Here is a 114,120-nt window from a genome sequence, read left to right on the forward strand (position 1 = left end):
CACCACTGAGGTAAACATAGGTTTATTTGTACATGAACAGGATGCTTTCCTTTTATGCTAATAGTAACTTTGAAATGGAAAAGTAAAAATGTCTCCACCCTTAAGCAACAAGAGAATACAGATGTTCTAGTCGCGTCTGAAAAACAGAGTTAGAAATATTGATGTTTTCATAGAAGGTAAGTAGGAAGCAATAGCTCCACTCCCCAAAAAAACCCTTTCAAACAAGTTTGCAAATTTAGATCACTGTTAAGGCCAGTTGTTTTCAACATTTCGTATCTTACACCCCACTGGTGACTCTATCAAAAAACTCAAGTCTCATCACAGTAGAAATAAAAAGGCCCAGGTTTGTTGGTTTTTCTGAGAAGAAATGTATACGTCCACAGACATTTGGTTATTACTAGTAGAGCCAGTGTGGTGCAGTGGTTAAGAGCAGTTGACTCAGGCTATGCAATCTGGGGGGCAATTTCATGATGCAGCCTCACCACCTCTGAAGGGGTCTTGGGCAGTACAGGAAGCATGAGCAACTGCAGAAATCCCCAGCCACTGTGGAATTCCCTGTTTACCCCCCATCCGCCCACCCCCCGTGGATTGCACTGCCTGAGTCCACCGCTCTTAACCACTGCACCACATTGGTTCTACTGAGTCTATGCCAGACAAAGGAGGCATTCCTGGGCTGAAAGAGCACAGGAAGTCAACTAAAGTCAGCTCCACCCCTGACCCCAGGAATGTCCTGGAATGCCCCCACCAGAGCAAATGCAGGCTCCTGAGTTGGTGGAGTGTCGGTACAGCACCATATTGGGTGCCACAAAGCTGTGCAGTGCCCTACTACTTTAGTGCCCCTCCCACCAGTGCATTTTTTGTCCCTTGCACCAGCACATGGGGTACTCACTCCGCCTCCACAACTCTTTCAGCCTCTCCCCTCCCACCATTGATTGCACTGTAATTTGGAGAACTGGGTTTGTTTTTCCACCCTTCCGCATGAGCAGCAGTTTCTAGTGTGGTGAACCAGGTTTTTTCGCCATTCCTCCACATGAAGCCAGCTGTGTGAACTTGGGCCAGTCACAGCTCTGTCAGAACTCTCTTCCCCACACCTTTCCTATTTATTGTTTTATTTATTTATTTACATTTATTTCCAACCCTTTACCATAGTCTCAGGGCAGATTACAATAAAAACCAAACAACATTAAAACCACAAGAGTAAAAAAATCCAGCAACAGTAAAATCACAGTAAACCCCCATCCTAAAAACACAATCTAAAATCTCCCACACCGATCCCACCCACCCACCAAAAAAAGGAAGGGGTGTGCGGACATCTCAGGGGGGTGCCTCCCAGCAGGGGAAGTCAGCCAAACACATCTTACAAGGTATCTGCTGTGGGGAGGGGGTGGGGAGGTGCTTGTGATTCCTGAAAGGTAGGGAAAAGTGGGCTATGAAATCCAACTCTTCTTCTTCAAAAGGTCATATATGATAATCTATGGCTGATAGGGCTGGCAAGAGACAGCACTTTACACTTGCTGGTGGACATGGGGACTGGGAGAGAATAGGTTCTTAGTAGTTGTTATGAAAATATTGACTCCTTCCTTGACTACTTCTGATTACCACCAGTTAAGAACCACTGTTAGCACCTGGAGTGTGCTGATGAATTCCATCTAGCTTAACCCATCACCAAAAACATACTTATCCCATTCAGCAATTTCACAGATACAATGGAGGCATTTTTCTCTGAATTTTCAATTGAATCTTCTCCTTCCTTCCCCTCCAAGTGTAGCATTTGGTGGAGACAGGGAAGTCCTTTTCCATGGCTGAAAATCCCTTCCATCAGTGGAAATTTCTGGTGGATTCAAACCAATGCCCAAACGTATTCACTGTATATATGACTGCTATATAAATATAACTCACCCTGACAGTTATCCAAAGAACAAAACCACGTCTGTCATGGCCCATGTGCTTATACGTCGTCCTGTCTTTTGTGACATCATGAGTTTAAAGACACTATCTTTCCCCAACTTGATAGACTCATTTAAAAAACTTGTCTTCAGTTTTCCTGTAGTATATTGGAAGTTCTGAATCTTTTGGTTTGTCAATTGCTGGCTTTATCCTTGGGATCTTAATGTATCTCACTGCCTCAAGAAAGGAGAGGTTGTTTCTAAGTATCTCCCTAAGAACATGTAGTGGATTTGCCAACCCACCTGTATGTCTGTGTTCTTGCACTGCTTGGGGACCTGTGAAAACAAAAATGGATACAAGCAAAACTATGATGGCACAGTTTTATTTCATTAATGATGTACATCAATAAGCAAGAATCAATTACCTGAGTCATAAAAGGATATGATTAAGCCCTTGTTCAGCACACCTTCAATTAATTTAAATGATTGTGTTGGTATGCAGGTGTGACTTAGGATATTATTTCATTCAGAAACAATGCAAGGTTCCCAGAGTGTCTCATCTCCAGCACAAAGAAAATTAAAACAGAATTCAGTAGCATCCCTTGCAAGTGAACCAATGCAGTTTATTAATATAATCAGAGTCCTCTGTATGGTTCTTTTCCACCAACAGATGTTAAAACCCAATTAAACTTTTCAGGTTGAGTAATTTTAAAATATTAAAAAATATAAGACTTTAACAGATGCTTGAAGTGATTGTTCCCTTAACCCCTTCTTTTCTTTTAAGATCATAAATCTAATTATTAACATACCCCAAGATGTAGACAATCACATCCACATATTAGGACAAAGATCAGAAGAGGAATGTCTGTAGTCTGTGCATAAGCTTAAAGGAAACCCCAGCTTTGTAGAAAAATCTTAAATTGTAAAATGATAAGGAAGGAATTTGGTTTAAACGCTATCATCTCACAGGGGTTTCCTCCTGAGTTGCTAGCAGCCATTTTGAATCGTCTAGGCAACTTTGGTAATCCAAAATGGATGCCAAAGCTTCATTTCAACAGTAGAGGTGAACTGGAGAAAGAAGTGGGCAGGCAGGCAAAGCAAGGAAGAAATAAAGAAAATGGAGCAACAGGGGAGCATGAGAACAGGAGAAAGTAAAAGAAACAGGAAAAACAGAAAAGCTGTGAGAGAAAGGAAGGAATGATGGATGGGAAAGTGGCAGATGGGGGAATGATACAGATAGATGGGAGGGAGAAAAGACATGGTGCCGGGGCTACTTGGGAGGAGACAGAGGAAACAGGATAATGATCAACTGCAGGAATAACACAAACAGTTCCATTGATATAGGCTTAATCCGTCTCCCGTCAAGCCTAAACGAGGCAAAGCCAGTAATATGGTGCTGGCACTAAACCAACCCAGCCTTTTAAGCAATGTTCAGGTAACTGAGGACAGTTTAAAAAAATAATCATCTGAAACCATTAAAAATTATGTGTAGTGTTTATTGTGCACGTATTTATTTGTTTACATAAATAATAAAATATGAAAATGTATTTGTTAGGTAGCATATCATAATTGTCTTAAGAGGTCTCCCATCTAGGTAATGAGGTGAATTTGAACTTAATTATGAGACCAATGTACACAATCAACAAAGCTGTATGGAGCTGGGTCCAGTGGGAACAGAGCAGCCTACAAGCAGTACTTTGGGGGCATTTTGTTCAGTAGTGACAAGGGGGAGACAAGGAAGCCATGCTTCATGGACAGAAATCCCTTTGTCTACAGAAACACACTGTGGGATCCAAGCAGTGCTCCCCCCACCCCCCAACAGGCTTAATAACATAAGAGGCCAGTATAGTGTAGTGGCAGAATGTCAAACTGAAGTTGGAAGACGCAGGTTTGATTCCCTACTCTTCCTTTCTGGTCACACCCTCCTAGTAGAGATCAATGCAAGCTACTTGGAGTCCCCAGTGGAGAAATGTGGGGGTATCACTTACATAAACAAATAAACACGAGAGGAAGCTAGAAAAACACATATGGAAACATGTTGACAAAAAAGAAAACACAAAAAGGAATGGTGGGGGAAGGCACATAAGGTAAATAACACAAATCTCCTTTTATAGTGATCAGGAAAGAGTCCTGGTTTGCCCAAACTGATCTGAGAGTATGTTTAGGATTGTCACAAACAGATCCTTAGAAAGTATATTTAGGATTCGACCATGATTTTATTTCCAACAATATTTAACATTAATTTTTCTTCCATGGATGCTGCTCCCAATCTGACATAAAAACCTATCACAATGATAGTAGCAATTTTAAAGCTTGTATCTTGGAAAACATGCAGAGAGAATATAATTGTGACAATTTTCTGCTTTCCTGCTTGCAACCCCAACTACAAAAAAAAGTTGTTGTTTTTAATTAGCAGGATACAATTGATACCTAAAGCCGTTCTACATTTGTAACAGTGCAGGCAGAGGGGGGTGGTATTTGCACACAGCCAGAGACAGCGCATCCACAGAAAGTCAAATAGTGGACTGTCAAAGTGGACTGACAATAGATGACTGCTCTTTGAGGCCATCAGTATGCTGATGATACCCAGTTGTACTTACTGATGAGCAGCTACCAACTGTTGTCTAGGCCATCTAACCAGTTGTTTGAATGCTGTGGTGGGATGGATGAAGAAGAGACGCCTGAGGCTCAATCCAATGAAGATGGAGATCCTGTTGCTTGTCCAGCGAATATCAGTTTTCAATTTCTGACTTTTGACAGTGTTCAACTGACATCTAAGCCATCAGTCAAAAGCCTGGGCATGATGCCTCCCTTTCAAAGGAGGCCCAGGTCTCAAATGTTGCCTGGCTGGCATTTTTCCATCTTCGCCAAGTCAGGCAATTGGTGCCCTATCTGTCTCGTGCCATACAATAGTCCATACAATAGTCACCTCCAGAATTGATTACTATAACTGGCTCTATGAAGGGCTGCCCTCAACTCTGATCCGGAAGCTCCAGCTGGTCCCAAATGCAGCTACTCTGGGGGGAGCCCATATTAAAGCAGTGCTCTAGGAGCTGCATTGGCTCCAGGTGGAGTACCAGATCCATTTCAAGGTACTGGTACTGACATTTAAAGCCATCAATAGTCTGGGACCAGTGTACTTGTGAGATCACCTATCCCAATATACCTCCTGGAGGACAGTATGCTCTGCAAAAAAAAAATTTATTGGAGGCCCCTGGCCCCAAAAGTGTCCGGCTGTCCTCAGCTAGGGCTAGGGGCTAGGGCGTTTTCAGCTCTGGCCCCAGCCTGGTGGATTGCTCTGTCTAATGACACCAGAGCCCATGGGACTTGTCACAGTTCTGCAGGCCCTGGAAAACAGAGCTATTCCACCAGGCCTATAATTGAGGACAGCTCATCATCCATACTTACCTGGCATACTGTCATCATCCATCTTACCTGGCTTCCTTTTCCTTCTCTCGTCTCCTTTTTCTCCTCTTTATATTATTTAAATTAAGATGAGGAGACAGTACTGTAGCACCCTGATATGTCACCTGCATAGTTTTAAAAGTATTAAACATTTCTACATCATTATATTTTAAATGTTTTATTATCATTGAGATTGTGTTAATATATGGATTGTTAGCCACTCTGACTCCACATGGCGGGGAGAGCAGGATATAAATGGAATGAAGGAAAGAAATGACATCGTTCCCTTCCCCATGTGAATGCCTTTGATTTTGCTGGCATAATGCTCTCCTCTTCTCCATTATATCCTCACAACAACCCTGTGAGGCAGGTTAAACTGAATGTGTGTGACTACTTGGGAAGATCCCTTGGCAGAGTATGGATTTGTACCTGGGCCTCCCAAAACTGGGTCTAACAGTCCAGCCAATGCAGTATATTGGTGCTCACTAGCTTGAGAGCAGCGGTGGCATAGTGGTTAAGAGCAGGTGCACTCTAATCTAGAGGAACCGGGTTTGATTCCCCGCTCTGCCACTTGAGCTGTGGAGGCTTATCTGGGGAATTCAGATTAGCCTGTGCACACTCTAACACGCATCAGCTGGGTGACGTTGGGCTAGTCACAGTTCTTTGGAGCTCTCTCAGTCCCACCCACCTCACAGTGGGGCTTTCCGCACTGACAGAGTTGTACTGGTTTCTATCTAGGTTCACCTCAGTGTATCCGCACTGCAACTGAGCTCAACGTTGTTTTGTCTCAGCCCCCCCCCCCCTCAGAACTGCGACATCCCTGTTGCAGTTATGAACTGCACCTTTCTGCTGGAACAAGGGTCGATACCGCTTCGAAGCTTCGAAGTGCGGACGCATCGAAACGACACCTCATCCGTTCAACCAATCAGGAGCCGCTTTTGTGGCATGCGCAGAATGGGAGAGTCATGGCGGGCATGTAACTGTAAACTGTAAAAACTGTAAAAAAAACAAAAAGAACGCTCCCGTTCCTGTGGTAACACAAGCTCCAATCACGATTGAGGAGCGAAACAGGCACCAAGATGATCCCACCCACTTAGCTCGGTTCCAGGGGGCCAAGTAAGTTGCTGTGCGGACAGCCTGGAATTGCCCCCCACTGAAGGGAACCGAGTCGACCTTAGCTCCCTTCTGTAGTGCGGAAAGCCCCACAGAGTGTTTGGTGTGAGGGGGGAAGGGGAAGGAGTTTGTAAGCCCCTTTGAGACTCCTTACAGGAAAGAAAGGGGGGATATAAATCCAACTCTTCTTCTTCTTGAAAAATGTTTTTTATTGGTGACAGCAGTTTGACTTCCTTTTTTCTACTTATGTCTTTTGATAGTAATATTTCTAAAGAAGAGTAATCACCCAGGTATACTGAAAAAGACCCTGTAATTCCTGTACCCTGTATTCTTATGAAGGGTAATGGAAAGGGTCTATAGTCCTTACTCAGTCTTGATGCAGTGAACAGAAAATCCTTTTATCTGTCGTGCTGAGACATTTTGCAAACAAACAATGGACCCTTTCATAAAGTCCAAGACCATGTGAAAAAAAAATTGAATAGCCCCTTCTGCCTGGGAACTTCTTGACAAAGTCAGTCAATACACTCCCACTAAACGATGTCACTCTGCTAGTATTCAGGTAAGGAACTGGAACTACCTCTTCTGAATTGTCTCTGAGTTAAATATGTTAAATATATTAAATGCGTAAAACATCTTCCAGCGAATATGTCTGTGATATATTTATTTAGGTAAATTGCATGCACAAAGGACTAGATAGAAATTTTTTAAGCTGTCATGTTAAACTAATATTTGAAATCCAAATTCCTTTCTTTCTTCTAAGGTTCAAGGATTTCTGACTGGAAAGAAATCTAAACAATGTCCTGTATAGATTATAAACCATTAAGCGCAAAAGTACATACTCTAAGAAGATCTAGACCCAGAATTCAAGTTTTCCCCATTTTAATTTTTTGTTTTTTCCTAGAGTTTATAAAGCAGCTTTTTAGTGTTCACATGTTCACTATACATAGCAGAAATGTAAAACTTTTAAAAGTATAATATATTCACAAATCTGAGAATGTGAGACACTTTTATTTATTTTCCCTTTGAAGAGGTGTTTGAATAGGATAGTAGGACAAATATGTATTTGCTAGGGATCAAGAACTGAAAACTAGGGCTAAAATTGTCCTCTCCGAAGCAACAGATAACTTCTTCCTAGGTACTAGGGAAAAGGCAGAAGAAAGGTCAGAGAACGTGCAGTAAGTATACTTGATTATTATTATTAGATTATTTGTAATCCGCTTTTGTCATTGAGACTCAAGGCGGATTACATAGTGTAAGCCAAATAGAATCAACAGGATGGGACATCCAATTAACAGTGCAATGGATTTTAGACTACAGAAATCTGAAAACAAACAGAAATATCAAACACAGCTGAAACAAAGCACGAGTTTTAAATGATAGGTTAAGGGGTATGGAACTACCTAGTCTGGAGCATCTTTACAGTGATAGGTATCAATACAATAGTCTAGACCCTGCCCCTTTATCAGTGCAGCTTTTCTAATATTTGCATACCTGTGCAAAAAGCATCCTCTTGAATAATTTTGGTTTGTGTAGTTTGCGGAAAGCCAGGAGAGTGTGAGCCTTCCTAACCTTGTCACAGAAGCCATGGCATAAAGCAGGGGCCACAACAGAGAATGCACAAGTATGGACGGTTATTGATTGGGGGCAGTTCCAGGAATAGAGAGGAGACTGTGGCATACTATTTGGGACAATTGCTCTCCTGCAACTAATGAGCCCATTTTGTGGCGTTATTGCAACCCAAATTGCCCAAATTGCAACCCAAACCCCACTTATTTATCACAAAGTGCCAACCGGTCAATTTAACGTGAATGCTGAGGTTTTCATTTAGAAAAAAAACGGTTGGCTCCTTCTTCCTCCACTCCTCTTGCTCAAGCAGGGGCTAGCCTGCTCTACCCTCCAGCAGTTCCCATGAGCAGTTTAACCTGCCTCACAGGGTTGTTGTGAGGATATAATGGAGAAGAGGAGAGCATTATGCCAGCGCCCGCCCCCCTCAGGCATCAGCCCCACCAGCTGAGTCCTCCCTGCTCACCGCTTTGCGCGACGTTGTACTCAGTGGCCCAGGTTAGTCTAGATCTGTGTGGGGTGTGTGTGTGATTTTCCACCCCCCACATGATGAACTCTTTGTGCCCACAGAGAGGGCTCCAAGTGCCACCTCTGGCACCCGTGCCATAGGTTCGCCATCACTGCGCTAGGCCATATCCTTCTTCACACTCAGGCTCAGAGGGAAAAGCAGAATAGCAAGGCAAGGTCAATCAAAAATGGGGAGAATTCATTTTTAGAACAGCACTTTCTGTCATGTGAGTTATATCATGCGAATGACATGTCTTGTTACTTCTGATCAGTATGGGGTAGTGTATCAGCTTAATGTACCTACCTGGAGTTAAAGGTGGGTCTCCCAGATTGGAAAAGGCAAAAAACCACATCTGTAAAATATGCAAAATAAGCAAACATATTATGTTTTAAGTGAGCATGTTTATTACAATCAGTTGGGGGGGGGGGGGAGTATGATATTTTTGAACCTAAGCAACTGTGCCCTGACATGAACTATCTAGGCTAGCCCAATCTTGCCACATCTTGATTAATATTTGGATGGAAGACCACCAAGTAATATTTGAGTGACGACACAGAGGCAGGCAATGGCAAACCACCTCTGTTAGCCCCTTGCCATGAAAACTCCACAGGATTTGCTATAAGTCAGCTGTGACTAGACAGGCAGAGAAAGCAAAGCAAATAGGCAAAGCAAGCAAGCAAGCAAGCAAGCAAGCAAGCAAGCAAGCAAGAAAGAAAGAAAGAAAGAAAGAAAGAAAGAAAGAAAGAAAGAAAGAAAGAAAGAAAGAAAGAAAGAAAGAAAGGCAAATGTCACTGTAATACTATCTTGCAAAATAAAATGTTGCCACTAAGCTCCTTAAGGGATAAACCGAAGATTGGTGAAGAAGGATACTAATTAAAGAGCTAAGAGGGAAATAATCAAGGTCAACATGAACCCATAAATCTTACTTGACAATTTTAGCAGTTTAAATATCACGTTGTAACAGAAAAATGGTTATGAAGCATTTGCCATTTAAAACATTTGTAAACATTTCAGAGATGGCATTTTATTTTTGTATCCTAATATGACTTTGCCACACCCTCCTCCCCCCTTGGTCAACTGTAGCAACTAGGTTGAACTAGATATCACTTTTTGAATGAGTTGGGTGTGGATTCTCCTGACTCAGCTCACATTCTCCACAGACAGATGGCAGCTGAGGAGAATGAATTGCCTAAGCACCACAGGGGCCTGATTCAGATTGGAACCACGGTATGTGGATAGGAGGGGTTTTCTGGATCCAAAATGGCACTGAGGGTGAAATTTCCCCTTTAAAGCTGAACAAGTAGGGGAAATGGATGGTGCCAGGAGAGAGACTGAAGCTCTCCTCTCCCTGTGCCTCATTCAAATCCTGTTTTGGTGATGCTTTGGATATTAGTTTCCTGCAGCTGCTGTCTGTCTGAGAAGAATGAAAGTAGATATGAGGAAACCTGGACCCAACTCACTTGAAAAAGTAACACTAAATATCTTGCTAAATACAAGGTAGGTTCTAGCCTAGAGCTAAGCTCTTTGCAATGCAATTCTATTCAGAATTACACCGGTAAGCTTAGACTGTAGCAACTCTGCATCATATTTCACAGTTGGTCTGTGGAAGATACCTAAACATCTGCTTAACACTTCCTCTGCAATATCTGGATTGTGTTTCAGTTATGGTACTTTAGTTTTGCACCATGGAAGCACTTCACGTAGAGTAGTCCATTATAAGAACTTATGAAAGTGCAGAAGTTTTAATGAGAAATGCTAGAATTTCTCATCCAGCCCACCTGTACTTTCAAAAGCAACAATTTCCAAGAATACTGATCACTTGTTTTTCCTTAAAACATGAGATCATCATGTGCTGCAAAATATAGATAGATATGTGTGTTTGTGTGTGAGGCCAGTGTCTATAGCAAGCAGAGTCCTTAATTTACCCAAAAAGCTTATGAACTCTGCTTTTAGCACCAGTGAAATGTTGTTATTCAGAGGTCATCTATTTCAGAGATAGAATTCTTAAGCTACTTAAAACCGGATCTTACCTCTTAATGACATTGGTCACTACAGTGAATCTAATCCCATCAATTTGGAGCAAATACTGGAGCTGACTTTTCAGACAGTGTGCATGTGCAACTGTGCATAAACATTTACCATAAGATTCTATAGCAGAGGATGGGTTTACACTAAACATTTAATGTGGAGCTACCATTATTTGTTCACACAGTTTTAATGGACAGTTCATATGGCATCACTGGAAACCTGTCATGTGATACTTAATCTGATCTGCAGCAACTTCTGAAATGTAAAAAATGAAATTACAAGTTGTCTTGTTTGGCTAGTCAAACGGCCATAGAAGTTTCTTAGGGCTACTGTTGCTTTAAAGTTTCTTCCATTCCTTCTTCTTCCACCTTAATTACTTCCTGTTTCTTGGCATTTTTGTTTGAGGACCAGGAGACTTGCAGTGCAACCCTAACAGAGTTAACTTGATGAAGTCAGTGGATTTTGAAGAGTCTAACTCTGCTTAAGACTACATTGTAAAGCACTCATCTTGTAGACAAACAATGCCACTGCTTATATTTACATTTCAATTAGTGTTATTATTTCATAATTGTGCTATTACAATAATAGCAGAATTATAAAAATGACAAGTGAGTTGGGCTGGCTAAAACATTTCTTTAACTATTCCATTATGTAAGACCCCATTTCTCTTCCCCACAAAGAAAAGTTGACAATTCATAATTAATTTAAGAATATATCTCCTGAAGGAGACTCAAGGCAGCTTACAAACTCTTTTTCCCTTCCTCTTCCCATAACAGACTCCTTTTGAGGTAGGTGTGGTGCTGGGAGAGTTCTGAAGCAACTGTGACTAGCTCAAGGTCACCCAGCAAGAATGCAGGAGTGGGGAAACAAATCTGATTCACCAGGTAAGAGTCTGCCAGTCATGTGGAGTAGTGGGGAATTCAACCCGGTTCTCCAGATTAGAGTCTATTTGCTCTTAACCACTACATCATGCTGGCTTTGTAATAAGAGCTAGTGTTCAATGGATCCAAGGTAACTTGCACATTTAGCAGCTAGAAGTGCCAAGCTTGGATACAGAAATAAAACTGATACATGAATATGGTCTGAAGGCTGACCAAGAACTGCCCCAGACTCCATCTGGTTTTGGAAGGACAGGAAATGATGAACCCTGGAGGTCTCTGGTAGGCCTATGAACAATACAGTGGACATTTGGCTTAATGACTCAAGCCAGGGAGCTCCCAGCGAATGATTAGATTTTAGGGTGGACCGGATGAAATCATAGGTCGATTCCCCACTTCAAAAATGAAAGTAGATTCAAACTGGTTTGGTTAGATTCGGGACCCTTTGAGCACGGTTTCATGGTCCCCACTGCAGTTTCTGCCCCCTTGTTCCCAGAAACGCCGCAGCCACGCAGGAGTCCCCTCTGTGGGCAGATCAAATGCGCAATCCACTCAGGGGCTATCCTGATTGGCTGCTGCATTGTGCTGGGGCGGGAATTTTTTTTCAAACTGATGGATCTATGTCTGCATGAGCATGCGCAGAACGACTCTACGCGGAGACGAAGAAACTGGTGATTAAAGCAAAGCCCTGTTTCCACGCACCTCCGTGTACTCGGATCGACGTGGATACGATGTGTAGCACAGCTTTGTATTGCCTTCTATTCAGTCAGTCAGTCAAAACTGACCCTATGTAGCTTCATATTCATGTGGATCTCTGGTCCGCAAATTTTTTTAAAAAGAGCTGTGCCCGCATTGTGCACAGCCCACTGTGTCCTGATTGGATGGAAGGCTCCATGTCACTCGCAAGGGCGGGTAGTCCGAATCTGGATTCACACACACCCACCAACTTCCCCACTGCTCCAGATTGGCCACGCGTTTTTTTAAAAGGTCTACTTTCTTCCAGGTTCTAAAAAACCGCGTGCTGAGGTGGGTGTGTGTGTGTGTGCGTGCGTGCATGCGTGCCAGAAACCAGATGAAAGCATTTTCAGCACTGTTGCAGTGGGGAGTTCTGCTGGAAACCTCAATATTTGGAGTGATGAGCATGAGTGGGGAATCGACCATAGTTCCAGAGTTATTCAAATTCAAACTGAGGTGGTCGTTCCCAGAAATAAGGCAGAAAGGAGTAGTAGAATTAACGAAGTAAAGAATAGTTGACAGATAGCTTTGATTGCATTGTGCTTAGCTAGTTTTGCATATCTTTTGTTAACAGGAAACTATGTATGTCTGGGTCTCAGGGCTGGGGCAGTTTCTCAGGAGAAATCCATGGGGTGAAATCAAAGCACAACATTAATTAGGAAGACTTTGTTGATGGGGTGGTTTGCCATTGGCTATCTCAGTTGTCTACATCTTACCTTCAGCAAGCTGGGCTTCACCAACCTTGGAAGAGTGGAATGCTAAGTCAACCTTGAGCCAGCTACCTGAAAATGACTTCTGTCAGGAACGAACTCAGGTCATGAGTAAAGCTTTGACTTCAGTTCTGCAGTTTACCACTCTGTGCCGTGGAGTTTTCTTTTTAAAAAAAAGTATGAACAGGCACTTCTTGTGTTGATTGTAACACACAACAATGCCACAAACAGCACCCCCCCCCCCCAGGCTTCCACATACAACAATATGGATAAACCCAGCACATTATGATCAACCTGGAAGGTCATGCTGCTAATTTCTATACAGAAGCACCGCTCTTAAGTCCTTAGTTTCTCATCACTGATGGCTGGGATTTGTGCATATTATTGATTCTGCCATTCTAACGCCTGGTAGCCTACAGCAATCTTCTTGTCTTCAGAACAACCCTGTGGGTAGGTTAGATTAAGACAGAGGTCTCCAAACTGGTCCACATAAGAACATAAGAACAAGCCAGCTGGATCAGACCAAGGTCCATCTAGTCCAGCTCTCTGCTACTCGCAGTGGCCCACCAGGTGCCTTTGGGAGCTCACATGTAGGATGTGAACGCAATGGCCTTCTGCGGCTGTTGCTCCCGATCACCTGGTCTGTTAAGGCATTTGCAATCTCAGATCAAAGAGGATCAAGATTGGTAGCCATAAATCGACTTCTCCATAAATCTGTCCAAGCCCCTTTTAAAGCTATAAAGGTTAGTGGCCATCACCACCTCCTGTGGCAGCATATTCCAAACACCAATCACACGTTGCGTGAAGAAGTATTTCCTTTTATTAGTCCTAATTCTTCCCCCCAGCATTTTCAATGAATGTCCCCTGGTTCTAGTATTGTGAGAAAGAGAGAAAAATGTCTCTCTGTCAACATTTTCTACCCCATGCATAATTTTGTAGACTTCAATCATATCCCCCCTCAGCCGCCTCCTCTCCAAACTAAAGAGGCCCAAACGCTGCAGCCTCCTCATAGGGAAGGTGCTCCAGTCCCTCAATCATCCTTGTTGCCTCTTCTCTGCACTTCTTTTTCTATCTCCTCTCAATATCCTTTTGGAGATGCGGCGACCAGAACTGGACACAGTACTCTGCGCGGCTCTAGCACCACTGCTTTTATATAAGGGCATGACAATCTCTTGCAGTTTTATTATCAATTCCTTTCCTAATGATCCCCAGCATAGAGTTTGGTTCTTTTTTCACAGCTGCCATGCATTGAGTTGGACATTCCTATGGAACTATCAACTAAGACGTTTCTAAATCCCTTTCCTGGTTCAGACTGATAGCACTGACTCCCTGTAGCGTGTATGTGAAGTTTGGATTTTTTGCCCCTATGTGCATCACTTTACATTTTGCTACATTGAACTGCATTTGCCATTTCTGAGCCCACTCATCTAATTTATCAAGGTCCGCTTGGAGCTCTTCTAATCCTTTGTGGTTCTACCAATCCCTACATAATTTGGTATCATCTTGCAAACTTGGCCACCACACGCTTACCCACCCCTCCTTCCAGGTCATTTATGAATAGGTTAAAGAGCACTGGTCCCAAAACGGATCTCTTGGGGGACACCACTCCCGACATCTCTCCATTGTGAGAACTTCCCATTTACACCCACTCCTTTGTTTCCTGTTTCCTCTTCAACCAGTTTTTAATCCATAGGAGGACCCCTCTTATTCCTTCATTGCTGAGTTTTCTCAACAGTCTCTGGTGAGGAACTCTTGTCAAAAGCCTTTTGGAAATCCAAGTAGACAATGTCCAATCGGGTTCACCTCTGTCCACATGCCTGTTTACACCCTCAAAGAACTCTAGTAAGTTTGTGAAGACAGGATTTGCCTCTGCAAAGCCATGCTGGACTCTTTCTCAGCAGGGTTCCTTGCTTTTCAGTACATGTTTTATAATTTTATCTTTAATGATAGATTCTACTAATTTACCAGGAACAGATGTCAAACTGACTGGCCTGTAATTTCCCGGGTCCCCCCTAGATCCTTTCTTAAAGATTGGTGTGACATTGGCCATCTTCCAGTCTTCAGGGATGGAGCCTGATTTCAGGGATAAGTTGCATATCCACGAACCACATCTGGCAAGCTGCAAGATGTTATCCAGCCTGCAGAGTCTAGTGCAGGGGTAGGGAACCTGCGGCTCTCCAGATGTTCAGGAACTACAATTCCCATCAGCCCCTACCAGCATGGCCAATTGGCCATGCTGACAGAGGCTGATGGGAATTGTAGTTCCTGAACATCTGGAGAGCCGCAGGTTCCCTACCCCTGGTCTAGTGCCACAACAGCTGAAGAGCAGCCCGGTGTTGGGGTGAGAAAGGGCTGGAAGTCCGGGCGGAAGGCAGGCATCTCAGCATGATGGCCACCTCTTGGGAGGTTTCTGTGAACCAGCTGGGGAGTGGAACACATGGTCCACAATGGTCTAGTCTAGGAATTTTCCAGCCTAGACCTGCTAGCCCTCTGTGGTAGCCTCACTCTCCCAGAGAGAGCTCGCCTGAAAGGCTATGCAAGGAGCTGGGAGAACTTGCAAGGAGCTCTTTCCCTCTCCCCTTTCCAGGCAAAAGGCTTCCCCTGCAGAGGCAGCACACATGCCAATAAAATACCCTGGCCGATCAGGCTGGGGCAGTGGTGGGAAACCCCCCTAAAGAGGTGATCCTGGAGGCTTTGTTAGCATGTGTGAATAGGGGCTTGAGGATGGGAGACAGATGTTCAGGAGATGGGCTTGGTGCTCATTCTGTGCATGCTTTTGTTCCTTTGGCAGCAAGGATGGAAATTTCCCACATTTGGCTCCACATTTGAAGTTCAGGGTATGTCTAAATGGAATGTGACTGGGGTGCAAGCAGAGAGGGGGGTCCACATTTCACTGCCTCTTCTCAAAATTGGGAGGTTGGAGCCCCTCCTCTAGGAAAGCAGACTAGGGAATGGGGGGGGCTTTTGGGACTCAAATAGTAGGAGCAGATGGTTTCTCTCTCGCAAAATACTAGTTTTTGGGTTTGCCTTTGCCCAATTACAGTCATGTAGGCAGAAATTCCAGGATGAGGGAAAATGCTTTTTTTGCAGAATTCATCATTAACATAAGGAACTCCCTGCCACGAGATGAGTTCTAATTTAACCTGCTTGGGAAAGGCAAATCAATGGAGGTTACCAGAGCAATCCTAAACAAGCCTCCTCAGACTCCTACGAGGCTCTACTCACTGGAATTTATACTCAAGAAAAATATTCCTGAGGTTACATTGCAAGTTCTGGGGAAACCCAGGTTCAAATGTGCAGGATGCTTTTTTAAAATGAAGGATCATTTGGCATTGGGCATCTCCTCCTGCAGTGCACATGTGGCTTGAACAGAGAACTAAACGTTTGCATTTAAATGCTATTCATATTTACTCAAAGCTTCAATAAGATTTCCACCAAGGCAGGCATGCACAAGATTGCAGCATTAGAGAAATGGTTAAAAAGTTATAAAACTGGTTTTGGGTTTTTTTGGCCTGCGAATATTTCTCAAATGTAGACTGGAAAGTTTGGAGGCCCCTAGGCTCAGAGACTGTGGCTGGCTCAAGGTCACCTCATCCAGCAAGTTTTGTGGCAGAGTGAAGCTCTTTGAACCTGAGCCTAACTAGTCCAACCCTCGCCCCACATGCCTCAAGGCACTCTTTTGAAATAAACCTCCCCTTCCTCCTGCAACAGCGCGGAAAGCAGGCGGTGTGGGGGGGGGGGGACTCCTGTGCTTTCCCAATCCCCGAGCGCCCTCCTTCCCTGTTGACAGTCGAGTCGAGGAGCCTGCCGAGCATTTCCCAGGGGAGGGGAGGGCGCAGCCAGGCCACAGGAGCCGAGCCAGGAAAGGGAGGAGGGAGGGCGCAGCAGCAGGTTGCCTTGGGAAGAGCCACCGCCAAGCGGGCGGGCGGGGAGGCGGAGGCTTCCTCTCAGCTGTTCTCACAAGTTGTCCCGCCTGGAGAGAAGTTTGCAGGAGGCGCAGTGGGGGGGCCGGCATCCCCGGATAGGCAGCTGAGGAAGAGCGCCCAGCCAGGCACCATTGCGCGGGGGAGAAAGGGAACCGCGGGAAGGGCGCCTGGCATGGGAGGGAAGCCACCCTGCGAAGCCGGACTCTATGTTCGCCTCCTGCGTCCAACGACAGCCGGGAACAGCCGCTGAACCTCGGCACCTGGATTGTTTGTGCGCCCCTTCCAAGGTGGAGGTGTGGCGAGAGCGCTTTCCTTCCTGGAGGAGAGCGAAGCGTCTCCCTCGGGGTAGCGCCCAGCCGCGGAGCCGTCTCCAAAGGGGAGAGCGGAGAGGCCCGCGGCGGGCTTGACCATTTTGTGCTGGAGGAATCCCGGGTATCTCTTTTCCATGGAGGGCGAGGAGGAGGAGGAGCGGCGAGCTCGCCAAGAAGCGCGCGCGAGCAACGTGCACAGGTACGCGGGGGGTCCGTGGAGGGCGGAAGGGAGCCTCCTCTCGTCTCTTCCACACACGCAGGTGACTTTTTGCAAGCCAACACTCCCCTCCGGGGCCTCCACAAGGCGCCTTCATTCGCTACCTTCGTGCCCAGCAAGGAGGAGTTAGTGGAGGCGAGCTCCCCAAGGAGGAAAGCGCCAGTGCACCCACTGACCCTCGGAGTCAATTTTCAGAAGGCGCCACTTCCGAGGGGTGCTTTGCCACACTCTGGAATTCCTTTTCACTGGCAACTGGGTCATGATTCCAGTGAATGGCCCCCAGGTTTTCTCGTGGCAAATGAAATTAACGTTCATCACGATGCCTGTTGCTTTGGCATTTGGATTCGATTAGCTAATTCTGCTAACGAACGAACATAATAACACGCTAATGCTCTGGCCTCATGATAGATCTGCTTTTCAGATTTTGTTTCTTATCCTTTATTTAAAAGGGGTGGTTTTTCTTTGAATGGGCAGTTGCAATTGAGTTAATAGCATGCAATTTTGCACACTTAAATGAAAGTTCCATTCAAAATGGTAGGATTGTCTTATTTTAGACTTAAAAGTAGCTTAGTTCAGTTGTTACAGTTCTCAATAAATCAGGAGTTCTGAAGTCTTGGACTTCCAGTATAATTGAAAACGCTGAAATCCATCTTACAATGTTAGCTCTTCAGGATTTTTTTTCATTTCCTTATGTTATCAGCTAACTGCATTGCTACACTGTTTTTAGTACACCAGACTCAACTCGCTGCATGTGTTAAGGTGGCAACCTTGAAAAAGAAAGAAAAGGTTTACAAACTCATTTTAAAATAAGTCACTTATTTAGGAGGAAGATTTGCTTTGACATGTGTAATTTATTAACTGAATGTACGATGTCTTGTACAGTCTTGTATTACTTTAACAGGTAAATTTTATACATGCAGAGATATAAACATGTATATAAAAGCTAGATGTGCTGAGGGATCATGAAGAGGTTGGCTATTGTCTACTCTAGACAGAACTTAGGGATTATTTACAAATTCCAAGGAGTCATCAGTATCATCAGACTTATGACAAATAAGACACCAAGAATCTGGCTTAGTATTTATTTCCATCTTCATAACCAGGCAATAGCTAATTCTCTATCCTTTGTTCTAATGCATGTCACCAGGTGAGGAGACCCACTTTACACATGCAGCAAAACATGCGTCTTACACTTTCAAATGTTAGTGCTTTGCCTGGTGAAACCATTTCAGACCACCTGTGCATGTTGATATTCCGGAATGCTGTTTGCCTTTCCCAAATTCCTTCCATTCTATTCCAAAAGGTAGATGTCAGCCTCTCCTTGAAATGTTTGTCTTCTGCTTGTCTGGAGCTTCCCCCCACCCCCAGCAGTACTCAAACATGCAACTCCCTATTTGCAGTCAATTAAAGACTGCACACTCCAGGAAAAACTTTTTGACATTGCTAAAAAATGCTGTAGAGATGAGCTGAAATGCTTCCTTTTGCTCTGGGTGGACTTCTGGAAAAGTTGGTCATAGTTTGCTGCTTCTCTCTGGAATACCAAGCATATGGTTCTGGAGTTCGTGAACAAAAAGCAGCTTTTGTTTTGTTTCTCTTAGCCTCCAATCCTAATGGAGCCCAGCACTTCAGAAATCCCCTGTATGTTTAAGTTCAGTGGCACGTAAGCACCTACGTACTATGTAATACAGACAATTTTTGTTTCAGTTCATTGTAAAGAGAGATGCCCTTGAAATGATACAAACTATTTTTCCATTTTCTGGATTGTCCACATGTTCAAAGAGCAAAGCAGCAACCAAAAGGGAAATGTGCTTCTCACTGATCCATTGTCTTTTTAGTGGCAACATTCAAAAAAGGCAAACAAATGTTACTGGATGGAGTTTAGAACTTCATAGAAAACCAACAGTGATCTAGTAATTAAGGGTTCCAAAATAGTCAGGAATTCTTTGTGTGAATGAATATGGTGGAAAACTCAAAGTAACAACATCTGGAAATGTTTAATAGCTCTGTTTTGTAACAAGTTCTGATTTAAGGAAAATTATTTGGGGACTAAAATCACAGAGAATATAAAGAGGGCACACAGTGGTCTATTAACATCTCACCTATGTAATGATACCCAAGAGAGCCAGTGTGGTGTAGTGGTTAAGCGCAGGTGGAGTCTAATCTAGAGAACCAGGTTTGATTCCCCACTCCTCCACTTGAGCAGCAGAGTTTTATCTGGTGAACCAGATTTGTTTCCCCATTCCTGCATTCCTGCTGGGTGACCCTGGGTTAGTCACAGTTCTCTCAGAACTCTGTCAGCCCCATCAACCTTGCAAGGTTCTACTGTGGAGAGAGGAAGTAAAAGGAGTTTGTAAGCCCTTTTGATTCTCCTTACAGGGGAGAAAGGTGGGGTATAAATCCAAACTCCTCCTCTTCTTCATTATCTAGTGTCTTGATGAGCATTATTAGAGCTTCACTTGCATTGTTATGAAAGACCCACAAGGTAGATCGTGTAACCTGTGATGGCCAAGAATAAAACATAGTGACTTACCTAAGCTGATGTAATGAGTAAGTGGCTTACACGAGGTGGTATCTCAGCTGATGCTGTTAGCCACCAGCTCTCATGTGACATAACTGGCATTATTGCTTACTACACTGGAGTACTATAATTTGTAGTGGCGGCTGTGAATATAAAAACATGAGCCCCGCTGTAACAGACCACGTGTCCATCTATCAAGTAGCATCCTACATTCAATGGTGGCTAACCAGATATTTCCAGAAAGCATTCAGCTGGACATGAAGGCAAATAGTCGATCTCCAGTGTTTGCCCATCCTCAGAAATAGGTATTCAGTGTCATGCTGCCTCTAAAGATGGAGGCTTCACATAGCGGCCATTTGCACACATATTAGAAAATATTAGAAAGAACACAAGAAGAGTTTGAATTTATACCCTGTCTTTCTCTCCTGGAAGGAGACTCAAGGTGGCTAACAAACTCCTTTTTCCTTCCTCTCCCCACAACCAACACCTTGTGAGGTATGTGAGGCTGAGAGAGTTCTGAATGAACTGTGACTAGCCCAAGGTCACTCAGCAGACTTCATGTGTAGGAACGAGGAAACAAATCTGGTTCACCAGATGAGAGTCCGCTGCTCATGTGGAGGAGTGGAAAATCAAACCCAGTTTTCCAGAGTAGAATCCACCACTCTTAATCCCGACACCACTCTGACTGATTGATGAATCTCCTATTCTGCAATTTATATATTTATTTTAAAAATATTGGAGTCAAACTAATGGTAACTGGATGTCTTTTAAAAAACAGAAAAACACACACTAGAATTTTCTTTTTAACTTCTAGTAATTTTATCAAGTTTATCTTTAAAAAATACTAGCAACATTTGGTATATTTTTCTCTTTCCCTCCTTTGTGTTCAGTGTTTCCCCACAGTCTTCGTTTCTGAAAAGTAATATAGGTTTAGGTCCATGTAGTAACTGTGAAATCTTTTTTTTTATATTTGTAGGGTGGATGCATATGGGTTTGAAAGGCCAACAGACTTTGACTATACAACTTACGAAGAATTCTTTTCCAGCTATCTAGTGGTACTCACTAGAAGAGCAATCAAGTGGTCCAAGCTTTTAAAGGGAAATAATGGTTTACCAAAAAATTTAAAAGGTAAGATTTAGCTGCATGAATTGGGCTTTTAGCTGGAAATGAGAGAAGCTAACAGTGGGGCCTTCTGCATTGAAAGCCTTACCCACTGAAACACAGCCCATCCTCTGAATTTGCAGAGTAGTGTAGAACCAAACTGGTAGTCTAGAACTGTATGATTTGTCCATTTCATGTATGGCAAGCCATGATCATTGGAACTTACTAGAAGTGTGCCTTCATTTCCAAACAAAATAAAAAGTAGCTAACCCCAATTTGATTGGATGATGTGCTGGGGGGATGAGTGATCTCCCCCCCCCCCCGGAGTGGTACATCACAATGGGTATAACAGGATTAGCCCTGGTTAGTATTTGGATAGGAAACCATCAAGGAACACGAGAATCGTGACGTGGAGGCAGGCAGTAGCAAACCACCTCTGAATTGTCTCTTGCCTTGAAAACCCAACAGGGTCACCATTAGTCAGCTGTGTCTTGATAGTATAAAAGAAGGAGCTGTTATGCTAGGCTTACATTGGCCAGACAGGCAACCAATGAACAAACAGAGGTAATGCAAAATGAATTGGACAGTATTTATTCATTAAAATATATAAAGGGTAGCGTTGCAGTTATGGGCACAATCAAAAATCCACATTCGTATTTCAGGCATAGAGGACATATTTTATTTTCACACTGGCTGATTTAGGACTTAGATTTCATCTCTTTTGTTAGTGTGTTTGGGTGTGGGGCTTGAGCTGCAGCTTCTCTCTGCTGCTGGAGTCTGGGAAGAAGTGGGATAAAAATCAATTAAATAAATACTCATGGCCCCACAGACATGTAGAAATTCAGGAATGCCCACCGTGAATTGATTTATATTGTCTGGTTTTCCAGCATGCCAAGCTGCTGTGCCTGTTGGGGAGCAGTTCCAACAGTCTGTACCCAAGCACATGTTTTTGGTTAGCTTCTGTACTTAGTTGTTGTAGGTGTAACTTTTTTGTTCTTCAATTGATGCTAGGTTTTCACTGCTTCCATTTTACTCTGCCCTAGTAAGGCACTGGCCCTGGGGCTGCTTTGTTTCAAGGTTAACAGAACGATAATCATGATCAATCTCCTCCTTTAAGCTCATTTAACCTTTAGTTTACCTCTTGATCATGTCAATCCTGGTCTCTGTCCAGAAATGGAGGCAGTAGGTAGGAAGTGCGATTTTGTCTTTCCCCCTGCTACATTAGTTCAGGAGGTCAGATATGTATCCTGCTTAATTAATGCAGTTCTGGCAATTATATGTTTCTCCCATGTGACCTCCATGTTCTCAACAGGGTTGGTCTGACTTATGGGGCAGTCTGGGTCATTATCCACCTCCCAGGTGGCCCCCTGTGGCTGGTGTGAATGACAGAAAACAGTAGTGAAAAACAGAGCAAACTGAAATTCATTTTTGAAGGGACTTCCATTGTGAATGTTTGGCCCCAGAATCCACAAGACCATGCCAGTGGTTAATGAAGAGATATGGCTATTTCCCTAACACATCCTTCATAACTGAAATTATGTTTTAAGACCCTGTTGTCTCTTATTTTCTGTGGGTGGAAGGACTGATGTTAGTTGTGGTGGCAAGTCCTCCAGTAGTTTTCTAAATTCCCCTTTCAGCAGTTTCTTCTCCCCCAGGTCTATATGTGAATGTATGAAGCAGGCTTAGAGTTTGGCATGTGAGTTGCTCAAAGCAAAGCTTGCTGGAGCACATCTGGTTAAAACGTGGCCGGGGCTTCTATGTCATAGCTTTAAAGCTTATTCACAACACTTTCGGTTTCTGTTGAAAAGATATTTGTTGAGCAAAGGTTCAGTCGTAAAACCCCTCCTATGTTTCCCCTCCTATGGGGTAGAATCACAAAAGGGGGAATTTGTCTTTGAAGTCCGGCAAGTTTACTTCCCTCTGCTTGCTCCATTATTTTTGCTTAATGTTTGAACATTAATAACAGCCAGTCCTGAAGTACTGTGTGCATGTGAAACCGATTAGGGAAGCAGTAATTGCAGATCATTGGATGCGTCTCAAGAGGCAATAACATAGGGGTGCAGCCAAACCAGGAAATTATGAACCCTCCTGATAACAACATTAAGTGCTTGATATTTGTATCTGTCTTTTAAAATCAGGCTTACAACAATCTGAATAAATGTCTCACCTTTCTAAATGCCAGAAAAACACCCTGGATACCCAAATGCCTTGGATTTTCCCAGCACTGTGATAATCTTATCGTGTTCGCTGTTGTCTGGACTGAAAATATGAACTCTTTCTTACATTCTCCTAGCAAGTGTTGTTGATGATAAGTTTTTACCTTGAATGGGTGTAGTTGGAAAGTTGGCTGGAACTTTCAGTATAAATTCTGGGAGACTATTTGCATTTTTTACTGTGCATGATAATGGAAAAAGAAAAATGGACTGTTTTGGATACATGCTGTAGTTCCTTTAGATTTAGATGAATACAACCAAATGGTTTGGTCACTGTAAAGATATGCACTGGGAATTCTCTGTTCCTGCTGGTATCTGGAAATACATCAGGGTCTCCAGAACTTAAATTGATCTGTTTTTCTTTTGCTGGAGGCTTCTGGCTGTTGCCTGTCATATGGACAGCAGCGTAACAGAACAGTGAATGCATTTCAAGCTGCAGGGCTGTGCTTTCCCCTTGCACAGGACAACAAAGTCATCAGGCAATTTCTGCTTGCAGCATCTAATTTAACTGTGCTTCATGCTGGCTTTACTTTCAGAATCAATAGTTGTGATGGGACGAGGTCAGCTGCAAAGGCAACAGAAAGATTATTGGGGGGGGAGAATCAAATGTGAAGTGGTGTTAATTGTAGCTATAAATATCCAGATACCATAACATCTTGGGAGGCGGTAATGCATACTTTTAACAGGTGCACGCTCATCTTGTTAAATGCCAGTTGCTTGAAGGAGCACCTACAGTAAACTGATAACTAATTTTTAATTTACTTTGGAACAGAGGTGTTCCTCCCATTGGGCAAAGTGGGCAGTTGCCCAGGGCGCCCCCTTGTGGGGGGCGCAAAAACTGCAGGTTCATTTGTGGGATTTTTTGTATTTTCAGGGTTTTTCTGTTTTTGGCCTGCAGAGGGTGCAGTTTTTAGGCTAGCAGCACCAGAATGTCAGGGATTTTTCAGGAGACTCTCCTGATGATATCACCCAGGTTTGGTCAGGTTTTGTTTAGAGAGTCCAAAGTTATGGATCTCCTCAAAAGTGAGATGTTCCGCTTTGTTTCCAATGGGGAGCTAATAGGAAGATGGGGGCTACACCTTTGAGGGTCCTTTAAAAGTTATGAGGACCCTCCCTCAAGAGTGCAGCAGCCCCCATCTCCTATTAGCTCCCATTGGAAACAAAAGGGGATGGGGCACTCCCTTTGGGAGTCCATAACTTTGGACTCCCTGAACCAAACTTCACCAAACCTGGGTGGTATCATCAGTAGGGTCTCACGAAGATACTCTGAAATTTTTTTAGGGTGCTGCTGTCTTAGTAATTGCACCCCTGACAGCAGGCACCCCTTAAATTTCCCCAGATTTTCCTTTTAAATTCACCCCCTTCCTGCCAATGCTTGTTTTCTTTCTTTTATTCTCTCAATGCCTAATAAAGGTGGTGGTGGTGGTGGTGGTGGTGGTGGTGGTGGTGGTGGTGGTGGTGGTTGTTGTTGTTATTATTATTATTAAATCCACCCCCTTCGGCATGGATTTAAAGGGAGAATCTGAGTTCCCCAGTTTAAACATTGAAAGTGATGTTGTTTCAGGGTGGGGGAGAATCCATCCCAAAACAGCATCACTTTCAATGTTGTTTAAACTGGGGACCCCAGATTCTCCCTTTAAGGTGGATTTAAAAGGAGAATCTGGGCGCCCTAGTTTAAACACCATTGAAAACAATGCTGTTTGAGGGTGGATTCCAGCATCACTTGTTTAAACCAGATTCTATGCCAGCTGGTCCTAATGCTGGTCCTAATGAAAGTCTTATGAAAACTGATGATGTTGTATTGTAATTCTGTATTTCTTAGTGATCATTTGCAAATTGTATACCCCATGTTTCTCATTGGAACCTCCAAGTCAGCAAACAAATTAAAAACATATAACAAAAATACATCTTAAAATTATTAAACCCAAAACAAATAAATTAAAATGTACATACAGTACAATAAAATATGTATACATAATTAAAACATAGGGCAGAACGGAGTATCGGAGGAAGTACAAAACAAAAATTTAAAAAGTATTTACCTGTTAGAAGAAAACAAAAGAAGGGTACAGGTGAGTATCCCTGGGGGGAGAATTTCAGAGTTTTGGTGCCACACTGAGAAGGCCCTCTTCCAAGCTGTCTTCTCCCTAATCTTAGAAGGTAGGGGCATCCTCAGCAGGACCTTGGAAGATAGTTGCAGGGGTTCATTAAGATTGTACAGGAATAGGCTACCTTTCAGCTATGCTGGTCTCCAGACATGCAGGGCTTTAAAGACTTTAAAGGACAACATCATCAACATGAGTTGTTCTTAGAAACAGATTGGGAGCTGGTGTTGATGGGCCAGGACTGCAGTGAAGGGGTCTCTACAACCAATCCCCATCAACATTCTGACTTCATCAAACTTCAGTTTGCAAAACTGAACTTCAGTTTGCAAAAAAACCACTTTTCAAGGCATCCCCATGTAGAGTTCATTGCGGTATTCAATCTAGAAGAAGAGTTGGATTTATATCCCACCTTTCTCTCCTATAGGAGACTCAAAGGGGCTTACAAACTCCTTTCCCTTCCTCCCTCCCAACAAACATTCTGTGAGGTGGGTGGGGCTGAGAGAGCTTAGAAGAACTATGACTAGCCCAAGGTCACCCAGCTGGCATGTGTTGAAGTGTACAGGCTAATCTGAATTCCCCAGATAAGGCGGCAGAGCGGGGAATCAAACCCGGTTCCTCCAGATTAAAGTACACCTGCTCTTAACCACTATGCCACTGCTGCTGTAGTCAGGATGTAGTATCCTGATGTAGTCAGGATGTGCTCCTCTGTGGATGCAATTTCTGCCCAGTGCCAGTGATACTACTGAAGCAAAACCTTCCTCTTTTCATGAACTTTTAAGATTCTATAGTTCTGTACTATCGTTCAGACCATTTGGGTAGCAATGGTGACCTCTTGTTAATGTTGATTTCATTTATAATCTGCCTTTCTCCCCAGTAGGGTCTCATTGTCCTCTCTTCCATTTTATCCCCATAAATATCTCTGTGAGATAGTTTACAGCCCCATCCAAACCGGGGGAGGGGGGGGTTTCAAAATCACAAGTGGGAGCAGCATGTAGCTCTGACAGTGGATTTGCATCCATTTCCCCGATGGAGGGGTGAATTCACCAGTGAGTGGCTGCCACAGCCCTCCCTAATAGTGGGATGCAGTGCTGGATGGGCACCAGTGTCCTTGTGCTCCCACAGCCGCCACCGGCATAAAAAGCTTGGGACTTACAGCACCAAAGAAGTGACATAAGTCCATTAAGGCCAACGGGGTTTTTCTGGTGATGGGGAGGCTTTTTCACATTGGAAACCTCACTATGCTGCCAGGAAGCCTCCATGGAAGCAGCAGGCACTGCGGCCGGGGCCCCAGCCCCTTGGATGGGGCACCCTGGCTGAGAAAGAATGATTAATTCATGGTCACCCACTAAGTTTCCACAGCAGAGTGGGGATTTGAAGCAAGGTCTCCTAGTCTAGCACTGTAACTGATATATTACATTGGCTGCTGTGTGACACATATAAAATAATATAATTTCTTAGCACATTCTTTCAATTATTAATTCTGCATTTCTGACCTCTTTGGAAATGGCCAGTGATTTGTCAAATTTCGTAACTTCTTGGATTCTTTTCTATCTGTTTTTGTGAGCAGGACTACATCAAAGAATATAATTTGTGCTTTATTGCAGTGAAACGCTATATCAGAAAAGGCATTCCAAATGAGCATCGCGCACTGGTCTGGATGGTTGTGAGCGGTGCCCAGGCTCACATGGAACAAAACCCAGGATACTACCAGAAATTACTTGAAGGAGAAAAAAATGACAAGCTAGTGGACACAATTAAGACGGGTAAGTTTCTCAGCTTGGGGATGGATCCCTTTTTGACAGAATTTTGCTCTTTCTGCCAATGTGGGTAAACTATAACATCCTGTAGGATATAAACTGACAGCCCCATCTGAGGGGGGAAGGCTGAATCAGCCCCAGTGAGGGGGCAAATCTCTGGCAGTGGGACACAGTGCCAGCATCCCTTCACTCCCACCAGCATAGCGAGGGCAGTTCAGTGGTGTGGCTGAGGGAGTAGCTGACCTTAGTCCTGCTGCACTGGTGGCCAAGGCTTTAGATCTGTGCCACTGAAAAGTGTGGTCCCTGCATTGGTGCCACTTGCTCCAGTGTAAGGGCTTTTACACTGACACTGGGGCACTTATGTTGGTGTTCGGGAGCTGTACAACAGTGCAGTGCCTTGGACATCCACAGTGACAGCACATCCTCAGGAACTTGTGCTGGTGTCAAAGGGGGAGTTCCCAGGGTCAGAGCTGCCATTAGTCAGCTTCCTGAATTGCCAGGGCAAACTTACATGGGCAAAAACAGTGGCATATGCCATTGTCCGGCATAGGTTCTATCACGGAGGTAGGCAGAGCATTGCTGTCCAGTTGATGCCACAGGTCCTCCAGCCTCTGAGGTGGTGTCCTGGCTGTGCCATCCCCAGCCGTGGCACATTTACTCCCCCTCAGGATTGCATTTTTATTTATACAAAGTTATTTACATCCAGCTTTTACTGGATACCTACACAGAGTGTTTTGCCCATATTTCTGTAACAGAGGCTTATTCTGCACATGCAGAATAATGCACTTTCAAACTGCTTTCAGTGCTCTTTGAAGCTGTGCGGAATAGCAAAATCCACTTGCAAACAGTTGTGAAAGTGGTTTGAAAACACATTATTTTGTGTGTGCGGAAGGGGCCAAATGTTTGTTTGCAGTTGCAGTTTTACTACTACTTGAAAATTTGGGATCAAAAGTTAAACATGAAACAAAGCAAACCTGGCTGTGTAGGCTGACCAAGAAAAACTAAAATGGGTTTCTTGTACCCCAAAATAGTTACATATGTAAAAGGTTCCTTCTATGTTCAATTGTGCGCAATGCAAATAAAATGTTTTGCAGATATTTTTAAAATAACTGTTTTGGCTTTCTTTTTGTCCACATAGTGCAGAAAAAGAGGATTGTCAGTGAAAGTGGTTCTTTTTTCTGCCTGCCCCCTGACTGTTGGAGCTCTCACTTCTGTTTTCTGAGCAGCTTGCACCCACCATTCAGGCTTCACCATTTGCAGAATGTTCCCACGGACTTTTCCTCTGCTTTCAGCTCATCCACCTGCAATTTAAGTGTGTCAAGTACATGAATAAAGTTAGTTTTTGACTGCCAATTCCAGGCACGTGCTATTTTCCCTTTTTTTATTTTTGTTTTCAATTACATGTCTGTGAAGCTACACAGACACAAATTAGGCACATATTGCTGATTCTCATATCGAATCTGTATTGCTTTAAAGATATCTAATCGAAAACAATAGGAAAAAAGGACATGTGCATGGAATTGGCAGTCCAAACTAAGTTTATTCATGTACTTTAAACACTGAAATTGTGGGCAGATTAGCTGCAAACAGAGGAAACATTTATGAGAACTGGTTCTGGTGGGTTTTCCGGTCTGTGTGGCCGTGATCTGGTGACCAGACCTCAGCCACACAGCCCAGAAAACCCACCAGAACCAGTTGAATCCAGCCGTGAAAGCCTTCGACAATACATTCATGAAAACATTCTACAAATGGTGAGCGGCATGGAGAGTCCTGAAGCGGCAGAAAATGGAAAGTGCGAACTGTGGAGGAAATGAACGGGAGAGCTTTAACAGTCAGGTGGGAAAAAGAAAACTTTTTTGCTCTCCACACAGCAAGCAGGAAACATTTTCATAGAGACTTCAGGCAAAAAGTCACTAGTTTAGCATTTCTGAAATAAAATGTTTTCAGGAAAAATAAAACATGTGGAATTCCACCCCAACTGTGGAACTGTGTGGAATTCCACCCCCAAATGTTTTATTTTGCAACCTCAAAACATTTTATTTGTGTTGTACATTTGTGTTAATTCTCCCCAGGGATGCCACCAGAATTGTTGTGACTTCCAAGCATTGGTTGCTATAATTATGGCAACAGCAGGGCAAAGAGTGGACAAAGCACTGTTTCTACTACCAACCCTGCCCCCCCAGAGTGGAGAACAGAAAGAAGGCCATTTTTACCCAGATATGAGGGAATGGTTGAGCAGGGAAGGGAATTTCTTTCTCTTCTTTTTCCTTCCTTTATTTGTGACATTTCATGGGGCCTATCATTCTAGAATCATTGGCATTTTTACATATTTGTTTGCAGCAACTGACAGCTTTTTGTGATGTGTACTGAAAACTTCCACTATATCTGTTTCTCCCTCCCCTCTTTGTATGGTCCTACTGTTGTCAGATGGAAATCAGTTATGTGCCCAGACGCTGGATCATGGGCATTATGTGAGAGTCCACTTGAGCAAATTAGCTTTACTACAGTTCACTCCCTGTGTGTGTTTTGGACGTCTGTGTGGCTGGCTGACTGTCCCTTATGGTGTGGGAACCTTGTCCATCAACATGGTTCTCATGTTTGGACATCTCCATGCAGAATATCTGTCTTGTTCTCATCTGTCAAGTGGAACTGCAAACACAAGTGTTGACTGTATGGTGGATCCTTTTGGCATTTTCTGTGTTTAACAAGCTGTTATGAAAGTCAGGGTTTGAAAATTTCATCCTGTCCAAAATACACCGCTGTCATCAAAGCCAGAGCACCAGCACAACTTTTGGGCGCAAGAATCTTTGGATCAAGATCAACATGTTTACGATTAGAATTTCTTGAAGTTTCAAAATATAGGGTGGAATTAAAAAAAAATCCAATCCCTTTTAGACACAGTGGGGATGTTCTTACTTCGGGCAGAAGGAATGGATCAAAATGATTCTAACTAAAGCACATTTGTTCCTTGACAGCATCTGCAAATAGTTGCTTAATTGTTTTTGATGTGAGGGATTTAATTTAAAAAACATAATTTATAGAATAATTTTAATATAAAGAAATTCTGGAAACAACATTTTTAAACTGAAGAAGACATTCTATTCTTCTACGTACATTTCTTTCCCCAGAGCTAGTAATGAACTGTAACTTTCCCTATAGCTGACTATATTCTGTTATATGTCCACAGGTTGCTTTGAAACTTCATTAGCAGTAATAAGTTTTATTAACGCTGCAGTTACTCACCAGAAAGCAAGTCCCATGTGCTTCATTAGGAATTACCAGCCTATTGGGAGCAATGGGGAAATTCCTTGGCCTCATACAAGCAGATGCTCTTATCAATATTTATTTAAGAACTTTTGATGCCTTCCTGTCAAAGAGCCTATTATGTCCTCATGATATAACCCATATAAGAATAAATTCAGAAAAATAGAGAAAAGAAGCCCAGACTGCAAGGACCAGCCCATCAAGAGAATTCAAGGGCCAAAAATCAGCCTACACTTAATGACCTCCAGAAGAGTTTCAGCAAACTGAAAAGCAAGAAGAGTTCAGGATTGCATTCCAGAGTATGGGTGTGTAACAGAAGTATTTTGGTACAGTAGTTAGAGTGTCAGACTAGAATCTAGGAGACCCAGGTTCATGTTCTCACTCTGTCACGGAGGTTTGCTGGGTGACCCTGGATCAGTCATACAAAGACTAACTTCACAGGGTTGTTGTGAGGATGAAATTGCTGCCTTGGGAGATGGGCTAGGAATAAATGGGCTAGGAGATGAGCTAGGAATAAATGAACTAATCAAATACCTACATGCTCCATCCCGGAGGGAAGAGTGATGTGAAAGAGGGCTTCATATCTTGATCTTGATAGGTTATTAAACAAATAAATGAGACTTCATTTAGATATCTTGAGCCCAGGCCAGACTATCTATGGTTTTCAAGCTCAAAAACAGTGCCTAGAATTGGGGCCAAAACTAAACTATGGGGGTCCATAAAGATATTACAATATGGAGCAATAAACCTGAGCAGTTGAAATGCAGGCTGTTGAATTGTGTATCGGTTGTACTTTTGAATCGGTCTTCAGAGGCAGCCACATGTGGAGCATATTTACAGTTGTCTAATCTTGATGTTACTGAGGCATGCATAATAGTGGCCAGTTCTAATGGGCACACAGTACTATATGTGTCAGTGTTTGGCATGATCAGACCTAAGAAGAGAAGAATAGTTTGGATTTCTCTCCTGTAGGAGACTCAAAGGGGCTTACAATCTCCTTGCCCTTCCCCCCTCACAACAAACATCCTGTGAGGTAGATGGGGCTGAGAGGGCTCCGAGAAGCTGTGACTAGCCCAAGGTCACCCAGCTGGTGTATGTCGGAGTGTACAGGCTAATCTGAATTCCCCAGATAAGCCTCCAGAGCTCAGGTGGCAGAGCAGGGAATCAAACCCGGTTCCTCCAGATTAGATACACGAGCTCTTAACCTCCTACACCGCTGCTTCTCCTGCAGTCACGTGGGTCCATGAAAAGGTAACCTCCAATATGAGCAGCAAGAACAGTGTTTGGTTCTCTCTGTCGTTGCTTTTGATGAGGACAGTCACATGACTGAACTGAAAGACCATTCCATAATTAATTTTGACACCAGTTGCTTTTGCCTGACTTGGATCCTGCTTGCAATGGTGTTGACTAACATTTCCCTGTATGTTTAATCTCTGAACAATATTTTTTCCCTTAACTTCCAATCCAACCCTAAAATCCCACTGAAAACAGACAGATTAATTGGTCATTGTTAGAACGACCACCATCTTTCTGAGTGAAAGCTTCTTCATTCAGCCTGGGATGCAGAAGAGTAAGTGAGATGTGAGGTGACACAGTTTACTTTCCCAAAGGGGCCTGATAACATGGCAAAGATAATTTCACTCAGCTATCATATATGGGCACCATACTGAAAAGGACCGAAATATCTCCACACTGTCTTCATGACTTTTGGAAAGTACAGTTACCAAAAGAAAGATGTACATTTCAGGAAGTGCCAGTGAACCCCCACTCAGGTCAGAGAGAAGCAAAGTGAATGTTCAGTCCACAGACCTTGTGGAGATATTTAAAAAAGACCTGAGAATTACTTTTAAATATGCTTTAGGAGAGAGTGCAAGGATACAATCAAATGCATTTCAGTCTAATGAGATTTAAGTCTTAAATGTGCTAAATACAGTAGCAATCTTTTCCACAATTGTACTTATTCACTCTGTTCCAGTGTACAGTGATTGTGGACCAGCCTGAGGGCTTAAATTGCAATGAGAAGCTTGCATTTTCTGATGCATGCTGAGCAAAGTTTATGGATACTTCAAGTAAAAGGCCTTGACGATTTCTTTAAAGAGACACAGCTTGATTTAATAAAATTGGTTTCTAGAATGGCAGCAAACAGATACCCGGGACATATCTTTAAAATGTTCTCTGTCACTCTCCTTTCTTGCAGACCTGAACAGAACATTTCCAGATAACATAAGGTTTCGCAAAACTGCTGATCCATGTTTACAGAAGACACTCTACAATGTATTAGTGGCATACGGGCATCATAATAAATCTGTGGGATACTGTCAGGTATGCAAGATTAAAAATCTAAGAACCTACTGTTTTAACAGTAGAAATGTTTTTACAGCTTTGTAGTACTGAAAGCACAAATTCAGTTTGTTACATTTCATTTCTTGTCAGTGTATTTTGCTAATTTGAACTCCTTAATGTTAGCCATACTTCAATGGTTATGCACCAGCCATTCTGGTTTGTTATTCTTTATTTTGTAGCTTCCTAGCTCTATTTAGAATAGATGAGGGCTCAAACAGATGAATTATGACTATTCTTCATAAACTGCAAAAGGTTCATGCTGCCACAATTTGCCAATGGGCCGTGCAGGGAAAAGGAAAAAAGATTTAGTTCTTCAACTTTTCGGTTAGTTTTATCATTGGAAACTGGCTCCTTCATTCTCCTTTCAGCATTTTAAGAGGAGGGCCTCAAGTTTTCTCTTTTAAAGTGCTTAAAAATTGGAGAAGTTGGTTTCACAGAACAGAACTGAATGGAGGTTGAAGTATAATACTCCTTATCCTTTCCTTGTGCTGCCCTGAGGCAAAATGAGGCTCCTCATACCCTCAACTTGTATTGTATGGATGGATTCAAATGCATAGTCATTGTCTAATCTGCTTTGTCTGTGGCTGGTGCACTGTAAATCGCAAGACACCATATTATTCACATTGAACTTTGTTTCTTTGGCCAATATTTGATCTTTGAAAGGTCCATTGAGCCTTGAGAACACTTCCCTTTATTGTCAGAATTGCCCACTTATTCATGCTCTTTGTTTCCTGATATTAAACTAGTTTTTAATCCATAAAAGGATTGTGTCCAAGTATGTCTGATGGATCATTGTTTTCTCAAAAACTTGAGAAGCAATACCTCTCTTTGCAGAAGTCATCCTGATTTTTTACACAGCAGATTTTATTCCTCTGTACAACTAACAATTCTATTTTTGATTCTTTTCTACTAATTTGCCTAAAATAAATGTTAAGCTAATGCCTATAATTTCCTGGTTCCCCTGTGAACCCTCTGATCTGCAGTAGTGTATAACATTGCTTTGTAGGCGAGCTTCTTTATCTCTAGTTAACAGGCCAATCTAGAGGCCGGGTTGTGTGTGTGTGTGTGCTGCTGCCCTACTGCCCCACTGCCTCTAGAGGGCTTTTCAGTGATGCAGGGAGAAGAAGACCAAAAAAAAAAACCCCCTCTCCACCACCAGAAAGCCTCTATAGGGCTCTATGGACCGATGCCACCCAATCGGAGCCCAGGGCTGTGGCACATCCAGAGGGAAAGCTGGAGTGGAAGCTTTGCCCCCCAACCACGCCTTTGGAAAACCTGCTAGCAGATTTTTTACTCCGTCAGAGTAAGTGCCCCATGGAGAGCATTTCCACCGGCATAGGGCGGTGCTTCCTCCACAACTCCCTTTACCTACAGTCCCCCGCTCTGGATTGAACTGTTAAACTCTTACTGCGTATTTGTCAATGAGGCAGATATTATAAACCTACCAAAGGTGTATCTCCACTGTTTCTAAAACAAGCAAAGCCTGGTAGAGCTTCTCCTGGCAATTCCTGCTGTGTCAAATAGTGCATACCAAAATATTGTAAATCAGAGTGTCTGTCAGGAGCCTGGTTTTTTTGGTCACCAAAAAAGGGAGAGCAAATTCTGGTAGATTACATAAAAGGGAGAGCCAGATTACATCTCAGGGAATCCTTTAAAATGTCTATTGGAACAGTGTGTAAACCTTTACTTGTTTATTTGTTTTTTCGTAACTTTTCCGATGCTTCTCAGTACAGAGTTGCTTCCCAACTCTGCTGGAAAACCTGTATTAAGAAACATAACAGAGAACTTGCTTGTATGTCTTAGTACAAGCTTTTACACCAGCATTTACAATTGGTAAATATTTTTCCCAAATGTTTTCTGGGGAATGGCCATTTGCTGCTGCTGCTGCTGCTGCTGCTGCTGTTGCAGTTCAAGTGCTGAATAGTTCTCTGTCACTATGGTTGCAGTTGTCAAGCAAGCTGGTAAGATAAAGAATGAAAGCTGTCCTCACAATTGGCAGGCAGATACCCCTGTAAAACGGTATAATTTCTACAGCAGCTGTTGGCTTTTTGCAGACTTGTGTGTGTGCTGAAAACTAACCTTTTTGATGACTGCTTGTTGGATGGGAGCAGATGGTTACAGTCTTCCAGTGTCTGAGAAAAATTTTGACTGAATGTAGTTACAGGAAAAAACCGTCTGGTTTCTCAAACTCTTGGAGATACTAAGCTTTTCTTTCTCCTTCAATCAAAACTGATATCTTTTACGAGCGAAAGTATTATTTTGTTGTGCCTTGGTAGAGGCCACTGAAGAAACAAACAGCTCTTGATGAGAAGGGACAACAAATGATTCAGAAGGAAACTGGAGAAGCATTTGAAGAATGGTAGGTCAGTCCTAAGCAGAGTGACACCTTTCTAAACCAATTGACTGCAGTGGACTTGAAAGGATTCACGCTGCTTGGAATGGACTTTGAGACTGCCACTGATAGCACTGTTCATGAATATTTAAAGATAATCTTATGATTAGTTTACACATTTAAAAGAACAGTTGCTGTGGATGTGGCCAAAGGCTCAGTTGTAGCAAAAGAAGACCTTTTTAAAAAATCAACTTGAAGAAAACTGTGTAAAAACAAGTAAACTGATTATCAGTACCATGACAGGGTGACTTTGGAAAATATACTACCCCCCCCCCCCAAAAAAAAACACACATTTAAGTGTTTATTTATCCTAGAGCCTATATTTTACCTGCTCTGGATAAAAAGTTGGGTTTATTTCCACTTGACTGCATGAAACAAAATTATGTGTTTAACCCATGTTGCTGTTGATGGAAGGCGTACCGTTTTGCTTCTTTCCTGAGACCTCTCTGTCTGCCCTAATGCCAGCAGTGGCAGAGAGCTCCCAAAGTGCCATCTTCCCTGGAAGTCTCCACTAGGGACATTTTTATAGTAGAGGCCATGACAAACAAGTAAATTTCACGGGTTTCCATTTAATTCCTCTCATGTTTGTTTTCTTCTCCTCCCTCTATTTCTCACTCACTGAAGAAGGGCTGTGGAGGCCACATTGGGGCAGTGGATTCTGGATGGGTGGTGGGCACCAAACAACCCTCGTTATTAACTAAAAGGTGTTGGCTCGACTCCTGAGGATTTGCGTGCCCACAATCTGCTACCCTCAGAGTCCTTTTACTTAATAACTGGGGTTGCTCAGTGTAATGGGGACGCTTATGTTCCTGGCGAAGGAGAGATATTATCCCACCGCTAGCCACCAATTGTAACAGGACATGTGGCCCACAATCCAGGTTCCCACTAAACTGACCAGTGAGGTTTCCTTTGTCACCCAAAATATCCCAGACTGGTGTTCAGGGATCTTCTTTTTACTCTCCTGCCACCATAAAAGAGAAGGAACTAGGAATCCCAAAACTGTTGCTGGCTGCCAAATATATAAAGTATCCCACCTCACATTCACTCTTGGTCTGAGGGGAATGTCCTTCAGAGTCCCACATACAAAAAATGGAGGGAACTCAGAATTGGCCGGGATTCTAGTCTCTCAGACAGGCACTCTTCAACCTCTCACACACAAACGCAGGCTGGCACGAGGGTAACTTGAACACCATGAATGAAATTTATTTTAAAAACAAAAGAAAGGGTTCTTAAACTGGCTCAGAGAGGTACTAACGCTTGATGGTTTCAGAGAGGTTCATTTCACTTAAAAGTTACAGAGCGTCATGTGTTATTTAGGTTTCACACACATACACAGACACACGCAGGTGTCTCTTCAGAAACGACTTGGCTTTTATACACTTTGCTTTTCCTCACAGACACTAGTCCTTTCTGATCCACAACCCACTGAATACACACACAGAGAATCTATGCCCTGTGAGATTCTGGCATACAAAGCCTCCCTCTCTCACACTAATCCCAAACTGGCCTCACTGCCAATATTGATTGGGCTTTTCCCAGACTGGTGTTGTATGGGGGCAGGACAGAATCCGGGGTCTGGTCAGTTTCTACTGACAAGCCTTTGGCCGGCGCTTCACTCTGCACCAAAAAGCCAGTGCCTTCCTTCCTCTCACAAGCTTCCTTCGCTTGAGGAGAGTCACTAGAATCCTGCCAGCTGTCTGAGCTGGACCAGAATTCCTTTTCACCAGAGACAGAGCGGGGAGACTTCACTCCACAGACTCTGCTCTCTGAACACGAGCTGTTCTCTTCAGAAAGAACTGTCTGACAGGCTCTCTCTGTCTTTCTGTTTATCTAGCAGTGTTTTAGCGCCCCCTTACATTGGCCAGGGGCAACAGTGCCTTCCATTGACCAATCGCCTTGCTTTTATTTAAATTAGGGCCTGCTGCCTTACCTTCACTGTCACCCAGGCCTCCTCAAGCAGCCTGCTTCACACCAGCCCTTTAGGGTGGGGCAAGTCCGTTACACTCAGCATCCCCCAAACTCCGCATCCCCAGTGAAGCCTCCACAGCTCAGTGAGACCATGCTGGCCCACTGGATTCCTGGTGGGGAAATCAGGAGCCTAGTCGAGTCCAGTGATGAAGCCTAGCCGAGTCCAGTGATGAAGGATTGTGCAAGCCATGCTAGAGTATCAGATTCTAGTCAAGATTGGGGGGAGGCTCTGCCCCACTCAAGTCACACCCAGGGCTCAACCCCCCTCGTACCCCCCACTATGCCTATGGTCTTTTATTTATTTATTTATTTTAATATCTTGAGGAGTATTTGCCAATATATTTTGGCAACCAGACTAGACTATCATACGTCTTTAAGAAATCCCACTTTCCCCTTTTATACCTCCTTTGCAAACCTGCTTGTGTTAAGTATCATTTATACATACTTAGCCTCCAGTTTATATTCCTTTACGTTTAATTTCAAAAAACATTAATTACTATCCCCATGCAGTGTGTACTCTTTCGGGGAAATTTGACAAGTAATCTCATTTTGCCTGGTAAATAAATGAACTGTTAATGAACATGTATTAATAACCTATAGGTCATGTATTAATAACCAAAGGTCAGAAATAAATTAGGACACTCTTTTAAAACTGAGTAGAATAAAAGTGGATTTTCTCCTTGTCAACATGGAATTAAACAGGATCTCTGATGTGAACAGTCTTTTCCTTTGTTTTTTAGGGCATGAATTTCATAGCTGGATACTTGATTCTTATTACAAAAAATGAAGAAGAGTCTTTTTGGCTGTTAGATGCTCTCATTGGTCGAATATTACCAGGTATGTTAAGCTTTCTTCTTTTTAAGTGTGTTAAGTGTAGTTTTGGTCAGAACACACACTTTTAAGAAAGTATAGACAACTTGGAATGGGTTCAGAATACAGAGGTTCAGGAGTCTAATGAGTAAATCCTGTGAGAAAAGATTGAAGGAACTGGTCTTGTCTAGTTGATGGCCCTCTTTAATTACCTGATGTGCTGTCACATGATAGATGGCAAAGACTTGTTCTCTGCTGCAACAGAAGGCAGCAAATGGGCTCAAAGTTATGGAAGGGTAGGTGTCAAGTGAATATGAAGAGAAAGTTACCAATCGTGGTCATAGATTCAGATGGGACCTTGTAGGTCACATTTGTCAAACTCACATCCGACCCTGCATACAATTCTAACTGGCCTGTGTAACACACACTTAAAATCCCATTGTCTGGCCCCAGCCCCAGAAGCCGGTTTGGTGGGTGTGCTCAGGAGCCTGCTGTGAACAGCTTAGCATTTGAAAAGCCGGGAGAATGTATTTGCATGCAAAATTTGCAAGCAACATTCACTCCTCCCCAAATGTGCAGACCCAAAAGGGGGAGGAAAGTCATCTCCTCGCAAGAACGCTGGCCCATTGCAAACACCGTGAGTTACAGCACTCCAAGCCAAACAAAGGGTGAGCCCTCCTCTCCCCCCCCCCAACTGGCAAACTCCCTGCCTCCGAGTCCAGCAGCATCTCTTTGTGGGCAGAAGTTGGTGTGTCTTTTTTTGCCCCACTCCACCCAAGTTTCCTTTGCTTTGCATGAATTTTTTGCAAGAGCCACCCCATCTCTTGGTCATGTGTTGGGTAAGGCAACTGAGCAGGAGGGGCGAATGGGAGGTCCAGATTCAGCTTTGCACCAGGGGAGTCCTGCTCTGATTTCTGTGCATACCTGCAGGGTAGGCTGCCATGTGGGATGAACAGAAGGAAGGAAGCCTCCTGGCTTACCTTGCAAGGCTATTGCAAGGTGGGAAAACAGCTTGCCAGCTCCCAACTGGATGTTCCTGGAGATATGAGGTGGAGCATGGGGAGGAACTTTAGCAGCACTAACTGGTGTAGCCTCCCCCCCCCCCCCTTGGGGAAATATATCTGTCTTGCCTGGAGATCAGTTGTAATTCTGGGAGATCTCCTGGCCTCACCTGGAGGTTGACCTGAAGCAGAGGCGTAGCTGGGCAAAGCTGCACCCTGGGTGGCCTCCGCATTTTAATCCCCCCCCCCCGGTTCCTGTGTTGCACCCCGCACCCCCTGCATCACCACTTACCTTATCCTGCAGGTATGATGGTGCGTGGGGGTGACTGCCACGTGGGACCCACAGGGGAGGGGGCAGAAAACGAGGACGCCGCCATCTCCCCTCTGCCCCATGGAGCAGCAGGCGGCTGCCTTCTCTGTCTGGCAGAGGAGGTTTGTAGGGCACCACTGCCACCCCCTCTCTGCCCAAAGGAGCAGCAGGCGGCTCCCTTCTCCATGGGGCAGAAAGGTTTTGTATGCCTGGTACTGCTGGCTCGAGCAGTGCGAGAGCCGGCAGCACTAGGCAGACTGCCGCTGCCACCATCTCTCTGCCCAATGGAACAGGCGGCTGCCTTCTCTGTGGAGCAGTGGGGGTTTGCATGCCTGGCGCTGCTGGCTTGCATGGCACGAGAGCCGGCAGCACCAGGCAGGCCGCCGCCCCCTCTCTGCCCAACGGAGCAGGCGGCTACCTTCTCCATCGGGCAGAAGGGGTTTGCATGCCTGGCGCTGCCGGCTTGCACGGCACGAGAGCCGGCAGCACCAGGCAGAGGGGGGTTTGCGTGCCTGGTGCTGCTGGCTCGGGCACCGCGTGAGCTGGTAGCACTAGGTAGGCTGCTGCTACCACAGATCAAATGAGCAGGCGGCTACCTTCTCCATGGGGCCTTCTTCACTGGGCAAAGGGGTTTTTCATGCCTGGTGAGCTGGCAGTACCAGGCAGGCCACCGTCGCCGTCCCCTCTCTGCCCAACAGAGCAGGCAGCTGCCTTCTCCATGGGGCAGAGGGGGTTTTCATGCCTGACAATAAATGTTTATCCTGTTCAGCCAGCGACCTAAAGTGTGTTTCGAGTTTTGGTCCCCACCGCGATTGAGTTTGACACCCCTGTTGTAGGTTGTCTATTCCAACCACCTGGTAAATGTATTGGTCAAATAATGTTTTCTATGTCGTATTGGTCAAATAATGTTTTTTCTCTGTCTAAGAACATCATTCCTCTACTGCTTTATTTTATAGAACTTGGAACATACCTTTCTCTTATTCTTATTCTGTGTTTTGGAAGTTAATATTTCATCCTCTTTTAAGTTCAAAGCAGGCTCTCTCTGACTCGTTTGCCTAACATTTCTTTGAATCCTGAAAGCAGGGTGACGCAGGCATGGTGCCCCTGACCTCAAGTCTAGTATTTCTAGCTGCTTGAAATGGTGCCCTGCCATTTTTAATAAGACCTTTTGGCATTTGATTCTGTTTTAGTCTTGGAGAGAGTGAAAGCAGCAACTGCTGTTCCCTTACCACAGATCAAATAATCACAGGAATGTAAAGCTCTTGTTCTTAATAACCTAAGTCCAGTCACAGGGTGCCCTCTTGTGGCATCCCTAAGAAACTCTGCATGCAAGGCGCCTGTTGTGGAAATTTGAAATCAAGACGAGGCAGTATCTCCAGGCTGAGTTATGGAAGAGGTATCACAAAGCAAGCTACTGGGACCAGGCACAACCTCAGATCTGTCCAGTTGGCACCTACCTTTAGTAGTATGATGTAAGGATTCCCTCAACCTTCCTGAAGTTTTTATCGCAGAGGCAGGAAATGTCCTGCCTAGGCTCTCCCTGCCCCTATTATTTGGCCTGTGCCAACAGTAAATAAATAATTATTTCCATTGGGGAGGTGGAGCATGTCTTTATGCTGAAGAGTGAGGCTTGCTGCCCAAACATAGTGAATTGTATTCCAAAAGTGCTGTTACACTTGTGGAGTTGCACTTCCATGGACTGAGGAGAGCAGTTTTCAGTGGTTTTCCGTATGCCTTGCTGATCTTTCTCCTCTCCACTCTTTCCTGATAATCCCTTGACCCCAGGAGCACAATTGGGTGGTGGCTCAGTGGGGTGCAGCAGAAAGAAAAGGTGGGGGAACATATGGGGTCAAATGTCCCCGGGCTGCGGCCATTTAGTTATGTGGGGGGCATAAAATCGCCCCCACGCCCCTCCTCCTTCCCCCCGGGTCCATACACTGACTTCAAGATCTCGTGCAAAAAAACATTGTTTGATGGTGGTGGGGGAGGGTTACTGCCCGGGAGGGTTGTATGATTTTGCACCAGGCTACATTTCCCCTACATATGCCTCTGTGGGGGAAGGCCTACTTATTCCAAGTTTGAATATGCTGACAGTGCTTTGGATCCAGCCCCATAGGCCTTTGTGTTTTGTCTTTAGCGCGTCATGTGCCTTAAACCATTCTGTGACTCCAAATGGTGAATATAAATCAATATATAGGGGTTCAGGTCCACTGGATGATTGAACCTTGCCAGAACTATTGTTGTTCCTCCACTGTGTATTTACATGCCTGGAATTTGTGTTTGTTTAGGCCACAGAATGTAGCATATTTTGTGAAGCTTCCATTAAGAGCAAAGGGGTCGACTCCATCCACTAGGAAGCTACTGGAAGAGCTGCCCTCTTTTCAAGAGAGTCTGACCCATTACTTTTAACAGGTTCTGTGAATTGTACAGAGCCATGTATATAAGAGAGAGAGAGAGGAAACAACTTGCTTGTGTTGCACAAAATAGTATATTGTGTCTCCTCTTTGGTGATTATTTCTTTTCTTTTTCCCTTTTATAAGATTATTATAGTCCAGAAATGATGGGCTTGAAAACAGATCAAGAAGTCTTGGGAGAACTTGTGAGAATGAAAATACCAGCCATCGCAGAATTAATGGACAGATATGGTGTCATGTGGACCTTGGTGGTGTCCCGTTGGTTTATCTGTTTGTTCATTGACATTCTTCCCGTAGAGGCAAGCGATAGTTTGATGTTATTTTTAGCCATGTGGGGGTTATTGTTGTTTTTAGATAACATCCAGCTTCTAATTCCCTAACTGCATACCATCTAGTGGCCTTTAAAAAAATTTCCTTTGTTTGCCCCACAGACTGTGCTTCGAATTTGGGACTGCTTGTTCTATGAGGGATCAAAAATAATATTTCGAGTGGCCTTAACGTTAATTAAACAACACCAAGCTTTCATTTTGGAAGCCAAGAACTTTCCAGATGTCTGTGATAATTTTAAGCAGATCACCAAAGGTCCGTTTGTAACAGAATGTCATACTTTTATGCAGGTATGTATGGTTTTTTTTTAATTGTGCATAAAAAACTTTCCTGGAATGCTGTGACATAGAATTTTTTTGAAGCTATATTGATTCAGCTATATTAATTTTTGAAGTGTATTATTCAGTGTAGTTTCATGTAGTGCTATTGAGTATTATGAGCTACATTTTTGAGGATATTTATCTACAGACACACAGATACATTTCAAATTATAGAGCAGTGACGGTGAACCTTTTCGAGGCAGAGTTCCCAAATTGCAACCCAAAACCCACTTATTTATCGCAAAGTGCCAACATGGCAATTTAACTTGAATACTGAGGTTTTAATTTAGAAAAAATGGTTGGCTCCAAGGCATGCGTTACTCAGGAGTAAGCTTGGTGAAGCAACCGTGCAACCCTTCAAATGGGTGAATCACGACCCTAGGAGGGTTTACTCAGAAGCAAGCTCCATTGCCAGCAACCGAGCTTACTCCCAGGTAAAGGATCGTGCCCAGGCCAGCCTAGATGTGTGTGTGTGGAGGGGGTGATTTTCCGCTCCCCCCACATGACAAACTCTGTGTACATGTGTCCACAGAAAGGGCTCTGAGTGCCACCTCTGGCACCTGTGCCATAGGTTCACCACCACTGTTATAGAGAAATCTTTGGATGTGCAGAAAAATGTCATTGTCTGGTAAAGGAGTGACAATTGTGTAAGTGATTTATTGTGAGTGCTCCTTTGGTCATTATCCTGCGTGAATATTTTTCCATGTAGTTTCTTGCAGTGAATCAATGGAACATTTTCCTCATCCAGTAAGCAACTATTATTCTTTCAGAAATTATTGCTGTAAAGCCCTCCTTAAAGAGAAATTTCTTTCACATTTTGCTGCCTTTTCCCCTGAAATGAACTGAGAGTGGCATTTTAGTCTTACAGCCACCCCAAAACAACGACTTTCACTGTAGGGTTTATACCTGAGAAAGATCTGAATTTCTACCTGCCTGCAGTCCTTCCTTTTCAGTTTGTGGAATGGACCAAATTGGAACCACCAAACTTTCAGGGCTGGCCCTGATTCTCACATTGGTAAGCTGACCTGTGCTGTCGGTTCTTTAGGCCCAATGGCCACCATTAATTTCCTTTTGATCAATTCACAGGCCATGCTACTTAATGATTGAAAGAGGCATTGATAGGTTCTGGCTTGAAAGAGGCATTGATAGGTTCTGGTTTGAGAAATGTTCTCCCCGGAAGCAGAGATGAGGGCTGGATCAGAGCAAAGGTCTATGTTGAAGTACATATTGCTTCCTACAGCAGCCAGCCTTTATAAGGCTTACAACCTGTCTGTGAAAAAAACAGGCCTATCTGTTCCCAGTAGGTTATATTCCTCTGAATGTGGAGATCTTCTGTAACTATCATACTAATAGCTGTTGCTAGACTGTCATCCACGGTGCTGTGTAACCAGTGGTGGGATTCAAATAATTTAACAACCGGGTCCTGTGGTGGGATTAAAATAATTTAACAACTGGTTGTTTACAAGCACAATTTTAACAACCGGTTCTCCCGAAGTTGTGCGAACCCGCTGAATCTCACTGTGTGTAACCCTTTAAAATAAATAGAGTGGCAGTTGCTGTTTGCAGCTTAACACACTGCCGTTTTTTCATGTTAATAAACTTTCATTTGCAATCAGCTACAATATTTGCAATATATTGGTATCTTTAGGATATGAGTATTGCACTTGTGCACCTGGGAACTTTTTTAAAAAAAGTTGTACCGGTAATTACATATTATGTTGTCCTTGGAATTTGGGAAGGGTGTCTTTTCATGGTTGTTGCTGTACAGCTGAAGCAGAGAAGGATGTACTGAGTACTGAAATATTCTGTCTGTGCTGTTTGCTCTCCAGTGTGCCCTGGGTTTTTAAAAAGTTGTAGTTTGAAAGATTAATGTTCAGGGAGTATGAGTTAGAGTAGAAAAGATTGCACGGATATAATTACAGTCCTGTTTGGAGTATGGATGTGACACAATACTGGGTGGTCACATCAAAACTCTGTGTTGCACCAGTGAGGTATCTCATTTTGTAGGTAAGGGAATTGAAGGGGTGGGGGGGATGAGACTGAGGCCCCTTTTGCACATATAGAATAATGCACTTTCAATCCACTTTCTCAATTGTTTGCAAGTGGATTTTGCTATTCCACATAGTAAAATCCAACTGCAAAGTACATTGGAAGTACATTATTCTGCATGTGCAGAAGGGGCCTTAGTAGATCTTTCTATTAGAGGGATCGCAGCATCTCCATAGATTCCGTCTTTCCCCAGAATGAGAATGACCTCTGCTGTTTTTGACCCCTCCCCATTCCCCAGATATATACTCATAACTGTTTAATTCTCAATTCTAGAAAATATTTACAGATCCTGGAAGTCTGCGGATGGCTACCATAGACAAACTTCGAGAAACTTGTAGAGAGAAGCTTATTGCTCAGAGATAAATGGGACAATATTTAAAACAACCTACTGCAAATGTGGACATATTCCTTTACTTAATTGCACTAAATCATGCACAATTTCCAGTCTCAATGAGTGTTGACTGGCACTTGACCAATTTTTTCCAGCCTTTCAAGTAAGTGTTATAAACTGGATAACTTGATTGTTATTTTTTTTAATTATTGTATAAATAAAATGTGATCAATGTGATGGTGAATTCTTGGGAAAGGGTCAGAATTTCTGTTTGAGGAAATTTTTGTAATGTTTAAGTCAGTAGACTTATAAATACATAAATTATGAAGGTACAAAATAAAATTCTATTTATTTGCAAATTTCTGCTTTTGTTTGTGATCTTCAGGGCAAATGGTCGAGCCCAGTAGTATTCTGTAATGGCATGGTTCCTTTTTGATTTTCTAAACCGCATGCTTCTCCAGCACTTGGCTTAAATTACAACATGCGTGTTTCTTGGTTTCTTCTACCAAGAGCTTCAAATGTAGAGACACAGCACAAGTTTACAAGGTTCCCAAAGATGAGTTGTTTTTCAAGGTGATGCTATTCTTCTTTTTTAAGGGGAAGAAGAAACTGATTATATAATGCCAGTTAAACAGAAAATCTACCTTCATTGTGTATTACATAGGCACCTGCCTTATCTCTTATCATTTCCGTGCCTTATATTTTAAGACACTTGTCTCCTTTGGATGGCATTGGGTCTTTACTGAAAAGTTTTTATATTACTATATTATTACTTATGCTATAGCAAAGCATTAACAAATCATATATGCAAAACCACAACTTCAAGCACAGATTAACAGTCTAGATTTGAGGGTAACATGCATTTAGGTAAAAACCAGTGCTGATATGAGACTTTTTCATGCACTTCTGATTTGGTCTCTGAAAGTACATTGCAAACGGTAATGTGCACCTGGCACAATGCGCATGACTCAGATTCCATCACGTATTGGGAGATGCCAGGAAAAAAAAATGCTTCCTAAAATGTTTTGCAAACCAAGTACTAAAGTACTCTGTACTATTTAGTACCAAGTACTAAATGCACTAGCAGTAGAAGCTTGCCTCTGGTGGCTAAAAACCCACAGGGACAAAATGGTAAAAAGGCCCCCTTCCACACAGCAAATGTATAGCGGGTTGCAGTCGTGATAAAGGAACCTGTTTCCCTGTTTTCCCATTCACATGTGTGCTGTGAAGGCAGTGATTGAGCCCCACAGAAACAATCCAGGTTGCTGTTGCGCCTTTGCACGGAGGTGTGTCTATTTTTTTTAATTACCATCCATGCGTAGCTACGCAGGCATGCGCAAATGAACCCACACAGCCATGGTGATGTCCCACGATACAAGCCCTCTAAGCAACCTCTTTACACCTTTTGAACTGCAGCTCTGTCTGACTCCCCAGCCTCCTCCTTAGCTTTCTTTGCCCTTCTGTTCCCAGTTGAAAAGCAGACATCATCCCCATACCCCCATTACTTGGTTCAAAACTGTCAGTCAGCTTTGGCTTTATCTGATTTTATGTTCACTGTAGGACAAAGGTGAAGTTTACATTGATCTAACGTTTAATGTCTTGTAAGATAGGTGCTCTTAAATAACAATCACAAGTAGTCATGAACATAGCTCTTTTTGCCTTCCTTATAAGATACTTTTGCTCGGAATGTTTTAAGATGTCCTGGAGATCAGCCTTCTGTTTCAAGGTGAACCAAGTGTGGTCCAGGTCCTCCAGCTACTCTTTCAGCCACCACAATTAGTATCTCTTTGGCCACCTCCACTGTTGCCAGATTGACCCATATTAGGGAGAGGGCTCTGTTTCTAAGACAACAATGTATCTACCCATCTTGCTAACCTTTGAGGTGTCAAGTAGTGCAGTGCCAAGATGGGGTGCCTGTTCTCTGCATGGGTTAGTGTATCCACAAAAACAGAAAACCAGTCTGGATTTGCCTTCACCCATATCTGCCTTGTAAAATAGTCTGTCTCTTCCTTCCTAGGTAAAAATCCTAGGATTTAAATTTGGAAGGATGTAGTTTATTGGGCCTTTATGCAAAATTTAATGGCTGTTGGCTTATGTATACTGAGCAAGTATAAACCTAAGCCCTGAGCAAACCACTTGATGTGTGGATACTCGAGAAAGCAAAGTTGGTTGGTGGCTTCCTTGCATGCAAAATCAGCTACCTTTGAATTTAATAATATGAAGTGGCAGAAGGGGAGTCCTATTCCTCCCCACAATACTTCTGAGCTCTCCTGGCTTGTGTGAAGTCAAGTCACAGCTGATTGCTAGCTTAGCTCCAGAAATATTTATTACTTTCTCCAAGAATAATGTCAGGCTAGGTGTAATAACAGCTTTGAGAAGACAGTAGTAGTCTGTACACAAGGTATACATTACTGGCGGGAATGGCCTCAGTGGAGATCATACTGACTATCAGTTTTTAAAAATTTTCTCTCCATCTCCTTTCAGGGTTTCCCGCAAAGCCAGTGAGGTATTAGACACCACACTGCCTTGAGTTTTTTCTGGTTTTATCTCTATGGGGGAGGGGCAGAGATGATACCACAAGCAGAATATTATGAACCAAGAGCTGCAAAAAGTAGAGGCTCATCACCAAGTTGTTCCCAAAGACGAGTTGTTTTTCAAACATGAGAGCCAGTATGTTAGAGTAGTTGGAAGAGTGTCTAAACGATCTCACTAGGTTATTGTGAGAAAATGGAGGAGAAAGGAACAATGTCAGCCATTCTAGACTGAGTGTACATGAAATAAATGTATTCAGACACCACCAAAAATCTTACATGTTTGTCAGTACAACTAGAAATACAGGCACAAAATAAAACTCTAAATGAGAATAACTTAGGAAATCCTAATACAGCTATTTGGGTGGTATAGCTTAGTTTCTTTTCCTTAGTTAAGTCAGAATTTGAACATGTTTGGGTAGCCAGGCTTGGATTAGTTAACTGCTTTGCAGAACTGGAGTTTGAAGGCTACCTGGTGGGGATGTAAGCATTTGGACATTTTCTCCAAAGGGATGCATGGAGACACAGGGGCTAGAGACTGGCATAAGACACTGCTTCCTACAAAAATGATGCCCCTCAAAGTGTTCTGGGATCCAAGGTGTCTCAAGCTTGGGTAGGCGGGATGTTGGCCACTGAACTTTTCCCCTGGCCCTAAAATGTGTCCAGTTGGAACAACTGTGATCGTACTCAACTTATTTCTATAATGCACACAAGGGACTGACTTAGAAAATGGTTCAGAAATGTCAGCTCATCCAAAGCACACAGGCCAGATTACTGCCAGGGGTAAGTCACAGGGATCCTGTGCTGAAAGAGCTGTACTAGTTACCTATTGTTTCTGAATAATAACAAGGTGCATTTGATTTTCAATCACTAGTCAGTAAGGCTACACTGAAATCATTGTTTTCTGCACAAAGACTTATTGTTGCTGGCATAATCTTAGTATTTACAACCTGATGAAACTTTAATTTTTAGAATAATTTTTCAGATTAGTTATGTCAAAACATTACTGATTTGGTGATACTATTAGAAATACAGAGTTTACCTTACAATATCTACAGTTTCACTCAGGTCACCAGGCCTTACATTTCTTTGTTGCAGTTTGCATGCCTGCCTGCCTGCCTTAACCATAGGTAATTTCATTAAAATATTCCCAAACTGGGTCTCTTTTATGGCCTGCTGCCATTATAGATTTTCTCCTCCAGGGAGAGAATACGATATACCTCAGACTATACACACAAAGATCCCAAGACCTGAGGAGTATTCTGCTCAAAAGGTTTCACATGCATTTTTACTGCTTACCCCTCCCTTCTCACACTTCACTCCTTGTGCGGATCCATTCCCTTCCAAAACAACGTATTAAACTTCTTGAAACTTGGCTTTTATGAGCTACGGGGTTAATTCTGTGTGCATAGTCTAACAAATGAACAATGGAGCTAAGGTCTTTTTCTCAACTCTGTATTTTTATTGTACATTTTTACTTTGAAGAGGGGTGTTATCTCTGCAGATACAAATTCAGTTTTGAGAACTGCAAAACCAAAGCATTTATTTTAGAAAAATTGTCCAAAATAATCTTACAGAAACCTCCGGAAAAGCATAACATTGTGAATGGAGCAATGGCATTCATTTACCAAAAACGTTAAACTTTACATAAGTATACAACCTCATGCTACATAATTAAAAATGAACAGCCCAATCCATATTGCTGGGGGGTGGCACAGGCCCATGAGAGCAGATTTGTCCTCCCTGGGACACTTATTGCTGGCAAACAGGGCTTTCTTTTATGATGCTGCTTAATGCTAATTGGTTGTTAATTAATGGCTTTTTATACAATGGTTTTTAATTAAAAAGCTATCCCAAGCGAGACTCTGCTAAGGCTGCACAGAAATTGTCTAAATAAACAAATCTCAGAATATCTCTGCTCGGTAATGGTGGTTCCTGCAGAAACAAAGAACCATTCACCTCACCAATGTTGAAATCTATCTGTAGGTCATAAAATATCTGCATAGGCTTCCATCCATACAAAAATTAGCACCTATCTCTATTACTGCCCAGTTTCTGTCAAAGGTCTTTCTATTATCCACTATGTTAATTATAACATCAGATTTTCAGGATTTCTATCCATACAGGTCAAATATATGAGTTAAGGGAAAGCTTACTATGATGGGTTCCAGGACTTTGCTGAAGTATAACTAAGCAGAACCAACCTGAGTATAAACAGTTAACTATAGAAGCATGAAAGAGAGAAGTTGCTCTGATGGACTGAAGCAGAAAGTGCCAGTTAATCAGTGGATGGTTAATTTGAACAGAAAAGTCAATTGAGAGTTTTGGAGTGGCAAAGGTTGAGTGAACAACTCTATTCTTGGTTGAAAGCATGGCTTTTTGAGAGAACTGTCAGATGTGGCTTGTCTGATCTGCATTCCCTGGTACTAGTTTAACACATGAGGATATTGGTTATCTTTGGGAAAAGGCAGTAAGGCTTCTAATTCAGTCAATACCCAAAGAGGATTCGTCTGAGCAACAGAAGGAATAATCATATGGTAGATTGACCTAAGTCTGTTGTTAGGTCAAACTGCTAAGATTTTATAGAGTAAACATATGGTCTCAAGCTATATAGAGGTGAAGGAATTTCAACAACTCTAGCTTCCGGAGGTACACAGACCTAACTGACAGTATTTAAAGCTTTCTGTAAATTTAAGTTACTTGGAACCTCTTGCCAGGGACTGAGAAACGTGTCCAAATTTGGTAACTGTGTAAATTGAAACGGCAACATCACTGTAAATAAGTGCTTGACTTTAAAACTTACCTGTTTTCTCTTTGCGACAATTCCAAACAACTTCATTTTAATACATTTTTTCTAATTCCTTTTTAAACTATTCAAAAACCTCTGATGCTAAATCATTTGTGACAAGGAGTGTGGAAATACAGTGACATTCTACAGCTTTCTCGGAAGGTCTTTAGAACAGAGAGAGGAAAGCCCAATTATATACATATAAAAATGTAAAGATGGGATAAAATTTGTATTCCTTTATACCGTCACTCACATGCTACGCTGATGAAGAGCTATTCAATTTCTGAGGGGACAGACTGATCATCTTTTGGAGGGAAAAATGTCCTCAGTGTGTCACAAAGCACTGGATCATAGCACTTACCTGTAAACTTTAAAACATATACCATTTCCCCTGTGGGTTGGCTAGAAAGTACCTTGAAGCATTTTAACTGAGTTAATTTTTAGGGCAACTATACAAGTTACGTTTAATGCGTGTTGAGCAGTCATTCAGCTGCTCAAAAAGGTAGTTGCAAAAGAACCTTGTATTAACTCAAGAGAACAAGGACGAAACATGTACAGAAAAGTCTTTATTAGCATTGTTACAGGCAATGCATCCATAACTGATCCTTGTAGTGTACAATCCCAGCCAAGGTCAAAGCAAGAATTAGCAGAAAGTCTATTGTACACATGTGCAAGAGGAGGATCTTTGAACTTTCAACAGAAGAGACTGAAATTCACTTACAAAAAATAAAGTAACACCCATTTTATGTAAAAAAGGGCCAGCTCCTATGAAGCTGACAGATCAAAATATCTTAAGAGTTGGCCAATTTACCTTCACACCTTGCATATACCAGGCTCAGCATTTAAAGCATTAATGATACATATCCAGGTAGAGACAAAGTGGGAATAATTTTAAGTTCGATTGGTCAGTCATTACACTTAACTGCAGAAGTGCAGCAACTAAATTCAGCACAGGATGGTAGTACCAGAAAGTGGAAGTTTCCCTTTTGTTAGATATAATTAATCTGAATTTAAGTGAACGAATGTGAATTAACTACATCACACCCATTTAAGTAGTTGACATTAAAAACCATGCCAATTCAGAAGAGCATTCTTAAACTTCAGCCTGTTTCTAGGTGGGTAAATATTTAACCCATTAGCAAAATTAAACAGAATTATAGAAGTTATTCTTGGTGCATAGTTAAATGCCACAAGATGGATTTCACATTTAGTAAAGCAGACACTGCAAGAAGCAGTTGGCAAGGGAAAAAATTGTGCGCCCTCATCATCTTGTTTTTCGAGGGGGGAGTACAAGGTGTTTCTGCTTCTTGCAACTGCTGTTCTTCCACACTGGTTTCATTAAGTGCAAATTGTTAAATCGTTTGATAGCCAGCGTGGCTACGTTTTCTGCCAATTAAATATGCAATCAAGACTATGAGGACAAGTCCAGCCAGAGCTGCACCAACTATGATGGGGATCAACATGTTATTTTCATCCAGCTGACATTCTTCCACTGAAAGAAAAGAGATTTGTTTAGACAGTTGGAGTCTGCTAGAATAACAGCAAAAAAACAACAAGAGATTAGGCCAAGTTGAAAAGATAACCACATGGATGACCACCGTTCTACCCTGCAACACTTTTCAACTCCACAATCCCTTCCCACCCAGTGAAATCAATTCATGAATAACCTCAAGGAAATTCTTGCCTTTTTACAAATACCCAGGCAAAACATTTACAACAAAAGACGGCGTTAGCAGAAGTGAGGCTCTGCGGCACAACATCTGCCTGGCATGCAGAAGGTCCAGTTCTAGGAAAAGATCAGGCAGTCGCTGATGTGAAAAAATCTGAGAGAAAAGTAGATGACACCAACCTGGGGAGACGAGCGATCTGACTGTAAGGCAACTTCATGTGTACTTAGAAAAGCTATTCTACTGGCCACTTAGCTGGCTTCTACTTGACTATTTCCAATTCTCCAATCCCTTTCCTGCTTTGTGAAATCTCATACTTCAGACACAATAGCATACAAAAGAACTAAACTACATGCTTGCAGTTTTGCACAAGCAAGGAGATCCCCACATTCATTCTTTAGAGGGGAATTGGGTTGAGGACTGAACTAGGCCCTGTATTTTCTGGAGCCTGTCGCTATTCTTGTTTCACACTGGCTCTTTATTCAGAAGTGTGGGTGCTGTATTGAGAATAGCTCTTGCGCATCAAAAGCTCTTGTGCATCAAAATGTATTATATCAATGTGCATCAAAATGTATTATATCTAACTTCAGCAGCTTTAGTCTGGTTTTTTGAAAAAAACAAATCTGCCTTCACTAATGATAGAAATACAAGTATTTTAGGTTCCTGTAATTGTGAATAAATATTAACAGCAACCTCCTAGACAAGGAGTAAACTAAATCATATTTATAGTGTCTTCAGTAGCCTCAAAACATTAGGCTACTTCACTGAAGCATGCCAAACTTTTATGGAGATTTAACTGGAACATGTGACATCTACACAACAGGATGCAACCAGGCTACCCTATCACATTAACCACTGCTACTCCAGATAATTAAACAGGTTTTTAGTGGGCATTCAAAGAGCTCACCTGCTCCAAATTTGTTTCCGTCAAACTTGAAAGCCTGAAGCTGAACATCGAATACATTGACAAAAGCATTGTCTGAAACTCTGATATTCTCCTCTGCAACACACTTGAAAGATTTTCCAACTGAAGCTTTTAATTCACTCAGGCTGTTATTGGTTGCATTGAAGTTAGGTTCTGCACAAAATAAAAAACCCTATTAGGTTAAACAGATACAGACAACCCGCCCTGAGACTGTAGTAAAGGGAGGGTAATAAATGTAAATAGAACAGAATTTAGAGAAGGAAAGTCAAACATGCAGCAGCCAAGGGGCTTCATCCAGCCCCTTGAAAGGACTTGTCAGGTCCACGAGACAGCTGAGGTGGGATCACCAGTCCAGGCACCTACCCAGCCCATTCCAGATGTGGCCACTGGAAGCTAGCCAGCCAAGGCAGCCACCCCCCAGCCCTGGCTCAGCCTAAACAAGTCACATTCCCTGCGGGGATAGGGCAGGATATAAATTTAATTAATAAATAGCCAGCCCTCCCAACAAATGCTCTAGTCTAGTAGCACAAGTTTTATGGTAGCGGGAAGAAGGTTGCAAGTGAAGTCAGTCTCCGATCAGTATAAAGCCCTTTCCCAGTAGCAATTTGGCTGTTATAGAAAATCTAGACTGTTCTACACTAACACGCAGCCTATCCAACAACATTATAAGGTCATGTGCTTTACTGGCTTGGGGGCTCAACACACAGCAGCAACCAGATGATACACCTCACAAAAGAATATCACGCAGAAAGTCTTCAGAGGCAACTTGTGCAATTTACAGAGATCTGCATTTTTTTAGCTATCTGCTCAGATTATTACTTTTACTCATTAAAAAACACGAAATTCTTACCTAAAGAGAAATTCTTACCTAAAGAAGGTAGATGGACGCTCATATTGATGCCTTTCAGAAAATACTTGCCAATACTTGCATTCTTAAAAAGAGAGTTGTTGTTCGGTCAGACTTCATTAGTAAGCTCAGTGGGTTTTCCCCCCCAAAAAGCTGCTTTACTTGTACCACAAGCCCATTTCATGATCAAAATATTCTACAGTGCTTAACTTGGAAGAAACCACACAGGAAAGATAAAGCTCTGAAGAGGAAAAGGGAGGTCCCACACACAGCCACTGCAAATGCTTCGGGTTTTAAAAATAAGTTTTGCAACCTGAAAACTGATACTGTATGGCTGTTCTCTGAAAGCTGGTCGCTTTCCACTAATGAAAGCATCCCACCTGAACGTTCACTCTATATCCTCATCAGGATGGAAAAGTTTGTGGTGAAGAAAACCACAGTAGTGCCACATGGCTATGATAATGATCTGGCACCTGCTAGGACAGCCACGCCTACATTAACCAAGGTCGACTGACTTAATTAAGGGGTACCAATCAGGAAGCCAGCGTGGTACAGCATGTTAACAGCACCAGACTCCAACCTGGGGAATCATGTTCGATCCCCTACTCCTCCACATAAAGACTGCTGGGTGACCTTGGGCACTAACAGTTCTCTCAGAACTCTCTTAGCCCACGTGGAAGAAGCAATGGCTTGCCACCTCTGAATGTCTCCTGCCTATGAGGTTACCGTAAGCCAGCTGTGATTTGACAGCACTTTTTACACACATCAGTTATTACTGGATCTGATAGAAAGGAGCATTTATCAGCTTGTCTAGTGTAGCTTTGTGACATGGAGATTTAATGAAACAAAGCTTTGCTATTACCAGTGCAGGACTGTTCCAGCTGTGCAGATCTGTCACTTCTGCCTAGCACAACTGTGCCTGCCTAGCAGCTATTTAGCAACAAGGGCAACACATACGCTGCCTTCCCTGCTAATGTTCCCCTTCCTTCAAAGTAATCCATGGAATTCTGACACACACTTGAGGTGGGTGCAATACAGGGAAGCAATCAAGCAAAACTATCCTTCCTCCTGTTCGAAGCAAGCATTTTAGCCTCTCACAGACAGAAATGAAAGCATGTAAACACTGGTGAAATCTTGAATCGAAGTTAGAGGGCAGAAGAATTTCTAGGGACTAACAACAATTCTGTACCTTGCGTGGTTCCTTGCCTCTTTACGTGACCAGCAGAAACATCTGAGCATGCAAATATACTTATACGTAGGCAAGCTTTTGAGAACATTGAGTTTTACAGCTTTTTATGAAACTGGGGTTTACACATGGAATACCCTGTAAAGCGCAATTTCACAACCAGACCTAAAATCATTACTGCTTTGGATCCGACCACAGTCTTCACAAAGCATTCTGCTAATTGTGCTTACCTGCACAAAATGGAAACTAAGCCAGGATTTCGCAGGAAACAAATTCAGTATAACTGAGGCATTGTCACAGGTCCCATTGTAAGTAGTATTTAAAGGGATATTCAACACACCTGATTGAGTCTTCAAAACAGAAAAAAATAAGTGAGTATACATGGAAACAGATTGTTTAGATTGCCTTTCTGTTGAAGGTTTGAAGCAGCAATGTATTTAAGTAGGGAATGACTGGCTAAATGAGAATTACTCTGACATGGGATTGTACTAGAGGTTAGGCGTGATACAGGCAACAGAAACTGAAGTTAGCAAAGCAACAAGCTTTGGGGGTACAGTTTATTACTACTACAAGGATCAACTGGAAGAGATTAACTGTTTACAATTCAGCCATGCTCAGGATGAATACCAATACAGAAGACAGCCTCTTTTTGAGCCCCAAACTATTTTGCACAATGAATTGGGAAGTCTCCTTCATGTTATGCACTTTTCAGAGAGCTAAGAGCCAAGAGGGTGTGGGGTGGGGGTAGACAGAGATCTGAGACAACTTTGTTTTTATAAAAACCACCTGCCTGGTCTGAGGCCCATTAGTTCTATGAAGGACTAGGGATATTAAGTAAACTGTACCTTATTGTTTATATGGTAAGTAAGATTCAGTTGTAGGCCCATTGAAGCAAACAAACAAGTGCCATTGTGACCAGTCACATTGTATTGTCCCCTATCTGGTTTTTTAGAAGGTGTGGGCGTAGCAGTAGGTACTGGAGCTGTAGGGCCAGGAGTTGGAGTTGTCGGCACTTGATCTTCTTTACAGTGCGTTTCTGAAAGAAAGGAAAGCAGCCACCATAAAATCAGGGGGGCTGAAAGGCCTCCTAAGCCCAAATCCACTCAAATGTTAGGAACATGAACTGCGGCCTTAGTTGCAGTATGTGCCAAAGATTCTGCTTGCCAGAAATGATCTAAGGATAAGACTTACGATTATAGCTGAAGTTGTTGCTTGCAAGGTATGCTTCAAGGGTGACGTTCCTGAAAAGAACGGTCACGTTTGCCATCTTTATCCTGTGGCTGTGTGAACATGTGTATGCAGTATTCATTTTGGCTTGAATATCGGGATTTAAAGTTGCTACTTGCAGTCCTAAAACAGAAAAGTGCGCAGTTGTAGAACGGTTAGAGAGATTTCACAGAATCTTACACAAGCTGACCCACATGCCATTACTCCAGTCTCATGTTAAAGGTTACTCACCTTTTTCAGTTGGATCATGGAAATAGGTGGGATCCGAAAGGTTGTATTTGAATGTTACATTTGTGACATTGTAGAAAACTGAATTATTTCCAAAGTCCATTACTGACCGTCCGCTGCCAAATCCTTAACGGTAAGTATCGGATTTTTATCTTTGCTTAATCGTGAAGGTGCTACTATTCAGTTGTGTAGCATTATGTGGAAGTACAACGGTGGCATTCTAAGAGAGATATTAAAAGGCAGTTATATTCCATCAGAACTGTTACAAATATGAAACAAACATGCAGATGAGCTTTGTGCTTTTCTTCTGCACATCCAAGTCTTTTGTAGTCAGGTGTTGGTATGCGTGATTTACAGTATTATCTTCTTTGGCTTTAAAGATGCCCTTCAGTAAGCATCTCTACTGAAAGTTACCTATGGTTCTCCTTGCAAAAGTATGTTCAGAACATCGGATTTAGAAGACAGGATAATTTAGCTACAGAATAGTTCCTTTTTAATTGTCAAGTCTGAACTTCCTTGCACTCTGCATAAGCCTTCAAGGAGCTGCTCAGAATCAGCAGGTCTTTTAGATGAAACACAACAAAACTTTCTTCTCATTTCTCGAAGAAGTTTAAGGTGCCATGATTGCCGTTAAGTTTGCTCAAAGGTAGCCACATCGGCATACTGGGTTAGCAAAGACTTCTGATACCCAGCTGCACTCTCAGTGTGATCTATCTGGCAGAGTCAATAACATTTTTATGATGGTGCAGGGGTGCCACCATTCCACTTGTATCGTAGCCTCCAACATGAGGTAAATCAGTGCTGCCTTACCTACTAACTTGAAGCTGTTTCCCAATACAACTGCATGGTCCCTGCTCTTCTGACAGGACCAGCGATGGCTCTGTCAGAAGATGACACCTCAAGCTACAGTATTTAAGAAGCAATTCAGATTTCTAGGTTGTAAACACAACATCAGATCATATCTAAAAGCTTCTTAATCCTGATCTAAGGAAAATCTAAAAATTGTCTTCCTTCATTCATTGTGGCTGTGAGGTAATAATTTGCAACCAGAGCACAAATGAAGATGGGAGTGAGGAAAGAACAGAGATCCTTCCTTCCCATTACACTTCAGGCAAACATTCCTTGCTAGCTTTACGACTGAAAGGTAAAACCTATTGCAAACATGTTTATACTTGTCTTAATTCATCTGTCTGTCTTAATACCTTTAGGGAGTACAGCTGCCCTAAAATAAATCAGGCAGTTAAGATGAACAAGACGGGCTGTCAAGGTAGAAAGAGACTGGTTTCCTAGAGAAACCAGGGAATCGTTGGAGGATATGATACTGTTGAGTCATTAAAGGTAAGCAAGACTGAGTCGTTGATGTCTGGAAATCCCAAGTAGGCCATTCTTAACTTCACAAAGCAATAGAACAAGGTAGGTGTAATAATCAACCATTTATTTAGTTAAGGCTAATCCAAGTCTTTGTGTGTCAGTTAACTCTTAAGAGCAGGGTTATGTACCTGTTCATAATGCGAGTTCGATCCTGACAGACGTAGGGTTCAGATAGCCAGCACAAGGTTGATTCAGACTTCCATCCTTCTGAGATCAATAAAATGAGTATCTACCCAGCTTGTTTAGGCTAAAGTGTAGATGACAGGGGAGGGCAATGTAAACCTAGTCTGCCTAGTAAATGTCACAATGTGGCGTTATCCCATGGGCCTGCAACAACCTGGTACTTGTGCAGACAACCTTTACCTTGTCTTCGTTAAACATGTTATTCTAGGATATGCCATTTCTTCACAATGGTGGTAGACTGAAATATCACAAATCAGGTTGCTACCATAAGCTGCTGCCAATAAACGCAGAGGGACTTAAGCACATGAAGGAAAGTGGCTGAACCTTTCTTCCCCTCAGCTTTCATCTTTAAAAGTTATTTGTCGGTGGGGCTTTGGCGTGACTATACTGCTTCGACACCTGCTGGGAGGGGGGATTGCAAGCAGTTTCCAGGGGAAATTTAGCTCCCCTGAATGGTAAATTTGCCACACAACTGGGTTGTGTTGAATCAATTCAAAACACATCAAACAGACTCTGTTCCTGACCCTGACAGGTACACTTTACACCAGGCAGTAGTTACCGAGTGACAATGCTCGCCAGACATGAGCACTGTGAGATGATGGCCCTGGCAGCTATTCAGCTTTCCCCTTCCCTTAAAACTGTAAAACATCTTTTGTAAGCAAAAAGGACATCTGCTGGCTCATTAAGCAGGGCTGGAACAGCTTAGATCACTGTTTGTTTTATGGCACCTGTACTTATCCCAAGCCTTGGGCAAAGGGAGCAGTTTTATTTTTAACTAAATATAGTACAGCCAGAAAATGGTTTTGGTATATCTGTATCTGGCTAGCTAACACAAATCCACATTCAGTGATAAAAATTTAGCTGCAGACACCTGAGGAAATACTGTTTTACTTTGAACTAATTTCAGCAGGCTATCCAATGTACTCTAGTCACACTGAGCTTTGGGCTGATGAGCCCATACGTTCCATATCAGAGGTACACATCTAAATTTTGTGCAAGACTCACCCACATAGCCCACAGTTAAGAATATGAACCAGAGCCAGCTCTGGCTTAAGCTTCATGTCATACAGCAGTAGGCAAGTACAGGCAGTTGTAGTAGGAAGAAGGAACTGGCACAAATAATTTTTTACACCTTAGACGAGGGGTATCCAACTCTGGCGCCCCAGATGTTCATGCTGGCAGGAGCTGTTTGGAATTGTAGTCCATGAATATCCGGGGCACTAGAGTTGGTCACCCCTGCCTTAGACAAATATCCTGGCAGCTGGGGATTTTCTACTTCATTTTTCTGCTTAAAACTGCTGCACTGCATGTCAATAGGTCCCCTAACCCCTAATAGTGATTTGGGGGGATGGGGCACAAAGAGCTTCTGAATGATACAGTCAAGATCCCTTCCACAAGCAAACCTCTGCTCATGCTACCCTGGATCCAATCCAACATAATGCTAGGCTCTTGGCTACATGGAGTATGCTATAGCCCTGCCAAAGTGACTCTGGCAGAGACAAACCCGAAGCTAATAGGTAGCAGCATTCATTTAAACTGGGCCTGGAAGCAGCTCCCGTCTCACCTGTTTTTGACTCTTTGTGTCATAGTCCACTGTGAATTCTACAGAGAAATTGGCTAATATGCAGACTTTTCCACCGTCTCTAACTTCAAATGCTGAAGATGCTTGTAAAAATCCTGTGAACAGAGAACAAATAGTACATCTCATAAAGCTGGATAAAATATGTAACATACATCTCTGGGAGCAAAACACAAGTGCCCTTAATAGGCTGCACTACTCAGTAACTGGTTGTGCTTCTATCATACTATACCAGGGGTAGGGAACCTGCGGCTCTCCAGATGTTCAGGAACTACAATTCCCATCAGCCTCTGTCAGCATGGCCAATTAGAGGCTGATGGGAATTGTAGTTCCTGAACATCTGGAGAGCCGCAGGTTCCCTACCCCTGTACTATACAGATAGATCAAGGCCTGATTATACACTTGGACTAGTTGAATGACTGCCACATTAATTTATCCTTCTGTTCATACAAGAACAATGCCCCAAAAGATTACGCAACCATGAGATTAAAATAAGCTATACTATGTCTCATAAAAAGATGTAGTAGATTGTATATTCCTCTGCCACAGAACTCAAACATGCCAGACCCTTCTTTGTTGTAGAATGCTCCACCTGGGTCTTATTGCCTACCTCACCCTGCTCCCCCTCTTCTGTTTGAAAGTTTGATGACAGTTGTTCGATGACTATAAAGGCTCTTCTATCAAAGTACCATGTTCAATAATGCACAAAATTATGGTTTTGACAAAGGCAGCAAGTAAAACGGAATGATAATTCTCATATTTATTCAGGACTATATTCTGATGTGGAAGAACACAATTCTCCCACTGAACAGAGGAAATCTTGTGGGTGTTTTCTCACCGTCCAATAGGAAAGGCAGGAAGTAATTTTTCTCTCTCCATCCTGATGGTGTGAGACTACCCATTCCCTCAGTTCTTTTCCTGCCTAGATAGGGGGGACCAGCTTGTTAGATTGCCCACGCAACTCTAACGTTCTTTCTTGCTCAAACTACCTTTCTTATCATTACTTCTCCACCCCAATCCTGGCAGACTAAATCTGGCCGCATGGAAATTGAAAGGCAGAGTCTACTCTGAGACAGCATAAGTGAGGGAGGCACAAATGTCATGTTGGCAGCCAGGAGAAAATCCGCCACCAGGATTTACAACATGACATGGAAGGCATTTGTGCAATGGGAAAGGTGCAAAAAAGATCAAGTCACTGCAGCAACCCAATATGCCTAAGATCCTAAGATTCCTACAAGACGGGCATCACTGAGATGTCATTCAGCAACTCTTCAGAGGCAGATGGCAGCAACTGCCACCATAATCCCTCACCTAGATGGATGGCCCAGAACGCATTGTCAAATTCCTCCAAGGGGCCAAGGTTACGGACCAACCTACCATCCACAGGTTTTTAACATGGAGGTTCAAGGCAGTCCTCGATGCTTTTACTAACACCTTCTCCTCAAACTTCAGTTGGTAACTATGAAGTTCCTCAGGATGAAGACCATATTCCTGGTTGTGATCATGTAGCTAGTGGAGTTTCTAAACTGGGTGCCTTGTCCGTTCGTCCAAACCTCTATGTTTTTAATAAAGACAAGGACATGTTTTTAATAAGGTCATCCTGCACGCTGTGCCTTCCTTTTGACCCCAGGTCAACTCTAGGCTCCACAGTCATCAGGAGATTTGCTTGCCCATGCTCTGCCCTTGACACAAGCATCCAAAGGAGGTCCTGTGGCTCACTTTCGATGTCAGAAGAGCTCTGAAGACTTACATAATTGGGATTCAACCTATTTGCAGATCAGAGGCAACGTTCATTGATGTCTCACTCCCCGAACCCGGGGAAGAATATTTCTGGGAATACCACTAGTAAATGCCTCAAATCCTGTAACATAGAAGCATATAGGGCACAAAACAGTTGTTCCAGAGGGCATCACAGCCCATTCAGTACGCAGACCTGCAACCAATGCACCCCTCATCAAGGATGCTTCAGCTGAGGAAATCTGCAAAGTGGCCATTTGGTCTTCAATTTCCACTTTGTTAAGTATTACAAAATTGACACAGTTCAGCCTTTGGCCACAAATTTCTATAACACATTTACGAACCTGATCAGTGATGACCTACCCTTTCTCTAGAGACACCGCTATTGGTAGTCCCACAAGATATCCTCTGCTTAGTGGGAGAATGACCACTGGTACTTACCATGAGTGGTCCTTCTCCTCTGAGCTGAGGAAGGCATCTTGGCCCTAAATAAGTCATAGGTTTTTTTTTAAGAAAAACTGTCTATAAACATAATATAATGCTGCATGTTCTTCTAAATGTAAGACTGTTGCCATACTTTAGGTTGAGTGAAATGCCCATTTAAAGCATTTTAAAAGTAGGCTGAAAGTAAACTGGTTCTTTCCCGCCAGGGCTTCAATTTTTCTGTTGAAATGCACCACCCCTGTCCAGGCCTGTACATCTCAGAAGAGAAGTAAAAGTGGGGTTGACAAATATGAATTGTAGGATAAAGACAAGGATAGCCCCCTGTGCAAGCACCGTGTCATTAATGACCCATGGGGTGATGTCACATCATGATGTTTTCTAGACAGACTGTGTACATGGGGTAGCTTGCCATTTATTCATTCATTCAGTTTCTAGGCCCCACTTTCTCAAATGGCTCAGGATGGCTTACACCTGTTAGTTAAAACATCCAATAAAATCCAAAAGCCAACTCTGGCACCCCTTAAAATTCAAGGGATGGATACACAGAACCATCCCCGCCTACACTAATATACTAATCAACCATGTCAGGGATGGAAAAGAGGAAATGGGAAGGAAGAAGGGAGGTCAGCGAGATGGAAACAGCTGCTGTTTATATCCCCGGCAGAACTGTATCCCTGGAGAAACTGCTCCTGACAACACAGCATAAAGTTGTCCATGGCTGAAAACTGGCTCTGGTAGGTGGATACCAACTGTCTGCAGTGTCTGATCTTGTTATTTATTAATGGTCATAGTAAAAACAAGTTCTACAGGGAACTGTTGTTTTCTTATCTTAATATAAATGGAAGGTCAGTATTGGTAAGCGCGAGTTCAATTCACAGAATAAAAATAATTTCACCAGATGCTGAAGTAGTTAATACTTCCACAATAGTCAAATTCCGTTTTAGTTCTTTCACTATTAGCCTTGTTCCACTGCACAGCCCTCGTTCTGTGTTGAGGTTTCGCGGAAGCATGATCATGAGAGACAATGTGGTGTAGTGGTTAAGAGCACTGGACTCTAATCTGGAGAGCTGGGTTTGATTCCCCGCTCCTCCACCTCAGTGGTGGAGTCTTTTGGGGTGAATCAAATTTGTTTCCACACTCCTACATTCCTCCTGGGGGACCTCTGACTAGTCACAGTTAGTTCAGAATTCTCTCAGCCCCACCTCCATCTACTTCACAAGATGTCTGTTGTGGGGAGAGGAAGGAAAATAAGTTTGTAAGTCTCCCTTTGAGTGCCCTTACAGGAGAGAAGGGGGGGGGTATAAATCCAAACTCTTGGTGTGGCGTAGTGGCTAAGGTGCACTCTGATCTGGAGGAACCGGGTTTGATTCCCTGCTCTGCCACTTGAGCTGTGGAGGCTTATCTGGGGAATTTAGATTAGCCTGTGCACTCCCACACACGCCAGCTGGGTGACCTTGGGCTAGTCACAGCTTTTTGCAGCTCTCTCAGCCCCACCCACCTCACAGGGTGTTTGTTGTGAGGGGGGAAGGGCAAGGAGATTGTAAGCCCCATTGAGTCTCCTGCAGGAGAGAAAGGGGGGATATAAATCCAAACTACTCCTCCTCCTCCTCTGCAACCTTCAAGTTCAATTTATTTAAAGTCACACCTGATAGAGTTTATCCATTTAAGAACTCTATTGGGTAATATTGTTCAGTGCTGACTCCACCATCAGCATCAGTGCTTAAGTATGTGCTCGATGTGCCCTCTAAGACAGGGGTGTACAACTCTGGCGCTTAAGATGTCCATGAACTACAATTCCCATCAGCCCCTGCTAGCATGGCCAACTGGCCATGCCAGCAGGGGCTGGTGGGAATTGTAGTCCATGAACATCTAAAGCCCCAGAGTGGGACACCTCTGCTCTAAGAGATCATGAACATTCTCATTCAGTTTGCTGATGTCAGCGTTTTGGAGAAAAAATGGCTTTGCTAACAAAGCAGAGCAGAGGTGTCCAACTCTGGGGCTTCAGATGTACAATTCCCATCAGCCCCTGGGCATTCAAAACTTTCAAGCTGGCACCAAATATTTCCTTGTCTATATCACCATCGTGTAAAATGTGCGAAGGTACTCATATCGTTTCCTCTGGTAGACCATCAGTTGTTTCATGGTCACCATCAGCTGACATCATCTTGTTGGTCTGCTGTTAACTGCCTTATGGGGCGCGTCATTGTTTATAGTAGTATAGAAATGTAGCTATCACGTACGTATCAGTCATAATTGGGTTTTGAAAATAGCAGTATTGAACGAGTTAGTGCGGGCACCTCCTGTGAAAGCTTTCTAGGTAAGTAGAGGCAGAGGGAAAATAAGTTGTCTTTGGGTGTTGTGTGTTGTTACTGGTTCTGTTGTACTTGGCACAGCTGCCTTTAAGCAGGCTTCGAACATGCCAGCACTGAAGGAATTAGTGCATGAACCTCCTCAGAAATAAAAGTTTTCCAGGCAACTGGAGACAAGAAGGGAAGAGGAAGTTGTCTCTGGGTTCTATGTTTTTCACATTTTAACTGCTTTTTCCGAATGGTCGCTGCAGTCTGAGGCACACACGGCTTAAATTGCAAGTTCTTTCAGTCCTGTTGGAGCCAGCAGAGGTGGTTTATATGTTGCTGGATCTTGTACAATCACAGTTAGCTTAGTGCAGCTACTTTCCAAAGAGAAGGGGGAGCTGTTGTCACTGTCAACAGCACCCCCTCCTATTTGGAAAGTGCAGACATGAAGACAGCCATGTTCCCTACAGTGGCAGCCTTTGCAAAGGCTGCTGGGAAGTGTAGTCCTTGCCCCTCTGGGCAAGCCCTCGCTTTCTCTGATTTGTCCTTGGGAACATGCTGCTCAATTATATAAGATAATTATATCAAAACATAGAATTAAGTCAAAAAAGGTTTGTCAAGGTGGCATAAACTCCAGCTACCATTACTGGTGAGCATGCCTGAGATTAACATAAATGTCTTCCCCCAAATGTTATTTGTTTCAAACAATACCTATATTAGCAAATGATATTCCATTTAAACAATGGCAGAATATATCAAATTTTGTGTGGCAAGGAAACACTGGAGAACAAAATTCTAAAAGATGCAAAGGGAAGGGAATGATTAGGGTTGCCGGACCTGAAATTATACTTTACTGCCTGCTGCTTGGTTTGGTCAAAATAATGGATTTTGTTGAGAAACAGAAGACTACTGGACTTTATTTATATATCAAATTTAATATGCTGCCCCACCCCCCAAAGGGCTCTGGGCCCTTTGAGGGACATATGAGATTTACAATTGTAAATTTAACAGAGTGCTATTTGCCAACTCAAGTTTCCTAACAACTACGGCAAGATTAAGATAACAAGTATAAGCCAACAAGATTAATACTAAGGCAGGAGAGCATATTAATTTTCCCTAAGGATCCTGTTACTTGAGAACACACAAAATCTGCATTGTGAAATCAGAGGTGGTTTATATGTTGCTGGGTCTTCTTCCCAACTATGAGAAATATATGCCTTTCACATACCTTAACTTCTATTATAATTCACAATGAATGGGACTTGCAGATATTACTGGCCTTTGCTGAGATCCTGTGGGATGTATACTTTTTTAAAAATTAGCTCCTTAAAAATCAACAAAACATCTTTCATTGGTTGCCTTAGTGCTACTGAATAGTCAGATTTAGGTGCCTAGTGGTCTGTGAAATAATGTTCAAGATGCTACTTTGAGATAGAAAGCTATGATTCCCAATTCAGCACAACACAGTTGTTTGGGATTTATGGTAGTTAACCGACAGTGAGCAACTTAACATCACAAACAAGATCTGTTTTAAGCCCCAGGATTGCTGGGAGAGAAACATGAGTCCCAGATTTAAAAAAAACCCTAGGCACCAGTTTGTTTTGTTTTTCGCCGTCAATGGTAACCCCTGGAGGGGTTTTCAAGTCAAGAGATGTTCAGAGGTGGTTGACTATTGCCTGCCTCTGGGTCACAGCCTTGGTGTTCCCTGGAGGTCTGCCTTCCAAGTACTAACCAGGACTGACTCTGTTTAGCTTCTGAGAACTGAGATGATCTGGCTAGCCCAGGACTGTCCAGGACAAGCACCAGCTAGTGGCAGTTATTCAAGACCACTGTATGAGCACGTTGTTATAACTTATTATGTAGAGATGGGAGCAAAGTCCACTGCAGAGTTTTGCAGGAAAGCTGGTTATAAACTGTAATGTGCATGACAGTTTTTACTGAAACTAGACCATGTTCTTCTACCAGAATCCAACCCTTTAATCTAGCATATGTTAAAAGGCTTCCCTAAAATGGAAGAAATTGATACAGAACTTTGAATTGCTAATACATAGCTACTGTATATACTCATGTATAAGTCGAATTTTTCAGCACATTTTTAATGCTGAAAAAGCTCCCCTCGACTTATATGCAGGTCATTAAATTTTTTTTTGTGTTTTTACTTTGCCGGCCAGCAGGGGGCGCAGTTTTTATGCTAGCAACACCAAAATTTCAGGGTACCCTCAGAAGACACTCCTGATGATACCAGCCATGTTTGGTAATGTTTGGTTCAGGGGGTCAAAAGTTATGGACCTTCAAAGGAGGTGCCCCCATTCCCCATTGTTTTCAATGGGAGTTATTGGCAGATGAGGCCACCCCTTTGAGGGTTCATAACTTTGGACTCTTCTGAATTAACTATTTCGAACCTGGCTGGTCTCTACTGTGAGAGTCGCTTCATGATACCAGCCAGGTTTGGTGAAGTTTGGGTCAGGGGATCCAAAGTTATTGATCCCCAAAAGGGTGCCCCATCCCCCATTGTTTACAATAGAAGCTAATAGTAGATTTTCCATTTCTGATAATATCCCTCTTAAAATCTAAGTTGGGTTACATTTGGACATACAGATGATGATGAGGAATCCAGTTTTGAAGGATTTTAACTCCCTGTGTTTTAGCTTGGTTGCTGATTGAGCTAAGGTTTTTGTACTTTTAAAGTTACTGTTGATACCATATTGTTCTTGTTGACCCTCTTTTCCACTTACAGAGCCAGTTTACTGTTTTTCTTTGAAATAAATATTCAAAAACATTTAACCTACTGATGCCTCAATTGATGTCATTTTATTGGTATCTATTTTTATTTTTGAAATTTACCAGTAGCTGCTGCATTTCCCACCCTCGACTTATACGCGAGTCAGTAAGTTTTCCCAGTTTTTTGTGGTAAAATTAAGTGCCTCGACTTATATGCGGGTCGACTTATACACGAGTATATACGGTACCTTTAAGACATAAATCTGAAACTGGAACAAGCTTAAGGAAGCCACTGGCACTAAAAAGCTAAAGTTCATATGCAACAAGCTGTTGTTACACATGACCAGTGGCTACTTTTTACTATAAAAAGATCAGCCATCTGACCTGGAAAATGTGTTCACCTTTCTATTTTCCCAAACCTGAGAAAGATACAGTTTTATATCACTGATCTGGTAGACCGGTGCGCCTAAGTTTCAGTACCATGATATCCAGACTTGTTTTCCAGTATTCACTGTATGACGATTGTATATGAAGTATAGGATCAACACAAGGTATCACTGCTTCATGTTTTTCAGGTTTATGATTTACAAACTGAGGCAAACACACAGATTGTCTTTTACAGCATCATTATTCTTAGTAATTCATGTTTAAACTACTACCACTACACACAGCAGAATCAGACTTCTGGTACAGTCTGATTAATCTAAGAATTGTCTTCTTAATACAAACATATTATGGTGGGATTGGTCTTCACGGCTGGCTAGTGGAAAATAATGGTTGGCTACCTAGGACACAATCTATTGCAATACCTATTATTAGGACCAACCAAACGACCACCCTAACAGTGTGCAAGCTTTCTGAGTTCACTAGAACTCTTCATTAAGTCAAATATTAAAAATAATAAAGGCAAAAGTAGATTTTTCAGGTGATTTTAACACATTTTCATGACAGCATATGGTTTCAGGTCTCTCCCCCCCCCCCCCGCTTTATTGTAGATGGTCTGATGAAGAGCTTTGCTGAACTCAAAAGTTGGCACAAATACATCATTGGGTTAGTCCTAATAAGGCATTATGTGGCTTGTGCTGTTGGCTTTTACTTTTATTTAGAATTTATTTATTTTAGACTGACACAGCTGTAAACAGCTGTATCCAGCCCAGTCATTGGGAATCTCTAGTCAACTGAGCCTTCGGGGAGGGCAGTATACAAATACAATAAATAAATAAACTAAGTGAAGATCATCTGCAGGACAAAACAGGTCACAGTAGGAATTATATTTCCCACCATGTAATAGATTAGTGTCAGGCTAAGCTAAGAATCAAGGGCATTATTTAAATATGCATTCTGGAACTGAGAATTCCGTGACCAGGAAGGCCACACACAAGGAATGTACTGCAACTTCCCGGCAAACAGCCGCTTCAGCCAAAATTTCATGTTGGGTCAGCTCTTCCTCAGCTGCCAATTTTGGTTCATGGATAAACAGAAGCCACACTAGCATCCAAGTAAAATTCAGTGGAAAGTCATCTGTAAGGCATCCATGCTTCATGGTTCAAATTTTCCAAAAAGATCTTGTAAAATAAAATTGAACCCAGCATTTATGCTAAGCAGCTTCAATATTTGCTTCCTCGTGACTAAGGGCAGTTAAAAACATATCCATTTTATCACCAAAGATCACAGTTCCTTCCTTTTCTCAATCTTATTGCTATATTCCCCTGAAATTTACGCTTCTAATTTAGTCCACTAGGAAGGCCACTGATTCATGAACAGTGAGATAAATTCATGCCTGAAAAGCAAAACCAGCATTGCCACAAATTCAGATGTGATACTGACTACTCTGATGATAGTATTTCCTAGAACTGAACTACTGGTAGTTTATAATTTTATAATACAAGAAACACCTATAGTTTCCTATGCTAGACAAAGAATAACCTGCTTCTCAGCAAGCTTACCACAGAAATTCTGTTTATTAAAATTTAAGATTGCTTATGGCCTTGTAAATAGTACTCAGATGTTACCATGTACCATCTTTAGAAAGAAAGAAATTACAATGGGTCAGCTTCTTACAAGTTGGCTTTCTGATTTTGCTACCAGAATATTCAGGGAATGCTTTGAAAGTGGTTCTGCTAATACAGACATAGGGATTACACCAGTTCTGGTAATCCTTGAAACCTAGTAAAACAAAGTGTTTGTCCACTTTCTGTAAGTGGGCTCCCTGTACTTTGCCACAGTAGATTGATATTGGGAGCTTTTCAACAGAAAGTGGTCAAAGGCACAATGCTTAACGGGTACTAAGAAATATGAAAAATGAGATTACCAAACTGGCACAGTGTTTGCCGGGAAGGTACAATATAAGTGCAAGATTACACTTTATGGGAGGTCATGTTGCCTTTTATGAGCCAAACTTCTTTCTTTGGACAAAGGAAAAAAACAACCCTAAAGTATCATAGGGAAAACAAAGTGATATTTCTAGTAGAAGCAAGTACCACACCCAGAATAAAGTCCAGTGCCAAACTCTTTTCTATGCAATATGCAGGTTGAAGGCTACTTTTTAAAAAGCACATGCAATTAGCAAGACTTAAAAAAGGACCTTCCATCTTCGCCACTTATAGGCAGGAATAAAGTGAGAAACATTTAGTGATCTGCTGGTCTTACCTTACACTGTTCTGTCCTTGAATCTTCCTAATCTGTGTTTCAACAGAATAACACTATTAACCAAGCTAACTCCTGGATTCACCTCAGCCATAGCTTTTCAAAGATAACACACCCGTGCTTTGTTTGTGAAAGACACAAATACTACAGCCTAACTTGCCAAGGCTGACCTCTAATAAAACTGGAGGGTTTTCTTTTCACCTTGAAGAAAGCCATCTTTTCTAGAAACAAGCACATCAGTATAAACAAACATCCACAGTTGAATCAGGGAACAAACAGGCAGATTTCTATCAGGCCAGGTTAAGTCAGCGTAGAGTAACTTTACAACTCTGAGCTACAAACACATGAAGCTGCCTTATACTAGATCATTCTGCTGTTCAGCCATTAGTATTGTTTACTCAAGCTAGCAGTGACTCTTCACCTACCATCTGATCCTTTAACTGGAGATGCCAGGGACTGAACCTGAGACAGTCTGCATGTCAAGCAGATTTATGTTTCATTCATTTTGAATACCCCTCCCCTACAGCTCACAGAGCTTGGGCAGCTCTACTACTGAGCCACAGATTCCTCCCCTTGCTTCTACTATACTCCAGCATGCACACTGGTCCCCTCAGGACTCCTCTCATTTATCCCATTCACATAACCCGATTTCACCAGGTTATTATGCATCTTTCCTCTGAAAGTAGCATCACCAAGCCTACCATACATAAACTGTCAGGATAAATTAATGAGTTACAATCATAAGTAATAACTAAGCCCGAGTACATTCAGTGTTTACTTACTCACTATATCCAGTTCCCACACCACACAGGCTTTGTTAAGAATACTGCAAGTTTCAAAAAAAAAAGAATACTGCAAGTTTCATTTATGCAATCAAACTTGCAGCATGCATTCAGAGAAGGTGTACACTACATCACTGGAGAGAGAGGACACAGTATTCAAATGACAAATTTAGTTTTTTGCTCTGCCTCGAGGGGGCTGGGAAAGTGTGGCAGCATTGCTGCCACTGACTGTTCTTGACAAAACAGTCAAGAAACATAGCAATAAAAAAGCTGAAAAAGTGAAAGCTTTGGGGAGAGGAAGCCGCACTCATTAATAATGGGGTTGTATCTATTATCCATCCAATTCCTGGAAATTCACATAGCCACACCCTATACAACACTCAGAAAAGTAAGGGAAGTACTGGAAAAGCCGGAAAACGATGAGTCACAGTTATGGATATTGTTGCTTGGGTGCCATTTCCTCAAGACACTGATTCTGCAACAGGTACAAAGTACCCTCTCAATACTCAAGAGAGAGTCTTTTTGTGCCAAACAGCTCTGTGGGAATTGTCAGCTATGACATGGGTGCTTTCTTATGTAAGTGTAAAGTACCTTTAATCTGGAGAACCAGGTTTGATTTTCCACTACTCCACATGCTGGGTGACCTTGGGCCAGTCACAGTTTTTTCAGAACTCTCTCAGCCCACATGGAGGCAGGCAATAACAACCTCCGAATGTCTCCTGCCTTGAAAACTCTACGGAGTCACCATAAGTTAGCTGAGTTGACAGCACTATCCACCACCAACTTAAATATCTGCCACCAATATATAACACACAAGGCTTCCAAAGAACAAGCCAGGCTACTTTATTTGTTCATACCTGTAGTTGCTATGAAGCAAATACTAACAAACGTGCAGACGGGTTATTTGCAGAGCTACCAGAGAAAGTACAGTCAGGACACTCAGTATTCAATAGCCTGTTATTTTGGAAGGAGGGCACTAAATGCAGCTCAGACAAAACTGAAACCAAAGGTTTCGGTTAGAAAGCAGCCGGCACCGTGGAGTGCGCAGTTCACAAAAGAGATTACCACAAATCTACAAAGGAAACAATCCCATGTTACAGCAAAATCAGAGAAAGAAAAAGCCAGTCACTTCCTTTTTTCCCCCACTCTGGCTCCAGAGAAAACACCCACAAGGCTTTGGAAAGAAATTGTAGTGAGTAAGCAAACAGAGAGAAAAAGAGAATGGAACAGTTTTCACTACTATAGACATCAACAGTTATCCTTGCACTAAGCTATTAAAGGAAGTAAGTGAAACCACACATTTTAGCAGACATTCTTTATGGTTAACAGCTGTATTGTATACCAAAGGTACCGAGTTAAGGGGGGGGGCGGTGTGAAGGAGGGGGTGTTGCTATCTAAATGAGAACACAGACTCGGGGATACTATTCCCAGCTGCAGGGCAAGTAAAAAAAAAAGACCTTATCCAGCGGCCCATCACCTCCCACACAGGCGCAGCCACTGCAGGGTGGAAGGACTGCCCAGGAGTCACGCCCGGATCCTCGCCCACCTTTTTCGGGTGCGGGGAGAAGGGAAAGGGCCTCTTCCCATGTGCAGTCGTGTGCGCCGAGGCAAGCTAGCCCGGGCCCAGCTGCGTGGAGGAAAAAGCACCGACCCACCTCCCAGGAGCAGAACCCTGAGTATGCCTACCCAATGGGGCTTGCTTCCGAGGAAGCGTACCGAGCACTGCAGCCCTGGACAGAGATTCTGGGCAGGTTCGTGTGGGGGGTCGGGGTGGGGGCTCAGAGGCCAGGTAAGAAGGAGTCCCCAGCGCGTCACAGGGCCCGGGGAGCGGCCTAAGGGAGGGCGGATAAGGAGGAAGGAAGCGCGCACCCCCCTGCCTGGCCTTTCCTCCAGCGGTCAGGCCCTTCCCCCACCTAACCCAGCTCACTCACCCAGCAAAACAGCCGACAGCAACAGCAGCCCCCGGCAACTCCGAGCCGCCATGATCCAGACGAGCAGGGCGCGCGCAGCTGAGACCCGAGCCTGGGAAACGGAGCGAGACGACCGCCTGGGAGGACGATGTCACGTGACCGAGAGACGTCAATCCTCCCCCCCTCGTCCCTCCTCCTCTTGTTACCCTACCTCTGGGTCACCTGATCGAAAGGACGCCTCGCGCGAAAGAGGGAGGAGGAAAAAAAAAAAAGGCTCTAAGACTAGAACGGTGAGGGAAACCCCGGCCGGCTAGCGGTTGCCGTTATCTCGCGAGAACGCCAAGAGGGCCCTGCCCTTTTCGCAGCCTCAGCGTCGAAGTTCACTTTCAATTCGACCGTTTCTTGCCCGTCCCTCCCCCAGCTGACGAAGTGGTCTTTCGTGATCAGTAGGCTTTCTGAGGGGACCTATAAAAGTGTGTGTCCACAGGAAAAATAAGAAATACAATAATAATAGTAATACATAATAATAATAATAATAATAATAATAATAATAATAATAATAATAATACAGTAATACATAATAATAATACAGTAATACATAATAATAATAATAATAATACAGTAATAATAAAACAGTCCAGCAAAAATTCAAGAGTCTAGTGTAACCTTCAAAATTACTCAAGTTTATTCCCCCACAAACTTTCAGAGTTCCCTTTATCAGATGCATTGGAGAGCATCTCTTAAACTGCTGCTTTCATTTTTGCAACATTAAAGCATCGGCGGCGGGAGGCGGTTGGTTTGAAACAAGATTCAATAATAAAGAGTAGTCGGTTCACGCACAGAGTGAGCAAGGCTGCAGTCCTACAAACACTTCTTTGTGGAGGAGAGATTAAGTTCCGTTGAAGAAAAGGGGACCTACATCTCTTACTCTTGAAAACTTGTGGCACAAACGTGATTTTATATGGTTCAATTGGATTTTTGTTTTCGTTTTTGGATACAGAGTTACATCCCTTAGAGGATTCTCATTAGGGAGAGACATATAGAGTTAAGCCAAAAGTATTGCAATGTGTAATGGTTGCCAAAGTATCCCAAAATCCCTTCTAAGGTGCTGAAGGTGTTGCTCTGAGGGATGCCATCTTCCAGAAAAGCAAGAAAGCCAGGGCTTCACTGACTGAAAAAGCCTACCGTTTTTAGGCAGTGGTTTTTGTGAGCGTTGAGGAGCAACTTAGTGGTTCTCAACCTGGGGGTCAGGGCCCCTTTGGGGGTCGAACGACCCTTTCACAGGGGTCGCCTAAGACTCTCTGCATCAGTGTTCTCCATCTGTAAAATGGATAAATGTTAGGGTTGGGGGTCACCACAACATGAGGAACTGTATTAAAGGGTCACGGCATTAGGAAGGTTGAGAATCACTGCAGTAAAAGTATAAAATAAATTGTGAGGGGCCTTATTTACTCTGTTATGACGTTTTAGTAGGAGTTGCATTAGGATGCACATTATTCAAATTAGAAATAAAACGTAATTATTTCTATAGGCATTATCACATGAATGGTGTATTCATTTAAAGATACACAGACTTAGAACAGCTTTGTCAAGAACCCATGCGTTTTATTGCCTAACAATGCAGTGTGCCATAGAACATTGGCCTCTTGTAACAATGCACCAAAGGCATTACTGTGTAAAACATTATGCCTTCTCCCTATGTGTAAGTAATATGTAGGATGATCACATGTAGGGCAGAATATGTAGGAGGATGATTACATGTATTTCATGGGGGAATTCACACTTATTCTTAGCTTGGTACTGTAACCAAAATTTTCCATATGTGAAAGGTGTTCTATTACTGGCCTAAGTCAATGACATGGTATCCCCCTAAAGATTCAGATTCAAGTAGGGTTGTCAGGCCATAGCCAGCAACACCCAGGAGCATTTAGGGGCAGGGATTTGCATGCTGGCATCATATTGACATGCTGACATACTTTTGGTTAAAACTGGAAGTGATGTCATAAAGCACCCTACTATTAGCAAAAAAAAAAAAAAACAACCTAGGATTTTTGCAGATCCTACAGAATCCAAATCTCTTCCAATGTGCTGGTGCAATAACAATACGTATATCATTCTCCCAATGATGTTTCTGACACTGAAGGAAGGTCTTAGGTATGGCAATCCTAGATCTGAGGAAACCCCCTCACCCAGCATATGAGTACAAAGTTCATTGTAAACATAGCTGATAAATGGCAAGTCTTCTTTGTCACAATTAGTACCCCTTTTTCCGGGAAATTAATACACTACAGTGTATGATGATACATGATTGAATAGTTGTGTTATGAAATTAATTTGGTATTACAAATATACTGCTACTTGTATTGTGAATATATGATACTTTGTCCTAGTAACACATTTTATCATATTATTTGCTGCAAAATTTGTTCTTTCTGTGTTCCACTTTTTTCATCTTTAGTAAAAACATGACCTAAGGGCCAGATTCAAACCCCCACTCTGCCATGGAAGCTTGCTGGGTGACCTTGGGCCAGTAATACAATCTTAGCGTAACCAACCTCACAAGGTTGTTGTGAAGAAAGAATGAGGTACACCACTCTGGGCCCCCATTGGGGGGAGAAGCAAGGTATAAATGAAGCAAATAAGAAAATAATCACATCTTATACCTTTTCACCTTTTCATAAATATGCTACAACATAATAATTTCAGCAGTAAAATAACTTTAGGTTTGATTTTAAAAGTGAGCCCTGCATGTGTTTCAGTTTCTTCTCATGGCTTCAAAGTCTCTAAAATTTTTACATCCCAACCTGAAGCCGGTGGGCCAGGGTGGAGGAAAAGAGTGGGCGAAAATTAATATCCTCTCATCAGACTTGTTAATTGTGCATTTACTCACTGCTTATTTTCAATGTGTCCTGAATGCTTTTGATCACCAAACATAAAACAGCACTTTAGAGTATTAAAAACAGTTAACATGCATTATCTCAACCTTTTTAACTTTTAGGTTGCTTTCTTATGTGCATGAACTTTCATTTTTACAAGTTACGTAACAATATAGCCGATTGCTATATTCTGTGGGTAAGTGGATTGCGTGTCCACTTTGCAGATGTATGTTTATTACATAACCCCTGGAGCTTCCACAAAGTTATTTTCATTTTTTCTATCCCATAGTATTACTGTGACAATAGTTAATAATTAGCCAGCAGAGGTGTATCTAGGGAAAATGTAAACCGGTGCAAAATCTGAGTTTTCTGCCCCCCATCCCCCTCCCCCATGGGCAGCCGCCTTTCCCCACCACGATCAAACACCATTTTTTTTTGCACCGGGTCATCTCACCCAGGGGGAAGGAGGAGGGGTGTGGGGGGCAATTTTCCACTCCCCCCCAGTGACTAAATGGCCACACCCCGGGGACATTTGACCCCATATATCCTTCTGGGCGGTACGCCCCATTATCCGGTCTTCTAGTTGCCTGCTGTATGGTTACTGTAAAAATAATCTCTACATAACTAGCCTTTATAAATCATGAGAAGTTTGGCAATAATTTCCTTCTCCCTCCTTCAATATCATCACTGTTATGTGAAAAACTGTTTGGAGATTATTAACACTAAAATGGTGAGTTTGATAACACTCTAAATATTACTCATTTTTATGGACTGTCCAAAATGTATGCATACATGTTTAAAAGCGCATGAAAGGCAACGATTTTGCATAAACATCTGACAAATGAACATTTGTTGAGTGCTTTTCTTAGTGAGTTCAATGTGTTGATTCTTTTTAACCGTTTTAATTGCATCTTGATATGTAATGATCCTACAAGTTATTAAACAGAACTCTGATTCATGTTAGAAAGCTGTGCCGGCAGAAATGACACAATAAAATGTAATAGTTTCTACAATATTTTAATATGAAGTTCTGGCACTGAGATAGTTAATGTCTTCATGCCAAAGGAAAAATGATCTGTGTCATCTGAATATCACCACAATTAACTCTCACTTCCCACTTCATAACTTCCTTGATGCAAACATTCTCACACTTTTACAGACCAATGGCTTTCTTCAGCAACCACCATTATTTCCCTTTTGCTGCTCTTTCTTCCCCATTCAAGACACTTAACAGTTTAGAAAGGGTTGTTGCTTTTTTTGCCACCAAGTCACAGCTGACTTATGGCAATCCCTTGGGAGGTTTTCAAGGCAAAATAATGTTCTGAGGTGGTTTTCCACTGCCTGCCTGGGAATGCCTCCATTTGCCAGTGTAGACCTATACCAGCAAAATTAGTGGTGCAGCTCATTGAGCTGCATAGACCACTTTCACAGGGGAAGGGACAGTGTTGCTTTTGGCACAGCAAGTCTCTTTGGAGACTGAGTGGCTGCACAGTACTGTGCTGATTGAAGACCATACACTGAACATGAGTCAGCAGTGTAATGCAGTAGCTAACAAGGCAAATGCAGTTTTGGGCTGCATCGACAGAAGCATAGATTCCAGATCATGTAAAGTGATGGTATTAGTTTGCTCTGTATTCAGACACTCATTGTATTAAGTTTTGGGCATCACAATTTAAGGATACAGACAAGTTGGAATGTGTCTGTCATGGCCGCTCCTGCTGTAGCTGAGAGCTCATCCAAGGAAGAGTTAACTGAGCCTCGCAGAGAGATGGCAGCTGGATCAGCAGAGCCTGAACCAGCACAGGCTTCTGGCTCACAGCTAATTAGCAGGGCTAAGGGAGGTTCTAGCAGCTCTGGGTCTCCAGGTGTAAGTCAGAATTGCAGACAGAGATTGAGACTGGCCTTAAAGGAGAGGCACTGCTCAGCATTACCCAGAGTCTTTGCAGAAGCAGTCAAGAAGCTCTGGAGAATAAAAGGCCTTTGGCAGGAACTGCAGTTGCAAAGTGGATTCTACCCAGTGGTGGGATTCAGCAGGTTCGCACCACTTCTGCAGAACTGGCTGTTAAAATGGTGCTTGTAAACAATCAGTTATTAAATTATTTGAATTCCCACCACTGGAACCGGTTGTTACATTATTTGAATCCTACCACTGATTCTACCTGACCTTGCCTGCACACCACTGCCATCTCCAGACCTGACTAACTATGAACCGGCTTCTGACCTTGATTCCTGGATTCTCCTGGTTAATGTATATATTCCTGGCAATTGACTTCTCTTTGGACTTTGTGTAACAGACTTCCCTCTGTGATACACCTCTGAAAAATCCAGCCACAGATGCAGGCAAAATGTTAGAAACACAATCCACCAGACCACAGCCACACAGCCCAGAAAACCCACAACAACCAGTCTCTTTAGACTCTCTCCTGGACTTGGTAATCTTTGTCTTTATTCCTTGTTGAACTGCCAGCAGCCCAGCCCCGAGCCTCTTGAGTGCTGCGTGTTACTGTGGCACCACACCTGCCCCGCCCAACCAGCACAGTGTACAGAAGAGGGCAACGGAGATGGTGAGAGGTATGGAGACCAAGTCCTATGAGAAAAGGTTGAAAGAACTCAGTATGTTTAGCCTGAAGAGCAATGGCTCAGAGGTGATATGAAAACCCTCTTCAAGTACTTGAAGGGCTGTCGTTTAGAGGATGGTGCGGAGTTGTTGTCTGTGGCAGCAAACAACTAGATCAGAACGAATGGGTTGACATTAAATCAAAAGAGTTTTCAGCTAAACATTAGGAAGAACTTCCTGACAGTTAGAGCAGTTTTTTTAGTGGAACAGGCTCCCTTGGGAGGTGGTGGGTTCTCCTTTGGAGGTTTTAAAGCAGAGGCTAGATGACCACCTGACAACAATACCTATTCAGTGAACTTCGCAGATCATGAAGGACGGCAGAAAAGGTTGAGTTAGTGCTTGGCTCTTGTTGCCCTTACTGACATGCCTAGGGTAATGCCAGTCTCTGAGGGCAGGAGACAATTTTCTGCCAGGCCAGACTAGCCAGGGATCCTGGTGGGGTTTGCCTTCTTCTGGCCATGAGGGCAGTTTAAAATTTTCTGCATTTTGCAGGGGGCTTAAACTAGATGATATTGGAGGCCCCTTTCTACTCTTATGTTTCCTGGTAGCTCATTTCCTGGATGTCAGAAACCTTCATTGCAAACATCAAAGCTGCGGTAACACAGTAGCAGCAAAAAACAAACTGCAGAAAACCAAGGATGTATGTCTTAAAAGCAGTTAACAGTTGCTCACTAGAAAACTGAAAGTGCTTTTTGTTTTTATGCAAATCAAATAAAGATATATGGGCAGTTTTATAACGTTTGATGAGGCAAAACAAGACAGTAGTCTGATATGCCATTTTACACTCCATTGCGGATATTAAATTGATTGTGTGTAAGAAATTAATAATTAATACTTACCAAAAGATTTGTCTTAAACTGAAATTCACAAGTTAAAAGGAATAACCCACATTAAACAGGGTTGACATCAGTGTGTATTTTTTAGAGAAAAGGAAGGAAAATTCAGTGAATGCAACACAATCAACAGGAATATACATGACAAAAGAACTTTAATTTGCAAAACTCAAAATAGTCCATGGGATTGTATTTATATAATAAATCATATTTTATGCCAAGCGAATTCATAATGGTACTGGTAGCATTTATGACACAAAGGTCAAAGTTCTTCTATTTGCTTTTAATATGTCACTATATCTACCCAGTAGTTATAGTTTTACATATCTTTCATTCTCTGAACTTCAATTCACTTCCATATTTACAATATGAAACAAGCTACTCTAAAGTCTTTGTAGACAAACTATAGGAGCAATCCATTCTCTCCACTGCACACAACAATGTGCCTGCACAATTCTGAACGTGTGCGAGGGAAGTCACTGATACAGGAATACTCTTGCATGTGTGCTTTCCTGAAAACCTGAAGGGATGAATCTGTAGAGGGACTGTCCTTCGTATTTCTACAACAGGACTATGCATTGTCTGTCTAAGAATACACTGAATAGTAAACATTGCGTGTGCTACGGTTAAAAGCAAAGTTATCCTATATTTTGACATGAAAGGTTATGAACAATTATCCTGAAGTTAAGGAAGTACTCATTAGAATCATTCTAATATGGCCAATGAAGGAAGGGGGGGGGGATTTTACCAACAAATATCTTCAGCTCAAATGTATATGTTTTAAAGCTGTCATCTTCTTGGCACTTCACTTAGCTAAACTAGAATACAGTTTAGAAAGATGTGATTTTTTTAAAAAGCAAAAAAGAAACATGAGCGTTTTATGTACGTACTTAGAAATTCAGTGTACTCTAAGACAACTGACATACTTCAGTGAAGTTTTAAACAAAAATTAAATAATCCTTGAAACTAAAGAAGGTAGCATTAACAAGTCAATCAATAGCACAAGTAAGCCACCCAAATGTGAATGAGCTGAAGAAATACTTCATACAGAGAATGTTAACACTGACTCCAACTCATCTCCTCCCCCCAAATTAAACATCTTAAAAAAAAACAACAAGAGGCAGGTCTAAAAATAACTGAACGTTGCCATGGACTCTAGGCAAGGAGGTTTCAAGTATCAGCTGTGTATTGCAACTGATCGACTAGACAAACAAAATTCCCAGATGTGCTAAAACTAAAGTCCAAGAACAGCACAGGTATCCATTACTGGGAAACTAGTGTTCTTTTCTTTCATAAAAACAGTCTTTCTTCTTCATCATGCAACATAGTGGTACTGATTAGGATTATCTTTATCTCTCTCCATATAGTCTCTGTCTATGAGAGATTCAACGCGCTTTTTCAGGTCTCCGGGCTGTAATAGGAGAATAGAATGGTGCTCTGTCGTAAAGGTACATATAGATAACCCTTTATTTTTGAAGCATTATTATTCTTGTGACAGTAATATCATCATGATTGTGCAAACAAATCTGTATTTGCCAAATCTGGCTTTTATATTGTCTCCTCAATGACCATGGCACTTTACAAAGTAGAGAATTACAGATCCCTGCTTGTAGAAGCTTGCAACTGAAACTTTGTCACGGGAGACAGCAAGGGAAGAAGAGGGAGGCCAAGATAAACAGAGAAAGAGCAGATGTTCATTTCCTTTCCTTTTGTAGGGAACTGGGGTCTACCAAAAAGTTTCAAACTCTTCATGGAAAATGTGGGTTTTATTGGCTAGGAAGCTTAACATTTCACTCACCTTTACAGGAAATTGTAGCTGATTATACAGCTCTGAAACAAGAAGAGTGTGGCCAAGTGTCTTCCTCATCTTCATTATCCGTACTATAGCAGCATCAATCTGACATTGCCGGTCTTGAAACACCCTTTCAGTTGTACTTACTTGTTCCTCGACCTAAAGAGTAAGATTTCCATCACTTTCTCACACACAGTGTCACGCTTTTGCCTTTGATTAGCTTTTACACACAGACAGCATGAAGAGGGAATTAAATAAATGGATGTAGAACAAAAGGAAATGCTCTTTTTTTTTGCAATGTAGTTTTGCAAATAGTACAGAATAAGCACATTTTTTTCAGAGGTGGGGGATATCTATTTAGAGAACCAGGTCACTGGAGTGAAAGGTTTTAAGTACAATTATTTGTCCCTGGAATTCAACTTATTGTTAAAAAGGCATAAAGCTTTCTCAGCTTTTCCCCAAGCTTAGCAAGTAAAACTGAGAAAAGTTTACATGATGCAAACAAGAATGTTTTATGAATACACTCCATTTGATCAGATCTACAATTACCTTAGGTTTATTACTTTCAGCCAATTTTTAAGTTCATGGCTACAAAGAACTGCTGCTCCTCCAAGGTAAAAATCACACTGAAAAGTCACTGTGGTATATTACATAAATTGCTTATCCTAAAATTATGTTTGGGTTTCGGTAGAGATCAAGCAGACACGTACATCTGATCTACATATGGGAAAACATGTGATACGCAAATGATATCTCAACAATAATTCAAGTAACTCAAGTAACTCAAGTAACTCAAGTAACTCAACAATAATTCTTCTTCTCTTCTTAAAAGTGAGATTTCATCTGTGCTATGATTTCCTCATTACTATCAAGGCCAGTTTCCAATTTTATGTACTAGGTTTTTGGCAAGTAACTTATGCAGTGACATCACATTACTCAAATGTGTGTCCAACATGTTGCATTTGTGACCAAATGTTTCAAGATTAATATCAAAAATGTGCAGACACTGACCCTTTAGAACACACAGCCCATAAGTGAAAACACTCCATTTAAACTAATGCAGATTTTCTTCATAACTGCAGAACTTTCCATTATCTGAAAAGTACTCCTGAGTTCTAAAAGGTTGGCAAGAATATTTACATTAATCTCATGCTTGTAGTAGAAGTGCTTGGTAAGAACAATTAACACCCTGACCAGCATGGTCCAGGCTAGCCTGATTTCAGATCTCAGAAGCTGAGCAGGGCTGGCCCTAGTTAGTACTTGGATGGGAGACAACCAAGGAAAACTGTTGTGGCTGGCAGAGGAAAGCAATAGAAAACCACCTCTGTTAGGCCCCTTCCGCACACACAAAATAATGTGTTTTCAAACCACTTTCACAACTGTTTGCAAGTGGATTTTGCTATTCCGCACAGCTTCAAAGAGCACTGAAAGCAGTTTGAAAGTGCATTATTCTGAAAGTGCGGAATGAGCCTTAGTGTCTTGCCTAGAAAACCCTACTGGGTTGCCAAAGACAGCAGCAACTTGATGGCAATTTTCTCTCTCACACACACACGCATGCGCACACACACGAGCAATCAACAGGAGAGAGAAAATAATTAAATGAAGGAAGAAATGCTTGAGAACACACACCAATACAATATCACAGCATGTTCTGACTGTATGTCAGAAAACAAAGCACCAAAATAGCAGAATGTATCAAAGAGATGCCAGTGTTTAATACGTACAGTTTCTTTCATCTGGATTTGATTGATTTTTATTCTGAACAATTTGTGCTTGAAATCACCACTGAAGGTGAATTTGTCTCCATCTCCTATGTCCTTGCCTCTTGGACTTTTATTCAATACTCGTGCTTTTCCACAAGCCAGCGATTGTAAGGTTCTTCTCAGTTCACTGTCCTCTGCAATATAAGTTTAAACACAGAAAATTGGTTCATACTGTAATAATTAGCAGTGAGTCAATAAGGATATAATATCTATTTATACATTTGTACGTTGCTTTTCCCTCCAATGGGAACCCAAGAGATTTACAATATCATACTCCGCTGCTCCATGTCCTCATTTATCCTTACAGCAACCACCCCATGAGATAAATTAGGCTCAGAGAGCAAGCTTCCATGGCAGCCTGGTGATTCGAATCTGGGTCTCCCAGATCATGGCCTGATACTGCAACTACCACACAGTGTTGCTAGTACAAAAGGGCAGGCTGCAGAGGAAACAAGTTGGAAAAAGTATGTTATCTCTTTTACTTAAAGTGTTTAAGCTGCTGAGATGAGGCAAGAGGTAACCTGGATATTGTTCAGCCCTGTCATTTGCCACTTATTTTAAGAAGGCATACAGTGCCATGGATGAGGCACAAAGCTCCAAACTGCTCTTTCCATTTCCTCTTGCAGCTGTCTAGATACATTTCTGGCTTTTAAGACCAGAAGATGGGAGACAAACATACATTCATCCTTACACCCAGACAAGCTGAAATGACAGGCTAGACATAGCTGCATGCTGGATTCTCTCATCGCCTTCAGTGAATTTAGAAAGTGTGCTATTAATGACTTTTCTACATACAGTATCTACTGAAAATTAAGGTCCCAGGGTTCTACTACACAGTAAACATCAAATACAGCCACAGGAAGAGTTACCACTTTCACCCACCCACGTTACGTATTCTGAAATATTGTATATTTTAATGTATTGTTGAAGGCTTTCACGGCTAGAATCACTGAGGTGCTGTGTGGTTTCCGAGCTGTATGGCCATGTTTTAGTAGCATTCTCTCCTGACGTTTCGCCTGCATCTGTGGCCATACGTCAGGAAAGAATGCTGCTAGAACACGGCCATACAGCCCAGAAACCACACAGCACCCCATTGTATATTTTATTTATTATATTTACATGCCATCCCTCCCTTATTGGCTCAGACGTATTAGTGACAACTTTTAAAACATAAAAGTTGCCTATTGGTGTTTATCTACCAGTTAAAATTTTGCAACAGATTTCAAGACATCTTCCTGCTGGACTTTAATTGGATCACTTTCAAGATGTCTGCTCAAGAATCGCAACGTACCTATACCAGTAGCCATTTTAATTTCTTCAAAACCAAATTCATCTCCTTCATTGAACATTAAAAGTACTAATGTTTGGAAGAGTGATACTTGGAATTCCTTCTTCCCCTAAAGAAAAATCATATACACAACAAGCAGTTGAGATGGGGTTGGTTTGTTCCGTGTGATATTTAATTTGTTGAACATTATTTGATCAAACAGTGGTGCATAATTTTTTTAAAACCAACTTGTTACACCTTTGATAACATCACTTTCTTCTGTGCTATACCAGAATGTCATCTGGCATATACCAGGTACTCCCAGCTAGATATTATGCTAATTTAACAGGAGACATATTGATTTTGCTAGTTTTAACAGTTAATAATACTACATTCTTCAAACTTAAATTAGCTTTTAGACCTATTTGTTTTCAGACCACAAAAACTGCCATGATAGCTGGTCAATACCTTCAGATCTGCTTGGCTTAGCAACTGTGGATTTCTTTGTTATTTATTTACAAAATTTGTATCCTGTCTTTCCGCACTTACAAGAGCCACCATAGCAGCTATCAGTTTAAAACAAACATGATAGAATTACATCATAAAACTAATAAAATAAATTCTCCCAAACATGCATCATTAAAACAATTTTAAAAAGAGGGTTTTTAAAAAACAACAGCTGGAGATACACATACATACAAAACAGTTACAATATACATGAAGCATAAAAACATTAGTTAAGGAGGATCGTGTTTCTCTAAAATGACTGAATTAGAGGATCTTCCACATTATATGTTGTACTGCTCTGTCTATTCTGAATCTTGTCATTAACATTTCTTCTTACCAACCCACCTTGTTTAAATTCAAGCTCTGTTGTATAAAAAATAACCCATCTACTATATGATACAAATATCCTACCTGTTTCTCTTTATATACAGCAATGGGATGGCCAACCTATGGTGCTCCAGATGTTCATAGACTACAATTCCCATCAGCCACTGTCAGCTTAGCCTGGCAGGCCCTGGTGGGAATTGTAGCCCATGAACATCTGGAGCACCATAAATTGGCTACTCCCTATCAACAAGCAGCCAAGGTGATGCACTAACCTAATGGTCTTAAATTATCACATGTCTGGAAGTCTAAGAAATTTGCTTTCTATTGTTTTTATACTAGTTGCTGAGTGTTGGAAGTTTAAGAGTACACACTTCTTATTTCATTGTTTCTTGTTTTAGTATAGCTGGTAATTTGCAACAATCTTTAGCTTAAAAAAAAAGACTTTCTGACAACCAACCAATCTGCATCTTCTTAGGAATCTTGGCCAAAAGGCACAAGCCAATTTGTACACAAACACACACAAACCTCTTTAAACTCAGCTTTCAGGACAGCATGTCCTAAACTCGTCTGCCACTGAAGTTTTCGACCACTGTGCTTTCCAAGGTAAAAAGCCTTAAAGACTTCTTGGAGTTTAACCATCTACAATAATACCAAAAAGGGGGGAGAAATAAATAGATGCATATACACCACTCATATCATTCCAAGGCACAGACCCTTGCTAGATCTTTTGCACTAAAAGAAATGGCTCAATGGATATCTGTAACCAACAATATATAAGTATCAGTTTGCATAAAACCTGAGTTTGTCCAAAAGAATAGCAGACAGATCAGCTGCCTTGAAAACCAAGAGAATCCACATCTGTGACAATCTGTACAACTAGTTTTACAGAATTTTTGCTTTTGCACAGAATTCAGTATGTATTTTGCTTGAATACCTCATTAATGTAACTGCATATGGGAAAATACAAACTCCAGAGCCTTTGTGTTGTTTGGTGAAAGATACAGATATACTATGTTTAAATATATAGACAATCCAGGACCTTGTACTTGGCCCAAAATGCTATTTAATTCAGTTCCGAATGGAATAGAAAAGATGAAGGTTCTGCCCTCCACCCAATCCCCTGACCAGGGACTCAGATTAGCTTTTCACATCACTTTCCCCTCCTCCATTTGTGAGGGTAAGTTAGGCTGAGACACTGTGACAGGGTCAAGATCTCTCAGTGCGCTTCCATAGCACAACAGGGATTCAAATCCCATCATCCAAGTCCCAGAGAAAGCACAGATCAAGACAAATCAATTTCTGTGTTCTTCCATCAGATGTACGACAGATTCCAGTGTGAGTTAGGGAGTATATGAGGCATGTGCACCCACTGCACCAACACTCCCTCATGGGAAAGTATCACATCAATAAGAAGGCTAGCGTGGAACTGTCTTACTTGATGCCACAGCTTTCCACGTGCGGGAAGTTTTGATACATGATGTAATTCAAACAATATAACCTCAACTCTACAGTGTAAAGTTATATAGTCCCAGACAGAATTAGCAGAGCAGAAAACACCCAATCAGCACTTTACGATGACATCTCTGGGAGCCACTCTCTTGTAGGCAGATCCAGTAAAGTTGGCTGAGAAGCCACTCTTAGTACACATAAGCAAGTGTTAAGCTCTGATCTAAAGGGGTTAACCCAGGGGTCTTCAACCTGCGGCTCTCCAGATGTTCATGGACTACGATTCCCATCAGCCATGCTAGCAGGGGCTGATGGGAATCGTAATCCATGAACAACTGGAGAGCCACAGGTTGCAGACCCCTGGGTTAAACAGACTCTGGAAGAATCTGTACTTTACTCTGTGTATTTACAAGATATTACATGTGGGACAGCACGGAGCAGGGCAAATAACTAAAATGTAAAGGATCCTAATACTTCAGACTTACCTCTGGAGGTAAAAGGACATCCATAGGTGTGTAAGTTGGCCAGTATCCCATAGTTAGTATGTTTACTGTTAAATCTATATTCCCTGGGTCATTTTGATTTTGCATGTACTGTGATTTAAAAAAAAATGAAACAAAGGATTTGAAATCATACTGTTATGTAGAGTTAAAAGCAGATGATTACCAATTGCAATTTTGTACATTAAGATGTACTTTGTCCAATTGAACTATTTCAATTATTAAATATTTATAACAAACCTACATTTAATAGACAGCAACTCAATAAAAAAATTACCGGTATATGCAACTAAAATTAGATAGGACACAACATTTTTCAAGCTAACGTACTCTTCAAAAACTTACACTAATTGAAGATTATGAGCTTTCACAAGTAGTATGAAGGTGGGGTGGAGAGAAATTCTGTAGAATTTATTTCTCACATCTTGGATTCTGCCTAAACATTCCATGCACACATAAACAGAAATTTTGCAAAAGCTACAAACACATCGTAAATGCTATCCCTGAAGACTAGGGATCACCCAGGAATATTTCAGAAGAGTCATCAGAGCTCTCCTGGGGTGGGGGTGGGGGTGGGGTCCAAATATCCCCCCATCACACACATGGAAGTCTCCTTTAGGAGAGGAGGAATCAAAATATTCCCCCCATCACACACATCCAAACCCTCCACTGTACTGTGAAGCACTCGCATTGTGAACTAATTTTGACTTTCGAGAACTTTTTAACAAATATAACTGAACTCAAATTCTTTCCATTCCAAACATGTTTAGAAGTATCTATACAATTTAATAATAAAATCTAATAGCTGCATTGCAAACCCTGTACAATCCTTGTTTCTATTAGCATGAATGTTAGGAGATTCAGGAGAAAGAAAGTACCTCTTCATATTATACCATGTAATGTATTTACTGCCACAAGATATGGTGTAGTGGTTATGAGCAGGTGCATTCTAATCTGGAGGAACCGGGTTTGATTCCCCGCTCTGCCACTTGAGCTGTGGAGGCTTATCTGGGGAATTCAGAGTAGCCTGTGCGCTCCCACACACGCCAGCTGGGTGACCTTGGGCTAGTCACAGCTTTTCGGAGCTCTCTCAGCCCCACTCACCTCACAGGGTGTTTGTTGTGACAGGGGAAGGGCAAGGAGATTGTAGGCCCCTTTGAGTCTCCTACAGGAGAGAAAGGGGGGATATAAATCCAAACTCTTCTTCTTCTTCTAATGGCCACTGACTTACAGAGCGTTAAAAGGAGCCCAATTCCTGGAGGATCAATTTAATATATGAGGGGTCACTAGCTATAATAACTGCACAAGAGGCGGTATGAACTCTGAATGCCAGTTGCTAAGCAGCAAAGAATGGGATAGAACTTTGTGACTAATTTATCATCTTCCCTGAAACATCTGGCTGATCACTGTTAGGATGCTGTACTAGATATAGACCCTTGGTCTGGTTTCAGTAGGGCTCTTATGTGTTGATAAAAATATACATGGCAGATTAGGTGTTACCTATAGGAACTGGGTCTGAAGCCACACTGAAGTTAAATGTACCTGCTTAAACTGAACCATAACGTCCTTTGAAAGTTCCATATCCTTGAACATTCCTTCCAGTTTACTGGTAAAAGCAGCACCACATTCTGTTACATAAATAAAGAGAGATATACCATGTTTACATCAGCTCCCAATTTCATTTAAAAGCACTGTTAACATTCAGTGTTTTCACAAGACCCAGCATTTATTTATTAACTTGACATGTGCATTCATTCAGAATCTCAGAAAGGCCTTTTGGAAATCTCACTCCAACCACTTTCTTTATACTTTTGTTCCAACAGACAGGACAAAGAACAAATTGGTATTACGTACCATGCTTAAGCTTAGACAACATTGATTTCTCAGCATCTACTGACGCACTTTTCCCAACCAGAAGTCTTTTGGCCAAATCCTTTTTATAAAATGCTTCAAAAACATCTTTACCTGTATGAGTATTGGGGAAAAGGGAGCATACTGAGTAAAATTTGACTGTCATTTTGAATTAATTTTCCTAAGTCACAAACAGATGTTTTGTCAAAGGCTGTCATGGCCAGGATCAACTGGCTTTTGTGGGTTTTCCAGGCTGTGTGGCTATGATCAGGTAGTTTTTGCTCTAGCATTCGACCCACATCTCTGGCTGGCATCTTTAGAGGCATGTCACAGAGGCATGGGTTTCTCTCTGTGGCACAGTGATGAATGTTTTGTGTAGTTGGGTATTTGTTCTGTCCACTTCTGAAGTGGAAGGGGGATGAAGGGCATCTGTATATCTTTGGCTGGAGTTCATTTGCAGTTGCATGTGCAGTTGTATGTGCATGTCCTGGTGGTCTGAATGTGTGACTCAACTCAGAATTCAGAGTAAGGCAGAGTAAGGTGAGGCACTGGAGGGGAAGAGGGAAGGGTTTTGCCACATTGATGTGGGTGAAACATTAGGAGTTAAAACTACCAGATCACAACCACACAGCTCAGAAAACCCACAGCAGTTAACAAACAAATACTTTGAAGAAATCTATCCATGCTTTTATTGTTTCAGTTTATTGGAAAAGCAACAGCCAACCCAGACCTTCGAAGTTTGCCAGCTAGGTTAGAGGCTAGATGCCTGCAACTTAGTCACTGACTTCTGATCTACAAAGAGCATCTAGTTCGACTTCAGATGAATCTCCATCCTATCTGAAACTCTTCATGCTCTTTTGCATGTCAATTGGTAAGAACCCCAGCCTTCACCAACTATTTTTATGAAAAAGAAAGTGGGCTGCAATGGAAAGGAGTTGGGGAGCTTTGCCTACAGACAAAGCATAAGGAGAGTTGACACTTCAGTTGAGAGATAAAATGGGTCAACTGTATTCAGCAGAACTCTACTCCGAGTTCTTGGAATTTAAGATTTTTTTTAAAAGAGAAGGGATGGTCTACTCTTCGTGAAGTCAAGGGTATTTTTTCACAAACTGGTGGGAAACTATTTCTGACAATCCCAGTGGTGCCTTGGACAGTGCCTCTGGCAGGTGGGTAGGCAAGCAAGCAAGCAGTGTGGCCTCCCTCCTGGCTTCCTCCCTCGCTTACTGGAAAGCAAGGGGGCCAGGAGTGCATCCCGGGGAATCTTTTTTTTTTGTAGCAGGGGAGTTAGGCAGGGGGGGGGGGGACAGTAGGGAGTTTGGCTGGGAGGGTGGGCAGGGGGAGGCCAAATGTGCCCCCCATATAACTTGGATGGATGGCACCTGGGTCAAATGACCCCCCCCCCGCCCCCCTAGATATGTCACTGGACCATTCCCAGGCAGCTGGTGCATTTCCATAGGTGTTAGGATCAGGGCATGACATCCAAGAAATGGATATCATGCACTGGCTCCTTTCAACATCACAAGATTGGCTCATCAGAGGGCAAAAAATTAAGCATAAAGGCCATGACGAACCACTTTCTAATCAGGGAGTCAGGCGACTACACTGCCTGGTCCTTCTTACGTAAACTCTTTTTGCTCTTGTCTAAACGACTACGTCACAGAGGGAAGGCACTTGGCTGCTCCTCAGCGCATGTCAAGAAAAATATATATAATTTGTTGAGCTTCCCGTACTGAGGAAACTTTTCCGCATAACAAAGTAGATGTGGCAAAAACCCAAACCACAAAAATTCTGTAAAGTCTGAACTGGGCCCTGTCTCAGTCCTTTCCAACAAGCTGTTAGCATACTCGTAGTGCTGCAGTAGTGCAGCAAACTGTAGTTTACTTTCTAGAATGCTTAAAAATAATTCTTCATACCATGAATAAATCTGAATATTATCATAATTTTGTCCAGAGTTCTTTCCAGTTCTTCATCCGTTGCTTCTTTGTTGCCAGCTCTTAGTTTTGTATCTACATGTTTTGCTTTAAAGAAATTTTAAAAAAAGTTTAAAAGTAATACTGAAATAATCACATGGTAATCATATGTAAAATATTTTTAAAGTCCATAAAACTATACTGGTCACTTTACATGCAACATAAATAAACCCAACACATTTGAAAAAATAAAGGAAACTGAGGAAAAGGAAGAGACAACTGAAAGCAATAAAAACTTATCATAGGTAAAAAATGAACAGCAAAATCTTAGGTACATTTACTCAGAAGTAACCCACTTTATACCATTTGACTCCCCCAGGGGAAGTGTGCATAACTCTGCAGACATAAAAGACCTTTACTAAACAATGACTGCTCATTCTCCCTGAAATTCTGCACAAAGTCAGGCTACTTAAATTTCATTAAGTTTAATGGGATTTATGTGAAGCAGAAGAAACTTGTGGATCCAATCCACTGTATGTAGGACTGCAACATTTGCAATTTTTAAAAAGAAACAAAGTGGTATTTGAGTAAAGGAAACAACATTCACTTTTTTTTGGGGGGGGGAGCAAAGAAGATTTCAAAAAGGGATTAAAAATATTAATGAAGGAAGTAAGGGGATACAAATGATAGCTACTAAAGGCAAAAATCCTGAGATAAATAAGAGATGATGTCAGGAAAAAATCAAAGGCATAGAGAGAAGATGTGAAGGACCAATGATGGTAGTAGAAATTTTTATTTATCTGCTTCATTTAATCCACTTTCTTCATTGACACTGAAGTCAAACAAAAGAGAAATAGGGGAGCTCTAGTACAAACATTTTAAAACATTAAGAAGTCTGAAGCAGGGGTCGGACGGCCAGTGAAGGGAGCCATGGAGAAGCATGCCATTAGCAAAGAGGCAAGCAAAACAACTGTACCACAAAGACCAGCATTTGGAACAAAAATTCTGAATGTGAAGCAGGAAGGAAAGAAGAATCAGAGGACAATAGATAGTGGCAAATGGGGTGGCAAACTGAGGGAAAGCAACAGAGAATAGCAACAGGAAATATTATAAACAAACATCTGAGGCAACACAAAGATAAAACTGTTGGGAGAAAAAAGGATTTTTTTTAGAGGAGTATACAAGGAAGTCTTGAGAGAGAAACACAAAAGTGTTAAAGAGCAACCCGAGCAGCTCGCTTATAAAGCAAACAAAAGAGAACTTGAAGTTGATTGGATAAAAAAAGAAAGGCCTCAGCCAAAACTGGGTGAGTATTCTTTTCAGCTGGAACTAAATGAGAGTTAGAACAGGGGAGAAGGAGGAAGTTCCTGAAGAGGCAAACTTTGCTGAAAGCTTATGAAACAAAACCCACAATTAAGAAAAGTTAGGAGTAACATACCAGAGCTTTAAGATAGACGGTGACAGATATAAGGCAAATCTATTATCTGATTAACTTTAAAAACATTTTCCTCAATTGCTTTAGCATCTGAAAAAAAGCCTAATATACTTCAGTGTTAACAACTATAAATTAAACACTACATGGTTGGAATTTCAATGCTGATGAGCCCTTTGCAGCTAATGCCTTACCACACTTAAAAGATTCTCTTAAAGAGGACTAGTTCTCGAGGAAAGATCTTATTAAGTAGATACTATAGTACTAGTTAGTGCCACAAGATTGTTATACTGGCAAAGTTACTAATAGATACAAAATGTTAGGTTAAACCAGCCCTCTTGCAAATTTGAGAATTTCTACAATCCCAGTAAACACACAAATGGAACTACAAAGATACCACCACTTCCACATCTAGTTTTCCTTAGTAAAAATTCAGAAATATTAATTCCTCTTTCCTGTATATACTGTTTCTAATAAAAAGGAGTATGTTTCTAAAGACTGACTTAAAAAAAGTATGCAGTTAAGCAGTAACATTTTTCAATCACTGACAGCTTCTAATCAGGAAGAGAGCATAAAACTTGGATACTACCAAACCATCTATCTTCCCTTGTTCCAGAAAGCCTAAAAGCTTAAGGTGAAACAGGCCTTTTTGTGATTTGGCTGCAGAGAAATAGGATTAAAGTGTGAACATGTAACAAAAGCCATATTATTTGCTCTTCAAATTTGCTAAGCAGGATAAAAAAGTTGCACAAGAAAAAGCCATTTTAAAAGGCAAGATACAGAGCTCTGTGATTTTGACAGTGTCTTTCCTTCCTGAGTGTGCCAAACTCCTCAGTGTAAGTGTAGTCCAACTATATAAAGTGCTCAAAAACTTTCCCCATTATTTAAGCAGCTTACAAAGATTGCTGCATTGACATTAGACATTAAAAAAAACTGCCTTTGAAAGGTGTACTATGGGGAACATTTCCTTCTGAATGGTTTATATACAAGCTAACAGCAGCTTCCAGTTTTCCAAATTACGTGGAAGCTTTAATAACAGAATATGTTCTGTTCCCCAAGCAAAACTGTTTCTGGTACCCTGTGCCCGGCCAGAACAGAGTGGGAGAGTCACAAGCAAGGTTCAACAGTTCAAACAAAAGGTTTAATATTTAGAAGAATGGAGACCCTAACTCCTCCCAGGGTCTGTCTTAAAATAAAGTACTTGCTTGACTGGACAGTAGAAGCTGTAGACTTTTATTCTTTCCTTGACTGCTACCAGGAAAGTCCACTTCTTTACGTTCCTTGAGTCTTTATCTGGCTACTAGTCTCTGTAAACCTCAACTTTGTGCTCTCTAAATATTAAATATTTTATTTGAACTGTTAAACCTTGCTTGTGACTCCCCCACTCTGTTCTGGCCGGGCACAGGGCACCAGAAACAGTTTTGCTTGGGGAACAGAACAGAATATGATTAGGATGAGAAGCTTTCTCAGTCTAAAGTGTATTTTTTCCTACAGTAAAAGTTAAAAAGAAACTAAGTCCAGTTAGAAGAGCAGCACAATTTTCTCTTTCCTAAAAGAACTGCCAAAGTGTGTCCATATTTCTTTTTCTTTCCAAATTTTTGAACAGGAACAGCATGATAAGCAGAATTTGTTTGTTCTTCAAAAATCGAATTACTCAGCAATTTACTTACATTGAAGAAACTTGCCATGTGGATTTCTAAAGAAACAGCAGTACAGTCGGTCAGAAAAAAAGCACATGGGGATGCACAAAGTCATACAAACGAATGCACCTCTTAAAATAGGGGTGTCCAACTCTGGCGCTTCAGATGTTCATGGACTACAATTCCCATCAGCCCAGTAGGACACTCCTGTCTTAAAGAGACAGACAGCATAATTCTCAGAGCACACACAAAAGCAACTCTTTGCAAGGAGTAGGTTTTGCATGCATTCTGGTTTACTTTGCAACTCTACACCATGACTATAGAGTTTAGAAAGAATTATTTGTAGAAAGATCTATACCTATCAGTTCTGCTGGTTTATTTGGTCTCTTGTTGATAAATGTTTCAAATGATTCCTTCATCAGGTTTATGCATTTCTCATTTTTCTGAAAACATACTTCTATGATATGATCCATTTTGTCCTTAAAATCTAGCAGTTCTTGTACCATATCCTTATCCTTTTCAGGATTTATCACTATTGCTGTTCCAAAGCTCTGCAAAACAAACACTTTTGGTAATCAAATACATCATTACTAAATCTTTCTCATTCCTTAATATTCCCCATCTACTCATTTATGCCCATAGAGAACATCAATAATAGTAAAATCAGTTACTCATAGCTGCATTAATGCAACGGAAGTCTTAAAATGTACCCAAAAGTGATGACACATATTATATTTCAATGTAAAATTTCAACTCATGGCAATTTATTTAGCACAGCAAATGCTAAATCTGTACATGAAATTTTGAGCCTGCCCTCAAAGTCTGGATCAAAAATTGATGGGGCCAGGTCAAAAAATGATGATTTTTCTGGTAGAAGGAGCACAAATCTGCTGAAAAATCTGGAATCTAAACATATGCATACATACAGCAGGCTCAAAAATCCCCAAATCAGAGAAGCAATGTCTGTAATTTTAAGAAAAAAATGCTGCCTGAAAGCCCACGAGACTATATTATGATAATTTGGTGACTACCCAAACAATACTGCATAAGAGTCCATGTCTCAGTGACAGCCAATGGAGCGGGGTGTGGGGTGTGTGAGACGGATATGAAAAAGGGGTTAAGGAAGGAAAACAGAAAAGATGGCACAGGGGAAAGAGGAACTTTAGCTTTCTGTCTCGTACCATTTTCCTGTTCAAAATTGCCTCACAACCTGCTTGAGGCAACCAACGAATCTGAGGCAGCCTCTCCTAACTTTTCTGTCTTCCCCTGTCCTCCCTCTATCAACTGATGTGCTGATTACTATATAGGGCTCTTTGATCTTGGGATCAACTTTTCCAGGGTCACACATGGCTGGTGTGGGAGCGAAAAACAAGGAAGATTTGAGATCCTTGCAGGTCCACATTTTTTGGCCAAATGGATTGCTTGGATTTAACCTTTAATCTAATTTCATGACCTAAGGTCCTTACTAGACATTAAATATTAAAGGCCAGGGGGAAATTGAGGCCCCTTCTCCCCATATAGCCCCATACCAATTGGGTCCCTACAGTGCTTTAGAACCGAGTTTCCACTGAGAACTATGGCTGCAAGTCCCCTGGCAGTTGTGTGTTACCTAGAGTGTCTTGTTCAGTCCTAAAGGAAGATATCCTCTGCTATCCTAAACTACCGTCTGCTGCCTACGTGCTTCTTGGAAGCTTAAAAAATTGAGTTTCAAACCTGCATTTGAAAGTTAATCCCATATACAAACTGACCTTTTAGTGAGGATATTTCTAATGTTCAACTTAAATCAACCTTTCTGAAAACTTAAACATTTTAAATGATGTATCTATCTACCAGTATGATCTTCAGGTCCCACTCTGGGGGCGCCACATCAGGTCACATGACTTTTTCCATGACCTTTGGCACTCAGAATGAGATCACCTTAATATCACTGCAAGAAACTGGCAACAACCACAACCAGTCCCATGGAAACAGGAATAAATAAATCATTAGTTGAACTAGAAGGCGTCTAGGTTACATGGGTTCTATTATTGAATTCTGTAAAGGCAAAAATCATGCAACATATAGACACCAAGTGCAGCTGATAATCTTTCCCCTCTTCTTTCCAGGGGATCCTCTTGCATACTTGAAAATAGTAAGCAAATTAAAAACGATATGCAAAAGAAGCATTCCAAGAGTGCTAGAGAAACACTAGAACACCTTCACAGAAACGATGCTATGTCAAAATGGAATGCAGGACAAAGGCAGGCTATGACACATTAACATCAACCATTATTTTGACAGGTGACAATGCGAGCGGAGAAAAAATGTGTAAGATTTTAAATACTTTACTGATTACAGTAATCCTTTTCCTGTTTTTAATACTGTACCATTTCTCTTGCTCACTGAACAAATCTATCAGTTTTTGATTCACAGCTAGTAAGCTCTGATCTCTGCAAGGAAACAGCATGTTTTTAAATACCTTTATATATTCACCCCAGCTATTCAGGAGTTGTTGTTGTCCGCCTTTTACCCGGCTAAAAAGCTGGCACATCTGGGTGAGATCTGCTATTCTGTTTTCATTAAGCAGGTTATCAAGCCCTAAAATAAAAATAAAATACATCATTTATTCCAAGAAAAGAGAAAGGATCCCACACGTTTATATTGACACAATCTAGATGTTACAGTCTCTGAAAACATGTAGACTTTTCTGTAAAGAATAATACTTGTATGATTGATTAGTTCTTGGTATTTTGCCTTGAAGTTATAACACATTTCAAACACAAAAATGATGCTCCATTTTTTAATCAGATATGGATTATTAGACATGGATTATTGACTGCACATTGAAAGTTTGAATGCTTTCATCTGTTATCAGGAGTGATGTATTCAATATTTTCTGAGCAAGGCTGTGAAGAAGATTTTTGTTGGTAGGATAGCCAAGAAGTAAGATAATAGCCAAGAACTTTTACTAAGCAATAGAAAAAGTTGTGAAGATACAGGAATGACAGCTTCATGTTCAAGCAGAACTGCTGGCACTCTGAGGCTTTTTTCAAATATTAATATAACAGCATGATATAATATAGTAATTTGTTTAGAGGAGCAGAAGATCAATTATTTGGATGATGTGTATGAATGAAAAAGAGATCCTAATCTGTGGTATTAAAAGTTTTCTTAAATGTACAAGAGTACTCTATTTGTTTTCCCACCAACAGCATAAGGAATTATATAGGAGCCACTGTACATATGATGTACAATATGGATTAGTGTCCTGTACAATTGTAGACTGCAAGGAAATTTGTTGTTGTCCTACTTAAAAAAAACTTTCCATTTGCAGTAAACCATCACATCAGAGAGAAAGGTTTAGTCCAGACTTTCTCCAACTGACTACATACAGTGAGCGTTTCAGAAAGGAAAATATTTGAATTATACTTTCACTATCTGTAGTCTGAAGTGGTCTGCTTCATAGCTTTGCCATCGCAGCCTTCAAATATGTTGATTAGCCAGGGATATGTGAAATCTGGAATTCTATAATGTGCTATTTATTGAAAGTATGATGTAATACACCCATTTAATTAAGACACACTTTTAATCAACTAAGCATGCAGTCCAATGCATATACTGAAAACAATGGAACTAGCTTCTGAGCAAACATGGACTAGTTCTGACCCTGTAAATTGCTGGTGTCTAAATGGTTTTTCTACTGCAAATGTGAAATAAATTAAGAAAACCTCAATTAGCATAACTAATATCCCCTAGATCCCCTATAAAGAAGAAAACAAGGAAAACCAAAATTAGGTATACAAAATCTGACTTGTACATTTTTAATGTTGTCAATGACTACAAAATGGCAAATAAATATTCATTTTGAGCTACATTTTACTGTTGTAAATATCATGCAAAGCTATGTTGTCAAGTGTCAGGTTACCCTTTATATTATGATTAGTATTTCAACCTTCAAATAATTATGCTGACACAATTACTTGCAGCATCTAAGGGATTTCCATTTTTCTTGCTCAATATCTGCTTCAAAGGGTAGAGTCACTTCAGGTTCCTTGTTTGGTTTAAATTCCAAAAACTTTTGATGAAATATTATGCACTTGTTTAGCTGTTACTGTTTTATTCTTAATTACTACTGGCATTTATAATTGTAAATATCAGATTTCTTTTTCTCCTTTTTCAATTAGCTGGAATTCTAAAAAAAGAAAATGTAGGATTGCTGCAGAGCAAAAAACTGTGGAAGAAAATTAGAGCACTTGAAGCAAAAACCTACATGTTTACTCAGATGTCTGTTCACTTTGATAAGGTTTATTTCTAAGAAAGGGCGCTTTTACATGTCTGTTTAGCTCCACTTTGACTGCCTGACAACAGCATCCATGTGATGTTATCCTCTATTCGTCCAGGGTCTGTGTTCCCCCACTTTCCCCGGCATACTGCAATTATTTCCAAACGTGGTTTGGTATAATCTTCTTGGAGACAGCAGTTAAAACTCCTTTGGATGCTATGCAGCCAGGAAAGTGAGTGTTTTTGCATATTCCAATCACACCAGCAACATTTTCTTCCCTTGGCTACCATTCGTTCAAAACACACACGCACGCACGCACACACACACGCACACACACACACACCCCAGTGGGCTTTTTTCTGGCTTAAAAAAATTGACTGGGAATTACCAGATCACAATAGCATTATAAGAACACATTGCCATCATCTACTAGCTTTTTTCATGGTAAAATCATGCAGTCTACAAATCTTCTCTTGTAACTCTGTAATAAAGGTATTTTTCACAGAGCAACACTATCTATCCTGTGGTTTCCTGATTGGCGCTGCAGCTACTCAATGCAGCCTAGCGACAGGACTTCTTCCATTTTTCCAGTTTTTGCATACTTCCATCCCCCACAGTGGCCATCTCTCCCTACCACCCCATGCCACGAGGAAAAACTTTTTGGGAGGTTTTGTTAAATCAATAATTGACATTGCAATGTGCTGTTATATCACTATAACAGGATTTTTTAAAAAAACCTCCAAAAGCTCCCATCCCCAATAGCATAGGAACAGCTGGAACAGGGAAAATGGCACGGATACAGGTTGATCCAGGAAATGGAAAATCCGGATTTTTCAACCCATACAGCAGCCATCCAGGCTTTGCTGCAAGCTTTCCCAAAACATCAAGAAATTATAGAGTTGGAAGAGACCACAAAGGCCATCAAGTCCACCCTCCAGCCATGCAGAAATACACAATGTAAGCACTCCTGTCAGATGGCCATGGCAAAGCGGATTTGAGAAAGGCTGCATGAAAGAGAAAACTCCAGAAGTGCACAAAGGCACAATGATGTAGGAAAGCAGGAGGAAAAACTGTTTTTCAACAGCATCCAAACCAAGGCAAATAAGTCATGACAAAACAACTAAAAAACAGCTAAACACTTTTTTAAAAAAAATGAAAGCTTGGAACTAGTGGAGATTATTCAGATGTCTGATCACTTTGATAAGGTTTATTCCTAAATAAGGATGTTTTTACATGCTATAAAACCCTCTAGTGGAGGAAAGGGGAAATGGTGATCAAGTGGGCCACAGAGAATCACTCCCATGTTGAAGCAGCCTAAGTGTACACACGATTTCAGCTTCATTCTGTGAAAACTCCCTTAGAAGCCCCTGATGTTTAATGGGGCTTACTCTCTGGTAAGTATGTACAATCTCAACATGACCTACAATTAGGAGTAAACTACCTACAATAAACAGAGTATAGTATCTTTAAAAATGATGGTTTGTTCCAAATATGAAAGGAAAAATGCAAATAAGAGTATATTCCACTTGTGTATATGTATAATTTAAAAACTCTTTTTTTAGCCTCACTGACCAACCACAAAATTTAACTGGACAGTAAAGGGAGTCTTTAAAGCTCAGACATACTACTTAAGAGTAAAATATAAAGAGGTTTGAAATTAAATTCCTGGTGGTAGTGAAATACAGGAAGAAAAAAGAAGGGGACAAATAAACATTAATTTGTACCTATTTTATTTATTTGTAAAGAAATAAGAATGGGCATTGCAAAGATAAATGCCAGTTCAGACCCTATTACAAAAGAGAAGCCAAGACATTTCAGTAGCGCATGAGTCAGTCACAGCAAGGGTCCTATTGAAGAGGGAGGCAGATAATAAGAAAGCAACAAACTTATAAGTGAAAAAGGTGTTTTAATAAGGTACAACAATCACAAAGAAGATGGCCAAAGTATTACTACAACTCCCCATATATTTAACACCAACAGTACCATAAGTAATTTTGTTTTGGGGGGGGGGGTAATTTTGAGAAGAAAAACAGATGGCAGAGAAAGGGTTTGACCTGACCTGGATAGCCAAAGCTAGCCTGATCATGTCAGATCTCAGAAGATAAACAGGGTCAACCCTGGCTAGTGTTTGGATGAGAAACCCCCAAGGAATGTCAGGGACACTACGCAGAGGATGGCAATCACCCTTCAGCATCTCTTGCCTTGAAAACCCTATAGGGTTAGCCGTAAGTCAGATGTGACTTGATGGGGCAAAAGAAGAGAGAAACAGTTAAGCCCCCTTTCCTTATCAGCCCTTTCTCTAATTCTATTTGCAGTCTCCAGTGGTTGCTTTTCCTCAAAAATAGGGAGAATTTACATCGAACACTGAGTAACATATAAGATGTTAGGATTTAAAGAACCGTTAGTTGCATATCCCCAGAGGATTGCAGCAATTAATTATGCACAACAGACCTTTAAGATACAAATGTTAAAAGCAAATCTTCAACTTCTCAACCTGTTTTTGAAACTGAGATGCAATTTCAAAAATCAAGCTGTAATATGACATGTGCTGTGTAGGTGTACACATTTCGATCACTCAAAGGGGGACAAAGGCAAAAATTCCACTAAGTGAACTACAGACTACCTAGCTCAGGTTCTGGATCCTAGTGAACTTTGTTAGCAGTCTGAAAATGACAGGGTCCACAGGAGAGGAAAAAATCAGAGCTAGACAGCATTTAAGTCCTCTCCTACAAAGGTGTCTGCATGATACATAATATAGAGATTAGTCTTTTATAACAAAGGAGCTGTATAATGTGAATCCAATTTCCCTTAAAACATAAGCAGATGATGATGCAGCTGTTGGCTACAAAAACTAATGAGAAAAAAGGTACCTTTTTGCAAAATGGCTGTTAGGTGCTCTCCTAACAGCTGTCTCTCCACACAAGCAATGAGTGGCTTCCTGTTTAAGGCAAGAAAAAACCCTGTAAATACCTGTGCAATTCAAGAGGATGAATCTGCACGTATCATAGATGTTCACAGGTGTATGTATCCCCTTAAACAGCCGAGAAGAAAAGATACACTGGGACTGTAGGTCAGTCCAACACTCCTAGTGTATCACCTCCACTTCAACTAATCAGGTAACAGTGCAATCCTATGATGAATTCAATAGGCATAGGCTGGAGTAGCTCTGCATAGCCTTGCACTGTAAGAGTACTGAGCAATAACATAGATTTAAAGTATAAAGGAAACAATCTAACAACCAGTGAAATGGAATTGCTGTTCATTTCAGTGAAGATAATAAAAATAAAACAGCATAAATATACATTATAAGCAACATAAAAACATCATCACATAGCAATATGAAGATACAACAGAGCAATTTTAGCAGAAGGAAGTGATGCGGTCCTGTTCTGTGGTGCACAACACTGTTAAATAGATATAAACAGGTGAGTACCAGTATGTAATGATACAACACAGAGACTGGCCGATTACCCACCGGCGTGCAGTGGGACAGGCTGCACTTGAGTAACTTTGCATGTTCGACACACAATATTTTTTAAAAAGAGAGGTGCTCGGAGAATCAGCCTACTATGTGCTGGGTGAACTACACAAAATGGCGGGCATGCAGAATCTTCCTGACATGGTGGCAGAAATGAAAGTAAAAGGGGGGAAGGGAGGAATTGGCTAGCAAGTGGGAAAAATAAAGAATCTCCAGCCTGCTGTTTTTGGACAGGAGCGCCTTCAATCTAGGGCCGTTTCCGCATGGGCAGAAAATGACGGCCTGGAGACGGTAAAAACGCCGTCTCCAGGCCGCCATTCGCACGGGGGGCGCAGCTGCAGCGCAGCCGCGCCGCCCCCGCGCCGCCCGGCTGGCCCGCAGCCGGCGTATTCCCAGAACGCTAGGAAGCGTTCTTTTCAGGAATACGCCGCCATGAAGCCGCTGCCGAGCGAACAGCAGCAGCTTCACGGCGCCTCCCCCACCCAGCACTCACCTTGTCCCTGGGCCTCCGGCGCGTCGCCGAGGCCTGGGGACAAGGTGAGTGCCGGGTGGGGGAGGCGGCATGAAGCTGCTGCCTGGGGGGTGGGGGGGGGGGGGGGTGGGGGGGGGGGGGGGTGGGGGGGGGGGGGGGTGGGGGGGGGGGGGGGTGGGGGGGGGGGGGGGTGGGGGGGGGGGGGGGTGGGGGGGGGGGGGGGTGGGGGGGGGGGGGGGTGGGGGGGGGGGGGGGTGGGGGGGGGGGGGGGTGGGGGGGGGGGGGGGTGGGGGGGGGGGGGGGTGGGGGGGGGGGGGGGTGGGGGGGGGGGGGGGTGGGGGGGGGGGGGGGTGGGGGGGGGGGGGGGTGGGGGGGGGGGGGGGTGGGGGGGGGGGGGGGTGGGGGGGGGGGGGGGTGGGGGGGGGGGGGGGTGGGGGGGGGGGGGGGTGGGGGGGGGGGGGGGTGGGGGGGGGGGGGGGTGGGGGGGGGGGGGGGTGGGGGGGGGGGGGGGTGGGGGGGGGGGGGGGTGGGGGGGGGGGGGGGTGGGGGGGGGGGGGGGTGGGGGGGGGGGGGGGTGGGGGGGGGGGGGGGTGGGGGGGGGGGGGGGTGGGGGGGGGGGGGGGTGGGGGGGGGGGGGGGTGGGGGGGGGGGGGGGTGGGGGGGGGGGGGGGTGGGGGGGGGGGGGGGTGGGGGGGGGGGGGGGTGGGGGGGGGGGGGGGTGGGGGGGGGGGGGGGTGGGGGGGGGGGGGGGTGGGGGGGGGGGGGGGTGGGGGGGGGGGGGGGTGGGGGGGGGGGGGGGTGGGGGGGGGGGGGGGTGGGGGGGGGGGGGGGTGGGGGGGGGGGGGGGTGGGGGGGGGGGGGGGTGGGGGGGGGGGGGGGTGGGGGGGGGGGGGGGTGGGGGGGGGGGGGGGTGGGGGGGGGGGGGGGTGGGGGGGGGGGGGGGTGGGGGGGGGGGGGGGTGGGGGGGGGGGGGGGTGGGGGGGGGGGGGGGTGGGGGGGGGGGGGGGTGGGGGGGGGGGGGGGTGGGGGGGGGGGGGGGTGGGGGGGGGGGGGGGTGGGGGGGGGGGGGGGTGGGGGGGGGGGGGGGTGGGGGGGGGGGGGGGTGGGGGGGGGGGGGGGTGGGGGGGGGGGGGGGTGGGGGGGGGGGGGGGTGGGGGGGGGGGGGGGTGGGGGGGGGGGGGGGTGGGGGGGGGGGGGGGTGGGGGGGGGGGGGGGTGGGGGGGGGGGGGGGTGGGGGGGGGGGGGGGTGGGGGGGGGGGGGGGTGGGGGGGGGGGGGGGTGGGGGGGGGGGGGGGTGGGGGGGGGGGGGGGTGGGGGGGGGGGGGGGTGGGGGGGGGGGGGGGTGGGGGGGGGGGGGGGTGGGGGGGGGGGGGGGTGGGGGGGGGGGGGGGTGGGGGGGGGGGGGGGTGGGGGGGGGGGGGGGTGGGGGGGGGGGGGGGTGGGGGGGGGGGGGGGTGGGGGGGGGGGGGGGTGGGGGGGGGGGGGGGTGGGGGGGGGGGGGGGTGGGGGGGGGGGGGGGTGGGGGGGGGGGGGGGTGGGGGGGGGGGGGGGTGGGGGGGGGGGGGGGTGGGGGGGGGGGGGGGTGGGGGGGGGGGGGGGTGGGGGGGGGGGGGGGTGGGGGGGGGGGGGGGTGGGGGGGGGGGGGGGTGGGGGGGGGGGGGGGTGGGGGGGGGGGGGGGTGGGGGGGGGGGGGGGTGGGGGGGGGGGGGGGTGGGGGGGGGGGGGGGTGGGGGGGGGGGGGGGTGGGGGGGGGGGGGGGTGGGGGGGGGGGGGGGTGGGGGGGGGGGGGGGTGGGGGGGGGGGGGGGTGGGGGGGGGGGGGGGTGGGGGGGGGGGGGGGTGGGGGGGGGGGGGGGTGGGGGGGGGGGGGGGTGGGGGGGGGGGGGGGTGGGGGGGGGGGGGGGTGGGGGGGGGGGGGGGTGGGGGGGGGGGGGGGTGGGGGGGGGGGGGGGTGGGGGGGGGGGGGGGTGGGGGGGGGGGGGGGTGGGGGGGGGGGGGGGTGGGGGGGGGGGGGGGTGGGGGGGGGGGGGGGTGGGGGGGGGGGGGGGTGGGGGGGGGGGGGGGTGGGGGGGGGGGGGGGTGGGGGGGGGGGGGGGTGGGGGGGGGGGGGGGTGGGGGGGGGGGGGGGTGGGGGGGGGGGGGGGTGGGGGGGGGGGGGGGTGGGGGGGGGGGGGGGTGGGGGGGGGGGGGGGTGGGGGGGGGGGGGGGTGGGGGGGGGGGGGGGTGGGGGGGGGGGGGGGTGGGGGGGGGGGGGGGTGGGGGGGGGGGGGGGTGGGGGGGGGGGGGGGTGGGGGGGGGGGGGGGTGGGGGGGGGGGGGGGTGGGGGGGGGGGGGGGTGGGGGGGGGGGGGGGTGGGGGGGGGGGGGGGTGGGGGGGGGGGGGGGTGGGGGGGGGGGGGGGTGGGGGGGGGGGGGGGTGGGGGGGGGGGGGGGTGGGGGGGGGGGGGGGTGGGGGGGGGGGGGGGTGGGGGGGGGGGGGGGTGGGGGGGGGGGGGGGTGGGGGGGGGGGGGGGTGGGGGGGGGGGGGGGTGGGGGGGGGGGGGGGTGGGGGGGGGGGGGGGTGGGGGGGGGGGGGGGTGGGGGGGGGGGGGGGTGGGGGGGGGGGGGGGTGGGGGGGGGGGGGGGTGGGGGGGGGGGGGGGTGGGGGGGGGGGGGGGTGGGGGGGGGGGGGGGTGGGGGGGGGGGGGGGTGGGGGGGGGGGGGGGTGGGGGGGGGGGGGGGTGGGGGGGGGGGGGGGTGGGGGGGGGGGGGGGTGGGGGGGGGGGGGGGTGGGGGGGGGGGGGGGTGGGGGGGGGGGGGGGTGGGGGGGGGGGGGGGTGGGGGGGGGGGGGGGTGGGGGGGGGGGGGGGTGGGGGGGGGGGGGGGTGGGGGGGGGGGGGGGTGGGGGGGGGGGGGGGTGGGGGGGGGGGGGGGTGGGGGGGGGGGGGGGTGGGGGGGGGGGGGGGTGGGGGGGGGGGGGGGTGGGGGGGGGGGGGGGTGGGGGGGGGGGGGGGTGGGGGGGGGGGGGGGTGGGGGGGGGGGGGGGTGGGGGGGGGGGGGGGTGGGGGGGGGGGGGGGTGGGGGGGGGGGGGGGTGGGGGGGGGGGGGGGTGGGGGGGGGGGGGGGTGGGGGGGGGGGGGGGTGGGGGGGGGGGGGGGTGGGGGGGGGGGGGGGTGGGGGGGGGGGGGGGTGGGGGGGGGGGGGGGTGGGGGGGGGGGGGGGTGGGGGGGGGGGGGGGTGGGGGGGGGGGGGGGTGGGGGGGGGGGGGGGTGGGGGGGGGGGGGGGTGGGGGGGGGGGGGGGTGGGGGGGGGGGGGGGTGGGGGGGGGGGGGGGTGGGGGGGGGGGGGGGTGGGGGGGGGGGGGGGTGGGGGGGGGGGGGGGTGGGGGGGGGGGGGGGTGGGGGGGGGGGGGGGTGGGGGGGGGGGGGGGTGGGGGGGGGGGGGGGTGGGGGGGGGGGGGGGTGGGGGGGGGGGGGGGTGGGGGGGGGGGGGGGTGGGGGGGGGGGGGGGTGGGGGGGGGGGGGGGTGGGGGGGGGGGGGGGTGGGGGGGGGGGGGGGTGGGGGGGGGGGGGGGTGGGGGGGGGGGGGGGTGGGGGGGGGGGGGGGTGGGGGGGGGGGGGGGTGGGGGGGGGGGGGGGTGGGGGGGGGGGGGGGTGGGGGGGGGGGGGGGTGGGGGGGGGGGGGGGTGGGGGGGGGGGGGGGTGGGGGGGGGGGGGGGTGGGGGGGGGGGGGGGTGGGGGGGGGGGGGGGTGGGGGGGGGGGGGGGTGGGGGGGGGGGGGGGTGGGGGGGGGGGGGGGTGGGGGGGGGGGGGGGTGGGGGGGGGGGGGGGTGGGGGGGGGGGGGGGTGGGGGGGGGGGGGGGTGGGGGGGGGGGGGGGTGGGGGGGGGGGGGGGTGGGGGGGGGGGGGGGTGGGGGGGGGGGGGGGTGGGGGGGGGGGGGGGTGGGGGGGGGGGGGGGTGGGGGGGGGGGGGGGTGGGGGGGGGGGGGGGTGGGGGGGGGGGGGGGTGGGGGGGGGGGGGGGTGGGGGGGGGGGGGGGTGGGGGGGGGGGGGGGTGGGGGGGGGGGGGGGTGGGGGGGGGGGGGGGTGGGGGGGGGGGGGGGTGGGGGGGGGGGGGGGTGGGGGGGGGGGGGGGTGGGGGGGGGGGGGGGTGGGGGGGGGGGGGGGTGGGGGGGGGGGGGGGTGGGGGGGGGGGGGGGTGGGGGGGGGGGGGGGTGGGGGGGGGGGGGGGTGGGGGGGGGGGGGGGTGGGGGGGGGGGGGGGTGGGGGGGGGGGGGGGTGGGGGGGGGGGGGGGTGGGGGGGGGGGGGGGTGGGGGGGGGGGGGGGTGGGGGGGGGGGGGGGTGGGGGGGGGGGGGGGTGGGGGGGGGGGGGGGTGGGGGGGGGGGGGGGTGGGGGGGGGGGGGGGTGGGGGGGGGGGGGGGTGGGGGGGGGGGGGGGTGGGGGGGGGGGGGGGTGGGGGGGGGGGGGGGTGGGGGGGGGGGGGGGTGGGGGGGGGGGGGGGTGGGGGGGGGGGGGGGTGGGGGGGGGGGGGGGTGGGGGGGGGGGGGGGTGGGGGGGGGGGGGGGTGGGGGGGGGGGGGGGTGGGGGGGGGGGGGGGTGGGGGGGGGGGGGGGTGGGGGGGGGGGGGGGTGGGGGGGGGGGGGGGTGGGGGGGGGGGGGGGTGGGGGGGGGGGGGGGTGGGGGGGGGGGGGGGTGGGGGGGGGGGGGGGTGGGGGGGGGGGGGGGTGGGGGGGGGGGGGGGTGGGGGGGGGGGGGGGTGGGGGGGGGGGGGGGTGGGGGGGGGGGGGGGTGGGGGGGGGGGGGGGTGGGGGGGGGGGGGGGTGGGGGGGGGGGGGGGTGGGGGGGGGGGGGGGTGGGGGGGGGGGGGGGTGGGGGGGGGGGGGGGTGGGGGGGGGGGGGGGTGGGGGGGGGGGGGGGTGGGGGGGGGGGGGGGTGGGGGGGGGGGGGGGTGGGGGGGGGGGGGGGTGGGGGGGGGGGGGGGTGGGGGGGGGGGGGGGTGGGGGGGGGGGGGGGTGGGGGGGGGGGGGGGTGGGGGGGGGGGGGGGTGGGGGGGGGGGGGGGTGGGGGGGGGGGGGGGTGGGGGGGGGGGGGGGTGGGGGGGGGGGGGGGTGGGGGGGGGGGGGGGTGGGGGGGGGGGGGGGTGGGGGGGGGGGGGGGTGGGGGGGGGGGGGGGTGGGGGGGGGGGGGGGTGGGGGGGGGGGGGGGTGGGGGGGGGGGGGGGTGGGGGGGGGGGGGGGTGGGGGGGGGGGGGGGTGGGGGGGGGGGGGGGTGGGGGGGGGGGGGGGTGGGGGGGGGGGGGGGTGGGGGGGGGGGGGGGTGGGGGGGGGGGGGGGTGGGGGGGGGGGGGGGTGGGGGGGGGGGGGGGTGGGGGGGGGGGGGGGTGGGGGGGGGGGGGGGTGGGGGGGGGGGGGGGTGGGGGGGGGGGGGGGTGGGGGGGGGGGGGGGTGGGGGGGGGGGGGGGTGGGGGGGGGGGGGGGTGGGGGGGGGGGGGGGTGGGGGGGGGGGGGGGTGGGGGGGGGGGGGGGTGGGGGGGGGGGGGGGTGGGGGGGGGGGGGGGTGGGGGGGGGGGGGGGTGGGGGGGGGGGGGGGTGGGGGGGGGGGGGGGTGGGGGGGGGGGGGGGTGGGGGGGGGGGGGGGTGGGGGGGGGGGGGGGTGGGGGGGGGGGGGGGTGGGGGGGGGGGGGGGTGGGGGGGGGGGGGGGTGGGGGGGGGGGGGGGTGGGGGGGGGGGGGGGTGGGGGGGGGGGGGGGTGGGGGGGGGGGGGGGTGGGGGGGGGGGGGGGTGGGGGGGGGGGGGGGTGGGGGGGGGGGGGGGTGGGGGGGGGGGGGGGTGGGGGGGGGGGGGGGTGGGGGGGGGGGGGGGTGGGGGGGGGGGGGGGTGGGGGGGGGGGGGGGTGGGGGGGGGGGGGGGTGGGGGGGGGGGGGGGTGGGGGGGGGGGGGGGTGGGGGGGGGGGGGGGTGGGGGGGGGGGGGGGTGGGGGGGGGGGGGGGTGGGGGGGGGGGGGGGTGGGGGGGGGGGGGGGTGGGGGGGGGGGGGGGTGGGGGGGGGGGGGGGTGGGGGGGGGGGGGGGTGGGGGGGGGGGGGGGTGGGGGGGGGGGGGGGTGGGGGGGGGGGGGGGTGGGGGGGGGGGGGGGTGGGGGGGGGGGGGGGTGGGGGGGGGGGGGGGTGGGGGGGGGGGGGGGTGGGGGGGGGGGGGGGTGGGGGGGGGGGGGGGTGGGGGGGGGGGGGGGTGGGGGGGGGGGGGGGTGGGGGGGGGGGGGGGTGGGGGGGGGGGGGGGTGGGGGGGGGGGGGGGTGGGGGGGGGGGGGGGTGGGGGGGGGGGGGGGTGGGGGGGGGGGGGGGTGGGGGGGGGGGGGGGTGGGGGGGGGGGGGGGTGGGGGGGGGGGGGGGTGGGGGGGGGGGGGGGTGGGGGGGGGGGGGGGTGGGGGGGGGGGGGGGTGGGGGGGGGGGGGGGTGGGGGGGGGGGGGGGTGGGGGGGGGGGGGGGTGGGGGGGGGGGGGGGTGGGGGGGGGGGGGGGTGGGGGGGGGGGGGGGTGGGGGGGGGGGGGGGTGGGGGGGGGGGGGGGTGGGGGGGGGGGGGGGTGGGGGGGGGGGGGGGTGGGGGGGGGGGGGGGTGGGGGGGGGGGGGGGTGGGGGGGGGGGGGGGTGGGGGGGGGGGGGGGTGGGGGGGGGGGGGGGTGGGGGGGGGGGGGGGTGGGGGGGGGGGGGGGTGGGGGGGGGGGGGGGTGGGGGGGGGGGGGGGTGGGGGGGGGGGGGGGTGGGGGGGGGGGGGGGTGGGGGGGGGGGGGGGTGGGGGGGGGGGGGGGTGGGGGGGGGGGGGGGTGGGGGGGGGGGGGGGTGGGGGGGGGGGGGGGTGGGGGGGGGGGGGGGTGGGGGGGGGGGGGGGTGGGGGGGGGGGGGGGTGGGGGGGGGGGGGGGTGGGGGGGGGGGGGGGTGGGGGGGGGGGGGGGTGGGGGGGGGGGGGGGTGGGGGGGGGGGGGGGTGGGGGGGGGGGGGGGTGGGGGGGGGGGGGGGTGGGGGGGGGGGGGGGTGGGGGGGGGGGGGGGTGGGGGGGGGGGGGGGTGGGGGGGGGGGGGGGTGGGGGGGGGGGGGGGTGGGGGGGGGGGGGGGTGGGGGGGGGGGGGGGTGGGGGGGGGGGGGGGTGGGGGGGGGGGGGGGTGGGGGGGGGGGGGGGTGGGGGGGGGGGGGGGTGGGGGGGGGGGGGGGTGGGGGGGGGGGGGGGTGGGGGGGGGGGGGGGTGGGGGGGGGGGGGGGTGGGGGGGGGGGGGGGTGGGGGGGGGGGGGGGTGGGGGGGGGGGGGGGTGGGGGGGGGGGGGGGTGGGGGGGGGGGGGGGTGGGGGGGGGGGGGGGTGGGGGGGGGGGGGGGTGGGGGGGGGGGGGGGTGGGGGGGGGGGGGGGTGGGGGGGGGGGGGGGTGGGGGGGGGGGGGGGTGGGGGGGGGGGGGGGTGGGGGGGGGGGGGGGTGGGGGGGGGGGGGGGTGGGGGGGGGGGGGGGTGGGGGGGGGGGGGGGTGGGGGGGGGGGGGGGTGGGGGGGGGGGGGGGTGGGGGGGGGGGGGGGTGGGGGGGGGGGGGGGTGGGGGGGGGGGGGGGTGGGGGGGGGGGGGGGTGGGGGGGGGGGGGGGTGGGGGGGGGGGGGGGTGGGGGGGGGGGGGGGTGGGGGGGGGGGGGGGTGGGGGGGGGGGGGGGTGGGGGGGGGGGGGGGTGGGGGGGGGGGGGGGTGGGGGGGGGGGGGGGTGGGGGGGGGGGGGGGTGGGGGGGGGGGGGGGTGGGGGGGGGGGGGGGTGGGGGGGGGGGGGGGTGGGGGGGGGGGGGGGTGGGGGGGGGGGGGGGTGGGGGGGGGGGGGGGTGGGGGGGGGGGGGGGTGGGGGGGGGGGGGGGTGGGGGGGGGGGGGGGTGGGGGGGGGGGGGGGTGGGGGGGGGGGGGGGTGGGGGGGGGGGGGGGTGGGGGGGGGGGGGGGTGGGGGGGGGGGGGGGTGGGGGGGGGGGGGGGTGGGGGGGGGGGGGGGTGGGGGGGGGGGGGGGTGGGGGGGGGGGGGGGTGGGGGGGGGGGGGGGTGGGGGGGGGGGGGGGTGGGGGGGGGGGGGGGTGGGGGGGGGGGGGGGTGGGGGGGGGGGGGGGTGGGGGGGGGGGGGGGTGGGGGGGGGGGGGGGTGGGGGGGGGGGGGGGTGGGGGGGGGGGGGGGTGGGGGGGGGGGGGGGTGGGGGGGGGGGGGGGTGGGGGGGGGGGGGGGTGGGGGGGGGGGGGGGTGGGGGGGGGGGGGGGTGGGGGGGGGGGGGGGTGGGGGGGGGGGGGGGTGGGGGGGGGGGGGGGTGGGGGGGGGGGGGGGTGGGGGGGGGGGGGGGTGGGGGGGGGGGGGGGTGGGGGGGGGGGGGGGTGGGGGGGGGGGGGGGTGGGGGGGGGGGGGGGTGGGGGGGGGGGGGGGTGGGGGGGGGGGGGGGTGGGGGGGGGGGGGGGTGGGGGGGGGGGGGGGTGGGGGGGGGGGGGGGTGGGGGGGGGGGGGGGTGGGGGGGGGGGGGGGTGGGGGGGGGGGGGGGTGGGGGGGGGGGGGGGTGGGGGGGGGGGGGGGTGGGGGGGGGGGGGGGTGGGGGGGGGGGGGGGTGGGGGGGGGGGGGGGTGGGGGGGGGGGGGGGTGGGGGGGGGGGGGGGTGGGGGGGGGGGGGGGTGGGGGGGGGGGGGGGTGGGGGGGGGGGGGGGTGGGGGGGGGGGGGGGTGGGGGGGGGGGGGGGTGGGGGGGGGGGGGGGTGGGGGGGGGGGGGGGTGGGGGGGGGGGGGGGTGGGGGGGGGGGGGGGTGGGGGGGGGGGGGGGTGGGGGGGGGGGGGGGTGGGGGGGGGGGGGGGTGGGGGGGGGGGGGGGTGGGGGGGGGGGGGGGTGGGGGGGGGGGGGGGTGGGGGGGGGGGGGGGTGGGGGGGGGGGGGGGTGGGGGGGGGGGGGGGTGGGGGGGGGGGGGGGTGGGGGGGGGGGGGGGTGGGGGGGGGGGGGGGTGGGGGGGGGGGGGGGTGGGGGGGGGGGGGGGTGGGGGGGGGGGGGGGTGGGGGGGGGGGGGGGTGGGGGGGGGGGGGGGTGGGGGGGGGGGGGGGTGGGGGGGGGGGGGGGTGGGGGGGGGGGGGGGTGGGGGGGGGGGGGGGTGGGGGGGGGGGGGGGTGGGGGGGGGGGGGGGTGGGGGGGGGGGGGGGTGGGGGGGGGGGGGGGTGGGGGGGGGGGGGGGTGGGGGGGGGGGGGGGTGGGGGGGGGGGGGGGTGGGGGGGGGGGGGGGTGGGGGGGGGGGGGGGTGGGGGGGGGGGGGGGTGGGGGGGGGGGGGGGTGGGGGGGGGGGGGGGTGGGGGGGGGGGGGGGTGGGGGGGGGGGGGGGTGGGGGGGGGGGGGGGTGGGGGGGGGGGGGGGTGGGGGGGGGGGGGGGTGGGGGGGGGGGGGGGTGGGGGGGGGGGGGGGTGGGGGGGGGGGGGGGTGGGGGGGGGGGGGGGTGGGGGGGGGGGGGGGTGGGGGGGGGGGGGGGTGGGGGGGGGGGGGGGTGGGGGGGGGGGGGGGTGGGGGGGGGGGGGGGTGGGGGGGGGGGGGGGTGGGGGGGGGGGGGGGTGGGGGGGGGGGGGGGTGGGGGGGGGGGGGGGTGGGGGGGGGGGGGGGTGGGGGGGGGGGGGGGTGGGGGGGGGGGGGGGTGGGGGGGGGGGGGGGTGGGGGGGGGGGGGGGTGGGGGGGGGGGGGGGTGGGGGGGGGGGGGGGTGGGGGGGGGGGGGGGTGGGGGGGGGGGGGGGTGGGGGGGGGGGGGGGTGGGGGGGGGGGGGGGTGGGGGGGGGGGGGGGTGGGGGGGGGGGGGGGTGGGGGGGGGGGGGGGTGGGGGGGGGGGGGGGTGGGGGGGGGGGGGGGTGGGGGGGGGGGGGGGTGGGGGGGGGGGGGGGTGGGGGGGGGGGGGGGTGGGGGGGGGGGGGGGTGGGGGGGGGGGGGGGTGGGGGGGGGGGGGGGTGGGGGGGGGGGGGGGTGGGGGGGGGGGGGGGTGGGGGGGGGGGGGGGTGGGGGGGGGGGGGGGTGGGGGGGGGGGGGGGTGGGGGGGGGGGGGGGTGGGGGGGGGGGGGGGTGGGGGGGGGGGGGGGTGGGGGGGGGGGGGGGTGGGGGGGGGGGGGGGTGGGGGGGGGGGGGGGTGGGGGGGGGGGGGGGTGGGGGGGGGGGGGGGTGGGGGGGGGGGGGGGTGGGGGGGGGGGGGGGTGGGGGGGGGGGGGGGTGGGGGGGGGGGGGGGTGGGGGGGGGGGGGGGTGGGGGGGGGGGGGGGTGGGGGGGGGGGGGGGTGGGGGGGGGGGGGGGTGGGGGGGGGGGGGGGTGGGGGGGGGGGGGGGTGGGGGGGGGGGGGGGTGGGGGGGGGGGGGGGTGGGGGGGGGGGGGGGTGGGGGGGGGGGGGGGTGGGGGGGGGGGGGGGTGGGGGGGGGGGGGGGTGGGGGGGGGGGGGGGTGGGGGGGGGGGGGGGTGGGGGGGGGGGGGGGTGGGGGGGGGGGGGGGTGGGGGGGGGGGGGGGTGGGGGGGGGGGGGGGTGGGGGGGGGGGGGGGTGGGGGGGGGGGGGGGTGGGGGGGGGGGGGGGTGGGGGGGGGGGGGGGTGGGGGGGGGGGGGGGTGGGGGGGGGGGGGGGTGGGGGGGGGGGGGGGTGGGGGGGGGGGGGGGTGGGGGGGGGGGGGGGTGGGGGGGGGGGGGGGTGGGGGGGGGGGGGGGTGGGGGGGGGGGGGGGTGGGGGGGGGGGGGGGTGGGGGGGGGGGGGGGTGGGGGGGGGGGGGGGTGGGGGGGGGGGGGGGTGGGGGGGGGGGGGGGTGGGGGGGGGGGGGGGTGGGGGGGGGGGGGGGTGGGGGGGGGGGGGGGTGGGGGGGGGGGGGGGTGGGGGGGGGGGGGGGTGGGGGGGGGGGGGGGTGGGGGGGGGGGGGGGTGGGGGGGGGGGGGGGTGGGGGGGGGGGGGGGTGGGGGGGGGGGGGGGTGGGGGGGGGGGGGGGTGGGGGGGGGGGGGGGTGGGGGGGGGGGGGGGTGGGGGGGGGGGGGGGTGGGGGGGGGGGGGGGTGGGGGGGGGGGGGGGTGGGGGGGGGGGGGGGTGGGGGGGGGGGGGGGTGGGGGGGGGGGGGGGTGGGGGGGGGGGGGGGTGGGGGGGGGGGGGGGTGGGGGGGGGGGGGGGTGGGGGGGGGGGGGGGTGGGGGGGGGGGGGGGTGGGGGGGGGGGGGGGTGGGGGGGGGGGGGGGTGGGGGGGGGGGGGGGTGGGGGGGGGGGGGGGTGGGGGGGGGGGGGGGTGGGGGGGGGGGGGGGTGGGGGGGGGGGGGGGTGGGGGGGGGGGGGGGTGGGGGGGGGGGGGGGTGGGGGGGGGGGGGGGTGGGGGGGGGGGGGGGTGGGGGGGGGGGGGGGTGGGGGGGGGGGGGGGTGGGGGGGGGGGGGGGTGGGGGGGGGGGGGGGTGGGGGGGGGGGGGGGTGGGGGGGGGGGGGGGTGGGGGGGGGGGGGGGTGGGGGGGGGGGGGGGTGGGGGGGGGGGGGGGTGGGGGGGGGGGGGGGTGGGGGGGGGGGGGGGTGGGGGGGGGGGGGGGTGGGGGGGGGGGGGGGTGGGGGGGGGGGGGGGTGGGGGGGGGGGGGGGTGGGGGGGGGGGGGGGTGGGGGGGGGGGGGGGTGGGGGGGGGGGGGGGTGGGGGGGGGGGGGGGTGGGGGGGGGGGGGGGTGGGGGGGGGGGGGGGTGGGGGGGGGGGGGGGTGGGGGGGGGGGGGGGTGGGGGGGGGGGGGGGTGGGGGGGGGGGGGGGTGGGGGGGGGGGGGGGTGGGGGGGGGGGGGGGTGGGGGGGGGGGGGGGTGGGGGGGGGGGGGGGTGGGGGGGGGGGGGGGTGGGGGGGGGGGGGGGTGGGGGGGGGGGGGGGTGGGGGGGGGGGGGGGTGGGGGGGGGGGGGGGTGGGGGGGGGGGGGGGTGGGGGGGGGGGGGGGTGGGGGGGGGGGGGGGTGGGGGGGGGGGGGGGTGGGGGGGGGGGGGGGTGGGGGGGGGGGGGGGTGGGGGGGGGGGGGGGTGGGGGGGGGGGGGGGTGGGGGGGGGGGGGGGTGGGGGGGGGGGGGGGTGGGGGGGGGGGGGGGTGGGGGGGGGGGGGGGTGGGGGGGGGGGGGGGTGGGGGGGGGGGGGGGTGGGGGGGGGGGGGGGTGGGGGGGGGGGGGGGTGGGGGGGGGGGGGGGTGGGGGGGGGGGGGGGTGGGGGGGGGGGGGGGTGGGGGGGGGGGGGGGTGGGGGGGGGGGGGGGTGGGGGGGGGGGGGGGTGGGGGGGGGGGGGGGTGGGGGGGGGGGGGGGTGGGGGGGGGGGGGGGTGGGGGGGGGGGGGGGTGGGGGGGGGGGGGGGTGGGGGGGGGGGGGGGTGGGGGGGGGGGGGGGTGGGGGGGGGGGGGGGTGGGGGGGGGGGGGGGTGGGGGGGGGGGGGGGTGGGGGGGGGGGGGGGTGGGGGGGGGGGGGGGTGGGGGGGGGGGGGGGTGGGGGGGGGGGGGGGTGGGGGGGGGGGGGGGTGGGGGGGGGGGGGGGTGGGGGGGGGGGGGGGTGGGGGGGGGGGGGGGTGGGGGGGGGGGGGGGTGGGGGGGGGGGGGGGTGGGGGGGGGGGGGGGTGGGGGGGGGGGGGGGTGGGGGGGGGGGGGGGTGGGGGGGGGGGGGGGTGGGGGGGGGGGGGGGTGGGGGGGGGGGGGGGTGGGGGGGGGGGGGGGTGGGGGGGGGGGGGGGTGGGGGGGGGGGGGGGTGGGGGGGGGGGGGGGTGGGGGGGGGGGGGGGTGGGGGGGGGGGGGGGTGGGGGGGGGGGGGGGTGGGGGGGGGGGGGGGTGGGGGGGGGGGGGGGTGGGGGGGGGGGGGGGTGGGGGGGGGGGGGGGTGGGGGGGGGGGGGGGTGGGGGGGGGGGGGGGTGGGGGGGGGGGGGGGTGGGGGGGGGGGGGGGTGGGGGGGGGGGGGGGTGGGGGGGGGGGGGGGTGGGGGGGGGGGGGGGTGGGGGGGGGGGGGGGTGGGGGGGGGGGGGGGTGGGGGGGGGGGGGGGTGGGGGGGGGGGGGGGTGGGGGGGGGGGGGGGTGGGGGGGGGGGGGGGTGGGGGGGGGGGGGGGTGGGGGGGGGGGGGGGTGGGGGGGGGGGGGGGTGGGGGGGGGGGGGGGTGGGGGGGGGGGGGGGTGGGGGGGGGGGGGGGTGGGGGGGGGGGGGGGTGGGGGGGGGGGGGGGTGGGGGGGGGGGGGGGTGGGGGGGGGGGGGGGTGGGGGGGGGGGGGGGTGGGGGGGGGGGGGGGTGGGGGGGGGGGGGGGTGGGGGGGGGGGGGGGTGGGGGGGGGGGGGGGTGGGGGGGGGGGGGGGTGGGGGGGGGGGGGGGTGGGGGGGGGGGGGGGTGGGGGGGGGGGGGGGTGGGGGGGGGGGGGGGTGGGGGGGGGGGGGGGTGGGGGGGGGGGGGGGTGGGGGGGGGGGGGGGTGGGGGGGGGGGGGGGTGGGGGGGGGGGGGGGTGGGGGGGGGGGGGGGTGGGGGGGGGGGGGGGTGGGGGGGGGGGGGGGTGGGGGGGGGGGGGGGTGGGGGGGGGGGGGGGTGGGGGGGGGGGGGGGTGGGGGGGGGGGGGGGTGGGGGGGGGGGGGGGTGGGGGGGGGGGGGGGTGGGGGGGGGGG

General features: G+C 48.0%; 3 protein-coding genes across 3 annotated transcripts in view; 1 reads left to right on the forward strand and 2 right to left on the reverse strand.

Moving 5' to 3' along the window:
• Positions 1-16,757: 16,757 nt before the first annotated feature.
• On the forward strand, positions 16,758-44,862 carry GRTP1 (growth hormone regulated TBC protein 1). Its single transcript, XM_048495392.1, has 8 exons — positions 16,758-17,262; positions 20,775-20,926; positions 26,822-26,980; positions 32,436-32,560; positions 37,682-37,778; positions 41,603-41,775; positions 41,908-42,093; positions 44,446-44,862. The coding sequence occupies exons 1-8, from the start codon at positions 17,198-17,200 to the stop codon at positions 44,533-44,535; spliced, it is 1,047 nt and encodes a 348-aa protein (XP_048351349.1). The 5' UTR covers positions 16,758-17,197; the 3' UTR covers positions 44,536-44,862.
• Positions 44,863-50,375: 5,513 nt separating this feature from the next.
• On the reverse strand, positions 50,376-71,878 carry LAMP1 (lysosomal associated membrane protein 1). Its single transcript, XM_048493754.1, is given in 9 exon segments — positions 50,376-51,314; positions 52,397-52,567; positions 53,283-53,346; positions 54,678-54,797; positions 55,293-55,483; positions 55,639-55,797; positions 55,906-56,122; positions 59,021-59,133; positions 71,591-71,878. Coding segments are annotated over 9 exon segments (1,227 nt in total). The 5' UTR covers positions 71,643-71,878; the 3' UTR covers positions 50,376-51,174.
• Positions 71,879-78,033: 6,155 nt separating this feature from the next.
• Positions 78,034-114,120, reverse strand: part of CUL4A (cullin 4A) — a 45,878-nt gene continuing 9,791 nt past the window's right edge. The window contains exons 3-14 of the mRNA XM_048494109.1: positions 99,462-99,561; positions 94,789-94,907; positions 92,689-92,881; positions 89,262-89,366; positions 87,352-87,462; positions 87,040-87,125; positions 85,483-85,590; positions 84,077-84,190; positions 82,742-82,847; positions 81,412-81,584; positions 79,694-79,846; positions 78,034-79,306 (exon numbers count right to left, since the gene is read on the reverse strand). Coding sequence (XP_048350066.1) covers positions 79,211-79,306; positions 79,694-79,846; positions 81,412-81,584; positions 82,742-82,847; positions 84,077-84,190; positions 85,483-85,590; positions 87,040-87,125; positions 87,352-87,462; positions 89,262-89,366; positions 92,689-92,881; positions 94,789-94,907; positions 99,462-99,561 — 1,464 coding nt within the window. The 3' untranslated portion in view covers positions 78,034-79,210. The remainder of the gene's footprint in view (positions 79,307-79,693; positions 79,847-81,411; positions 81,585-82,741; positions 82,848-84,076; positions 84,191-85,482; positions 85,591-87,039; positions 87,126-87,351; positions 87,463-89,261; positions 89,367-92,688; positions 92,882-94,788; positions 94,908-99,461; positions 99,562-114,120) is intronic.

The sequence above is a fragment of the Sphaerodactylus townsendi genome, linkage group LG04, assembly GCF_021028975.2.
Source record: "Sphaerodactylus townsendi isolate TG3544 linkage group LG04, MPM_Stown_v2.3, whole genome shotgun sequence".
Taxonomy (NCBI): domain Eukaryota; kingdom Metazoa; phylum Chordata; class Lepidosauria; order Squamata; family Sphaerodactylidae; genus Sphaerodactylus; species Sphaerodactylus townsendi.

Bases quoted from the DNA above. Each gene is read 5' to 3' on its own strand.
- GRTP1 (XM_048495392.1), top strand. From the start codon at position 17,198: ATGGAGGGCGAGGAGGAGGAGGAGCGGCGAGCTCGCCAAGAAGCGCGC. The intron at 17,263-20,774 runs GTACGCGGGGGG...TTATATTTGTAG, and splicing joins CGCGCGAGCAACGTGCACAG to GGTGGATGCATATGGGTTTG. The intron at 32,561-37,681 runs GTATGCAAGATT...TTTGTTTTTTAG, and splicing joins AATCTGTGGGATACTGTCAG to GGCATGAATTTCATAGCTGG.